Source organism: Cajanus cajan, chromosome 11, assembly GCF_000230855.2.
Source record: "Cajanus cajan strain Asha chromosome 11, NIPB_CcT2T_4, whole genome shotgun sequence".
In the NCBI taxonomy this organism is placed as follows: Eukaryota; Viridiplantae; Streptophyta; class Magnoliopsida; order Fabales; family Fabaceae; genus Cajanus; species Cajanus cajan.
This window is the reverse complement of record NC_138527.1, coordinates 35,631,215-35,773,377: the sequence shown is the minus strand read 5'-3', so window position 1 is coordinate 35,773,377 and position 142,163 is coordinate 35,631,215. Positions and strand designations below refer to the sequence as shown.

The following is a 142,163-nucleotide window of genomic DNA, read 5'->3' as shown; positions in this document are numbered from 1 at the left end:
CACGTGCATGAACATTTAATTTTTTACAGGATTAATGATAGTGTGTTAAACTACATTAATGACTCAAGGTTCTCATTCACATTAAAGGTATTTTTGGATGAAAATTTGTAGAAATTCAAGAAATTTAAAATTTTTAGAATTTGAATTACTTTAATTTCGATTTTCATCATTCAATAAATGTTATATTTAGATAAGTCAATTAAAATTTCTTAAATTTTAAATTCTTCGTACGGATATGGTAATTTGATTTCTAATATAGGTAAAATTATATATATATATATATATATATATGTGTGTTAAAATTTTAAAATTAAATTTTATAAAAATAAATATTAACCAATTTTTAAATATTTAATAGCTTTAAAATTAATATCAGATAATATTTAATAATTTAAAAATTAAAAAATGTACTAATATTTTTTATAATGACTTTAAAAAAGAGATGAGAGAGCTAGGAGAAAGAACAAAAACTAAAAAAGAGATTACTTTAAAATATTCTTCATTACCTCAATTATTTTAATTAATATTAATCATGTCAATACTAAACTAACTAAAACTAATAAACATTAAAAAGATATACCATAATCTAAAAGTAAAAAAATATTTCAAAAACTAAATGCAATCATCTCATATTTAGAACATCTTTAATGAAAGTTATTTTTAGATTGCTCTACAATAAAAATATTATTTTAATATACTAAATAATTTTTTATTGTTTAAAATTTGAAGAGTTTATTATATAACAACTCTTACTTGTAAGTTGCTAGCATGTGTTACATGTAAATGAAAGAAAATAAGAGACATTGAAGAGAGAGAAAACATATTAAGTTAAATAATTTTTGGATAGAAAGTTGCATTGAAATAACAAATAAATTAGTTGTTTAAAATTTATGCATCATGTATGAACTCACTTGAAAAAATAATGCGAGTTACTTATTTGAAGGGCATTACATAAAACTTTTTTTTTCTTCTGTTTATATTCACTAGTACAAAATATAGAATCTACGTCAGCGTTTTCTCGTCGAATATAAAAATATCCAACATAAAAAAGAGACGGTGAAAATTTTAAAAATAAAGCAAACTTTTTTACGTCGGACTACATTGGGGCCGACGTAAATTTCAAAATCTACGTTGAATGTGGCTGATGTCCGACGTAAATTTTCAATTTTACGTCGACCCCAATGTAGTCTGATGTAAAAGAACTTCTTATTTTCCCTCCAGCCACTTCGTCTTGTTCGCGCGCGCCAGGTTTACACAACAGAGGAAGCTTTTTTTGGTGGTGCGATTTCTGGCGAAGGGTTCGTCAACTACGTGTGGACGTCTCCGGTTACGGTGATTTCCGGCGAAGGGCTTTTCGACATCCTTGGGTGATTCTAGATCTTTCTAACCGATTGGATTGAATGTTTTTTGGGTTTTGGACGATTTGAAGTTAGTATATATGTGAATAAGTTTTGGCTTCCTTCCATTGTGTATGAATCTTGTTGGGCCGAGTAACAACTATTGTATGAGTTTCAGTAACGGCAATTTCTGACAAAGGGCTCCTCGAATACATGTGGGCGTTTTCAGTCACGACGATTTCCGATGAAGGACTTCTCAACATCCATGGATGATTCCAGATCTTTCTGACCGATTGGATTGAGCATTTTCTGGATTTTAAACAATTTGAAGTTAGTATATATGTGAATGAGTTTTGGATCTGACTTCTGAGTTTAGGATCCATGTTTTCTGACGAATACACGTCCAGAATAAAGGTGGAGGTGGAAATTTTCTTGCGGGCAACAATTTTACGTTGATCCTTGGCGATATCTGACGTAAATTTATGTCGGTTAACTCAACCAACGTAAATTTAAGTCTCCCGCATTGACGTTGAACTATTTTATGACGTAAAAAGCCTAAAATAACATATGTAAAATACATCTTTTGTAGTAGTAATCTTTCTTACTTTCTCATCACATATATTAGTTTCGCTACCTTTGTTTTCATCTTTTTCCTCCAGTCACCTAATTGGCTTATCCACCCAAAATGGGGTGAAGGTTAGCCATTATCACACCTATTATTCAGGCAGCATAAGGTATATATTATATGTGAACGAGTTAAAATAGTAATAATGTATGTACATGATTAAACTATACATCTTTCATTCCTCTGAGATAAATTAAAAGCCTGTGAGATCTTAGGTGGGAACTGATCAACAACATTCCAAAAACTAATTGTGAGTTCCTATTTGCCTACATTACATAGAATGCCTGCCATCAGTCCTCTCTTTTGTTGGTCTTTCTTCTTGGATTTCTTCCAAATCTTCATCCTCTCCTCTCCTACCTGCTTGCTCCTTCCAATATGCAACCAATTTCTTCAGCCGAGCTATCTCTTTAGAAGAAACATTTTTGCTTGGATCGTTCACAATTGATCTCACTCGTGATGCATACCTAAATTAACATGGATTATAAAGATTGTTAGAACAATAGAGAATATATACTAGCCAAATAAAACTATGAAAGATTTCAAAGTAAACATGGATAAGGAAAACATACATTAGAGAGTTATGTGTCTCATCCAAGCTTGATTCTGCTGGAGACACATTCACAAACATGAGAGTTTTGGCATTACCCCCAAGTGAATCACTCATCAACATAGTTAACTTGTGATTTCTGTAAGGTATGTGTTGACCACCAGAAGACAAAGCACTGATAACATCTCCTAGTGCTGATAATGATTTGTTGATACTTTGAGCTTCTTTAAGTTGACTGCCTGCAGAGCCTGACTTTTTTATTCTTTCTGAGCCAGCAAGATCCACAAAACTTAACTGTATGTTAAGTCCCAACATAAAAAAAGTTATTATCCACAATGCCTCTCATCAAATACTTGTGTTTCAAATTGTTACCCAATTAATAGAGGAATACTGACATAATTTATTCATACTGTTGTTCAAAGGTAAAATAGAAGTAATGTTCAATAATACCTTTCCTCTTGCAGTTGATTGGCTTTGAAGGTTGGTACTTTCAATGACAATTGAAAGTATGAGATGAGATCTTGAGCTTTCGTCATTCATTTGTGTCCCTGATGTATGTCGCTGCTCAGATCCCCTTTGTATTATGCTATTTAATTCCTCCACAGTCGAAATTGACACAACTGTTACGTTTTCTACTGCTACCATTCCCTAAAATAAGAGTAAAATAAAACAATCAAGAAGTCCAAACCTTGAATATAAACCTGTGTTATGTAAGGCTACAATTTTGTAAGCACTTGAAAGTCATTAATAGATATCCCACTTTATATTCTCATCATTCAAGAACAAAATATCTATAAATGGAAATTTACATTCACAACAAAGGATAATCACCTTTGAATCCTTCTTAATATCCAATTTTAAACGCTTTGCATTCCTAGGTAACAGAAGATCTACAAGAGTATCTTGATATAATTCCAACATATATGCCTGCATCGTAGATACAAAAGAAGTCTACATTAGACAACAAACAGACTTTTGCAAAACTCATTTGTTGTGGTTAAGTTACTCAACATTAAACCCATTGAAAGACAGGCAAAAACTATAATTTAATCATTTACCTATGCAAAATAATTATATGTACACACAGTAGATTTAATGACATCAAATTTATAAGATGCAGAGAAATATTAATTAATTGCCATTTCACAATAGTTACCTTCAAGGTAAAAGTATACTTGTTACTATCTCTCCTTAAAATTCTAAAAAGTTCTGAAGTGGCACGAGGGGTAAGCCCAGGATTGTTTTCAGCTCCATAGATTGTAAAAGTCTTTCCAGAGCCAGTTTGGCCGTAAGCAAATATGCAAACATTATAACCATCTACAGCTGATTGCACCAAGTACTGCATTGCAAATGTCCAAAAGAAAAACATTAGTAATGAGTATAAAAAATGTTAAATCTATTATAATGTATATATTATCTAAAGCAAAAAACAACTGTGATCTTTAATTTGTTATACTAAGACTTGCCCTTGTATCCTCAAATACTTCTTCTTGAGTGGCATCACCATCAAACACACGGTCATATATGTGCTGTTTTGGTTTATCATCTTTCCATGGATGCTCAACTGTAAACTCATCTATGGTAGTAAGAGATTTTTTTTCTTTGCTTGCAATCTCTTTTTCACTAAGAGGTCTTAATCGACAATAAACTCTTATCTTGCCTTTCATATCTGAAATAAAGAACCAAAATCCAATGTTGTTATTATCTCAGTTATATATGATCACATTCACAAATAGATAATAATTATTGAATAAGCAATCTGTCCACCACCTTCTATGGTATTAAAATATCGCTTTCTGAGAACCTGCTCTTCCTTATAAAGCAATTCCATTTCAGTTAGTTGAGCTGCTTGCATCTTCAGTATGGCAGCTGTTTGTTCATTCTTTCTATCAATGTCCTACATGAAATAAATAGAAATTTATCAACAAAAAAAAAATTATCTTTTAAACACGTACACCTAAAATGAATGCCCATAGCATGCTGACCGAAAGTGAAAATAAAATAAGAGCATCTGAACCTCTTTCATTTCTCTCAATTCTTCTAGTTCATCTAAATTGTTCTTCAATGCAGCCAACTCAGAGTCCTTGACCGAAAGTGTAGACTCTGCCACAGTTAATTCTTGTCTAAGCACATCCAGCTTTCGTTCAAGGTCATATACTTGAGAGTTCAGAGTTTTGCGTTCTTGTTCAAGTTTCAATTGACGAGAACTAATCTGAAATACAACCACCACCAAGACATTGATTGAACATCGTCTTAAAAAAAGTGGGTTTTGATTAAAATATAGAGTTCCAATAATCTATGTTACCTCTTCAGCACTCTTCTTCTCAAGCTCAGATAGCTTCTGTTCCAAAATAAATTTTTCACTTCTCAAGCTTTTGATAGTCTCTTCAGCTACAAGCAGCTCACCTTTACATAGTTTTAGGTCATCTTCAAGTTTTTGTGACACCTTAGGCACCAACCGAAGTCCAAAATTTATAAATCAAAAGTGAAAATGTCTATACTACTAAAAGGAATGAACAAATGAATAGCCAGTTTCGAAAAAGCATCTTACTTGGTTATTTGCTAGAATGGGGTCCTTTTTGGCAGTGTTCTCAGTAACCAGATTACTCAACTTAGTCACCTTCGCTTCCATGTTTCTTTTCTCTAGAATTTTAGCCTAGTAGATTGCAAAATCGTTAAGACAGGTCAATAGTGCCAAGATTAAAATGAGACTGATTCCATGAAGTTAAGAGCAAAGACCTTTACCTGAAGTGCCTTATCTTTTTCATCGCATAATGACCTAAGCTTGTCACGGTCATTTGTAACTTCTGCGAGACTCTGCTTATCAGCTTTTAAAGATTCTTTTAAGCCCTCTAATTCTTGTAGCATTTCGTCTTCTTGTTTTTGCTTCTCACGCAATTTTACCAGCAACTATTCAACATGATCCAAAAATATTACAACAAATGACTGAAAAATATGCATTTTACGGAAGAAAAAAAACATGTGTTTGGTTTAACTTATTTTGAGAAACATTCACTTTCTTGACAGCTTTCAGAGAGCAATTTTAGGGGGAAAGGATGATTGTTTCCCAAAGTTTAAGTTGAAACAAAGATGGCACCCACATCAAAAGATTGGTGCATCTAGCATACTATGTCTATACATAGTTTCATACGAGAATCTGGTCTCTTTATCTACAGAAAGAAAAATAGTGTAAAACTCAATTTTGAAGCTCGTGGCTAGCTCTATAGTCTGAAGCCAAATTAGGATAAGAAGCATTCTTTACTCTTCTCAGGGAAGCAAATAAACCCTATTAGTTTTTTTTTTACTATGCAATAACTAGGAAGAAACGACCTTTAGATTTAATGGTTCTGTTTGAAGTTTATTTTATGTCCTACATAACATACTACGACCCAGTTTGGATAAGGAGATAAAATAAATCAAAATTTTCTAAAAGGTTAAAACCAACTAATGCATATCAGCGTTTATAGAAGCTACTGCATCTAACTTCTCCAAAACTTGAAGTGCATAACTTGATTTAAACTTATAGAAGTTCAATTCATTTTACCTCTATTTTTTCTCCTGCAAGTACTTATTGAGAAGTTTATCCAAATTGAGCCAATAACATATATCACAAGCTTAGACTTACTTGATCAGCATTCCTTTGAGACTCTTCAACAAGTTTTGATAAATCTTGAACACGTTTTTCATATGATTCCAAATTAGAAGGCTTAAAATTATTAGAAATGTCTTCACTCAAAGAATCACCCGCAGCAGATCTTGCTTTGGAATAGCGGCGCAGCATTACGTCATTTATGTGTGTCTGAAGAGCCACACAAATTTCTTCTCCCTTCAAAGAATGATAAATACCAATGAAATACAAAATAAGTCCAACGGGATGAAGATATGAATCTGGTCCAGAGTAATACCTGCTTTGTTTCAAACTGGAATATGTGAAGAACACCTGCAACTCGCATTTTAAAGAATACTGCAGTATTGCTGCTTCCAAACTGCATTATGTCTCTCAACTCAGCAGAGTGCATATATTCCTTTGGAATGGGACGGAAAAAATGGACCTGGAAATAATTTATTGAAAGAAAAAAAATCAATTAAAAGCACAATTCATTTTTAAAAAGTTTTATACCTTATAATATAATAATTTAATCATCTGTTTGTCATACCCCTCTCTTGTTGATTCCCAATATTATTCGTCCAGGCAAGAGTCCAATAGGATCATCAATTTTGCGAACATTGAAGAAAACAGAAAACCCATAGGGAAGTGTTCTCAATACATGCAGAAATTGCTGCCTTGCATCATCTTTTGTCACATGTGCCTGTAAAGGGAACAACATAAATCAGATAAGGAAGAAAATCAGCATATTTCATCGAATGCAATAGGTATACTTGAAGCAAATATTAATTTCCACGATTAAAACCAATACATGAGTGGAAAATGACTTTGTGAGATGTTCAGTGAATGGTTTGAAATAAAATGAATAACAAAAGCCACAAAAAGAATAAATTAATCATACTTATCACTGATCAAATGTTAAAGAAAAGTAAACAGATAGGCTTAGGCTCTTGGAAATTTTCCCAGACTCATACCAGTGAATGATAGCAAGAAAGAATGTCCAACTCCCATTCCCGTTTTGCTCGAGTCATTGCTATTTGTCTAGGAAGAAATTGCTCCAGAAATGAATTCCAGTCACTGATCAAAACAAAATAATCAGTTAGTTGAAATCACAAGGAAATAAAAAATGATAAGTTCCCTACACAGAACATCAATCAAGAGAAGCTAAAGACTATTGGAAGAAAGCTTATAAAAAGTTGAACATCAAAAACCACTAACGTGCATGATTCGGGTCTTCTAACAAATCCAATCTCAGCCAAGATTTGCAATGCAGAAAGCTGGGCAGCATCATCCCTTCCAATAGGATAATTACCCATTATATAATCATGCTGCAACTGTAACAACACATCCACGCAGCAACATTGTAATATCTTGAAGGTAATTGAAGTTTTATTCAATAACTGGATATACTATTATTCATTCATAGAACAAAAAAGGCATACTTGTACATAGGACAACTGCAAAAACATTGGATCTGTCACAGCTTCATCTGATTCACGAAATAACTTTTTCTTGAATATTAGTTTACACTGCAAAATTTCTCCTTTACTTCTATCTTTCACTGCCTTAAATTCTGCCAGGAGATCCCCAATATATTTATTATCGTCTAACCCAATGTACTCCTCTGAGTGACAATAAAAGAGCTGTTAGACTACTGACCGCAGTTAGTTTAGTAATATTAACAAGAAAGGTGTGGAAAAAGACATGCCATTCCCAGAATCAGGTGATTTGGAGCCAGTAACAACTTTGCGACATTCAAACATGCTAAAACTCGAGTATGTTGACAGTTTAATGATCCCAGCAAGTTCCTGAAGCAAATGTAAGTTAATTAATAAATGCAGTGATTTATACTTGATAGAGTAAAAACAATTGAGGGTATCAAGAATTAATACAGACAGAAAGAAAAATGACTATGGCCAAGTTTGGATAAACTTCTTAACAAACACTTTTAAGAGCCTATCCAAGATCCATCATTGGGCCACCAACATTGGCAGCTCTATGCCCTTAGCCCCAGACACAAAGGGGTGTATTGGAAAACCGCCTTAGTTGCGAACTGCGATCACCCCTAGTCTGTCTTAATTGCGGCCTATCAGAATTCTAATAAAGTTTGGACAATTTCCTCCTGACGAGCCAGTTTTGAAGGATTGAATTAAACCTTAAGCTCAAATTCTAAGATATTTATTTCCACGGAATAAAGATGACTTCTTAGTCATGAATTGTCAGTTTTCACAAAAGATGACTTATTTCAATTTTCTCCCTATTCCATATATTTTATGTACATTGCATCAGTTAGAAATGTGCACTATATGAGATATATCATACAAGCATACGAATGTTTCAAAGAACCTGAACAGCATCTGCAACTGTTGTTGACATGTCATATGTAATTTCCTCAAATGTTTCATCCAGGAAGAATACAATAGTTGTAAGCTTTTTCCCAGTCAACAGAGCTTCAATCTCAATAGGCCCAGGTATTATATGTCTAGGACCAGCCTTGACAGAGTGCTTCAAAGCATTTAATGTATTTAATGCAAGGGCTCGGATCTCAGGATCAGTAGTCACACCATGTGCCACATTATGAACATATTCTGATAGATATGCTCCAATGTCTTTACTAGGAGGCATGGACGAAGCACATAAAAACATTAGCTCCCATGCTTTAGTCAAGCATTCCCTGCTTTTCAGACCAAAAAAGTATTAATCAATAGCATAAAAACCGCATATATTCCACTTCAATGAACAAAATCCAAGAAAACATGAATCATGACACACAATACTAATGAAATTTACATACCTCTCAGGGTTGTTCCTTGTTTGTTTTGATATTTGCACAAAAAGTTCATCTCGGAGTTCTGAACGCTTCAAACTTTGCTTGTATAGTTTACCAACAAGCTCAACTCGTTCATCTAGGCTTATTGGAGTTACACGATCAGATGAATCAACTCCAATATATTTTAAAATTATTTGAAATAATTTTGTTGCTCGGCTTGCTAAGTCACCATTCAGCTTAAGCAATGACGTAGGTATTGGATCCTGCAGGAATTTGAGTTAGTTTTTAATGTGTCTGAAAAAGTTTAACCATGAATTATGGAAATATTGGTCTTTGATTACCTTTTGGAAACAAAGCATGTCCTCAAAAGTAAATTTCTCTCGAACTTGGGGGCCCACGGATCTTTTGGAAAAAAATCCACGTTTTCCAGCAGATTGAATTTGTTTATGCATCAATTTTAAGAATCCTTCCACCTATAGCAAACAAAAATTAAGTAAAACTTGGTGATAAGAAATGATAATGCACAAAAATATAGTTATAAACAAAAAACTACCATTGATGCAGGAACTTAAACAGAACTCATTGAGACATAAATTACTAGGGAAGCAAAACAATTCAAGAAGACTATAATATATATTTCCAACCTGGAATCTATCAATCAAGGGTACAGCTCCAGCAAGTTCTTCTGGAATAGCCATTGATAGAGTTGTTGGTGTGCTACAACATACAAATAAAATACAAAATTACAAACTGAAGAACTTTGCATATGAGCAAACAGAAAATTCATTCTTTGTAATTAACCAGCCACTGAGACCAAGTTCAAGGGAAAAAGCATAATAAGCATTGCCAATTATTGCATGTAGCTAAACATAATAATGGCTTTCCCAGAGGTGCAACAGATAAAGTTCCAAATGCAGCGTGAGATCATCTTTCCCAGAGATAAAAAGAAAACTGTGTAGAAAAATGTATTGGTTCATAATCATATGTAATATATGGTACAGTAATTAAGAAATTTCTCCTTCCTCTTGCATTTCCGAGTTCAATATCTGCTAACATGAACATCCCAAATCATAAGATGCTCATTTAAACTTGTTGGGATACAAACAAGTCCCACATCGATAAAATAAAACAACAAATAACAACTTATATAATACAAACATACTTCAATGATTGAGAGGCTTTTTGGGTAATGACCAAAAGTAAAACAAAGCGGACAATATCTCATCATTGTGGAGTATGTTTGTATAATAACCTTATAAAAATAACTCATAAAATATCCTCTCAGACAAATACCATAAAATAACCCCATCAGATTTTATTCATGAGTCTCTATTTATAGAGAAAATTTGTTATACAAAATCAAATATTGATATTATCCTATTCTAAAATAAGGAAATAAATCTTAAAATAATCATAACAGATTAAATCTAAATATTTGAAATATAAATAAAATATTTATAAAAAAATAACTTAATCTTCTAAAGATATTTAGGCATATTCTTCCTTTAGATAATCCCAAATTGTTTTTGCCGATTTGAGAGTCATGATCCTTGTGAAAACATTTTGTGAAACACAGGCAAAGAGACAATTTTTTGCCTTTGCCTTCTTGATTTTCCTTTCCTTGTGAATTTTCATTTCATAACTCATAAAATATAATGTGCTATATAAAGATAGATTCCGCTGCATGAAAAGTTAGGTCCCTTGTTTGAGAGGAGGATTGTTGGGATACAAACAAGTCCCACATTGATAAAATAAAACAACAAATAACAACTTATATAATACAAACATACTTCAATGATTGAGAGGCTTTTTAGGTAATGACCAAAAGTAAAACCGTGAGGGCTAAGGCCCAAAGCGGACAATATCTCATCATTGTGGAGTATGTTTATGTAATAACCTTATAAAAATAACTCATAAAATATCCTCTCAGACAAATACCATAAAATAACCCCATCAAAACTAAACCAGGGGTTATTGAACAGTAGAATTTATTTCAATAAACTCCAATAAATATTCAAAAGAAAAGATGATACTCACGGTGGAGCAAAATTGGAGCCATCACTATCATAGCCATCACTATTGCTAACAGATGCATAATTGTGTAACGGGGTAGCCTCATTGCCATTGCTAGAACTAAAGGAGGATCTGTTGGTCCTCATACTTTGGACACCGGATAGTGGCACATCAATGGTCATTTTGCTTGCCAACAAACAAAGTGAAACTAGTCAAAGCAACAAAGTTTGCCCCTCTTTAAACTCCTCCACTGCATAACAAAAACTGAACCATAAGTAAAAATTACATCACATAGACAGATACACAACTTGAAATCTACTTATTCAAAAATGAAATCAGATGAAAAAAAAAAAATGTGAGTGACTAGCAAAGCAAGCAAGTATGGAGCCTGTGAATTGCAGCCTAAAACCAGTCTAAACTAATAACAGACACCAACAGAGCAAAACACTAAACCAATAAAAATGCATTAAAAAAATGGATAGTCCTGAAATTTTCAGAAACATGGACAAAATAATAAAGGGCAAAGACAGAAAATCCCAGAAACTAAAATGCTTCAAGATTTAACTAGCAAGTACAAGAAGGAGGAAAAGTCAGAAGCTTGAACATTTCCAATTACCTCAGTTTTAATGCCCATCATAGATTCACCAACTCAAATAAAATAAAAATAAAAATAAAAAGGAACAAGCTCAGGAACAGAGGATTGAAAACAAAAAACAAGGGAAAATCCAACCTTTGTAGCGGCTATGAGAGAGGCAGAGATCTGGGGTGGTGAAGTCAATGAGAGTGGATTTGGTCACAAATGAAAGAAAGGAGAGTTTTTGATTTGAGACAGAAGCTTATACGGATGGGCAAAGACAAGTGAGAGAAAGTCACGAGAGCATTATTTAACACCAAGGCTTTTGGGGAACTCAAACCACTTTCTACTTTCTTCTTCTTCACTCAAAAAACAACAAAGGTTCACATAAAAAAAAAAAAAAAAAAACACAGAATCGCTGAGATGACTACATACCCACATTCGAATCACTTAACATTTATTAACTCTTGTCTTGTACTTCCATAAGCAAATGTCTATGTTTATTTGAAATATATTTAAGCAGAGCTAATACCAATAATCAATTCAACCAAAAATAAAACTAAATATTTCCTATGAAAAAATGTATGTCATTGCTAATCAACAATAAAATTGTTCGTATCATATAATTGCAATGCTGTAATAATTTCAAATAGGAAAATTCTATTGTAGGTTTTAATAAATAAAAAATTACGTATTAATTTTTTAATCAGTGCTCTAAATATATTAATTAACAATAACCCTTTTAAGCCTGTGAAGCTGTAACACTGTATGTAATAACCTTTGTTTTTAAAATATTTATATTTACATTATATATGTATCCATGTGTTCGACTCGTATATTGTGTGTATAAAAAATGCATATGTTAGAAGAGGTTAATTGAATCATTAATCATTTACTTATTGTAAGTCCACCTAAAAAAATAATATTATATATGTGTGCCGTATTATTTTTTATGACAATATAAAATGTGTACAAGATTGATAGGTAATTTGAACAAGGCAGAGTGGGCCCCACAGGCTTTGTGCAAATTTTGTCCCTGTCTGTCTCCGGCGGGAAGAAGTCACCCAAAAATTCGTACTACAGAGTCGTCACTCACATTTCACTTTCCACTCTCCAGGCAAAGGCTGTGTGGGTCCCCATCCTACATTTAAATTTAACAAAGATATTAAAATTAACTTTTATATTTACGCAATAAATTTTGGGTAAATTTATCATACAAAATGAGTTTAAATCATTGATATCACCTAACATTTTACTTATACTAAATAAATTTTGGGTGTATTCACTATATTCTGTATTCGAATCTAAACACTTGAATGAGGATAAAGTAGAGTTTTAGAAATTTGTTTAAATCTAAATTAATCTTATAAAACTAATTTTTTTCTATTTATATAATTAATAATCATTAGAACATGCTCTTTACTATGTTCTACTATCTTTTTAGAAAGTGAAATCAATTTCAAAATCAACTTATAAAATTAAATGAAAAATTATCTTTTATATAATAAATTAACCATATAAGTAATTGATGTAAGATTTTCAACGTAAAATAAAAATAGTTTAACACTGTTTACTACCAAAGAAAATCTTAACAGCAGTGGAATTCAAATAAGCTTAAAATTAATATTTAGAATTTGATAAATATATAGTAAATTATGAAAATATTAAATTTTAATCATTTTATACATTTATGTAATTTAAAGACTAATATTAATAAAATAAAATTTTAAATAATCATATAATCAGTCAAAAAATTGATGATTGAGATTTACTTTTTTATCTCGAAATTGGAATGTTTAACCCGTCATCAGAGTTCTGACGTTTGGATTTTATTTTGATGAACACTACAATTTTTTGTTTTTCTGGACATTGAGTTATTTAAAAGTATAGATACACCGTTTGTTCATATTTATTGAAATTGGAGGATATGTTTTAAGTGGCAACCACATCCAATCTAACTGTTTCTTAACTTTTATTTTCCCTGCTTTCACAGCACAATTAATGCAATGTCTGTGGGAATAATTTTAGGGACAAACTATTCCTAACTAGGCCTAAGTACAACGAACAATAAATATAGTTACATATAATAGAAGCAAAACATCAAGATAATGATTTTTGAAAGTTTACATTAAATTTAAAAGTTATATTATATAATGAAAATGTAACAGCCAATTTTCAATGGGTCGTAGGCCCAATTCGTTGCCCAGAACGGACCGTTTCAAAAGTGAAACGGGCCGTTCTGGAATAAGTTAAAGGCCCAAAATTTGAGAATCAGAACGGGCCGTTCTGGAGGGAGAACGGGCCGTTCCGGTTTGGAGAACGGGCCGTTCCAGAGGGAGAACGGGTCGTTCTGGTTTGGAGAACGGGTCGTTCCGGAGGGAGAACGGGTCATTTTGCTGGGATTGGGAACGGGTCGTTCTGGTTTTGGAACGGGCCGTTCCAGTTCAAAAATTTGCGTAGGTTTGAAGGGTCCAGAACGGGCCGTTCCGATTTTGGAACGGGCCGTAGTGGTAGGTGGGCGAAAAATCCTATAAATAGGCCTCAAATCCTCTCATTTCTACACACCTCGCATTCTCACTCTCTCTTCTCTTCTGTTCTCTCTTTCGTTCCTTTTCTTCTCTCTGAAGACCAAGAGGAACTCAGAAGATGAGGTTCTGTCCCAGATTTAGTTTCGATCCTTGTTTAAGGAAAAAGAGGAGGAGGTTCTGCCCGAGTTCCTATTTATCCAGGTACGGGGGAAAAGGAGATTATTTATATGTAGAGTTACATGAGGGAATTGAGTAGAGGAAGAGCCCTTAGGGTTATGAATAATTTTATAATTATTTCTGTTTGGAGAATTAATTATCTTATGTGATTCTATATATATTTAGGATTACGAATATATGTTTAACTTGTAAAAATGATGCTCTGGGAGAGAGAACGAAATTATAGAAAAGTGTCTGTAAGTTAGGTTGTGAAAAATTGGATGATTTCTGTTTGAGAAATTGAGGATCCCAATAGATTCTGTATGTGTTGAGGATTATAAATATGCTAATAATTTGTAAGAATGATGATCTAAGAGGGAGAACAAAATTGTAGAAAAGTGCTTGTGAGTTAGGTTTTGGAACAATTGGGGATTTTACTGTTTACGTTAAAATTATATTAAATTGATAATTCTGTTGTTTGTTATATTAGTTTATGAATGTTATTGTTATATTATTTGATGATCTAGATGATGAGTTACTTGAGGGGTATGTGAATCACCATTTTGTGTGGATTGTGTATATATTGTGGAATTGAGATGTGGATGTGGATGTGGATGTGGATGTGAATGTGGATGTGAATGAGATGTGATTGTGGTTCTTCACACTTATGACCAGGGGTGAGCACGGCCCGAGATTGTTACATGAGTATCGTGACCTTGGTTAACATGTCAGGGGTGAGCACGGTCCTAGGTTAGGGATAACGTGACCTTGGCACAGTGTTATATCAGGGGTGAGCACGGCTCTGGATTGTTACATGAGTATCGTGACCTTGGTTAACATGTCAGGGGTGAGCACGGCCCTGGAATAGGGATAACGTGACCTTGGCACAGTGTTATATCAGGGGTGAGCACGACTCTGGATTGTTACGTGGGTATCGTGACCTTGGTTAACATGTCAAGGGTGAGCACGGCCCTGGGATAGGGATAACGTGACCTTGGCACAGTGTTATATCAGGGGTGAGCATGGCCTGAGATTGTTAAATGGGTAGCGTGACCTTGGCATAGTGTGAAGTGCAAGATTTGTGATGATTGGTGTGATTGAGAATTATGACGTGATGACGATGTATGATTGATTGAAATACGATATGTTGAAATATTTATGAATATTTAGTTATAATGAGATAATATGTTGTGTTTTCTTATGTGCTACATATATAGATGTTTTCTTTTCTCACCGTGCGATTTGTGGATATTTTAGGTGAGGAAGATCCGGCTACGAGTGACATCTAGAATGCTAACGGTTGAGTTGTGGTTATGCTCTGATATTGTGACATCGGGGCAGAGGATTTTCTTTAGGACATAGATTATTATATGAAATTAGAATTGTAAATATTATTTTTGAAAATCATTTGTAAACTCTCACGTTTCATTTTTATCGTTGTGGTTATTGAAGAACGATTTTGAAGATTCTCATGTGAACCCTTTTACCGAAATTGAAAATTGTTTTTGTTAAGTTTTCATTATTACAATATATGGGTTGGGGTAGTAAGGGTGTCACAAAAAACTTAAAAAATATAGGTTAAAATCTTTATTTGGTCCCTTATAATATTTTTTTTTCAATTTACTCTCACTTTAATTTTTTATTTCAATTTAGTTCTCAATAATTTAAATTATTGCAATTTGGAACTTCCGTCCAAATGATTTAAACAGAATTAAATGGTAACCACGTAGATGTCACGTAGATGGATCCCAAATTTTTTGAATACACCTGGAACCAGAACGGCTCATTCTGGTTGCACTCTTGGTGTGTATATTTTGTACCTAGAACAGGCCGTTCTAAGTACAAAATTTACACACCAAGAGTGAAACCAGAACGGGCCGTTCTGGTTTCAGAACGGATCGTTCTAGTTCCAGAATTTTCACAGTCGTTCATCGTGCGCGGAAAAAAACTCAAGGTACAAAGTATTTCAAACACTAGATTTGATAATATTGTCAATGGGGATTGATAACTTCGATTGCTAAACATTTAGGTTATACAGTGTATCATTAAGGACGATGCAATGTATCACTAACGACAATGGTACCAGGTTTTATTTCATTGTTAGTCAAACTGGAGTGAACCACTTACTACCAAATTGACACTATACAGTCAAGGATGAATTTTTGAACTTTTTCAGTATATGTTATTTCATGTGCATTCTCAGCAATTTCTTTAAACTTTTTTAGTATATGTTATGTTCTGAATTTTTATTTTCAGTTTCTGAACCATGTTTCTGTCTTTGAATTTATGATATGTTATGAATTTTTATTTTCAATTTTTGATTCACATTGCGGCATTTTGGTCAAGATTTTGAACTGGATAAGTTCAAATCAAAAAGGTATTTTGGACGGTTTTATTTATTGATTTTTTTTAGTTTTATTCATAAATAATATTAATTTATTGTATTTTTTTATTGTACTTTTATTAATATATATATATAATGAAAAAAAATACAATAAAAAGCATGAAGTTGGCGTTCTAGAAACAGGTCGTTCTGAATCCAGAACGGTCCGTTCTAAAAGCAAAACAGTCCGTTCTGATTTCAGAACGGCCCGTTCTTATGCACTCATGTTGTGTTAAATTTGCATTTGGAACGGCTTGTTCCAGTTGCAAAATTAACACATAATATGTGCAAGCAGAATGGGTCGTTCTGGATTCAGAACGGGCTGTTCTGGTTCCACGTGTACTCATGAAATTTGGCATTCACCTATGCATCTATGTGGCATCCACGTGGACACCAGTTAACTCTGTTTAAATCATTTGGACAGAAGTCCCAAATTACAATGATTTAAATTATTGGGGACCAAATTGAAACCAAAAATTAAAGTGAGACTAAATTAAAACAAAAAAATATTATGAAAGACCAAATAAGGATTTTAACAAAAAAAAATATACTTGTATTTGATTAAATTATCTAGTTCGCTACATTAGTGTTCATTTTTATTTCACTTGATAGAGATATATATTAAGAGATAAGGATTAAAAAAAATCGATATTTTCTAAGTTGTGAAATAAAAAATATTTTAATATTAGAAATTTATTTTTCACAATTTTGTTTTTGTTATCAAATAGATTTCGAGTACAATAACAATGGTCTCCTCAAAATTAGTATTAATTGTACTTTTATCATTCTTAATTAAAAAAATTCACACACCCTTCTAACTTTATATATGTTTCTTATACCATACCTCATTATTTAAAAAAAAAAAATACATACCTCTCATATGTATGTACAATATATGAATATACATAGTAATTTTTTTTAATTAAAAATAGTATTACTAACTTCAAGAGAAGGTAATATAATTATAGACAAAATTTATATAGTGTTATTCTTTCATCAAAATTAAAATTTTATCTTAATAATATGCATAAGTATATATTATTGAATTTTACATTAAATATAAATACATATTATCAAAATGATATTCTAATTTTGATTAAAGAGGTATAATGCAAGCAATATCTCTATAATACTTTACCTAAGTTTTATCTCATCTCTTTTTTAGTTTGAGAAATTCAGGTTATTTAATAGAGTTCATTATTAATTACTCTGAAAATAACATTATTAATATTTCTCTTTTATAATTTTAAGCTAATTACTGGGTCTATCTTTTGTGTTATATTCTAACAAATGTTGTGAGGAGCACACACTTGTTGCTTTTAGTGTATGAGAGAATCTAGTAGATAATTCTTCTTAGTAATGTCAAGTTGTCTCCAAATGTGCATTATAACAATAATAATAAAAAGTGTCACAGAATCATGTAGTCATATAGATATATCCATATTTATGTATGTAAACAAATAAGAATAACATGGACCCGTTCAAAGAATGTAAACGCAAACCAATAAACACATATATGTAGTATCTTAATGGGCAAATTGCATTGCACCCCGCCATTTGTCATTGTGCCGGCTATGGCCAGTATAAAGTTTTTAAACAAGAGTTTCTAGAGATTGCAAAGGGATAAGCAATGAATGGTTCAATTAATGTGTAGTTATAAGATTCACGAGACTTGCCACTGAATGAGTATTGCATGGCCATTTTGAGAAACTGCATAAAGTTACGTCCTAGTTTTGATCATTTCAGCAAAAGCTACTAGCTGGAGGAGTTACCCTACACCCAACAACCATGGCTAGGAGAGTCTCTCTCGGCAATAAAGAATCAGATATACATGAGAAAGTTGAGGAGCAATCATCTTTACTCGCCAATTCAGTGGTCCATGTTCCTATAAACACATAAAACAAACTAAGCTCCATCGAAAGCAGTTGGTAACTTGGTAAAGCCAAACTTTTGGAAACATCTACAAACAAAATGTTATAAATTCCATTCAAACATGCATAGCATTAATTGTCAACCAACAAGAATTTCAACTCGCATTAGGAAAAAGTGTAGTTAGAATTAGAATGGCTACTCAATTATTCAAGGCTTGCTTTGCTCCACATTTTGCCTAATAATAGACTCTTATTTCCTAGGTTTAGGTTGGAAATATTGTAAGTTTCGGAGATATTTCAAAAGGTGAAAATTTTATTTGATTAATTTTAAATTAATTAAGTTACTTATCAAATTTGTTATATTTTGATTCGGTTTTATTGATTCATGTCTTTTAAGATTTTATTATTCTTATGTCTTTGACCTAGTGTTAAGTAATTTTAAAAACATTATTTTCTACATTGTAAATATTAAGGAGAAATAAATAATACTTTGTGCTTCTATGTATTATAAATAAATAAATAAATAAAAATTGGAATTTAAAAGCATAATTAAAACAATGATAGAAATTTAAAAATTAAAATGATATAAAAAAAATAGAGATAGTAGAAACTTCAAAATAATAAGTGATTAATTTGTATTTAAAAATTGAGAGTTTATTCGTTTCCGCATCATGTCCAATACGAGGTGGATCAACAGTGTACTAGTAAGCACCCTTTCGGTCATGCAATAGGTCGAAAGGGGCGCCCAAACTAATGAAACGCACCAATTGGCACCCTTCGGTCGGACAATGGGCCGAGAGGGGGGCCCGAACCAAGGAACCACACCAACTGCCCCCTCAAGACAGGAAATAGGCCGAAAGGAATGCCGTAGCCGAATGAAACACAACACCCCTTCGGCCCCACGCTTGGACGAACACCCCTTCGGCCCCAAGCTTGGCCGAGCACTCCCTCGGTCTCGTGAGTAGCCAAAAACCCAGAGAAGGGGTATGAAACTATTCAAAACACCCCTTCGGCCCCAAGCTCTGCCGAACACCCCTTCGGCCCCAAGCTTGGCCGAACACCCCTTCGGCCCTAAGCTTGGCCGAATACCCCTTCGGCCCCAAGCCTGGCCGAACACCCCTTCGGCCCCAAGTCTGGCCGAGAACCTGAAGAAAGAGCCTATGATAAACACGTGGCAAACCAACTGCCTACTTGGCATTAATTACCATACTAGATTAAGACAGGATTAAGGTTAAATCATGTATTACCCATTTCCCAAGGATGAAGGCCCATCAGGCCCACATATGTCACTATAAATATACAGGTGGTGTGACATAAATGAGGTACGTTACTATTCCCACCAGCACATTTATTGCTCTAAACCGAACACTGACTTGATCGTCGGAGTGCCTTTGCAGGTACCCTCCCCACCATTCGGAGTTAGTAATTCGGTCGGCACGGAAGACTCGGAAAGACTTGAAGGCAGCTGAGAAAGAAGTAAGGAGACAAGTGTTCTCGCGCAGGAACATTTTGGCGCCCACCGTGGGGCCGAAGCTAGAACGGTTTTCGACCCCGAAGCTAGAACGGTTTTCGACCCCGAAGTTAGAACGGTCTTCGACCCCGGAGCAAGATGGTACTTACGAGAAGTCAGCAAGAGAACGTTGCCACAGAATACCCCTACGGGATGCCCCGGGACAATCCTAGGCAACAAGCTAATCAGAACGAGGATGGAATGGAAGAGTCATACATGGACCGATCTCAACAGCCTAATCCGTCATCGGCCATCGAGCAACTGAAGGCCGAAATGATGGAACTCAGGAGGCTTCGAGAAAAAGATGCTCACGAATTATCGGCCCTGAGAAGAGAAAATGCCGAGCTCAGGAGCGATAATCGGACATGGCACCCGTCGCACGATACACGCAACCAGTCGACCCGGGACCAAGGTGAATCGTCTGGATGGTATAAGGAAGTCAATGTTCCTCGCCCATCAGGTGGACCCGCGACAACGCAAGACCAACAACGAAGACAGGGAAGGACTCCATTCACGCCAGAAATTGCCGGGGCTCGTTTGCCCGACAACTGGAAAAACCTGACCCTGGAAAAATACGACGGAACCACCGACCCTGAAGAGCATTTGGATATTTTCGTCACCCAGGTCGGCTTATACACAGACGAGGACGCTATTCTTTGCAAAGTCTTCCCCACATCCTTAAAGGGACTGGCACTCAACTGGTTTACCAGGCTTCCACCCGGGACCGTGGACTCTTTCACGTCCTTGTCTTCCCGCTTCGTGATACAATTCGCTACGAGCCGTCCGCACCAACTCACCTCGATCGCGTTGGTCAACATTCGCCAAGAGAAGAAGGAACCTCTTAGAACTTTCATGGAGAGGTTTGGAAAAATGACACTATCTATTCGCGATTTGGACCCAGCCGTTGCCATGCATCACTTAACCACAACATTACGACCTGGCCCATTCGTCAATAGCTTGTGTAAAAAACCACCCCGAGACCTTGACGACCTGAGACAAAGAGCCACGAAATACATGCAGATGGAGGAATTGGCTGAATTTAGAAGTCAAAACCGACCCGACTTGTTTCTCGCCAAAAAAGAAAGTGACAAGGAGCTCCCCAAACCTCGTCCCCGAGACACCACCAACCGAGAGAAGAATAACAGAGGTCCAAGGTACATGCAATACACGCCGCTTAACACGAGTAGGGCCAAGGTGTTGGAACAGGCGTTAGCCACGGAAGTACTAGCTGTTCCCCGAAGAGCCATGACCCCGCCTCACGCCGACACATCCAAGGCGTGTCAATTCCACAGGAATAGAGGACACACTACTGAAGAGTGCTCCGCCCTTCGGGATCGTATTGAGGATCTCGTTAAAGCCGGACATCTCCAAAATTTTGTTCGAGGAGATAACAGGAGAAACAATTATCGTACAGGCAGGGAGGAGGACCGAAGAGAGAATCGAGAACGGGTACCCCCAAGGCACCGATCCCGTGAACGCAGCAGGTCTCAAGAAAGAAACACTCAACAGCGAGACCGAAACCAACCCAGGCGAGTTATAAACACTATTGCGGGAGGCTTCGCCGGAGGAGGGAGTTCTTCCTCGGCCCGGAAAAGACACCTAAGGGCAATCAAATCGGTTAACGCCATAGGACGGGCAGCTGCTATTCGTATGCCCCCTATCACATTCACTGATCAGGATTTTCAAGGCGTCGACCCAGTGCAAGACGACCCCATGGTCATCAGTGTGGAAATTAATAACTGCATTGTAAGAAAAACTCTTGTCGATCAGGGAAGCTCGGCTGATATCTTATACTGGAAAACTTTTGAACAGCTCGGCATCCCCGAACAGGAATTGACGCCTTACGATGAACCTTTGGTGGGATTCTCCGGTGAACGAGTAGACACAAGGGGAACAATAGATCTGTACACCTATTTCGGAGACGACCAGCAGAGACGAAGGATAAAAATACGGTACGTTGTGGTAAGCGCTAACACGTCGTATAATATCCTCTTAGGTCGACCTTCCCTGAACAGGCTTAGAGCCATCGTCTCTACCCCTCACTTAGCAATGAAATTTCCGTCGGAAGAAGGCAAGATCATTACACTGCACGCCGATCAAAAGACAGCCCGCGAATGTTACCTGGCCAGTCTAAAGGTACAACCGACTCCGAAGACGACCCGACGCCGAGACGTCAATGTCATTGGAGATATTGGTCAATGCAAAATGGAGGACTTAGAACTTGATCCCAGAATAGAAGACGAACATAGGGTTGAGCCGACGGAAACGACAGTCCCTTTCCAGCTCGGGAAGGTGGAGGACCAAGTTACATATCTAAGTTCCCAATTAACAGATGACGACGCGGAAAACATTAAACGAGTCTTGTTGATGTATTCAGATTTGTTCGCTTGGACAGCAGCCGATATGCCGGGCATCGACCCTAGCTTCCACTGCCACAGACTCTCGGTTTGCCGAGATGCCAAGCCTATCGCCCAGAAAAAGAGAAAAATGGGGGGAGATAGATATCAAGCGATAAAAGAAGAGACTGCCAAATTACTTCAAGTCGGATTCATAAGGGAGGTCAAGTACTCCACATGGTTGGCCAACGTGGTGATGGTTAAAAAATCCAATGGGAAGTGGCGAATGTGCACAGACTACACGGATCTGAACAAAGCATGCCCAAAAGATGCTTACCCTCTGCCCCACATCGACGCATTGGTCGATGGAGCGGCCGGCCACCAGAGATTAAGTTTCCTAGATGCATATTCGGGGTATAATCAGATACCGATGTACCCCCCAGACGAAACCAAGACCGCATTCATCACAGACTCAGCTAATTTCTGTTACAAGGTAATGCCATTCGGCTTGAAGAATGCAGGGGCCACATACCAGCGCCTCATGGAAAAAAAATTTTCTCAACAAATTGGGGCATGTTTGGAGGTCTACGTGGATGATATGGTGATCAAATCCAACTCCGCCGCTGATCATTTAAGAGACCTGAAAGTGATTTTCGACGAGGTAAGGCGGCACAACATGCGATTGAACCCAGCTAAATGCACCTTCGGAGTAGCAGGGGGAAAATTTCTCGGCTTCATGTTGTCAAAGAGAGGCATAGAAGCCAACCCGGATAAGTGTCAGGCCGTTATCAATATGAGAAGCCCTCTTAATGTAAAGGAAGTGCAACGCTTAGCCGGACGAATCGCCTCCCTAGCCCGATTCCTGCCCTGCATGGCTGACTGATCCAGACCCATTATGTCCCTACTAAAGAAAGCCACCAAGTTTAAGTGGACCGATGAATGTGAATCCGCTTTCCAAAACTTCAAGACGATACTAACTGCTCCACCGTTGCTTGCCAAACCCGACCCTCAGCTGGACATGATAGTGTACCTTTCGGTCTCAGATAAAGCCATCAGCACTGTATTAGTGCAAGAAAAAACAGAGCAAAGGCCGGTATACTTCATCAGCAGGGTCTTATAAGAGGCCGAAACGAGGTATCAACATCTCGAAAGGACCGTTCTCGCCCTTGTGCATACAGCCAGGCGTCTCCGACACTACTTCCAGAGTCACAGGATACTGGTCCGAACAGATAGCCCCATTGCAAAAGTCCTACAAAAGCCCGAATTGGCCGGAAGGATGGTTGCTTGGTCCATCGAATTGTCGCAATTTGATATTCGTTTTGAGCCAAGGGGACCCATCAAGGCGCAATGTATGGCCGACTTCATCAACGAATTCACTTCGCCGGTAACTCCAGAGCCACACTCATGGACACTACACGTGGACGGATCGTCCAACCAACACGGCAGCGGCGCCGGTATCATTTTGGAAGGACCGGGGACAATAATAGTAGAACAATCATTGCAGTTTGGATTCAAAGCCTCTAATAACCAAGCAGAATACGAGGCCCTTCTCGCGGGACTAAGGTTGGCCGCCGAACTCGACATCACTAAGCTCCAGTGCTTTAGCGATTCACAAGTGGTAACCGGGCAAGTTAACGGCACTTTCCAGATCAAAGATCCGACTTTGCTATTATACTTTCATGCTTTCCATAAGCTAAAAAGCAACTTCGAAGAGGTCCGAGTCACGCACACTCCCCGGGAACACAACCTTCGGGATGACCAACTAGCTAAACTCGCTAGTAGCAAGAAAACCAGCCACTTGCGTAGCGTGATACAACAACAGTTACTTAGCCCGAGCATCAATGAAACTGAATGCCTGAAGATTGATCAGGGAAGCCCGTGTTGGATGGATGCCATAGTAAACCACCTTCGGACATGGGAATTGCCCGAAGACCCCCTAGAAGCGAAGAAAATGAGGATCACAGCCGTGCGGTATACGTTGATTGCCGGAGAAATGTATAAGCGAGGCATTTCCTCCCCCTTGTTGAAATGCCTCACTCCCGAGCAGGCAAGCTATGTTCTCCGAGAAATTCATGAAGGAGTGTGCGGAACTCATTCGGGAAGCCGGACTCTCGCAACAAAAGTGATTCGGGCCGGTTACTACTGGCCCACCTTGAAAACCGATTGTGCTAAGTTTGTACAACATTGCAGGCAGTGTCAACAACATGGACCTCTGACGCATCAACCTCCAGAGGAGCTCCATCCTATAACCACTCCATGGCCATTTTCTGTTTGGGGCATGGACATTCTCGGACCATTCCCGCCGGGTAGGGGACAAGTGAAATTCCTGGTAGTGGCAGTAGATCACTTCACTAAGTGGATCGAAGCAGAAGCGTTGGCTACTATTACGGCCAACAATGTCCAAAAGTTCTTCTGGAAGAATGTCGTCACACGTTTCGGAATTCCATACGCCTTGATAACAGATAATGGTCTACAATTCACCGATCGACGCTTCAATGAATTTTTGACCGAGCTAGGTGTCAAACATAAGATGACCTCGGTCGAACATCCCCAATCCAACGGGCAGGCTGAAGCGGCAAACAAAGTCATCTTAAAGGAGTTAAAACGACGACTTGGACAAGCTAAGGGATCCTGGCCGGATCACTTACCGGACATCCTATGGGCATATCGGTGCACCCCACAGAGTTCAACCAGAGAGACCCCTTTCCGGCTGACCTACGGCACAGATGCAATGATCCCGGTTGAGGTGGGCGAACCTTCGCTAAGGCGAACACAGTTCGATGAAGACACCAACCGGGAAGCACTCAACATTGAGATGGATTTGGTGGAAGAGATCCGAGACCGAGCTCTTATCAATATGGAGGCATGTCGCACCAGGTTAGCAAAGAAAGTTCGAACCAAAGTAAAACCAAGGGAATTTCAAGCTGGGGATCTCGTGTGGCGAACTACCGGAGAAGCAAGAAAAGACAAGGCTCAGGGCAAACTTGCACCTAATTGGGACGGCCCGTTTCGCATAATGCATAACTTGAAAAACGGAGCCTACAAGTTGGAAGAGCTCTCGGGAAAAGCTATTCCCCGAACATGGAACGCAACGCATTTGAAACATTATTTCAGTTAAATAGTATGTTATTGTTTCGGTGTACTCTTTTCCTTCCTCAGGTTTTGCCCTCTATAAAAATGTGAAAGAGGTTTTCCTGGGAAAGGTTTTTAACGAGGCACCATATCAATGAAACAAGCTCTTTCGAATCATTCATTTGCCCAATTTAATTACAAGTTAAATCATGCATGCCCTCCCGAACTACCTCGTTCGGCCAAGGATGAACAATCAATTCCCTCCCGAGTACCCTAACTCGGCTAAGGACGAAGTAACAGTCCCTCCCGAACTACCTCGTTTGGCCAAGGATGAACAATCAATTCCCTCCTGAGTACCCTAACTCGGCTAAGGACGAAGTAACATTCCTTCCCGAACTACCTCGTTCGGCCAAGGATGAACAATCATTTCCCTCCCGAGTACCTTAACTCGGTCAAGGACGAAGTAGCATTCCCTCTCGAACTACCTCGTTCGGCCAAGGATGAACAATCAATTCCCTCCCGAGTACCTTAACTCGGCAAAGGACGAAGTAACATTCCCTCCCGAACTACCTCGTTCGGCCAAGGATGAACAATCATTTCCCTCCCGAGTACCTTAACTCGGTCAAGGACGAAGTAGCATTCCCTCCCGAACTACCTCGTTCGGCCAAGGATGAACAATCAATTCCCTCCCGAGTACCTTAACTCGGCAAAGGACGAAGTAACATTCCCTCCCGAACTACCTCGTTCGGCCAAGGATGAACAATCAATTCCCTCCCGAGTACCTTAACTCGGGCAAGGACGAAGAAACATTCCCTCCCGAGCAACTTGCTCGGCCAAGGTTGGAAAAACAATTCCCTCCCGAGCAATTTGCTCGGGCAAGGTTGAAGTCTTAACCGACTTTCATGCAATCTCACTCCAAGGTACACCTCACTCGGCTAAAAGAAAATTCTATGTTGTTAAAATGGAAACAGGTCCGAATGAAGGAACAATATCTATGTAAATAAACAAGAGTAAAAGGAAAGCCCGAACGGGAACTAAGATTTCATTCAAGTTAAAAACGGCACTAACGGCCGGGGGGTACAATCAAATTTGGCTCATTCGGCCTAAGGAATCAAAAAAGAAGAACAAAAAGTATACCCTATCCCTATACATCATCAACAAAACAGATGTATCAAAAAGACGAGAGCAGAGGCCGCCTAATCAGCATTGGTGGTCTGCTCGGTCTCGTCATCATCATTCAGAGTGGTCCCGGGATCCTCTGCCGGGGCCGATCAGGGCGGGGCCGCATCATCTGGCTCAAGGTTATCCGGCGCATCGGCAAAATCCATGAATTCCCCCTGGAAGAAGTCCTTGCTCAATTCGAAAGAAAAGTCAGGGGGAAAAGCGCCGAAGTGGGTTGCCTGCCGAACGGCATGCCAAAACCCCTCCTCGTGCTCCTTCACGATCTTGCCTTCGCACTCGGCCCGGAAGGCGGCCATAGCAGCTTCTGCATCGGCCTTGGATTGTTCCTCCCGAGCAGCAGCCTCTTCCGCCTCTCGGACTCTTGCTTCTTCAGCCGCCAAGGCCCGAGCCTCCATCTCCGATAAAGCCCCTTTCAACCGGGCAATTTCAGCATCGGATGCAACCTTGTCACTTGTGAGCGCCTCTTGGGCCGAGAGGGATTCTTGAAGGGCCGCCTTAGAGTCCTCCAAACTCTTCTAGAGACTGTGCAGTTCGCCCATCGGCTCCAGAGCCATCTTTCTAAAAATAGCCGTCGCCCGGACATGTAACTCACATGCCACGGCCCATTGCGCCGAGGGAGTGGCCGCGTCTAGCATCACGTGACCTTGGGCCGACAGAAGATCTGACGACATCACCCTTGCCGGCCGGATCTCCTCGGACAAAAAGTCCTTAGCGACAATGGCCGAAGGGACCGCCAAATCCGACGAAGGACCTTCGACCCTGCGTTGCTTTGGCCGCGAGCCTTCCGGACCAGCCGCATCAGGTTTCTTCTTCCCCTTGTCTTTTCTCTTCCTGCTCTTTGGATCGGGAAGAGCAACGACAGGGGGCGTCGGTCGGGGGGCCTCCATGACCTGCGGCTGAGGATCAATCGCGACACTACGATGATCTTCGGCGGAGGACCCAGCCAGAGCCTTGTTCCTCATCAGCTGCCGATAAGACAAGCCTAACCCTTGCTGCGCCATCCAACCTGCAAAAATACAACAAGTCACAAATCAACCTAACAAGCACGAGCAACAGCAAATAAAAACAACACATACCCTCTAGCTCAAAACGAGGCCGAGGCGACTTGGGAAGCAGCACCAGGAACCGAGACGGGATGCACTTCGGCAATCCCTTAAGAACGCTTAAAGCCGACAGCTCGGCGTCGGTCATCATATCCTCAGGAAAGTCATCGTACTTCCGAGGTTGACGAGTCCAATAGAAGGGAAAAAGAGGCTTCCCGTCGGCATCGTAAAAATAATTTCTACCGACTACAGGGTCTATGATCACCTTCACAAACCCTGCTTTAAAGCCCTTAAAGGACGATGTGAAGGGCGTCAACAACGGTCGGTCAGGATTCCGAATCAACGACAACCACTTCACGGTTTTATTAGACGGACGCGTACAGAAAAAATGTAAAAATAAACCTACAGTCGGCTCTACATAATGATATTTACATAACACCCGAAACGCTTGCATATAAGCCCACGCGTTCGGGTGCAACTGGGTCGGAGCTACGTTTAATACACGGAGGACCCCCATCTGAAAATCATCAAAAGGAAGCGACATCCCTAACTCCCGGAAGAAACACTCGTACATGTAAAAGAAATCCCCCTGACCTTCCCGCTTCGCAAGGAAAACCAGATCGAGCTCCCCAGGGCCTTCGGCCCGGCATCGTCGAAGCATGATCGGATAAGGGTCCCAACCTTCCCATCGGCCCAACGTGCAAAGGCCAAGGAGGCGTATCACGGCGGCCCTCTCATGAAAACGGGAGAAGTAGGCCGCCACTTCACCATCAACCCAGTCGTACCCGGGGACCTCACGGGGGAAATTTTTGCCTATAATCCCCGGGACTCATTTCGGCATCGGGCAATTCCGACCCAGAGGAACTCCCCGATTCCCCACTTCGCTCGGGGCCCGACTCACTAAGACCCCCAATCGCCTCTACTTCGGCGTTAAACGCCAACATCTCGGCATCCGGATTTTGGGCCGATCCCCCCTCGCTGGCTGAGGACCCTGACGACAATGTAACACCTTCGGTGGCCATTATCACTAAAGATCAAAAAACAAAAACCAACCTTTTGGGAGTATTCGGCTCAGTGAAGAAAATATACAGAGGCCGTGTAGAGAAAGCTTGAAAAATGAAACCCCACTTCAACACTTTATATAGACTACTCGAGGCCACCCAAAAGGCTCACAATAAATGCACCTGAGCCCCAAAGGACACAACCCTAGGCACGAAACCCAAAGGCGGCGGTAACATGCAACGGTCACTATCTTGACAACACAACTCCCCAAATATGCACAAACCCCTACGTTCTAAACCCTAAATCTCCCCGAGCCTCTAAGTGTAAAACCCCTTCGTCTTGCATCCTTGGGCTTGGGGGGGGTAGTGTACTAGTAAGCACCCTTTCGGTCATGCAATAGGTCGAAAGGGGCGCCCAAACTAATGAAACGCACCAATTGGCACCCTTCGGTCGGACAATGGGCCGAGAGGGGGGCCCGAACCAAGGAACCACACCAACTGCCCCCTCAAGACAGGAAATAGGCCGAAAGGAATGCCGTAGCCGAATGAAACACAACACCCCTTCGGCCCCACGCTTGGACGAACACCCCTTCGGCCCCAAGCTTGGCCGAGCACTCCCTCGGTCTCGTGAGTAGCCAAAAACCCAGAGAAGGGGTATGAAACTATTCAAAACACCCCTTCGGCCCCAAGCTCTGCCGAACACCCCTTCGGCCCCAAGCTTGGCCGAACACCCCTTCGGCCCTAAGCTTGGCCGAATACCCCTTCGGCCCCAAGCCTGGCCGAACACCCCTTCGGCCCCAAGTCTGGCCGAGAACCTGAAGAAAGAGCCTATGATAAACACGTGGCAAACCAACTGCCTACTTGGCATTAATTACCATACTAGATTAAGACAGGATTAAGGTTAAATCATGTATTACCCATTTCCCAAGGATGAAGGCCCATCAGGCCCACATATGTCACTATAAATATACAGGTGGTGTGACATAAATGAGGTACGTTACTATTCCCACCAGCACATTTATTGCTCTAAACCGAACACTGACTTGATCGTCGGAGTGCCTTTGCAGGTACCCTCCCCACCATTCGGAGTTAGTAATTCGGTCGGCACGGAAGACTCGGAAAGACTTGAAGGCAGCTGAGAAAGAAGTAAGGAGACAAGTGTTCTCGCGCAGGAACAAACTCAAAATTAAGAATATTTGTTTCTCTATCATTTTGATGTTTTGGACGAGGATTTAGTGAAAAATGTGGGATCATAATCGCAGATCCAAACACATTCCATAGTTTAGAGAAGTTATAAAGATACATATATGGTACCAAAACAATGAAAACTAAAAAGAAGTAACCCAACTATTATCCCTTATACATATAAATAGTATAGATAACGTACATTTTAGAAATTTCATAGTGAATTTTCACCTCCTATATTTTATTTTGTACTTTTTTTTATGAGATTTTGGATTGTTGTCATTAAGAAACGCTTGTTAGTAGTTTTATTGGTCCAATCATTATTGAAAAGAAAAAAAATTGTTATATCTCAAAAATTTTATTTATCACACAAATAAGTCTTTGATGACAATACTAACGTATCAACTATTTATGTTTGTAATTATTTGAGTTCGTGAATATTACAATGGTTTATATAGTTTGTCATAATCTTGGTTCATGAAAATCCATTGTATGGACAATAGGAAATTTGTAATAAACATTTTATGAATCGTTTTTCCTTGTTCAATCCACCTTGATTATTATTTATATGATTGTGGAAGCAGTGATGCCAATTTCATAGCTTAATGTTGCCCCCATATAAGGTTACTGTGCTGAAGTTTCCAGTTTCGGTATGTTTGATACAAACAATATAATACGTAGCTAGTGTATGATTTTGGTCACTCAAACAAGTACCATGAAATTGTGCTCACTTTAGAGGTCGCTCAGTAGAATATGTTACAATTTTCTTTTTAAACCCAAATATTTTTTAATCAAAAGTTAAAAACTAATCTCTCAATTATTATCAAGATTTATCGCTGAACTTCTACCAACAAATATCTTTTATATATACTCACTAAAGATTCGTGCGAATTATTTGTCAATTCCATACTAATTTTGGTGTATGATTGATTACAAACTTGGTTTATGTCAAATTTTACATCCAAACACAAAATCTACTTTCTGTGGCTTCACAAAGGCACGTGCCAAACTAAACACGTGGCTTGCACAGTACAATTTTTTTTTTTTTTAAATTATTTATCGATTATAAAATGTTTTAGACTTTCGGAGTGCTTGATTTGGCATAATATACGCATGTTTTTTTAGTGAATTTGCGTCAAATCAACAGAAAATGTGTAGAAGCTAAAATTCCAAATACTTTGTACATGAAACACACCGTACAAGTTAATTACTTGTTTTATTTATTTGAAACATTGGGTGTGATGTCTTTTACCTTAAAACTATCTACCTTTTTTATTATTATTATTATTGAGGTGCAACCAACCCATTATCCATATTCCATATACTACGCCGTTAGGTTTGTTGCAAAGGTTGGATTTGTTGTATTGCTCAATTGATAAGTGAGACATCAGCATGTTTTCTTATGATAGAATTCACATTGCTTAGGTATATTGACTTAGTAAAAATATTTTTATAATTATTTTCCTTGGGCGCATTTACAGTTAAATTAAACTCAATCCATTGTCATTAGTGAAAAATCATATAGAAGAGAGTCTGTTGTCAATCAATTATTAATTTGGTTATTCACAAATATTCTTTCATACCAGGCTGGAAGTATTTTATAAATCAATTAAACTATTTTTTTAATTTTACTTTAGTTTAATCAAGAAGTATAGGGGAGTTCAATTTGGCATCTAACAAATTCCCCTTTCAAAGAACGGCCTATTGAAAGGTACAGTGATAACAATTTTAATCATCACTTTATTTTCAAACCAAAAATCAAACTAGAGTTTTTCTTTAAGAGACACAAATATCTTACACATTTCAATCCTTTTTTTTATCATATTATTTATTAAACACGGTTATTATTTATCTCTTTCTCCTTAGGTTTTATTTTAAATACTTATTGCCTACTTACGTTTGTCAAAAATCATTATTCTTATTCTTCTATATTAGTTTAGAGTATTAGCAAGAAGATAGCCCATCTCCATAAAGTCATATACAATATTATTAGATATTACTGTATATGGCTTTATTGTCTACTTACATGTGTCGAAAATCAAATCATTATTCTTATTCTTTTATATTAGATTAGAGTACCTAATGATCCAAAGATACGTGTGTACGATAAATCGAAGCCAAAACCTTTTTTTAGAGAAGCATTTTTTTTTAATATATTTGTCCCTCTCTTTCTAGTTGGACAAGAAGATAGTCGGTTTCCATAAAGCTATATACATTATTATTAGATACTATGGTACTTCACTTTAATTTTTTTAATCCATGTCAATTTTACTCGACATTTATGACATCCAAAAAAAACCTCAATGGGAAAATACGCTAGGATGGATTGACTAAGTCGTTAGTTAGCTGATTGCAACTAAATTCAAATTTCTTTTAGAATAAATAAGATTTGAATTATGGTGATTTAAAGTTAGTTTGTATCAATAGTATTATTAAAAAAAATTAGAAAAATCTTATAAATAAACAGCTTTTATACTATAATTTTTATCAGTTAAGAATTCTATTACCAAATTAAAGTTAGGTATATGCGTGATATGCATTGTATATTTTTTTTAGTAGGAATTTTTCTCCTTTTGTGAGACATTATTCGGTATTTACAACACGTAACTTTGTATGTTCTTCTTAATTATTGTGTTTTTATTAGTAATTCGGTGTGTTGTGATATTTTTGGGTGTATTGGTGAGAGACTATAATAATTAAGGAATTTCTAAGGAGTTTTTAGATGTTTAGAGAGTTTTTTTTTTATAAAGGTCTATATAAAATATTTTAATGATTATTCATTAATTTGAATTAATGAAATAAAATATTAAATAATTTTTATTTTTTTTTTTAACTTTGAAGACTTGATCTACATTGAGAAATTTTAATTTAACGGTTAGATTGTTAAAATTTGATGCAAACGTGAATTATTGAGTGAAATAAGTTTAAATAGACTTAATTTTGTAGTTAATGAATTCCTCTTTATATATATATATATATATATATATATAATAACTCTCATTAAAATTACTTTACTTAATAACTCGTGATGTATGTTTAATTTCAATGATTTAATCATTAAATTAAAAGTTTTTAATATATATATTAAATTTATAATTTAAAAAAAATAATTTATTTTTAACAAAAATTTAAAAATTATTTAATGTTTCGTTTCATTAATTCAATTTGACAAATAATCTTTAAAGTATTTAATACACTCATTTGAATCTATACATTTAGAACTTTTAATTTAATCTATACATATATTAAATAATTTAATATCATTAATGATTTATATAATAAACTCCTAATATATATTTAATATAGGATATACGTATTAAATAAAAAGTAAATGTAAACAATACAAAAAAAAACTTTTTTTATTAATTGATGTCAAAATTTTTATATATTAAATTTGAATGATTATTTTATATGATGTGATTTTAGGAACTTTTCTTTCATGAGAGAATTTATAATTTTTTTTAAACTTTTTATCTAATTTAATTTTTATTTATTATAATTATTTATAAATAATATTTTTAAAATAAATTATCAATAAATATTTTTTATATATTATAATATAAATTATTTATCATAAATTAAAAATATAATATATATATATATATAAACATATTTACTTATACAAATTTTAAATATAACTTATATATTCAAACATAACTTATAAATTTCGTTATGTATAATGAATCTTTGCATAATTTTGAAATAACTATTTTTTTAATCTATAAATCAAACAGAAACAAATCACAAATAGCTGTATTGGACATGTTGGAAATGCGTGACAACGGGAGAACTAACTCAATACTCAATTTCCTCCCGCGAGTCCTTTTGCCATCTCCTAAAACAAGTCAACACTAATACGAAATAGGATTTGGACCTCAACATTGAATACTGGACAACCAACCGCATAGGTCCAAGCCCAAGGCAAACAAGAAGTTGGAACTTGGATGTGCATGTCTCCACTTTATTATTTTCATTTTTTTTTTCAATTTTTAAACAAAAGTATTTGACCTAAATAATTAATTCACGATATTGTTCCACACCGCATTGACTGTTTTGATACTTATTAAATTGTTAGGATTTTAACCATATTATTGGGTTAAGGAGGGAATCCTTAACTTTAATTCATAAGTGATGTGAGATTTTAAAATATATAAAAACAAATTTTTAGTTGATGCTAAGAGATAAAAGTGATATAGACACTCTTTTTAATGTCAATATCTGATTCTATTAACATTGTTAAGATCATCGTATACGAAATATTATTCATTTTAATGTTTGTTAAATTGTCATGATTTTATTTTTGAAAATACGTTTTAATGGATTAAGAGAGAAAATATTTATAAATTATCCTTAACATCAAATTTTAAAGGATATGAGATCTTTATACATACTAAAACAAGTTTCACAATTGAGACAAACAAACAAAAGTGACTTATAGATTCTCTTTATAGTGTCAATATTTTGACCTTATCCCACAAACATCATTAAGGTCATTGCATTCAAGATATTATTCATTTTGATACTTGTTAAACTAACACAATTTTATCCTTAACAGGTATCTCAGTAGGTTAATAAAAAAAATATTATAAATTACCTTTAATCTCGATTCTTAAACGACATTGAACTTTTAGATATACTAAAATAAATATATAATATGTTAAATTTCATTTTTACGTTTTTATTTTATCCTCTATTTTAGTTTTTTTATTATTTTAATTTTAATTTTATTTTCTAATTTATAAAATTTTAAAATTTTGTTCTAATTATTAAATGTTCATATGTCAATTCTTAAATCTGGAACACGGTTAAAAAAATAACACTTTTTATGGTAAAAATGTAATTTAATCTAAGAAAAATTACATTCACCTTTCTTGAAATTTGTTTAAATGACACGTATCTTTCCTCTATCATTCACCTCCCTTAAATTAACATCACTAGTTAATGTGATAAAAAAGAGAAAAATATAAAAATTAATTCATATTTTTGTCAATTATATAGATGTTTATTATTTATTTTTAAATTATTTACAATATTTTATCTTCATTATGAAAATTTTCATATTTCATATTTATAATATAAAATATGTATTATAAATATATTACATCTCTTTTATTAGTAATATAAAATATATATTACGTTATAATTCTTATTTAAGGCAATTAACGGTTAATACCTTACAAGATTATAAATATTTATAAAATTAAAAATAGATTTGTTAAATACGAAATAAAACAATTATTGGGAGTAAAATAAGTAAAAAATAGTGTAATGGAAACGGAATAATCCATTTATTATTAGCATAGATAAAAAGGCTATATTTATGTAACTTTTCTACTTTTAAAAAAAGGTTGGAGTTGTGCCTAATTACTAACTAGTTTAAAACAAGCACACTGATTAAGAATTTAGCAGCATGGATATGAACAGTGAGCGTAACCGGTCACGTTGGTTGTTGGATACTGCCCTCAACCGAATCCCATGATTTCAAACATTTGACCTTTCTCCTTCTTCGCCGGAACCACCCAAATGGGCTGCACTTCCACGCCCTCCTCCCTCTTCACTTCTTTTCCACTCCGCCACCGTCCTCCTCCCTCGCCGCCACATTTCCCCGCCGCCGCCCGCTTCCGCTCCATCCACCAAACCCCTTCTCACACCCTTCGCTTCTCCCTCCTCCCTACATTCTCCGGCGGAGGCGGCGGCGATAACAACAACGGTGGTGGTAGTTGGGGTAACCCCTTTGACTCCTCAGACTCTGATTCCAATCCCAATTCAAATTCCAATCACACCCTTTTCCTCTCCCTCCTATGCTCTTCCGCCATCTGTTTCTCCTGCCACCTCCTTCTCGTCAAAGTCTCAAAGGCCAAAACTTTATCCGAATCCGTTTGGGAAGTCAAAGGGGGCAAGTGGACCAAGCTTGTCCCTGATCACACCAACGATGCCTTTGTCTCCTCACAACATGGGTTGTTCTCCGAGGTTTCATCTCTCAAACCTTCGCAGTTTTTAAGCTTCGTGTGGTTCAAGTGCTTGGACATCTTGAAGCGGTTGATGCTTCCAGAAGGTTTTCCCCAGAGCGTGACTAGTGATTACTTGGAGTATTCTCTGTGGAGAGGGGTTCAGGGTGTGGCTTGTCAAGTTAGTGGGGTGTTGGCGACGCAGTCTTTGCTCTATGCTGTTGGATTGGGAAAAGGGGCTATTCCCACTGCGGCTGCAATCAATTGGGTGCTTAAAGATGGAATTGGGTACATGAGTAAGATCATGTTGTCCAACTTTGGTCGCCATTTTGATGTTCACCCCAAAGGGTGGAGATTGTTTGCTGATCTTCTTGAGAATGCTGCTTTTGGTTTGGAGATGTGTACTCCTGCTTTCCCTCAGTTTTTTGTGCTCATTGGTGCTGTGGCTGGGGCCTCTCGCTCTGCTGCTTCTTTGATTCAGGTGATGGAAGTTTTTAGTCTATGATGGCTTTGCATTGGCTTTGAATGTTTTGGTTTAGATAGTGTTGGTAAAGACAGTTTGAGGAGTGTGTAGGATTCTAGAATCTGTACCTTACATGATGATTCCATTTATTCAGGTCATTCTAGTGAGTATGAGTAGAAGATTTAAATGAATACAATGCATTAAGTATGATAATGATTTGTATAAAGTGATTGTCTAATCTATGTTTACCTCCAGTGGTGCTTGGTACCTATGATTTTGTTTTCAGAATATTGAACAATTTAGGTATTATCACCTGATTGAAAACATGGTAGTCAATAAGGTGCTATAATGGAGTGGTCCTAGGCTGCTTTGTGATTCAAATAACAGCAGTTTTCAATAGCGGCCATTGTGGCTGCAATAGCAGCCTTTTATGAGCTATAGCGCTACTACCATGATATAACCTTCAAAAACATTTTAACCCTTGGAAAATGGTTGTTTGTGCTTTCTTTTTGGGTAAAATATTCCACAAATGTTATGTGTGTTCCTTCACACTTTATAAGACTTTTTTTGTTAGAAAGGTGTTATGTTCTTTTTTCTTCCTTTAGACTTCCCAATTCACATTCTGCTGATTTTTATCTAATTTTTCATGTTCTTTTTCTTTTAATTTCATCACCATCTTTCATTTTTTTGATTTCATTACTATGTTCTTATTGCTCCTATATTGATGGCAATCGTGTGTGTAAATTGTGAACTTCTTTAATTTGGGTTATTTTGTTTTGTTTTTTCTGAGTATTTATATGTTTAGTGTATACTATTTAGCTTGTATCATATACCATTTAAAATAGTGGTCATTGTGCTTCCTGCTATAGCATTTCTGAGTTTCCTGCTAGGCAATGCTATCTGAGATTGATAACTATGATTGAAAGTTTGAAGTTTGAACTGTTTTTGTCTTCACAGGCTTCTACCAGGAGCTGTTTCTTTGCTGGTTTTGCTGCTCAAAGGAATTTTGCTGAGGTGAAAAATAGGTCCTTTCTTTTTTATTAAATAGAAGTATTAAGTTAATGATTCAGCACAACATCATTTTGTTTTCTTAGTTTGGAAGATCTCCATTTAGTGCTATAAGGGGTATGATTCATGACATATTTGCTTCACTTATATATTGCTTTCTTTGTGAAAATAATTGTAAATTGTAGGTGATTGCTAAAGGGGAAGTGCAAGGAATGGCAAGTAGGTTTATTGGTATCGGGCTTGGTATAGGATTGGGTAACTGCATAGGCTCCTCCACACCCCTTGTTCTTGCTTCATTTAGTGTCATGACTTGGATCCACATGTACTGCAATCTGAAGTCATATCAGTCCATTCAATTACGGACTTTAAATCCTTATCGTGCAAGTAATTTATAATCTCTTTCTTACATCCACTCAAACTCAATCATGTGGGAGTTGTGTTCTATTACTCTTAGAGAGAATTAGTTTACTTTTGACTGTTGATGAAACATTGAATATTCTGTCATGTCTCTTCTATATAGATTTAATTTTGTTATAAAATATTGCAAGTTATTGTAGGTTGCAATTATACAGAAGTCTTAGAAATGTTATTGCAATCAATTCTTGGAGGACTTGGAAATCTGGAAATGCTACTAGGGGTTGATTTGTTTATTAAAAGGTCAAAACTTTATATATCTTGTTGATTATGTTGACAGGCTTGGTGTTTAGTGAATATCTACTAAGTGGCCAGGCACCTCCGGTTAAAGAGGTCAATGATGAGGAGCCACTATTTCCAGCTGTACCCATATTAAATGCAACTTTTGCAAACAAAGTGAGTTAATCTTGCTTGTGTTAAAGTTTAAAAGTTATGACATTTAAACCTTTGAAACAAAGATCCTCCCCATTCAAAATTTGCTTCTTGCTAAAATTAGATTGACTTATTTATTTTGATACTTCAAATAGTACTTCCTTGCTATGATAACTTGTCGGGAAAGTTACTTTTGCAACTCTTTAGGGTTTTTATATGATCATTGTTATTATGCCACTGTTATTCCTTCTTCACTACACTTATCAACATGGGTTGAATCCAGGAAGTATCTAAATTAACATTATATCACATATACTCTTCTAACATCAATTGATAGGTTGCCTAGAAGGATGGCCAAGTATCAGAAATTTTTGGTATTATGTTTTGCACAATCTAATTTGTATGTATTTTGGCTTGTTTACTTTTGTAATAGGCACAATCAATTGTTTTATCATCTGAAGCAAAAGATGCAGCTGCAGAAATTGAACGTCGTCTGCAGCTTGGATCCAAGCTCAGTGAAATTGTCACCAGCAAGGAAGAGGTGATTGCTCTCTTTGGGCTTTATAAAAATGAAGGCTACATCTTGTCAGAGCACATGGGAAAATTCTGTGTAAGTTGGCAACTGACTTCGTTTTAATTTTTCCCATCCTAATGAGTGGGTTGGGATGAGCATTTCTCATTATATATTTTTTTTAATGTATGTGTGTATGCTTAAGAGTATCTTCTTCTCTCTCTCTCTCTCTCTCTCTTTGTCTGTCTCTCTTTTTGTTTTGGGGGTGAGGTGGGAGAGACTTTTTGAAAATAAGAAATAAATAAGTCCAATATTTTGGAATTTAAAGGACACATTAACTTTTCTTATCAGGAAGCAATTGTATAGGAATTTTTCAACTTCTATCCTTGTTTTTGGCTCCAACCTTTTTTGGAGTTTTTATCAACCAACTTTTATAGTGGGGAGGTCCAAATGTAAAGAGATTTGTGTGAAGCATTGAAACAAGAGAACTGTGTTAATTGGAGGCAGAAGGCTACCCACAATTCATTTTTATCTTGTAGCTTTTCTTTTCCTTTCTGAGCTGCTCTGTTGTGTTTCTCCATCTCCAAAAATAAAGACTGGAAGCTATAGAGGTTGAAAAATGTTGAAGTTTACTTATAAAATGGTTTTCCCTGTGAGGCATTAGCAAATTGGCACATAAAGTTTACTTTTTTTTTTTTTTTTTTCTCTCAATTTGAGAGGCTATTAATTAAACATTTGCCATGGTTGATTCAGGTTGTGCTCAAAGAAAACTGTTCACAGCAAGATATGCTCAAGGCATTGTTTCAGGTAAATTACCTTTATTGGTTAGAAAAGAACGCAGGAATTGGAGGAAAAGGAACCCTTTACGATTCCAAACCTGGTGGGAGGCTGCATATATCTCTGGATTATGTGGAAAGGGAATTCAACCATGTCAAAAACGATGGAGAATTGGTAGGCTGGGTCACAGATGGGCTCATTGCAAGGCCTTTGCCCAATAGAATTCGTCAAGGCAACACAGCGTCCTCGAACTGAGTGAGCAGCTGATGTGGCAAAAGATTGATAGTTTTCATTCATGACCACTTGCATTGCTGCATGAGGAAGCTAGTTGGACTCAAGATGTCTTGGAGATCAAGGCACTGATTGGTTCTTTGCCATTGGTTGTTGACTTGAGCATTCCACACTGCAAAGCATGCAACAAGTAAATGGCGCCAAGATAACCAACCACAAATAGTCGAAGCCATTTGGTGACATGGTGTGGCAAAAGCCCCATTTTGCCTTCCATTGTCATTCTCAATCAATGGACTTACCCGGAAACAGTCAAGTAACTGGGAAACACAGAAAACTTCCACTCGGGAGATTGCACCCCACGGATAAACTGAGATGTGCATCTTTTGCTTGTTTCACAACCAAACTTGTATCGAATACATCATGCAGTTGGCAAAAATCTCGTACAAAATACAAATATATTTTCTTCCATAAATTTGATGTTTCTCAACCATTATAGATTGACTTTGCCCTGCAAATGATACAAATGCTTTCATGCCATTGCCTGTATATTTTGCCAAAAACAATTTTGATTTAGCAATTTGTTAAAGGTAATAGTTATACAACACACAATGCCTGTAAAAACAAAAATCATCACCCGCTTAAGGTTTACGTTTAAATTAATACTTTCACATTCTATTTAATCCTTGTCTCCGTTTATGTTATTATTATGATAAAACTTACATACAAGGGTCACCTATGAAATTCTCATTCTGTCTGATTCACCTGCGTTCAATGGCTTAAAAGTCAACAATGTGATCACAATCATAACTACATACAAGGATCATTTGATTCCATGTTACATATAAAAAGCTCGAGAGACGTGTTGCTGAGAAAGTGAGAGTAAGAAAGATGAAGGAGGAGATAGAGGAACTGTGGAGGGAAGTGAGGGATTTGAGTTTGGGAAACAGCGGAAGAGTGGAAAGACTAGAGTCCCCACCAAGTCCCCTTCAGTTCCTACGAGACTTCATCACCCCAAACAAGCCATGCATAATCTCCAACGCCATCACACACTGGCCCGCACTCTCTTCCTGGCCCCACCCCTCCTACCTCTCCCAAACCCTCTCCGCCGCCACCGTCTCCCTCCACCTCACCCCAACCGGCGCCGCCGACGCCCTCGCCCCTCTCCACTCCTCCCTCTGCTTCGCCTCCGCGCACGTGCAACATGTGCCCTTCCCCCACGCCCTTCGCCTCATCGCCTCCTCCGACCCCCCCAACCTGGTGGCTTACGCGCAGCAACAAAACGATTGCTTTCGCTCCGAGTATTCCCCTCTCGCCGCCGACTGCGACCCCCACCTCGCCTGGGCCTCCCAAGCCATTGGCTCCGAGCCCGAAGCTGTGAACCTCTGGATCGGTAACCATCACTCCCGAACCTCCTTCCACAAGGATCACTACGAGAATCTCTACGCCGTTGTCACCGGCGAGAAGCACTTCTTGTTGCTTCCACCTACCGATGTTCATCGCTTGTACATTCGTCACTACCCTGCTGCCACATACACATATTCTGAGGTATTTTCATTCTGATAAGTTTCTCCTGAGATGAAAAATTGAAACAAACTTTTCTAGTCGGTGAAAATTAGTTTATGCATCAGTTAAAAATAAAATTTTGGAGGAACTAATAGGATAACATTTCTACATATTAGTTTATGCAGTTTATGGAAAAGTTTATTTCAATTTTTCTTTTTATTTTTCCCTCTCATAAGTGTTTCCGAAAAAATTTATCCATAGTGATCCTCTCTATCAAGTTTGGGTTTTGGTACTAAAAGTGTTACCTTTGGAAGTTGATTTCATTTGGGTGTTTGTAGGATACGGGGGAGTTTGATTTGGAACTTGAGAAGCCAACAAGGTATGTGCCTTGGTGCAGTGTGGATCCTTATCCTTCTCCGGAGACCTTGGACGATGAGATGGCTAAGTTTCCCCTTTACTTCAATGGCCCTCGGCCTTTTGAGTGTACTGTAAAGGCTGGAGAGGTTCTCTATTTGTAAGATTCCCTTGCGTTGTGTGTTTTAATATTATGTTTTCTTTCTTCTGTTGGGAATTCTTTATCATCTGTTTATTTTCAATGTTTTGCTGATTTTACTGTTTATAGGACTGTTATATGTCAAGTGATGCTTTAGCTCTGGTTCTGCGTAATTCGTGTGTAGAAAAAGAGCTATTGCATTGTGATACCATAACATGTCACTCAATTCATGATTAAACAACTTTACTTTGTTTACTATATGTCAAGTTCATGAAACACGGGTATTATTCACGAATTGTTGTTTGGAGAAGGAGATTGTAATTCCTCTTCTGAACATAACCCATATTCAGAACTCATTACTTCGAATTCTTTAGTGGAGAAACAGATCATGAATCCATGTCTCATATGATAAATTTGAACCCGTGACCATGAATCATGATCTCTACGTCAAGGCATAGTGGCATACCTTGCTGCTGCGACAACTGCCAAGGTTCAGTATGATATTGATTGAAATAACATATCTGTGTTAGGATCGTAGTCATTCGTGCATTATACTTTTTTCTTTCAATCCATTTTCTCTAATACTACTGAAGTAACTGAACTTAATGGATGTAGTGATTGTGAGCCGTTTTACGAGCTTACTGGAATAATCAAACTCACCTGAATTTTTTTGCCATGCTAACTAATCACCATTAAAGAATGATTCAATAATATATTTTCTTATTTCTTTTGTTGAAATGGGAACCAAACTGATGGAACAGTTCATGACCTGATGTAGCTCAAAACACTAATGGGGATATTCTGGCAACCTTGTAATAAAACTTTGGTTTTTGCTTTATTTGGTAGTATCAAAGAGTATCGGATTGTTAACTTGAGTATTGTGAGTGGGACTTTAACAAACAGTTCAAATTCTCTCTAATCTTATTGTTGAGCATCCCTTCTGTAGAATATGCATGGTAATGCCCAGGCTGACAGGATGTAATTACTGCAGGCCTAGTATGTGGTTTCATCATGTTAGACAGAATGCAGATGATGGAGGATTAACTATTGCAGTAAACTATTGTAAGGACCAAGCCTTCCCTTTTCAGTTTCATGCCCAATTTTAATAAAAATTTTGATGCTACTTATATTTTATGCAGGGTACGATATGCAGTTCGACATTAAGTATGCTTATTTCAACTTCTTACAATCTATTCAATACCGATCTACTCCAAGTCCAATGATACATGATAAATTATCTGAGGAGACAGATTCAGGTCCTGATGTTTAAGACTCTTGATGAACTTTCATTCCTCAGCTGCCATATTTGATTATTTAGTAATGTGGGGATTCAAGCGAATGCTGAAGACCAAAAGTAAAGGGCCACTTGATCTAACACTTTAAGGAAACAGTATGAGAAAGCATTATTTCCCAAAACGTGCAGCTACTTGTTCGATTTTGACACTTGACATGACTTGGTGTGAAGTGCCACCATAATTTTTTTTTCCTTCACTTGTATCATTTGATGCCAATTTTCCCTGTTATCATTTTATTTTTCTTCTTTTTGCTAGGGTGGCTTATTATTCCTATTCGGGAAATTGTCCCAAAAGTCAAAACTGGGGCTACTTTTTCTCCTATGGATTCTTCTAATTGTTTTCCTTGTCCCCCCAAATCATCCTTCTGCCTGGTTAGTACCAACTCATTGATTTATATATTTGTATCATGCAATATTCTTGAATTGTTTACAATTTAATTTCCCCCTCCTATCGTGTCTATTTCTCAATGAGACTGTGTTAGTTTCTGTTGGGAAAATGCTTTTGAACAATTAAAACGAGTCAAATTTTGTTTTTTGTTTTTTGTTTTGTTTTTTTTTATAATTTATTTATAAGAACACTTTTGAAATGCGTGCACAGAAAAAAGATAAAATATGAATGACGGAGACCAAAATAAGTCACGGCAAATATTGGAAAAGATTAAACAAAAGTCGTTATATTTGTATCATATAGCTAGCTACATGGTGTGTATTTTTTTATGACAATAGTTCACTTTGAGTTATGATAAAATATGAATTAAGTTTGTGGAGGAAAGCAAGTGTGAAAAAAATAATGAAGCTGTCGGAGAAAGATCTTATCTTAAAGGATTTTGCTGATTTATATGGTGATCTTTTAGTCCTTGCCGCGTAGAAGGTCTATAATTATGTTTTTATCGGTTTGATTAATACGAAAATCAAGAAATCTGTAAACACTTCAATATTCATTTCATTTTTATTGATTAAAAAATTATTGTACCAAATATTTCCTTAATTTGCAAAGTACCCTATTGACTTCCCACTTTGAATTGTTAGTTCTGTTCGTTTGAAATGTTAGTTCTGTTCGGGTGTTATATATATATTTTAGAGTAAATTATATTGATATTCCATGCAGTTACGTGAAAGTACACACCCTCTATGTTTTTTACTTCGCTTTTTTTTTTTTTTAATGCTTATAGTATTTGAAGGATAGTGTAATATATTTTTAAATAATTAAGTGAAATTAAGGGCCATGAATACAATGTTAAGAGGCTTCAGTATATATTGATTTTTGAACAATTAAGTAGTTATTGTAGGATGAAAAAAATCAGAGTCTTCAGTATAATATTTTTAAACAATTAAGTAGTTGTTTTCAGAAAACAATTAAGTAGTTTCAGTAAGGTGAAAAAGAATAGGATGCACGTGCAATCTTATAAAAGCTCAACGTGTATGTAATATACTCCATTTTTTATGCAGAGGAGAGGATAAGAGAGCCCGAGAAAAGAACAGAAACTGAACGCTGGTGTTTCGGTGGTTAGGGTTTAGGGTTTAAGAGAAAATACGTATGGCGGTGTTTGAATGTTTAGGATTGGGGGTTCAAGAGAATTATGATAGAAGAAAACATAGATAGGGTGAATCGTAGGTTGTTTATCGTCCACCTTAAAAATGGTTCTCATCACTGCACCATTGCCAACAGTACCAACCCACCACGTATTCTTCGACGAAAACGTGGATTTCAACAACAAATACCCACGTACTTTGCCTCCTCCCAACCATCAACTCGAGCTTCGACTACCCCTGCGCCGCACCATTCACAACTTCCCTAATCACACTTTCCCACAACCCCTTACTCCCAAAACAACCACTTTAACAAAGAAGAAAAAGAAGAGAAAAGGGGCTGCAACCTCTGACATATTGCACTTAATGGACGCTCTACCCTTTCCCATATCCATTGATATCTACACCTCTTTGATAAAAGAGTGCACCGTTTCCGCCGACCCAGAAACCGCAATTGAGTTGTACACGCACATCGCCAAGAGCGGCATCAGACCCCCCTTGTCTTTCCTCAACCGGATTCTCATCATGTTCGTGTCCTGTGGTCTGTTGGAAGATGCACGCCACCTGTTCGACAAAATGCGTGTGAGGGACTTCAACTCTTGGGCAACCTTGTTTGTTGCGTACTATGATAATGCCGATTACGAGGAGGCTACGGATGTTTTTGTCAACATGTTGGGCCAGTTGGGTATGCTGCAATTTCCTCCGTGGATATGGGCTTGCCTTCTCAGGGCCTGTGCCTGCACTGTGAATGTCCCTCTGGGAATGCAAGTTCATGGGTGGTTGTTGAAGTTGGGGTCTTGTGATCACGTGCTTCTCAGCAGCTCCTTGATCAACTTCTACGGGAGATTCACGAGCCTGGAAGATGCGAGTGTTGTCTTCAATGGGGTGTCTCGGCATAGCACTTTGACTTGGACGGCTAAAATTGTTAGTGGTTGCAGGGAAAGGCATTTCTCTGAGGCTTTTGGCGACTTCAAGGAGATGGGAAAGCGAGGGGTGAAGAAGGACTGCTTCACGTTTTCTAGTGTTCTCAAGGCGTGTGGCAAGATGCTGAATCAGGAACGGTGTGGTGAGCAGGTTCATGCTGATGCTATCAAACTTGGGCTGGTCTCGGATCACTATGTGCAGTGTAGTTTGATTGCCATGTGTGGCAGATGTGGGTTATTGAGAGAAGCAAAACGGGTGTTTGAGATGAGCCGTGAGGAGAGAAAGGATGATTGTTGGAATGCTATGCTTATGGGTTACATACAGAATGGTTTGTATATTGAAGCTGTTAAGTTTCTGTATCAGATGAGGGCTGCTGGAATGCAGCCCCAGCAATCCCTGCTTAATAGATTAAGAATTGCTTGTGGAAGTATTACTTACTCAAACATGAATTAACTATGTAAGAAGTATATTATTGTACATTGACAGTGTAAAAAACGTTTAATGGATACCCCCTCCCCTCTTTTTTTTTTTTTTTTAATGTATAAATTTGCTCGACTTCAAATATCCTGAAATTTTATTCATTCTTTTTGTTTTATACCTATACACCTATACACTGTCAGTGTAAAGTTTTTTTACACTGACAATTAATTATATCTTTTAATTGTGTCGTGTTATTGTTAAAAGTAAATATGTTTACAGTGATATGACACAATTAAAAGATATAATTAGTTGCTAGTATAAAAAAAATTTTACACTAACATGTATAGGTGATTAACTCTAAATATAAGGCCCATATAGTGTGAGTTTGGTTTTTATTTTTAAAATAATTTTTTCTTCTCTCCCCACGTCTACATAGAAATTTACGCGGAAACTTCTATTCATAGCTTCTAGAATTTAGTTAAACATGATTTTTCACGGCTCAACTCTAATGTAAACACACACATAATTTGGTTGCCACGTGTGGAACATGTGGGTTATTGAGAGATTCAAAACTAGTGTTTGAGATGACTGGGATGAGAGAAAGGTTGATTGTTGGAATGCTATGCACATGGGTTACACAGAAAATGGTCTGTACACAGTACATTGAAGCTCTTAAGTTTTATGTTTTATGGTCATCGAACCCACTCCTTTTATACGTCTGGATCTTTGTACCCATTATCTGTATGATTTGGATCTCCACCCATATTGTTTTTAGGGTTTTGATTACATCTCATATAATTAATAATATATTTCCTTATATTTTTTTTATGTAAATATTCTTGTATTTTATTTTTAATCTCGTAAGATTTTTCAGATATATCACTTTCTTCATTTTAGCATTCATCTTTCACTTCACCCACCCTTCTACCGCCAACCTTAAAGTTATAATGAGATTAAAATAAAATAATAGTACTGAAAATTGCTTTCTGTTTAAACATGTTATTTCGAGAAGTAATTTCTAAAACTATGTTTATAACAAAATAATACAGTTTTAGAAATTACTTTTTGAAATAATATATGCTTATTTTAATAAGTAAATTATAACTAAAAAAATAATTGTAATCATATCTTATTAATTGAAAAATTAATGATGGTGTCTTCAAGAAAATGCACCAACTTCTTTTCTATTAATGTGGTTAATCGCTGATAAGCCATAATAAATAAATTCACAAAAAAAAAGTATTATTGAATGAAAACTTAATTTAACATATTAACTTGTACTTTGTATTCAATATAGGAAATAAAATTATGATATAATACTATTTTTTTCTATAAGAAAAAGAGAGCGAAGAAAATAGATGTAAAAGATTTAAAGAATAACGAAAATGGAGTAAATTTTTTTTTTAAAGAATAATAAAGATCAAAGAAAAAATAGCATTTAAAGATGATATCAATAAGATATTAGTCTGATTGCTAAATACATGAACCAAGAAAATAAAAAAAATAAAATAATAAAGAAGCACTAACATAAAGTGGCTGAGGATGAGATAGGTAGAGGAAAAAGGAGTCAGTGTAACTGAAAAAGATCTTTTCAAAAATAGTTTATATGAAAAATGAAATAAATTAGATTTAACGCGGATACACATGACAGGATTCGGACCCCTGATCTTGCGTGGATTAACTCCTGCCGCTGAACCACACACTTGAGGTTAAAGAGAAACATATTTATTAACAAAGAGATGTATTTGTTTTTTTTTTTTATATATATGTTTTTGGATCCTACGCCAAATACTGATATGTATTTGGATCCTTGCGTCAACATTTTATACTTTGGATTCTAGCACCTACTAGTTTATGTTGTCGGGTTATCGTGTCTCCTATTTGTATATTCGCTTTGATATGTTTTTAATTCATGTGAAATTACAAGTTTTGATTTTGTTTTTTATAATTTTGTTATTTATATAAAATTAAAACTAATATTTTTAGTTTTTATATTTTATGTAATTTTTTAATTCTTTTTTTATTAATAGGTTAAATGACTATTTTAAATATTTCTTACAAATATTAGTAATATCATATCAATATTTAATAATCTAAAAAATTGTATAGATTTTTACAATAATTATTATTTATCTACTTTAATATGACTGTGAAGAACGAAAAATAACGACTTAAAATTTTTAAGATATAAAAATTTAAAAAAAATATTTTAAAAAGATCAAAATCAAAATTTTAGAAAGATAAAAAATAATGTTTATGAATTTTAGAAGGATGAAAAGTGAAAAAAATTTACAAGAAATAAAATCAAATCTCACTTATTTTATAAAAATTAAAAATATATTTAAGTTTTCAATAATTTTTTTTTCATTATGTTCACCATTTCATGTTTTGAGTCTTAGGCTCATTTTTTTTTTTGTCTTAGACACTCACATTCATTATTTTTATTTCTTTTGTTTTTGCCTCCACTACTTTTATTTATTAAATTCTTACTCTATTTTTATACTTTAAATCCTTTCGTCAAACTATGATTTTATATCTTGGGGGTTTTGTTTTTCTTTCTTGGATCTTGCACCTATTGTTTTTATTTTTTTGGTTTTCGCACCAACAACTTTAATATTTTAGGATATCATATCCATTGATTTAATGTTTTAGGTCCTTGAGTAAATTACATTTATTTATTAAACTATATATTTGTTGTTTTTTTGTTTTGGTCTTCGCACTTGTTGATTTTTATGTTTTGGATGCCTGTTGACTTTTTTTTTTAATATATCAATTTTTATTTTATTTTTTTTGAATAATCTCATCCTCATTTTATTTATTAAAATGACCCATTTATTATTTAAGGTGAGAAATCGGTTGGGGAGAACCGATTTCTCACCTTCAATTTTTATAACATGTAAAAGTTTGTAGTGAAAACCGATTTCTCAATTGCATGATTTTATTTGTTTTTTTTTTATTTTTGATTTTTTTATTCGTTTTTGTTTTTTTTTTCGTTTTTGTATTTTGTATTTTTTTTGTTTTTTGTTTTTTTTTGTTTATTTTTTTTGGTTTTTGGTTTTTTGTTTTTTTATTTCGTTTTTGTTTTTGTTTTTGTTTTTTTATTTCGTTTTTGTTTTTATTTTTGTTTTTTTTTTCGTTTTTGGTTCATGTTTTTTGTTTTTTTTGTTATTTTTGATTTTTTTTCCAGATTTTTAATTTTCTTATTTTCATATTTTAATTATAAATTTTTGAAAATATTTAGTATTTTTTAAATAAAATAGTTTAGTTAATTTTTTAGAATAAAAATAAATAATGAAATAATTATTAATTTTAGATTATAAAAATGTATTTAAAATTAAATTTAAAGAATAAAATTGAATAAAATTAATTTTAAATAGAATATTTTAAAAAGAAAATATTATGATAAATGACAACTTTAAATAAAAACAACATTAATTGAGATGAACAACTTGAAATAAAAACAAAATATAATAACAAAATAGGAGATCAAATAAAAAAGAACAACAACAGAATTACAATCTAGGAAATTACAATCCAACTTTAATGATGTCTATGCCTACCCGTTCCACACCTCGGAGGTTGTCGGTTCCTTGTTGGGTTTCGACGACCAATGCGTGGTTGTTGTGGTTCAACCTGGTCCTTGTCATGTTCTATATTAACAGTATCGGTAACTGGATTTGACGAACCACTTCCACCGACCTCAGAGTGATAAGACGAAAATGAAGGGAAATTCATGCTTTGCATGTAATTATATGCACTTTGTGGCGTGTATACGTCGACGCCAAAAAGATTGCTCATGAAGTCCCCTATTAGAGTTGTTGTTGATGGTGGTGTGTACATGAATTGTTCATGGTGCGTATGAAATGATGGATAAGACTGAGGATGTTGTTCCACACTATAAGGTGGGTGATTATCTCCAGCCATTGGGAATGTTGTTGCAGTTGTTGTTGGGAGTTGCGTACTAGAAGTGGATGCATGAGATGAAGAATACTGGCTACAAAGAAATAATTTAGAATTAGCACGAAACCATTGTAAATACTCCAGAGTGTGTTGGAGAGGCCCTTGAAGTGGTTCCCCGAAAATAACATGTTTGCGTCTGTCTTTCCAAATCGAAATCCAGTCTGCATGTTGTTGAGCTCAGTTGGTGTCGCTATGTCCTCTCATGTCTATGTCGTGCATTTTATCAAGATTATGAGCTTCGTTGGGGATTGGTTGCCATAAGCCAAATTACAATTGGACTCTATCAGTTTGATGCCAGACTATAACTGCAAATGAAGTTAAAGCAGTACAATTAGCCCATATTCTAGAATCCTTATAAGCACGTGCTGGCAGTGAGGACTGAAATTCCCTATATGGCATCCATAGAAACTGTAAAAGAAAAAGGTTAAATATTTGACTTGTTCGATGTAAAAGAGATTATGTTTGAGAGAAGTTTACATTGTATTACCTCGTTATGGTTCATGTTGTCATATCTTAATCTATAGCCAAGTAAGTCTCCATGGAGCGTCCCTGAAAATCTTAGCCCTCTTCCTGACCACCTAAAACATTTGTACAATTATAAAATTTTAGGTTAAATATTTTACTTGTTCGATGTATTAAAGTGGTATAAAAATTACTCCATACCTTGATGCTAGCGGAAATGTAATATCCCGTTGGACTCTTGGTTGGATGGAAGACATTCTATACCAAGCCCAAGACTGTAGAAGCAAAGAACATCCACCCATTTTCTTTGAGGATGGATAGATTGCCCTACACAATTCTCTATACAAATGTTCCAAACAAGCAGAACCCCAACTATATCGTCCTGCACGTTCCAAGTCAGCCAATAATGGTAAATACATTAAGTGAATTCTATTACCTGACTTGTCTGGCATAATGACACCACCGATCAACCCTAAGGTATATGCTCGACAATGTTGAAGCAATTGTTGTTGAGTGGGTTCATCTGGTAGTGCAATTGTATGGTCTCTTAACCATTTGAGTTTTATGCTTGAGCCAACTAGAGTTTCCCCTTTTGGAGGTACGAAGCCTAACAACTCGTAACATAATTCATCCCAGTCAAACAAAGTTGGTCCTGTTACTGGTTTGCCGTCAATCCTTAAACCCAATTGTAGTGCCACATCTTCCAAAGTCACCGTGCACTCACCAACTGGGAAGTGAAAAGTATGTGTCTCAGGTCTCCACCTCTCCACCAAAGACGTTATCAAACAATCATCGATTTTAAAATGTCTTATTTTCGCAACCTCGGCAAAGCCAACAACCTCCAACAAATTCTCAATTCTTGGGTCAGGTGTAGGCATGGAATGATAGTAAGATTGAATGACTTGATCACTTGTTTTCTACGAAAATGGTAGAATTGAAATGTTAGTAAAAGATAATATTAGTTGTAAACATTATGCAATGTATAATAACTTACCATAAGATGAGTTTCATTTGACCTATAGAGGTGTTGTTTCCACAACATAGTTAAAGATGAAGAAGACATTCTTGAAGAACAATAGCAACGAAAATCAATACTGTAATAGCTGAAGAGAAATGATCTTTTGTTGTGTGTTTAGGGTTGGATCGTATGTAGTGTATATATAGTGGAAAAAATCAATGGTTGATGCAGAGTCATGAATGCTTTGTCCTAGAGCGTCAGAAAAGTAATTGCTTTGTGCAGGGTGTCATTGATGCAGTGTGTCAGAGCGTCAGAAAAGTAATTGCTTTGTGCAGAGTCATGAATGCTTTGTGCAGGGTGTCATTGATGCAGTGTGTCATTGATGCAATGTGTCATTGATGCAATGTGTCATTGATGCAGTGTGCCAGAGCGTCAAAAAAGTAATTGCTTTGTGCAGAGGCATGAATGCTTTGTACCAGAGCGTCAGAAAAGTTATTGCTTTGTGCAGGGTGTCATTGATGCAGTGTGTCATTGATGCAGTGTCCCAGAGGGTCAGAAAAGTAATTGCTTTGTGCAGAGTCATGAATGCTTTGTACCAGAGCTTCAGAAAAGTTATTGCTTTGTGCAGGGTGTCATTGATGCAGTGTGTCATTGATGCAGGGTGTCATTGATGCAGTGTGTCATTGATGCAGTGTGTCATTGATGCAGTGTGCTAGAGCGTCAGACAAGTAATTGCTTTGTGCAAAGTCATGAATGCTTTGTACCAGAGCATCAGAAAAGTTATTGCTTTGTGCAGAGTCATGAATGCATTGTTTACGGTTGTTGAATGTAATTGATTGACTCCTAAATCCACCTTCTATTTAAATGATACGAATGTTGGGTTCAGATGCAAAGTGAAATTGAGCTAAGCTTTGTTGTTTCTGTGTGTTAGTCCTTGTCTACAACAATGTCTTCCTCTTCTTTCAATGTGTTAGTATTTTTCAATGGTGAAATCACGCAAACAACTCAAGGGGATACTTTTGTATCCTCTGACACAATATTTTTATCAATTAGATCACATATCACATTTGATGCGTTGAAAGATAAGATCCAAAGAAGAATTTCATTACCACAACCACATTCAGTTGATCAACTTTACTTTCGGTATCCACAAGTGGTAGGCGAAGGAATGCTTCATTTCTGGGTTGTCAAGCTTACCGACGATGAAGATGTTCATGATATGATTCAAATGATTCGTTCCCTTAAATATCTAACTTCTGCTGAACTATATGCAGATCTCACACCAATTATTTCTGAAGAAGAAAACCAACCTTCTACCGATGAAAACCAACCTTCTATCTATCACAACCAACCTTCTTCGTATGAAAACCAACCTTTTTTTTTATGAAACCCAACCTTCTTCATATCACAACCAACCTTCTTCCTATCACAACGAACCTTCTTCCCATCAAAACCAACCTTTTTATCATCAAAACCAACCATCATTAGATGATTTTCATACACATGGATCATTTACCAACCTCCTAACATCTGGAGTCCAACAAGAAGAACAACAGGAAGGAGTCCCTGAAGTTGGAGTTCCTGAAGAAGAAGTTGGTCCTTTCAGTGAGGGGGAAGATGATGCAAGACTCTAACAAGACGATGAAGAAGATGAACAAGATCGTGTTGTACAACAACCTCAGCACGTAAGCACATTCAGTTTTCCTTCACACATGCATAATGTTGATTTGCAAACAGATTTCACCGACCTAGAGTATAGACATGCACTTGACCATGTTGACGTCAAGTACTCTATTGACAGCCTATTTGAAGGCATGACTTTCAACACAAAGGAAGAAGTCCAACATGTTCTAAATGCATACCATATAAAGAAAGGTTTTTATTACAGGGTCGAGAAATCGTCACCAACGTTAATTGTTGCACGCTGTGTTAACAGTACATGTGATTGGAGGTGCAGAGCGGCTTTTATTAGTAAAAGCCAAAAATGGGAGCTTCGTAAGCTATCAGGTGAGCATTCTTGTTCATCACCTATTATTACACAAAATCATGTTAACCTTGGCTATGTATATATTAGCAAAAGTATTCTTCCTTTGGTGGAGAGTGATCCATCCATTTCTATTCCAACAATAATAGCACACATCAAAAGTGCTGAAGGGTACACGATCTCATACCGCAAAGGTTGGATGGCAAAGCAAAAGGCAATTGAAGACTTACATGGTAACTGGGAACAATCTTACCATGATTTACCCAAGTTGCTTAGTGCCATGAGTGGATTTCTTAATGGATTTGTTGTTGAGAAGCAAACAAGGCCACTATACAACCAACAAGGTGAGATGGTTCATCATTATGTTCAATTCCATAGAGTATTTTGGACATTTAAACCTTGTATCGATGGGTTCAAATACTGCAAACCCATTGTTCAAGTTGATGGCACATTCTTGTATGGCAAATACAAAGGAACTCTCCTTGTGGCCGTGGCTCAAGACGGTAACAACAAAATCTTTCCAATTGCCTTTGCAATTGTCGAGGGTGAAACAGCAGAGGCATGGTTTTTCTTTCTACATTATCTCAAAATACATGTTTGCCCTCAAGATGGCCTTTGCTTAATTTCGGACACGAGTCTATCAAAAATGCCTACGCTAGACAAGACAGTGGTTGGACACCTGAGAATTCAGTGCATGTATTCTGTATTCGCCATATAGCTCAAAACTTCATGAGGCATTTCAAGAATACAGAACGAAAAAAATTAATCATCAATATGGGTATGTACTTAACATCATTAATTACTTTAATTTGTTTCATCATATTTCAACATTACTAAATTGTTCATTTTTTCCTAATTTGATTTCACAGCTTATGGGATGACTGAGCCAAGATTCAATTACTACTACAACACGCTAAGGAGCGAACCAGAAACTGAAGGTGTAATTGAATGGCTCAACACCATACCAAAAGAACAATGGACTCTTGCATGGGACGGTGGCCGACGATAGGGACACATGACTACTAACTTGGCTGAGGCAATTAACTCCATTCTTAAAAAAACAAGAAATTTGCCAATTTCTGCAATCATCATGTCGACTTATAAGAGATGTAATGCCTTATTCATCCAAAGGGGGAAGGAAGTCGATGCTAAACTTAGGACTGACCAAGTTTATACGGAAATAATGAATAGGGCCATGAGAGATGCAGAATCAAAGGCTAATACTCATCATCTCCTCGAATTTGATCGTCACAGTACACGTTTTTTTTGGTGCAAGAGACCATTAACCCAAGGGAAACACGACCTACTGGAACTTTCACGGTTAGACTACATGACAACTGGTGTGACTGTGGAAAATTCCAAAAGCTACACATGTCATGCTCCCATGTTGTTGCTGCATGTAAGCATGTTCACCACGATTATAAATCTTACATAGATCCGGTATATACATTACAATATGTTTCAAATGTGTATAACGAATTATTTGGTGAACTGCCTAATGAATCTTATTGGCCGGATTGTGAAGAACCGCAAATCATACCAAATCTGGAAAAGATTGGAAATAAAAAAGGTCGTCCAAAGTCATCCAGAATACGCACTAAAATGGATATGGTTGAACCAGGACAACCAAAAAGATGTTCTCTCTGCAGAAATGTAGGTCACTCAAAGAAAAAATGTCCTTACCGTCAAGGAAGTTCAAGTCATCAACCTTAAAATGTCATCAAACCTTCCAAATATTGTATTTTGTTTTCTAGTATTTTATATAAATGTTTTATCTTTTGTTAAAATTTTTAATTAATATTTATTTCATTATTTATTTAATTAATAATTATTTCATTATTTATTTTTATTCTACAAACTTAATTAAATTATTTTATTTGAAAATACTAAAAAAATAAAAAAAAACTGAATATTTAAAATTAATATACGAAAATAAAAATTTGAAATCTGAATAAACAAAATAAAAAAAAAAACAAACAAAAACCAAAAACAAAAAAAAAACAAAATACAAAAACGAAAAAAAAAAAAAAAACGAAAAAAAACAAAAAAAAAAACAAAATCACGCAGTTGAGAAATCGGTTTTAAGTTAATCGATTTCTCACTGCAAATTTTTACATGTTATACAAATTGAAGGTGAGAAATCGGTTCTCCCCAACCGATTTCTCACCTTAAATAATAAATGGGTCATTTTGATAAATAAAATGGGAGTGAGGTTATTCAGAAAAATAAAAAAAAAAATTGATATATTAAAAAAAAAAGTCGATGCCTGTGACCTATTTTTTTTTGTCTTTAGTCTCCCCACTACTAATTTTTATGTTTTGGATCCTCACACCAATTATTTTTATTTCTTGGGTTCTTCTACCTATTGATTTATTTATTTGGTCAACATACTCACTATTTTTTATGTTTTTGTTTTTCATACCCACTATTTTTATGTTTTAGGACTTCGCCTCCATTACTTTTATTTATTGGGTTATTACACTTTCTACTTTTATGCTTTAGGTTCCTTCGTTATACACTGCTTTTATATCTTCGAACTTTTGTGCATTTTTTTTTCTTGGACCCTTATGCCTAATACTTTATGTTTTTGGTCACTATGTCGATTACTTTAATATTTTGAGTCATCATATCTACTACTTTAATGTCCGAGGTCCTTGAACAAATTACTTTTATTTATTGGGTCACACATTTGTTTGCCTTTTATGTTTTGGGTTTTTGTGCTCGTTAATTTTTATGTTTTGAATTCCTATGACTTATTTTTTTTTTGTTTTAGGTTTCTACTCTAATTATTTTTATGTTTTGAATCCTCGCACCTATTATTTTTATGTCTTGGATCCTTGTACCTATTGATTTATTTATTTGGTAACCACACTAACAACTTTTTATGTTTTTGGATTTCATGTCCACTATTTTTATGTTTTAGATCCCTATGCACATTGTTTTTATGTTTTAGGTCCTCACCTCCATTAATTTTATTTATTGGGCCCCTACACTTGTTACTTTTATGTTTTAGGTTCTTTGTTATACATTACTTTTATATATTAGGCCTTTGTGCCCATTGCTTTATGTTTTGGATCCTGTGCAACCACTTTAATATTTTGGAGCATGGTACTCATTGCTTTAAAGTTTTAGGTCTTTGGGCAAATTACTTTTATTTATTGGGGTCACACTTTTGCTTCTTTTATGTTTTAGGTCTTTGCACTCATTGATTTTATGTTTTGAATCCCTATGACCTATATTTTTTTGTCTTAGGTCTCCATGCTAACTGCTTTTATGTTCTAGATCTTCACACCTTTAATTTTTATGTCTTGGGTCCCTAAACACATTGTTTTTATGTTTTAGGTCTTTGCCTCTCCCACCTTTTTTTATGTTACTATTATACATTCTACTTTTATACTTTAGGTTTCTTCATTGTACACTACTTTTATGTCATGAGGATTTGTGCCTTTTCTTTTCCTGGGCCCTTGTGCCTACTACTTTATACTTTTGGTCTTCATGCTAACTACTTTAATATTTTGGGGTATCATACCCATTGCTTTAATGTCTTAGGTCCTTAGACATATTACTTTTATTTATTGGGTCACACATTTGTTGCTTTTATGTTTTGCATCTTTGCACTCATCAATTTTTATGTTTTGGATCCCTATTACCTATGACTTTTTTTTCTTAGGTCTCCATGCTAACTATTTTTATATTTTGGATTTTCACACCTATTATTTTTTACATGTCTTGGATCCTTGTACCCGTTGATTTATTTATTTGGTAACCACACTAACTACTTTCTATGTTTTGGTTTTTTATGCTCACTATTTTTATGTTTTATGTCCCTATACACATTGTTTTTATGTTTTAGGTCCTTGCACTTGTTGCTTTTGTCTGAGTTTCTTCATCCATTACTTTTATGCTTTGGTTCCATTTTCACTTTTTTTATGTCTTGCATCTTCATATTTGTTACTTTTATTGATATTTGAGTCTTTTTCTCCTCTCTTTCATAAAGTATAAATATTAGATAAATAGATAAAAAATTATATGTTAGGCAAAGCTCTTAACTCCGTTGATATATAGCTTTAATTGAATCACACATTATCTTGCTACTAAAATTATGAAAGAAAAAAAATTAAAAAGGTAATGTGTGATTTACTATGTTTTGAAAACTAGACTGGTTGGTCAGATATGGAAATTGATCACCTAATCGATTCAAATGAACCACAAAATTACTTGTTAAAAAACATAAAAAAATTAGAAATTTGGTATAAAAAAAAAGATTTATAATCACTCAAAACATTCTTTGATGAGAGTAGTTTTAATTATTTTTTTCAAAGAATGTGTTTTTTTAGAAAATTTTATTAACTTTTTATCTCTTTTAAACAATGATATTTATTTTATTTTTAAATTAAATTTCAATATTTTAATAAAATATCAATAATAAAAAAACTCTATAATAATATAAATTATTTATTACAAATCTAAAACATAATTTATAAAAAGGGTTTATTTATTAGAATTTTCAATTATAATATAATGTATACATTCAAAAGTATTTATTTATTATAAATTTTAGTTTATTACATAAAATTTTCCTTATACATTGCGCAAGATAAAATATTACTTAAACACTTAACCCTTGACTTATGTTTATTTATGTAAAGCTTAATATTAAAATTTTAATTTTAAAATAAATTTTGAACATGGTAAAAAATAATTGACTCTTTTCCAAACTAAAAATTTGAATCGACTTATTTAAATGAAGTTATTAAATAATAAAAAATAAATTTAAGTTTGAAACATTTCAAATTTGGTAAAATTATAAAAATTTGCCCCAAACACAAAGTAAAAGTTGTTTGTCGAAAAGATATTTGTAAATTGTAATAGATTATATTGAATTGCTGATATATTATTGGCTTAGTTAGTTTGTTAGCAGAAGCATAACTGGCTCCACCATTGAACTCGACATGTTGAAATATCTCATATCACAAATTCAGTTTGGTTCGACAAGTTAATACCAATCAATTAGGACCACATCATATAGTGTCTTGCATCGTAATCCACCAATAACATATCTTTGAAGAAATTGTGACCCAATCGCTTTCTGCTTCAGACACCAAATGGCCTCAAATTTGAAAGTGAGTGCCCCTCAAATAGGAGACAGACATCTTCTATCTCCTTTGCCTATCAATGCCTTCATTTTATTCTCCATGCTTGTACTGTTCACAAGGCACCCTTATTAAGTTAATGGATATTTTTTTAATACAAAAATTAAACCACCCCAAAAATGGATCTTAACTCTCCATACATCTATTTTAATTCTTACTACTACTAGGTTAATCTTATTGATTAGTTCTGCTTTGTTTTCTTCTTTTACATTGGATGATTTTGGATAACATTTAATCACTTTTTCTTATACGTTACTTCTAAGGGTCACCTCAGCTTTTTAATCATTTCGTCCTCGTGTCACTGTTTAGTGAAATAACCCGTGCTGATTGATTTATGCGTTCAAATCTTAAATGATGCATTAATTATTATTAATAATGCAATTAAATGATGGAAAAATGGTTTGCATTAACAATAAATGAAACTCCAAATCATAATTCAATTTGTCTTATTGTGTAAAACAAGCGATTGAGAATTCAATTGGACTCTTATTTTAGGCTGAAATCTGCAGATAAAATATCCAGGTTTGATTGTTTGACGTGAGTGGTATCTGCTTGAGTTGAGAGAGATAAAAAGAAGGAAAATAATTGTGGTCAGTCTCCACCTAATATGGTGCAAATTTAAGTGATGCTTTTCGGTGGCTGAAACTGAAAGAAAGGTGGACCCAAAGCGCATTTATTACGGATTCCAATCACAAATATCCTTCTTCAACTATAAGCTTCATATTCACAAATTTATTTTCATTTTTCAACATAAATTAGATTATATTTTCCAACTCGTCTCAATCCAGATTGATATTTTTTATTATTTTAGATTTATTGATTTTCCTTTTTTTTTTTTTTTTTTTTTTTTTTTGTCTTTGTGATCGTCCAAAATCTATAATATTATCTTATAATTTTAATAAAATGGATAAATTTTCAAATGGATTAGATCTAACGCGACAGAAACTGAACTTGGTGGGTTTCTGTGTTCCTGCACCTTTGTGTAGCTATTTTGTAAATATCGTCCATGTCTAATTTTTAATTTGTACCTGTGGACAATCGACACAGACATAGTACATCTTGACCATATTTTTAATATTTGTTAGATTCATTGTCATTAGACACTGTTATTACTTACTAGATAGACCCATCCCAAATTAATGTAATTTAAATTGTATTATTCAATTGTATGTCACAACTATTCTCAACTAAACATTGTACCTCAGCTCAAGCGGACACATGATCGAGCTTTCATAGATTTAATTAAGACTAAGAAAAATATTAATTAATAATATGCATTAACACACTTTAAATTAGGTAAAATTAATATTGAATGGTCTCTCTAGATGATTCAATTAAGTCACACTTTTATTTAATAAAAATTTCAGTCATTATTTAAAAGAACTCACAAAAATTTCATTTAGCAGGAGGGAAGTATCTTAAAGAGAATATTAATGAACTTATGGCCTAATTAACATTGCTCCAAGACTAACTACAAAGAGACATTAGTGTCGTATCAAGATAGCAACCTAACAAAAACGTAGATGTCTCTCTTGCCCCAAAAGAATATAATGAAAAGTTAAAAAAGTTAATGGGATAGTTTAGGTTAGAGGTCCCAGAGGATCAGCTTTATTTTATTTTATCATATTTTGTTTGGCTGCTCATTTTCTGATTGGATTATAATTTAATTAATTTCACCTTGTTTTGTTATCTTATATTAGTGTTATCTGTCCCAATATACTCGGATATCTAGAGAATGTCTTTACACGCACGCAAAACATAAAAATTGAACACCACAAAATTATTCTCTAGATATCAAAGTATATTTTAAGATGCATGTATAAAAAAGTAAAATACATAATTATGCATAATGTTAACTTTTTAATTAATAGAATACCTAGCGTGTAAAATATTCAATCAGAAAAGATAATAATAAGCGTATTAATTTCATGCAAGTAATTATTATATATTTGAGATATATCGTACTTATATATTTTAATAAATTATTATATTTATACAAGAAACTTGTATTTTATTTTATTTTTATATATTGTATATTATCCTCCCTGTCTCTTTCTTTCTCTCCATTTTTTCATTACAACAAGTACAATATTATGAGATGGGCCTCTCCCATAGACCAATACAAGCAATAGAATTCGAAGCACACAATTATTTTTGCAAACTGGACCCCACCCCCCTGCTTCAAAGTTCAAACACAAGAATATAATTAGAAGCACAGAAAAATGGGGAGAAAAAGATAAAGAGGGTGGGAGAAGAAGCAAGTGCAATATATTTATCCATTTTGAAGCAGATATAATTGAAGTTTTTTTATTTTTTTTTATTTTTTCAATAATTAGAAATGTTTGAAATAATGAGTGTTTCCATAATGGACAAATCCAGCAGAGGATAAGTAGGATTGAACAACCAAACCAACCTCTTCAGTCATCAGTTTCACTAAACACAAGAACAATGGTCCCAAAGCCCATCATAGTGACAAGCCAACCAACCTCTTCCACCTCTCCCCCACTCCCTCTCCTCAATGCAACAACCGTTAGAACCGAAGAAAAACCCCAAACCCAAAGTCAAAGCATAAGAAGCACTCCTCCACCCGCACCCGCTCCGACCATCAAAACGACACGCGTTGAGGCAAAAAGAAAAAGCGAGCCATGGGTGCCGGCGCTGATGCTAAACGCATTCGACGACATAATCAACAACTTCATAGACCCTCCCCTCAAACCCTCCGTCGATCCAAGACGCGTCCTAACGCAGAACTTCGCCCCCGTCCACGAACTCCCTCCGACGCCGTGCGAGGTCGTCCAAGGCTCCCTCCCGCCGTGCCTCGACGGCGCCTACATCAGAAACGGCCCCAACCCCCAATTCCTCCCCCGCGGACCCTACCACCTCTTCGACGGCGACGGCATGCTCCACGCCCTTCGCATTTCCCAAGGCAAACCCACTCTCTGCAGCCGCTACGTCAAAACCTATAAGTACAAAGTCGAAAACGACGCCGGATTTCCTCTCTTCCCCAATGTTTTCTCCGGCTTCAACTCCCTCGCTGCCTCCGCCGCGCGCGGCTCTCTCACGGCGGCGCGAGTCCTCGCCGGACAGTACAACCCAGCCAACGGCATTGGCTTGGCCAACACCAGCCTGGCCTTCTTCGCCAACCGTCTCTTCGCGCTGGGAGAGTCCGATCTCCCTTACGCCGTTAACATAACCGCTAACGGCGACGTTGAAACAGTTGGCCGTTACGACTTCGAGGGGAAATTGGCGTTTAGCATGACGGCGCACCCTAAGATAGACCCCGACACAGGGGAATGCTTCGCCTTCCGTTACGGCCCCGTGCCACCGTTTCTCACCTACTTCCGCTTCGACCCTAACGGAAGAAAACACCCCGACGTCCCTATTTTCTCCGTTCTTTCACCTTCGTTCCTCCACGACTTCGCCATCACCAAGAACTACGCCATTTTCTGCGACATCCAGCTCGGAATGAACCCTATTGACATGCTTCTTTACGGTGGCTCCCCCTTGGGATCCGTGCCTTCCAAGGTCCCCAGGATCGGAATCCTTCCTCGGTAAATTAACTCACTATCAAAATACTACTTTTTTTATTTTTTTTTTTTAACAATTTAACGTTATGATAATGGTTGCAGTGATGCTAAGGATGAATCAATGATAAAGTGGTTGGAGGTGCCGGGGTTTAACATCATGCACGCGATCAACGCGTGGGACGAGGACGATGGAAGAACGGTGGTTCTGGTGGCGCCGAATATTCTTTCGCTGGAACACGCCATGGAGAGAATGGAGCTGGTTCACGCGGTGGTGGAGAAGGTGCGGATCAATCTGGAGACGGGGATCGTGACGCGGCAACCTCTGTCGGCGAGGAACCTGGACTTCGCGGTGATAAACCCCGCCTACGTGGGAAAGAAGAACCGGTTCGTTTACGCGGCGGTGGGGGACCCAATGCCCAAGATTTCGGGGGTGGTGAAGCTGGACGTGTCGTCCAAGGGGGAGGATTCTGTGGTCGGCTGCAGGATGTACGGCGACGGTTGCTACGGCGGAGAGCCCTTCTTTGTGGCCAGGGAGGAAGCGGTGGAGGAGGACGACGGATACTTGGTCAGCTACGTCCACGATGAGAGGAGCGGAGAGTCCAAGTTTGTTGTGATGGATGCCAAGTCGCCGGAGCTGGAGGTGGTGGCGGCGGTGAGGCTTCCGCGGCGGGTTCCTTACGGTTTTCATGGGCTGTTTGTGAAGGAAAGTGAGCTGAGGAAGGTGTCACTGTCGTTGTCGTGATTCTTGTTCATGTGTGGGGCTTGTCTACCATGCTATCCATTATTGCTATATACAGTAATAGAATACACGTGTAATGTACAACTCTATTATTAGTATGTTTATTGTCATATACGTCCATGCAACTATACAAATCAACAAGTACAGAATAATAAGTATACAACTTGATCATCAGTTAGCTCATTCGTCATCAACTCATGATCATGAATCAATAAATGAAAAAAATAATGGATGAATTCACTACTTCTGTTTTCGATAGTCTTTTATTTTAATGATTTGTTATATTATCGAATGATTATTAGATTTTTATATAATCAAAAATATTATTTCTCACGCATGAAATAACGGAACATTATATCATTTTAGTTTTTTTAAATAAATTTTGGAGTAACAGTTAAAGAATTAAAGATTAAAAATAATTATTAAAATTTACATTAAAATTATAATAGAGGATATAGTATTATATTTTCAATAAAAAATTATTTTAATTCTTTAACAGGCGTCTGTTAGCATATTTTTTAAAGTAAATAAAAGTTTTTATTATTATTAATTACTCAATGCTTAATAGTTAAGTCAAGTTCCCTCTCTTTAATTACGGTAACTATATTTGGTCGTTCGTTGGCTTTTAGCGTTATGCATGAGTGGTTGGTAGTGTCTGTGTAGAGTTCACAGAATCACAGCAGATATGAAAACATGTGATAGAGATAAAAATGGAGGAAAGAGTTCCAAGGAACTTCCATTATATTGATTAAATAACATGATATGCTATAGAGCTAAACCATGCATGCATTCAGATAGCGTGAAAGTTTTGCAACTAACAAAATAACAAAACTGATTTTTCATGTCGTGTCTACTATGGGCTCATTCAACATAGAAAATATACCGGAGGACATGACAAACCAACCAAGCCGAAGACTCCTAAACATGTTCCTACAGTCAACAAGGTAGTACAAACTACCTACGAACCCCACAAACCTTAATGGGCCTATTACATGGGCCCAAGCCCAGTAAGTTAGTATAAATATTAATAGTGGAGAGAGAAAGTAATACCTTTTCATATTTATTATAGAATTAATTACCGTTGACTTATCTAAAATCAAGAACTAACTTAGACATTGAAATGTTTTTTATAGGTAAAATCCTTGTCTCCCATGCCCAATTACTATCCAACAGACAAGATACTAGAAACTATGGGTATCTAGATGAAGACAAATGAAATCGATTTAAGCATTATAATTACTAATGTATCTTCATATAGATAAATTAGAATAATATATAAGATCATAGAATAAAAATATGATAAAATAAGAGTATCATACATTCTATTTTAATTTAATTCAATTTTCAGTACATATTACAAAACGTATATTATCTTTATTCTATATTAATAAGAATCTGGTAGTAGTAATAAGGTGGTATGAATTATAATAGTTACAATAGTAGTAATAACTTTGATAACAATAAAATTGGTGATAATAATGATAATGATAATTATGAGAATAATAATAATGATATTATTAATTTTTAAACTTTCAATGTCAAACTCTTTTACATTTATTATTTTAATTTAATTGAGACTCATTAATGTTGTGTGTTTGAATAGTGATGACTCTAATTTTAGAATATAAATTGTATATAATTTTCAAGTGTTTTTAGAGTTTTACTTTCATAATCTTTGTTGATCTTTTGACGCTTTAAGATATATAACAAAATGGTAGAAAATGAATTGTAACTACATAATCAAGTAAGAGTCGAAGCAAGGGACATTCAATTAATAATACAATGTGAGATCATATTATTGTAACAAAGTAGATATTAACTTTTGAAAAAACAACAATGTGACACATTTGCACATATTCTCTAATAATATTTGAAGAATTAAGTCATTTTCAATTTATCTTACTACCAAGAAAGACTCTTCTAATTTTACTCAGCTCTTTAGTGACATCCACCATATTCATTCTTTCTTTTGGTGATTCCACTGAACAATCAAGTCCAATCTTAAAGAGTGAAACTAAGCACTTTTCAATGGTTGGAGTAACATTCTGATTGTTTTCTTCTACTACTGTCTCTTGTCTTTGTTTTGGTACAAGTGACGGGTCCAAAATTTGTACAAGATTATCAGGAAATGAATTTTTTGCAAAGTTATGCAAGTTTTGACCATTTTCAAAGATTTCATCAGTGGGCCTTCTTCCAGTAAGCATTTCCAACACAAAAATCCCAAAGCTATACATGTCTCTAAAAGATAAAGAAAAAGTTTTCAATACTTTGACATTAGTAAATATCAGGTTTTCATATAAATAAGGGAATTAAAAGAAATAAATTCAAGAGTTTAGAACATACCCGGAGCCGTATAGCCAACAGTCCCCTTTATTCCAATTGTACTTGTTTGGTTAGAAGTGGTACCATTGATGGTTGAGAGAAGTCTTGTTATGCCAAAATCACTCACATGAGCAATCATGTCATCATCAAGCAGGACGTTGCTTGGCTTTAAATCACAATGAATGATTGGTTGGTCACATTCATGATGAAGATAATGCAATGCAGAAGCAACATCAATCATGATATTTAATCTTTGATCAAGGTTCAATGTTCGAGGATGCTCTGTACTTAGTGTCTTAGGATACAACCATTGTTCCAAACTTCCATTTTCCATGTACTCAAAAATTAGAGCTTTAAATTCTTGACCTTTGTAATATATACTGGAACAACATGTTAAAATTTGAACCAAATTTCGATGTTTAATATTCTGAAGTGCATTGCATTCAACAATGAAACTCTTGTGAGCTCCTTTCTTTTGAAGGTTTAGAACCTTTATGGCAACAACTTCGTCTACTAACTCAAGAGTTCCTTTGTAGACAGAGCTAAAATTTCCAGACCCTATCAAACTTGTAGTTGAGAACCCGTTGGTTCCATTGTATAGGCGTTGGTATGAAACTTTAGCTAGTTGGTCAATTATTGGTGAAACCAAATAAGGTTTCTTACTTCTTTTCCTCATCCAGTAAATAGTTAAAATAATTGACAGGATGAAAAGAAAAGCTACCGCACTGACTATTACTTCTATCGACCTAAACTTGTGGAGTTTTGCAAGCTTCTTACCTTTGACAGAGCAATGCGGTCGATGTAGTTCTGCAATACCTCCACAAAGCTTATTATTTCCTGCCACCACTGACTCGATTGCATTTCTAAAGAAACCTTCAGTTGGTATCTCACCATCCAACATATTAAAAGACACATTGAAATATTCCAAGAAAGAAATGTTCTGTAGAAAATTTGGAATTGATCCAGACAAGCGGTTTCGTGATAGGTCTAAATGTCGAAGACCTTTGAGTGATGCAAAAGAAGATGGTATGATTCCTTGTAAAAGATTCCCTCGCATATAAAGGTACTCCAACATTATGCATTCTCCAATAGTTCCAGGAATGTGACCTGACAGATGATTCTCAGACACATCAAGAAAACCAATATTTTTTAGGTTGCTCACTTTTTCTGGTATATTACCACTCAGTGAGTTTTGTGACAAGTCCAACAAGTTTGTTAAAGATGAAAGATTAAAAACTTCCAGTGGTATGGTTCCTGTAAGGTTATTTCTTGAAAGCACAAAGAATTGTAACTTTTGGCAATTTCCTATGTTTGGTGGAATATTTCCTGTTAACATGTTTGCTCCTAAATGCAAATGAAATAATTGACTGAGGTTCCCTATAAATGCTCCTATTGCTCCTGACAACTTGTTTGCCCTTAAGTTTAATAATTGCATTTTCTGAAACTTTCCAAAAGTTGTTGGAATAATCCCATCAATTCGATTAAGTTCCATCGTCAAGAGAGTCAAGCCAATTAGATTTCCTAATGATGCAGGGATCTCTCCTGATATTTGATTACCTCCAAGATATAGCCGACTAAGTTGGGTCGATAGATTGCCTATGGAATTGGGCAAATGACCTCCAAAATAATTGTTGGATATAGATAGCACTTGCAACTTACTACAATTTGTCAATGATTTTAAGAACTCCAAATCTTTGGTTGAATTGTGACCTAGATTGTTATTATCCAAAGCAAGGATATAAAGATTTTGTAGCTTCCCTAAACTTGGAACTTGTCCTACAAAATAGTTCCCATTGATGAAAAGTGTTGAAAGGATAGAAGTATTTGTGATGGAAGGTGGGATTGTACCTGAGACCTGATTGCCAGCAATATATAATTCTCGAAGATTGGAGAGAGTGTGGAACATGTTGGGTGGAAGAGACCCATGAAATTGATTTAATGAAGTCGAAATTATCGTAAGAGATGAGATATTATAAAGACAAGAAGGAAATGTACCAGTCAAATTGTTACTAGACACATATATTTCTTTCATGCTTTTGAGGTGGCACAATAGATGTGGAACTTCTCCTTCAAAGTTATTATTTGTCAGTGAGAGAATAAGTAAGGATGAAAGATTCCCTAAGAATGATGGAATTCCTCCAACTAACTTGTTGTGCCCAACATTCAATACTTTAAGCTTTCCAAGTAAGCCAATTTCGATTGGCATTTTGCCAATCAAATTGTTACTATATAAATATAAGCTTTTGAGATTAGCACAACCTGTTAAGTTTGTAGGAATTTCTCCTTCCAATGAATTATATCCACAAAGATGAACTGCAATTGTGACAAGCGTCCCAATTCTTGTGGGATATTTCCATAGAAGTTGTTGTGGTTGAGGTTGAAGATTCTCATATAAGAGAGATTACCTATATGGGGAGATATGGACCCCTTCAACTTGTATCCTTGCAAGTTCAACTCTGTAACTCTTTGATGTATGAGATGACATGTGATTCCATGCCAATTACAAAAGTGAGTAGAAGTATTCCAAGAGAGCAAGATTCCATATGGGTCGATGGATATGGATTCTCTAAATTTAAGCAATGCCAACGCATCTGTCACATTTCCTGATGCAAAAACAATCATATTTGGAGTAAGCCATACTGAATTTAATGTAAAGAGAAAAAATAGGTGGACATGCATAGACCATAATGCGGGTAACATGAGAGAAAAATGCTTCATTTGGATAATGAATCGAAGGCTGCTAGATGGGTGGTGTTTCTATTGTTAGATAGCTTTATACAGTTTGGTAATCGAAGAAATGCATATTGTTCCTTCTGCTGCTTTGATTCTGATTACCGACATAATGGTCAAGTCAATAACCAATTTAATTTCTGATACTTTATATAACTGGAAAATAAATTCATTCAAGCAACATGCAATTGTGATTCCGACCAATTATAAACAGTCCTTGGAGAGTGATTCACGAAAGTAATATTTTTGTCTTCATTACTTTAAAAAAGTAATGCTTTTGTCAATTATATTTGTTACTTTGAAAAGAATTCTATGTTTACCACTATTGATATTGCTGCACCGATGGGTAGGGGGTAGTTTATGGGGTGTAATTTGAATTCAATCTATGGTTCTACATAATTCGAATTGGAGAAAGAGGTATGAAATTGGAAGCAAGAAGGAAAGTGGATAAAAAAAACTAAAAAAGTATCTTTACTGATTACTAAAGAAGCACCACACATATCTTTCATTTTAGAGTTTAATTTTCGATTTTATTTTTCATGTAATTTTCTTATATTATTATTCAATTATGTATTGACTAGTAATTAAAAAATATAACATTTAGCAACATTATTTATTTATATTTTCTCAAGTTATTTATTTGAAAAGTTCTTTATATTCTAATGTCACCTCTCAAAAACCACCAAGTATATGAATTTTTCATCCAAATAAAACATTTCACCTTAAATTTTTTAAAACTAAAAAAATAAAATAATTACTTTGTTTAAACTCTTCATCCAAATAACCTATAAATGAAATTCTCCAATGTTGAGCCATCTAACCGCGTCGTTACTTGATCGCGGGAACTGGGAAGTATACCACCATGGATTGGGCACGATCTTTGTTAATTGTAAGACTACGAAGATGTTTTTCTTTCATTTTTCAAAATAATGCAGCATATATATATAAATTGAAGACACGACAACTTATCGTACCTATTTGTCAATTAAAATTTAAAACCAAGTCTTATCGTTCAATGACAGAGTCCATTCTAAGTAGGGACGAATCCAAAAATCTATCAAAAGAACTAAAACTAAACTATTGCAAAATCTAAACCAAACCTACAATTAAGGGTTATATAAATGAACTAAACTTGAAAATAATATTTTTTACGCACGCAAAGCTTGAGCTTCGGCCTTCAGTTTGGTTCGACTTGTTTAAACACCTAGAAAATAGCATGAGCCTTTATTTTTTGTGAAGTCAATTTTTCAGAAGCCTGCAAAATGTGAAGTCAATTCAGTAGCTTATTTGAAGTATAAGAGAAGATTGTTTTATATTACAACTTCTGTGTGACGTTCATCTTTTCCGATTGATATTCTAAGTCATCACTCACCTATGAAACAAAAAGACATTCTCTGTAGTAATGATAGTTAATGAGTCTAAAGAATGGTATAGAAACAGTCGCAAAATTAATTGATCATGGCAATATCAGGAAACATATCCTTTCTTGTGCTTGTTAGTCTCTGATGCTTGACTTAACTTCAGAAGGCATAGGGGCACCAAAAAACCTAAACCGCTGAGGCAGAACATGGAGACATCAAGAAGCCACCACGTAGAGTTTGTATAGATGAGCCGATACCTAGAATAAGAGTGCTCATTTATGTTATGCAACTCGCGGAGGAATCCAGTTTAGAAGTGATCTTGTGGAGATGCAAATTATCAATTGATCTGGCTGCACCTTTAGCTACAATCATCTCCATGACAAAAACCTCTGAAATGCAAGGACAGACAAATCTTTTACAATTTATAGTTTGAGATATCCCTTTATCAAGAAGCATCTTTACTGATGACAGTACAATGACAAGATGTTGAGACTCATTGCCCAGAAAAAATTCAACTTGGGCACTCCAATTTTATTGGCCTACAACTCCTAACCAACCGTGATAATCGTTGCTATGTACAAGGCAGTCTAAAGTTTACAAACTCCGGGAAAATGTGTGGAAATCTTTAATATGAAAGGATTTTCTAATAAGTTAATTGAATACAAAAAGAACATTCAACAAAAGATCAATTTGCTTTACTATTACTTAGCTACAGATGTAACAAAAAGAATTCCCATGGAAACTTTGATAAAGCAAAAAATAGAGAAAAGATTGGTCTATTAGAGGGGCGTAATTTTAAAAGATATTAATGAAATCATACCAATGTTTTGAGAAGATGATGCCCTAAACCTTCACCAGATGAGCTTCAGCCAATGAGGAATTCAGGTCTTCTCGAGACTGTGATCTCCTACTCTGTAGACGCATTTGTCCTAAACTGTTTGAGGAATAACTATGTGAGACATTACTAGTTGATGGGTACAATGAAGACTCCATAAGCTGGATGCCACCACTGTTGTCATCAAGCCCATGCCCTAGACCAAACGGGCTATGTTGTGAACCTGCAACTGTTGGGCTGAGTGGCATCTTTAATCTTCCATCCCCTGTGGTACCATAGGTGTAAATTGGATTTAAAGGTCAATTCTAAAAGGAATTTCACATAAATTATACGGAATCCACAAGCCATTTTAAGGAGCAACACAGTTATGATTTACAAAATACACAGGCACAAATCATCCACATAATAATGGAAAATTGAGTACATACACATTGTTTATGATTGCAAGCTTTCAAAATTGATGAGACATGACAAAAATAAGCCAGAGTAGGATCCAAGATATACAAAAGGATGTTGGTCGTTATACCATATTTAATAGTAAAAAATAAAGAATATATGCCCTGATAGTGTAAAGAGTTTTTTCACACTGTTATCCAATCAAAAATAACATTGCAGGGTAAGCTTGTTAACTTAAAAAATAATCACCTTAAGAGTCGTACCATCAATAATTTCTAATTGATTGACAATGTAAATTACACTAACAGTGAATAGAAATTGAACTCAAATAAAAGGACAAGAACAAATGAACAATTCTTAAGCATCTTAGCAAAGTTTTGAACAAAACAGTTCATCAAATAAGTTTTTGGGTTACTAGAAATCATCATTTGTGCAAATAGCTTACCAGAGTTAATTGGACTCCATCGCTGGAACCGAAAAGGAGATGGTATATTAAGGACAGAAGCACCAGAAACACTGTTATGCCTGGAAATGGGAAGAAATGGCCTCCGGAAAAACCTTGGCATCCAATTGCCAATACATGATAAAGCACAAAGAAGGAGTATAAAAGAAAGCAACAAAATGGGCACAAGAACAAGGGGATTTATCTTCATCTGGAAAAACTCCAAGTCACGAAACCCAAATCTAGTGGAAAATGCCTTTCCAGCTTCCAAAAGGGCAACCCCAAGTGTCCAAGTGATATTTCCAGACCCAACAGTTATTTGGTTATCATTAATGTGCAAACCCTCCCTCAGCAAAGAGGCAATGTAGGGTGCCCTGAAGCAGTACTGCTCAATAAAGGGTTGCGGAGCAACACTTTTCTTCGCAACATCCCATCTCTTTCCACAAAACTCCTTACCCTTTGCCAACACATCATCAAGCATAGCCTCAGAAGTCAAGTTGAAAAACCTATACACCACATAAAATCCAGAAATCACATAAAAATGCCCATACGGGCGAGGCAGATTTTCACGCAGAGCGCAAGGCTGCGCACCACAATCAAGCCCCACACCACCAAGATCAGACCATTCAGAGAAATTCACAGCAACCTTCGCAAGCGCACTACATTCCTCCCAATTAGGAGCACCAAGAAGCACTAATGAAGTTCCCAACCCTCCATTCCTACCCAACTCTTTCCCATTCCCACCTTTGGCATTACCCGAACAACGAGAACAAAAGTACTCCTCCCTATACCCATCCTGCAAGCAAGGATGCTTCAACTCTACCTTCCTACTACCTACATCTACACCAACCAATCCAAACTCCTTCCTAAAGAGATACACCACAGACTTACCAAACGCCTCATTGAGTCCATACCCCGCGAGCGAATACGCAGTGAGGTGATGGCTCACAGACCCAATCCTAACATACAAACTAGTCTCACTATTCATCTGCTGATCACTCTCAAACGTGACCTGCAACGAGGAACCCCCCAAGTCAAGGGCACCATAAGTAGCCTTCCTAGGCCTAACCCCCAAAATGCCACTATCATAATTAAGAGCAATCCAGCCAAAATAAGCCTCCTCAGGGCCAGAGATGATCTTAACCCAATCCCTCTGACACACAAAAGGAGAGTCCTTTAGCACATTCCAAGCATTCTCAAGCAGCCACTGAGAGTCCCCAAAGGGAAGCCTCCTCACGCCAGCAGTGGCATAAAGGAACAACGAAGTGGACTTGTGAGAGTGCAGTGGTATCTGCTTTTTGGCCCACCGAAGCAACGGTTTCAAAGCGGTTCTCAAACCGGAGACATTGTGAACCAATTTGTCGAGACCAGGTTCGGTTTCCATGCGATCGTAGGCGCGGCCACTAGGCTTCTTGCGCAAGGTGTTCCTGAGAGAGGCGACTTGTAATGGGAGACTGCTATGGCGCGTGAAGCGAACGGAGGCGTGGTAGACGTGGACGCGCGTGCTGGTGCTGCCGCAATCCAGGACAACGTAGTAGTTGCCGGAACCGTGGTTCCAGTAGGAATAGAGGAGGAAGAAGAGGTAGGTTAGGAAGAGTAAGGAAGCGAGGTAGAGTGAGAATCTGAGGCATTTTTTGCGTGAGGAGGTTGTGTTGGGTTGGGGTGCGGCGGCGGCGGTGGCGAGGTGGCGGTAGGAGGAGAGATCCTGGAGGGAGGAGGAGATGCGGAGGCTGTTGGGGAATGATGCGATTCTGGCAAAGACCATGTCTTTGGGGGGCATGGCATTTCGGGAGAGATTTTAGGGTTTCAGAGATGGATGGATCTGGTTAATTGAGGAGCATGATGACGATGATGACGAGTTTTGGGTTGGAGACCAAAACTCGAATGCCATTAAGAAAAGAAGGTAATTGGATTTGGTGTTGTTGATCCATAGGATGATGAAAAGGACAATGACTTGGAATTTGAAACAGTGACGGCCATACTGTGCTGTGTTTCATGCCTCAATTAAGAAAGTACAGATCAAACATTCATAAATTAGTTTAATTAATAAATATCACAATATAAATATTTCACACTTTTATTTTTTAAATTAAAATAATATTTAATTAACAAAAATCACATCTTATCTATATTTATTATCTATAATAATATATAAAAGAGTTATCATTTTCAATAATTACTTTTAATTTCCATTTTTACATGAATCATTTTATTTTTTGTTTATTTTCATAACTCTCTAAGACTATCTTTTTCTATGAGTAATTTCTTTCTTTTTTTTCTTTTTTTTTATTCTAAAACTACTATAATTATTTATAAAAATAATTATTTTTTAATATAATGCAGGCACATAGTATCTTTTTCTTGCTAGTTTATTATAAAGAATATTTTTAATAATCACTATTTTGGTCTTCACTTTTTAGTAGACCTGTATGGTTGAATGTTAAAAAAATTCCTTATATTAACTTCTAATATTTATTTGTATGTAATTATTAGAGGCACAAAGTGCCTAGACCTTTATAGTAAGTATAAATTAATCATCGATGGTTAGTTTTAAAACACTCTGTAAAACATGTTCCTAGACAAAAAAAAATGCTAACAAAAATTAGGAGAGCAATACTTTGATATCTCAAGATAAATCTTATAATCATAAGAATGACATGACAAGACAAAAGACTTGATTTTAAGTTATTGATTTGGATAACTTAGATATAGTTTGTAAGGTGAATTATTGTTTTCTAATTAAGGTAAAATTTTAATTGGAAAATAACACTAATTATACATTGTATAAAATATTTTTATAATTATTTGTTAATTTGAATTAGTGAAATGAAATATTAAATAATTTTTAATTTTAAAAAAAATTTGCAAACTTGATATATGCACTAATAATTTTTAATTTAACGATTCGATAGTTAAAATTTGATATAGAATATAAGTTATTAAACAGAGTAAATTTAAGTAGACTTACTTCTAGAATAAACGAATATCTCCTCATATATATATATATATATATAATGAAAGAAAATTTTACTTAAATTGGATATGATTATAAATATATTTTAGGGTCAATTGCATATTTTAATCCTCTTGTTATTGCCAATTTGCAAATTTGATTCCTTTATGTTTTTATCTTTACAAATTTTACCTTCTACTATTTGTTTAATTTTGGTTCATGTATTAAAGTTATTCAATATTAATAATGATATTGACATGATGTGATAACATGTGATGTAAACGTGATATATTGATGTTACAATATTTTTGTTAAATATTAAATATAAGTTAACCAATACACAAAAACACAACTAAAATAGTAGAGTTCAAATTTGTAAAAACAAATAAATCAATCAAATTCAAGGAATAACAATGGTAGAAGATCAAAAGTGTATTTAGGCATCATTTTAAATAGGCTTAAATATGTCTAATTATTTAAATTTAAGATAAATTTATTTTTAATCTCTTAAACATAAAATTGATTTTTTATCCCTATAATTTCAAAAAAAAAATCTTACTTTATTCTTTATACTAAAAAAATCTATAAAAGACTATTGTATAAAATCTACTTATTAGTGTCTCTATTGATGAAAATATCATATTAAATTTGATTCATAATACATAATTATCTCAATCGCTCACTTTTAAATATATTATTGATGACATAAGAGACTAACATAAGACTTTTGAAAATTACAAGAATTAAAAACTACAATTTTAAATTTGAAAGATCAAAGCAAATTTATCCCAAATTTGAGTGATTAAAAACATATTTAAACCTTTTAAATAATTAACCTTTCCCTTAATGTAATTTATGTTTCACTCTATCCTTACATTTCAAGCACCCTCTTTCTTCAGAGTTAATGTTAAGTTCAACACTACTTGAAAGCGTGATATTAAGTTATTTCGGTTTAATTAGTGATCTAAATTTTGATTTATGGGTGTGCAACTATATGAAATAGTTGGATAAAAAGTTTTGTCGTTCAAGGTGATTTTGTTAAAAATATCTTCCTACACAATTCGAGCAAGATTATTTTTAGAGAAAAACAAAAGGGCTATCACAATTCCAAAACGAGGGGGAATATAAAATATATAGACTCGCATTCTAAAATTGCTCTCCAAATTCAGATATATCTGCATTTCAAAATTCAGATATAACATGACCACGCTGACAGTTTGTCCAGAAATACATTGGAATGATCAAGAACAGTTTTTAACCTGAAATACATTGACATGATTAAATACAGATTTACCTAAAATGATAATTGAAACAAATTTAAGAATCATGAGACCAATTTCTACAACGCGTTTCCATTCAACAACTCATTTCCTTAATCTGATAACTTTGGGTTTGGGGATACCCCAGAGGACCCTGAAAAAATGTTACCTCTCTGGCGTGGACTTCTTTCATGCACAAGTGGTTCAGCGACCCAAGAGCCATGAGAAGCAACAACAAGAGTTGCTTGTCTTTCTCTATAAGATGCCCAAGTAACCATATATAGACCGGCGATGATAAAAGATCCGCCTATGATGCTGTCCTCACATGGATGTCAAAATAAATAAATAACAATAAGAAACTTCTAGATTAATTTCAAACTACCATGCTAAAGAGAGGACAAACTTCGTTAAACTATTTTACACTGATATCTAATTACAAACTACTATCATGTATGTTAACTAAGGTGTTTGAACTATTATTTCTGATTTATTAGTGGTGTGAATTTTTTTACATAGTACATAGATATTAAACTATTAAAAACCATCTAGTGAAATTGTTCCCAAACAAAACGCGGTGGATTGCAGATATTTTTCTCTTTTAAGAAAACTTAAACCTTTACAGTTGGTGAGTAGGTTTGTAGGCATTTCAAGTTAGAATAGAATGCATAAACAAGTGGAAATAATAGGAGGTTTACCTTCCCAAGTAAATTGGACTTCCAAGGAAAATTTGGGACAGGATAGCAGAGAACGCAGGTTGAAGCGGATTGTAAAGGGCAACCATAGCTGGCCCCAAGATCTTGTTGCACCATGTAATGAGTCCATAGTTAAGGGCAGATGCAACAGTTCCCTGACAAACAAGGAAAATATTTGTCAAAATGTACATGTTAAAAAATCTACCAAATAATCTATTAGAAGAATAAATCTATCAAAATATTTGTAAAAAAGCATAGGATATTTCAGTTTTTTCAACATTTAAAGAAAAAATACCCTCATTGTTTTACTCCTGTAGTTTTCATTCCTTAGTTCACCTACCACCTTAGAACATATTACCTAAAAGCAAGTCATTTTTGCCATCCACTTAAAACAATCTTACTTCACCAGATAGAGGAAATAGCTGAACCATAACAGCAAAATTCATCTTATTCTCAACTATTGCTGCCCCTAGGTAAAAACAGTTTTGTGAAAACATTTGTTCTCATGAGCTAGTCCCAACATATTTGTTCTTTGCTTTTCTTCTTTGATTAATTCCTACATGTTGGTAAGTCAACAAAAATTCCAGAACCAAAAATTCAAATTTAGATTAGATATACAAAATAGCATAAAGTAGCATAATTATTATGTTTGAACAATGGCAGGATATTTATGATGCATCACGTCTGAGACAATATCAACTGTATAATATTTCAACATAAATGGTCTTTAATATGAATTAATAAAATATGAACAAATATTTGAACTGCTTTAAGTCTTTCACAAATAATAAGAGTAAAAGAAAAAACAAAATTTGGGGAAATACTTGTGGAGCTATATATTCTCATCAATCACGAAATGCAACATAAAATAATCATAACTGTTTGCTGAAGGTAGCAGATAAGTTACAACAGAAACAGATTTAGAATTGAAATTAAAAACAAGCTGAATGGTGAATAGTGTAATTATTATCCATTGACACTTTGACAGTGTAAGACTCTTTACAATGCCAGACAAAGGTTTTTCAAGACCTGTTAAACCTTTTTAACAACTTCTAAACAGGTGACATCAAATAATTTTCATACAAAGTTACAATATTTTATGCTAATATTGGATCAAAATTAAATCCAAAATTAAAACCCAATACTAAGATAAACTAGTAAAACCACATGCAGTGTCAAGCCAGAGAAGAAATTTTTTAGCATTTCAAGGCGCCCATACTTGAGAAATTAAAAAATATTTATAGTTTATATACTCCACAAAAATTTAAAAAACTTTTGAGGGAGATTCACACACTGCCTCTGATCACATGCAATGAACAACCTTTTGTTCCAAAATTTTCCAATTACCGTAATACTAATAGTAGTGCCCCAAAACTTGGAGAACTTCGATTAATTACTAACAAGAGCATCACAACATTAACTCCTACTTCAACAAGTGAGAATACTTTCCTTTACCAAACAGGCAACAGTTAATAATTTATAGCTGATGTGTTGAATGAAAGAATGCAAACAATAAAAAGGGGCCAAGTTTAGAAGACAACTTCATTAATTCAATGTAGTAAGTAGACCTAAATCATCAGCAATAACTAAATAAGGGCTCTTGAGACTGAGACTGGTTAAAAATTATAGTGACTCACAGCATAAATAACGGCAAGTATTTCTGAATGCGTCAAACTCCAGTCTGTTGATTCATTCGTCATGAACAATGACAATGTCACCATCAGAGAAGCTCCGAAGAAGTATGAACATGCAGTGACGGTTAGGTTTGCAGGATATTTTTTTAATACTGGTGCCTGAAATCAATTAATGGCAATAAATTAAAACGGCCAACAATTTCAAATATTAAAGAACCCAAGACAACAGCAAATTAATTGGTTAAGAGAAGGTTAGGAATGAGCACTACTAATCTGATCATTGAAGATATTTGGAACGAGTAAGAATGACCTGATGTTAAGAAGAGCGATGCTTGCAACAATGAGTGACAAGTATGTATTTTTATTATGAGTGTATTCGGATGCAGTTTTTCTTTTGGAAGGGGAGGGGCAATAATTATCTTATTCATAATTCTGAAAAAGCTTGACCAAAATAATAGGGGACCTTACCTTGATAGGCCCTTAACTGGAAACAGATAGTTAGGGAAGTGAACCTCTTCATAGAAAAAATTAGAATATGCAAGCAGTGTTTACAACAGAAGCAATTAACCAATTACAACCATGTAAGGTCTTCACTCTTTGATCTAAATCATTAGACTTGGCAAGAACAATGTTGTTACATAACTTTATAGAGTCACCACAACACTATAATGTGGTGTTTTCCAGGCCCTCCACCATAGGCAATTTGTGAAGGGAGGCCCACTATGGCAGCGCCATAGGCCACAATGGCATGTTTATATGGCAGAATTTTGGCCTTCTGCTATCCACCATTTATAACATTTGGCACAAAGTTGGAGTGACAAGAACTGACAGAGTATCAGAAGATTTTTATCATTGGGATTTAAGCGAAAAGGGATAACTCCTTAAAAGAGTCATCCCGGCCTCCCAAGTGAATAACACATACAAGTTGGGCTTAGTAAATAGGTAACAGAGGCAAAATGTGACCAGTCACTTAATGCATATGATAAAAAGGAACTTAACCTGAATGGCTAGAAAAGCAGCCATGCAAATGCAGTTCCCTATCAAGCATAAAACTCCAACATGAAAATGGTCTAAGCCAAGATCCTGTAAACCACCAATTAACCATCCAGATGGTTCTGGCTGACCTCTGGCACTTATTTCATTTTGTATTGCGTGATCAAGTTCTGCATATCCTATCAAAGCTGGACCACGATATAAAACCATGAATATGGCACCAGAAACACAGATAATAGTTCCTCCAACTTTTGCCAGACCATCGTATCTGAGTAAGTTCACTCTTTCTGTACTGCATGAAAAGGTTTATACAGATACACACATTACTGTATGTCCTGGCATATCTGAAAAAGTTTATTATTGTACACATTTCTGCACTACAAGTGAATGCGTACATGTGTGTTTCTGAGTTCTAGGATACATAGTTACACAAATACAAGTTCAACTGTTAAATGATACAAGTGAAACTGACCCCATCATTACAGCCAACAAAAAGGTAAAGACCGGAATGGATGGCTGTATGGCAGCAGCATAAGTTGGATTAGTATAGCTTAAACCAATCAGAAACAAGAGCTGGTTGCCAAATATCCTGATCATGAATCAAGAAGTTTAGTTACCGCATGCATCAATATAACACTGTATCTTTCAAATATAGTGGAAATAGGAAATAAGTAAGTAGTATCAAGAGTCTCACCCAGTTAATCCAAGAAAGAAGAATGACATCAGGATTTTCTTTGTAGTGGGTGGTCGAATCCGTCTACAGCCAACAGTATGATTAAGATATCCATTCATTAGAGAAGAAGAAAAAGAATAACATCACAGGAATTAAGAGGGAACAAAAGTTGCATTTTAAAATTTTACTCCTAAAGTTGAACGTGTAGTTCGGTTAAATGCACAGAGCAGAAATTATTCGCTTCCGCAGTCAAATTTAGCTGTCTTTCTCTCATGTGATAATAACAGAACACTGGAACCATTAGCCACAACACACATTACCATTTTTAGAACCAGATTCTAGAACATACATAACTACTTCAAACCACAGTAAACAAAAGTATAAGCTATATGATAATACTTAAATATTGAGCTTGCTCTAAATTATCATGCAGAAAGTCTTAAGAAGTGGGATGGCGAGAGATCTGATAAGTCCAATAACAATCATTAAGATAAGTTTTGATACCATCTTAAAATGTGAGATCTGGGCCAAACTTATATACTATATTTTAACCATATTATTAGTCAATGTGGAATCTCTATTAGAAAGGTCCAGATATCAGTAAACATGAGTGTATATTTTCATACAATTAGAATTACCCTACAACCCAAACAATAACTCCAATGGTAAAAAAAACATAACAGTCATAAATCAACTCATATACACCGTGTTAAGGGCGGTCATAGTGTTGCGAACAAACATCACCAACCAACAAAGGCAACAACAAAAAAAGGGGTTTAAGCATCCAATTCCAACATATTAAAGTCTCCTAAAACCAAATGAAAACGAATCATCCGCAATAGTCAACCTTTTTAAAATGGGGAACCAATCAATCAAAACCTCGTGAAAGCTAAAGGCCAATGTGTGAGCGAGATACCCACCCCTTTTAATGTGTACCACATCTTTCTTAATTGCATCGAAGCGAGAGAAGAAAAGGGTGAACATTGAAAAACATTACAAGTAAAATCCAACAGTAGATTTGAAAGTATGTTACATCTAGAGAGAGAGAGAGAAAAAAAGAAAAAGAGCATACTTTTCACGGACATAAGCAAGGGGTGCGAGGATTGAAAGGGCAAGGAGATCTCGAAAGACACAGAAGACTAATTGGTTGACGCCAACGTTAAGGGCAACTTTGGTGATGACATGGTAGCCACCATTGAATAGCTGAACCAACGCCATCGCCAAATGGGCCTTCCATATCTCACCCCCCACTCCCACTGATGCTGCCATTCCGATCAATCCACACTATCCGCAAGACACCCTCAACTCAAAAAAGCAGACAAACCAAATGGGGTGGTTCGTTCGTTCGTTCGTTGGTTGAAACAGTGAGTGACGCCAACAAACACCAAACTCGATGCTTGGTTACAAAGCCACATACAATGCAAGAAAAAAAAAAGAAAGAAAGAAAAAGGGAACACTTTTAGTTGTTGATTGTGTTAGAATTTTGAAGGAAGGATAGGATATGGTCTTAAATTTTGGTCGACAAAAACTAATAAAAGACTCGCCAACAACACATTGATTCGTTGGTACCATCGATCAGACAAAAGGAGATGACACACGTTTTAGTTTTACTTCATAAAATTGGTAAATTGCCCCAAGAGATGATACATGTTTCTCATTCCATTTTTACTTAGTACAGTTAGAAAAAGAAAATTAAAGGGTAATTTAATGTAAATATTATCAAATATTTATTATTATGCTATTTTTTCTTTTCAAGCCATGATTAATAATATAATTTTAACTTAACAGATATATTTATTTGATATGGAAATTAAATTTGCAGATTTTATAAATTAGAAACTAAAGTTTTAAATTAAAAATTGAAGGATCAGAATTACAAATTACAGATATTATAAGAAAATTAAAAGTGTAATTTAATCAATTAATTAATATAATAATTTATATAATATCATTTTTTCTCAACAACATACTAATGTAACATTTCGTGTCTTCTTATATTTTTAAAAGATAAAATAATAAAATATTTTAGGTTGAGTTGTAGGTGATTATCATCCTTTCTTATATGAGTTCTTAGAATAAAAATTAATTCTTACATCTTTTATCATTGGAGTGTTGTGTGTAAAACTAACTTTTCTATAAGAACTCACAACAACTAAGTGTTTACAATTAAAAAAAAACTCTAAAAAAGGTGAAGTCCATTAGAGAACTCATAAATTGAATTAATAACTCGTTCTTACATTAAAAAAATAATTAAATATAGTTCTTAAATTCTACATAACATTAAAGGATCATACAAAATTGATTAAGAACCCAACATACGCTCTATTGGAAATATTCTTAGCAGTTAGCACCAAAGGAGAAATTTTAATACACAATAATAAATACTAATCTAAATTAGTTAATAAATATAATGAAAGTAAAATGTTTATTTTTAAATAAATAAGTAATGTATATTAAGTTAGGAATTTATAATCAGTAACAACATACTACTCCCTCTATTCCAAGATGAGAGCAGTTTTAACATTTGAATTTTTTTTCTTTCAAAATAATTGATATTCCCCATCATAAATCACATCAATCTTAATATATTTGCAACCAATAACAGTATTGTATCTTTTTTAGGGAGTAAAATTATTTTAGTAAAATTATATAAAAAGTGATATATTTATTATTATTTTTAATATATGTGTAAAAGTGTTAAACTGCATCATCGAAAAGAAAGTATAATCAATTTTTTAAATGTGGGTTTATAAGCTATAATAAGGAATTTTAGAAAAATATTAATAAACGGATTTGACTGGAATGAAATCCTAGTTTTTTTTTCCTTAAATATATACTCTCTTTTTTTTTTGGGTTCTTAAATAGATACGCTGAGTGTGTTGAATATAAATGTAAGATTTAGAATTTAATGAGAATGATATAAAATATTATGATAGAAATTAGTATGATGAAAATCTCGTTTAGGCAACTTTCCCCGTAATTAGATTTTACAAATTCAGTCCTTATATACAAAGACTAACATACTTGTATCATACTAATTTTTGTATGCAAGATTATATATTTTCTATCAAATTCTCCATACGATAAAAATTAACATATTTGTATTCTTTCTTACTCATCTCACTTTCTTATCTATCCTTATTTTATATTGACCCCAAACGATATCGTATTCTCCAATAACTCAAGTGCAAAGTTATAATTCCTAAGAACTTGTATTCTCTGGGTACAAAATTATGACACCAACTATAGTCAAATTTCAGAGGATGTATCCAACTAGTCAAGGGACAAAAAATTTGCAATTCATAATTCAGATATGATTTTGAAGATATAATTATAAACATCATATTTCAAAATTCAGACGCAGCATTACATTTACATTTGCATGGCCAAATACATGAGACATATTTTCACAAGGCATTCGCATTCTATAGCTAATTTTCTTTATCTGATGACTGAGTTTCAGGATATGCTGGAGGACCCCGAAGAAATGGGAAATGGATCATCTGACTTTATGGAGGGAAAATTATGGTACCTTAATACATTTAAACCGTTGGATTTGTAATAATAGATCAGATTGTGACACGTGTACATTTAAGTCAAAATATATATTGCACACGTGTCGCAATCTGATTTATTTTTATAAATCTAACGGTTTTAAACGCATTAAATCACCGTAACTTTCATGTTTCAAAGTCAGAGAATCTGAATCCGAAGAAATGTGACCTCCCTAGTCTGAACTTTTTTCATGAATAAGTGGTTCAGAGACAGAAGAGGCATGAGGAGTAACTCCCAAAGTTGCCTGTTTTTCTCTATAAGATGCCCAAGTAACTATGTACAGACCAGCAACGATTAAAGATCCCCCTATGATGCTATCATCACATGGATTAAAAAATAAGAATAAGAAGAAGCTTCTAAATACAACAATAATGTCAGAACGCAATGCAGTAGAAAGAAGTGAAACTTCGTTAACTTCAACTATTTAAGGGATTTTATTAATCACAAAACTTAGATACAATATTTATACGTTTAATTAGAATTACAGTTTTAGTTCGATAGTATGTATAAATATTTAATAAAATATTTTATTTTATATATTATTGATATGAAGCTTTAACCAAGCAGTATCTTTATAGTATTATATGGATGTTTTATCCTTTTCTTAAGTACTAATTAGTAAACTTGTTTCAAAAAATGAAGCAGTGGATTGCATTTTTTTTTTTAGTTTAATAGGTATGCTCTATTAGTATTAAATTTTTAACACTGTCAACTAATTAAAAAAATATTATTGATTTGATTTTTAGAGTCGTTATTATAAAAGTTTATAAACTTATCATACATATTTAGTTTGCACTTAGATAACAATATAAAAGATCATTAGACAAGTACTACATATATGATTTGTTCTTTTTTCTTAATGTTTTACCCTTTACAATTGGTGAGTAGTTTGAAGCCACTTGATCAAGTTAGAAAAGAATGCATCAATAATTTGAAGAGTAGGAGCTATACCTTCCCAAGTAAATTGGAGTGCCAAGGAAAATTTGGGAGAGAAGGGAAGAAAACACAGGTTGAAGCGGTTTGTAAAGGGAAACCATAGCTGGCCCCAAGATCTTATTGCTCCATGAAACGATTGCATAGTTAAGGGCAGATGCAATAGTTCCCTGAATAGATAAGGAGATTTTTTTGTCAAAATCTACATGCTAATAATCCATTAGAAGAGGACTAAATTAAAAAATGTTTAAGAACTCGACATATATACAGAAGAATGCTTTCAATCTATTCATCCCTTAAATAAAACTCCCACCTCGCTCTACTTTAGTAGTTTTCATTCCACTGTTATATTACCTAAATACAATTTTCAATGAAACATTGATGTCAACTTTCACTTCTGTGCTAGAATGCAGGTCATTTTTGCCCTCCATTTAACAATCTTGCTTCACCAGACAAAACAAATTGCTAAACATCACAGCAAAATCCCAACTTATTATGAAGTCTTAAGCTTAACTATTTCTATTGTTAGGTAGAAACAATATTGTGGCTTTTGCCGAAAAGGTCAGTGCTTAGTTGAGTTGATTAGGTAAGCATATCTACGTGGTTCATACAGATGAGTTGGGGTCACACTAGGACACATTTTGCGTTTAATTAAATGCTTTACAAAAATTACATTAGTGATATTCTGGATACATTTTTAGGATGAAACTTCCATCTAATTCTATATAAGATTAATTGCTCTGTTTGTCACCTATATTTCACATTTTTACTAATTTTCTCATCAAACTTTCAAAAATTTTCATTTTTGTCATCAATTAATTGACCATTGATGTAATATGTTGATTGTTGACATGAATTTTTGATGTAACATATATATATATATATATATATATATATATATATATGACGTGACATAAAATGATACATTAGGAATCAACTAATAAAGTGAAAAAATGAATAATATCTAATGTTCAGTGCCAAAATTTGTAAAAATGTGAAAGATGAATGGCAAAAATGCATTGAAGTCTTCTATATATCAAGTTTTCAAATTAAACTATTAAATTGAATTTTTTTCAACACTTAATACTGTCCATCAAAAATATGTTGTAGAATTTGGGTGAGGAGATCCACTTGTCCATCAAGAATATGTTGTAGAATTTGGGTGAGGGGATCCACATGTCATTGTCTGACTTAAGAACTTGATGGTAAAAATTTAGAAACTAAAGAACTAGATCTAATTTTCTCATATTCTTTTCAAAATGCTTGGCATGATGACACTCGGCTAAAAAATTATCAACAATACAAAAGTTAGCATATGCAACACAAACATTTATTTTCATCTAATCCCAACAAATTTGTTCTTTGCAAAACAATAGACAATAAAAACCATAAACAAAATGTTTAGAGGACAAACAACTGGTTGCATCAAATAAATGGACCAAATGATCAACAATGACTAATAAGGGTTCATGAAATTGGAGATTGATTTAAAATTCAAGTGACTCACAGCATATACAATGGCTAGTATTTTGGATTGCGTCAAAATCCAATCACTTGACTCATGAACCATGAATAATGATGCGATCATCATTAGTACAACTCCAAAGAAGAATGAATATGCTGTGACAGACAAGTTTGCAGGATACTTTTTTAACACCGGCGCCTGAAAATAATGACAATAAATTATTAATGCCAACAATATCACAAATAAAAGAACCGAAGATCACATTAAATCAGTTCATAGAATTTGAGGAGTGAGCACAACTGAACTAATCAATGGAGAGATTTGGAATGGCCTAATGTTAATATTGGTGATGGAAAAAAGTCATTTCATTTGATATATCAAGTACAAAATGATTGGTTTAACAACAAGAAAAATGTCAAACCTTTTTGAAGTTGTCTAACATGTCTGAAGTATGGGTACTCCAAAAATTCATGTCGTATCGGGTATTTGTGAGTACACATCCAGAACATTTATAAAAAAAATAGATACTTAATTTGGCTACACATAAGTACTTTTTAGGCACGTATCATGTCTAAGAGAGTTGAGGGTTTAGTTTCTATACATACAAATTTCCTTCTCCTCACAAGAAAGAGTGAGAGTTATACAGAGAGCGAGATTAAAACGTGGGATGTTAGTGGAGATGAATAGGATATAATTGAAGGAGTTGACATTCTTAAAATTATTACTCTTTCTCTTGATGAACCAAAGTTAGATATGTAAATTATGATAAGATTGAAACTGTTAAAATATGATATATCACAATTAAAGTGTATATCATAGTTCAAGTTTGATAGTATAATCATGCTTTAGGTTTTATAATTTTTATTCTTGATATTATAGTTCAAATGACAAGTGTTGTTTATTTGTATTTTTTTTATTTATTTATACAATTTACTTAGGTTTATATAAATAAAAACATATTTTTAAATTACATTAACGTACCCGTACCTTATATTTTTCAAAAACCGCATATCCCACACCTGTACCTGATACTGTACTGATATCCATGCAACACAGTCCAATATCAGAGTATGTGTTCCAAATGGAGGGGAATGGGAGCAAAAGTAAGAGTTTATAAAGAGTGTTTTCCGAAGGTTTCAGCTTTTAGGATACACATAAAACAATATATTGCAATTGATTTTCCCTCACTGCATTCCCCCCTAATTCAGAGAAACACCTAAGAACACTCAGTGAGAAACCGTTAAAGAGCTTGCTAGACGTCATAATAATTGGAGCCTGACTGGATAAACTTATTGAGAATCACTTCTAGGATAACAAAAGTAAGAAGAAAAATTTAAATAAGTTTCTCCATAAGCTTTTGGAGAAGTTAATATGAGAAAAATTCTACAAATTAACTTATGAATATATTTTTTTTCATTTTTTTCTAGAAGTATTTCTGAAAAAATTTATCCAAACCCTTGGTGTGAAAAAGAGAATTTCAAAGAACTAACAGAGTTATTCCAGCCTTCCATTCCAATAATAAATAGCAGAAGGGGCTTAGTAAAATGGTAATAAAGGCAACAAGTGGCACTGATCATTTTTTCCCCTTAATGCTACAATTAATAGAACAATCATTTGATGGATTTTATTTAAAAAAAATGTCCTTTAATGAATATAATAAAAATGTTAGATACCTGAATGGCTAGAAAAGCAGCCATGCAGCAGGTGTTCCCTATCAAGAATATAACCCCAAGTTGAAAATTGTCTAATCCAAGATTGTTTAAACTATTGATTAACCATCCAGAAGCCTCTTGCTGACCTCTAGCACTTATTTTAATTTGTGCAACATTCTGCATTTCTTCATCTCCTATCAAAGCTGGACCACGATAAAAAACCATCAATATGGCACCAGAAACACAGACAATAGTTCCTCCAACCTTTGCCAGACCTTCATATCTGAGCAAGTTCACTCTTTCTATCCTGGATGAATAAGTTCATTAAGCAACTTCATTGTCCTGGTGTGTATGAATAATTTCATGAATATACACATTTCTGTACTACAATTATGATTCTGCATTAAGATAAATCAATGATAAATGAATAAACTGTATCCATATCATAAAACACTCAAATAGAATGGATAAGAGCAAAACTGACCCCATAATTACAGTAAACAGAAATGTAAACACTGGAATGGCTGGCTGTACAGCAGCAGCATAAGTCGGATTAGTATAACTTAAACCAATAAGAAACAAGAGCTGGTTGCCAAATATCCTGATTATGAATCAAGAAGAAAAAAAATACCATATGCATCAATAAAACACTATCCCATTCATATATCATGAAAATTGGAAATAGGTGACTATAGCCTGAAATCTTACCCGGTTAATCCAAGGAAAAAGAAGGACATCAGTAACTTCTTGGTAATGGGTGGTCTAGTCCGTCTACGGTCAGCATGATAAAAATGAATAATTATGATACCCATTACTCACACATCAGTAATAAAGAGAAGAATATCACAACTCATAAGAGGACACAAAAAAGTTGCATGTTAAATTTCCACTTTTAAAAATTGAATGTGTAATCCAGTTAAATGTGCAAAGCAGGTCATTAAGCCAGGTCTCTGGAATCATTAATGTACCTCAAACAAAAATAAGCCAATTGATTTCAGTTAAATACCAAAAACGCTCTAAACTAGCAGGAAGTAAACTGAGATCTATAAACTCGACTACTCGAGTGTATAATTTCATACAATTAGTATCGTGAACCAACTAATACATCTCTAGCACGTGTTAGACGAAAACACATGAATGATTTATTGTTTTTACATTACAACTCTAGCACGTCCTACCTTGCAAGATTGTATAGTACACCCTTTGGTCATAAAAGCTCTAATATTATTCATGAATCGTGAACCAACTATTTCAAAAAGAAAAAATTTGGCTACTTAGATGAAGACATCTTTAACAATTAGGATCAAGAAAGTTTAATTGTCATATACTGTGAATGTAAAGGTTTTTAAACTACCAAGTACCAACTAATCATAAATCATAAATCTAATTAAAATGAGATGTTAAAGTAGTTATTATAAAGGCCTGTCCAATGATGATTTATGATTAGATTCCGCTATAAAAAAACTTTACATTCTTATAGCAATATGTTGTACATTACCACATACATACACATGTCTCTACGTTATTAAGATATTAATCACTTTAAACGTAACTCTTTGTGATTTTACTTTTAGATATTATTCAAAAGGTCTCTTTACTAATGAAAACAATTGTGTGTATATAAACTCATATCCATCATCTCGAAACTATATGGGACTTTACTTGCATCCTAACACAATCAATTAAATTCTCTTTTTTTCCCCAATATAACATAATCATTAATGGTTGAATTGAAATAACAGGGAAGAAGGGAGGGAGAAAGAGCATGCCTTTCAAGAAAAACAGCGATGGGAGCAAGAATAGTGAAGGCAAGGGAATCCCTGTAGAAGCAAAAAACAAGTTGGTTGACCCCAACATTAAGGGCCACTTTGGTGAGGACATGGTAGCCACCATAGAATAGCTGCACCAGTGCCATGCCCACATGGGCCTTCAAAGTGTCACCACCCCCGATTGATTCTGCCATCGGAGAATGAATTGAAGGGAACACCAAATTTGATGCTTGCTTCCAACTTCCAAAGATTTTTGACTCACTGGAGTTTCATTAGTTTTTTACGGTGCACCCGTTTATAAATAATGAGTTATGATTACCTGATAGAATTTTAAACTAACAATTTAATAAAAAATAGTTTTAAATATATTTTTAGTCTTTTAAATTTAAGATAAATTTATTTTTAATCTCTTAAATTTAAAATTATTATTTTAGTTTCTATAATTTTAAAAAATTTTGTTTTAGGGGGGTGTATTGGATTAGGATTTTAAAGGACTTTTTTAGTTAAAAAAAATCCTGCGGATTTTAAAAGACTTTGCAGGATTTTCATGACTTTTAAGATTTTGCAAGATTCTACAAGACTTAAAATCAGGATTTTAATGGATTCTGCAAGACTTTTAAATTAGGATTTTAATGGATTCTGTGGGATTTTGTGGAGTTTTGACATTTGATAAGATTTAAAAAAAATTATACATTCAAATTTAAAAAGAGTCAAAGATAAAAATAATAAATAAAAAAAATAATGTCTAGATAAATAATAATAATAATTCTCTATAATATTCTATCCTTTTTTTATAGCATCCACTATCAATTGTAACAATTCATCGGAATCATCCTTAATCCAAGCTTCATAGTTTTCTTTCTCTTTTCATTTTTCTTTATTATTTCCTTGTGAATCTCCCATTTGAATTACTAAAACAATATATGTTAAAAAATAGTTATATAAATAATTACGGATAATAGACAAAATCAATAAAATTATATTATTATTTTTAGAAGCACACCATCATACAAGATCGAATATATTTTTGCTATCCAAATGGATCAAATACCTCAGTTATTATAAAAAAAATGTAAAAACGAAAATATAGAAACATAAGATAATTTTTTATATAAAAAAATTAGTATATTCGATACTGAAAAAATATTTAGATATATAATTTTTTTTTATATAAACAGAAGTATTTAGATATAGAAAATATATATATATATATATATATATGATAATTTTTAACGATATTTATAAATATAAATTATTCTAACAAATATTTTAACAATATTTTCTTTTTTAAAAAATAAGTTAATGAAGGCATAAATCCTAAACCCTAAAAAATTAGATATTGCAATGTCTTATGTTAATTTTCTTTTTTTAAAATATAAAAAATCTTAATTTCATAATATAAAAATAAAAAAGAAAAATTCATAGTAAAAAAAATAAAATAATTGTTGAGTCATAAAAGGAGGAGGGATAAGAGTAACAAATTCAAGGGAAAGAGAGAATTCGCAATTTTTATGCTAAGAGGGTTCTTCCCCCTACTAAGATCCATTTTTATCTCATTCTACTCACAAAAACCCTAACAAATTCATCTTTTATATATATATATATATTGTTGAGATTATGATATCAATTTCATCTTTCACCTTTTTCTTTTCTTAACGTGTGTCATAAAAAAAATTACCACTTAAAAGTTAAAATTTCAAGTATTTTTTTGTGTTATATAAAGGAACAAATTCAACTACATAGAATAAAATAAAGTAAGTCAATTAAAGAGAACGAACAGAAAAATAAAACAAGTCAATGACACTATCATTTACATATTAGAGTTTCACAAAATAGGAGAATGGTATGAGAATAGTATTATATATGAGCAATGAACAATAGTGTAGTATTATTAGTAGAGAAAAAATGGAGAAGACAGGAGCATAGAAAAAAAAGATGAAAAACTCACTTGAAAATTCTTAAAACACTTGAAAAATCATTTCAAACAATCCTTCAAAATCCGATGGGTTTGGATGGGATTGTTTTATGAATCTGGTATTTATAGATAACACTATAAAGTCTTTCAAAATCCCTCTCACACAACAATCCTTTAAAATCCTTAAATTTTTGAATACCAATGGATTGTTTTTAAGTTGTAAAAAATCTCAAATGAATACCAGTGGATTTTAATGGACTCTTTAAAAAATCCTAAAAATCCAGATTGAATACCACTGGATTGTTTTTAAGTGACATAAAATCCTGATTGAATACCAATGGACTTTTTTACTCAAAAAAAGTCTTTTAAAATCCTACGAAATCCTAAACCAATACACCCCCCTTAGTCTCTTAGATCATCAATAACATATTTAAAAATGACTAATTAATTAAGATAGTTATATAATATTAATCAAATTTAATGTAATATTTTCATTAATAGAAATATCAATAGGTAAATTTTATACAATAATATTTGATAAATTTTTTAACAAAATTTAAATATAAAAATTAAAATAAGATTTTTTGAAATTACAGAGACTAAAAATAATAATTTTAAATTTAAAGGATAAAAATAGATTTATCTTAAATTTAAGAGATTAAAAACGTATTTAAACCTAAAATATATATGAAGTGGATGTGGGGTAAAGAAGGAAACAAAAAAACGTGGTGAGAGAAAACCAAAGGTAGTTGTTTCAGGTTAATGTTATTAACTGATGTTCATGGAGACTTCAGGCATTCATTATTTTCTCTCCAGCAATAATCTCAACCATTGATTATATTTACTCTATTTTTTCACTATTGTAGGAATTACCAATTTAGCGTTCAGATTTTGTAGCATAGTATAGAGAAGAGAAGTATTTGGCTAGAAAGGATCCAAGTACAGCGAAAGTAGTGTCCAGATAGCCAGAGTGAAGAGAAAAGAAGTTGAAACGTTTGTAAATTTAAGGTCATAGATGAAAAGAAGAAAATAAAAATTTAACTGATTTTTTTTTATTGGCAGTTGAATCTTTATTAATAAGGATCTTACTACAGTTGAGCAGGAAATGTTTGCTACAAACATGAACAGAAATATCTCGAAACAGGGCTTATGATTGTAATTATTTGATCAAGATATTTGATTAATGTTAATTACAATTTAATTTTTTGTTTTGGTTTTTTCTCCATTTATAAATTTTTTTTTTGAAATTACTTGTTAAACTTAATGAAAAAAATATATTTTATTTTTTTTATAAAATCAAAATATTATCTTGCTTCATTTCTTCGTGTCACCTTTGATTTGATAAAAGGAGATAATAATTCTCTACTTTTACTTTTTTTTTTTACTATGATGTTTTTTTTCACCACAATTGTTTTTTACTTTTTCTTTTTTTTTACAAGTGACCATTTAACTTTGACAAACAATGAAAGAGAAATGGGAATCGCATTTTTTTTACTGAATTCTTTATTATTAACTAATATACATAAATAAATTAATTAATTAAATTTAACAAAATTATCTAATATATTCTAATATATCTGGTAAGATATATGAGATTATTTAACATATCTAATAAGATATTTAATATATTTGTATTGGTGTATCGTATCTGTGAGACCCCTATTTTCCTTTTCTCTTCCGCACTCTTTTTTCACTCAACTCCCTTTCACTCTTTTACTCACTCATTCTACCCTTGCTGCCTTGGTCTTGGTTTTCCTTCGGGATTCTTGGGTGTAGGTGCTGATCTTGGAGTCGGGAGCTAGCTGAAGTTCCCTCCTTCCCCGTCTTTCTTTCTCTCCGTCCGTTTTCTTCTTCTCCTTTGAGCTTGTCTTCTTCCCGGAGCTTGGAATCTTTGCCCGAGGTAAGGGAAGCTAGTTGTTTTACTGCGTTTGACTAAGACTGAGTGTGTATACTCGTTTGTTGTTGGATGATTGCTGGTTTTTGAGCAGAGATGGCTAAAAAATGAGATTTGGGGTTTTTCGGGGTTTTGAGAAAATTTTGGGGATCTTCTGATTTTGTTGTTGCATGTGTAAAAAGGTAGTATTTTTGGACTATTGGATGAAAATGTGGTAATTTGAACCGATTGCATGTGGAGTTTTCTGATTATTTTGCAGATTTTTGAAGAGTTTTTTGAAAGTATGAGGTTGCTGTTGATCTCGCGCTGAGCGCAGTTCTTCGCGCCGGGCGCGTGGCCATCTGAGGACAGCATTTAGGCAAGCCCGCCGGGCGCAAAGATGTGTGCGCCAGGCGTGCTTGAAAATGTTAGTCTCTGGATGGCCCACGCCGGGCGAGGGTTGAACCGCGCTGGGCGCGATGTCAGTTGTGACTCGTTTTAGGTTTCTGGCTTGGCGCTGAGCGCGATTTTTGTCGCGCTGGGCGCGGGGACTCCTTGAAGTCTCTGCCATGGGAGGCGCAGGGCGTAATTCAAATTGCGCTGGGCGCGAGACCAAGGGAGGTCTCTGCCTTCCCCACGCTGGGCGCGGGTTTGGGCACACCGGGCGCGAGAGACCCCTTGGAGTCTCTGCCTGGCATGCGCTGGGCGCAAATATTTATTACGCCAAGCGCGTGGGAGCTTTGGGCTCTCTGGATGAGTCCCGCCGGGCGCGGGCATGCTTGCGCCGGGCGCGCTGGCCCCCTGGTGCTCTCTGGTTGTACTGCGCTGGGCGCAACCATGAGTGCGCCGGGCGCATAGATGATAATTCATTCTATGCTGAGTTGAATTGAGATGGATGAGTATAATGTGATGACTAGTAGATAATGGTGTTGCTGAGTTGAGTTGTATCAGTTGTGTATTGATGTAAGTTGATATGTTGAGTTGTATCAGTTGTATATTGTTGAAAGTTGTTGTGTTGAGCTGTAAAATTGTGTTGTGCTGAATGTTGATATTTGATAATGTAGGCCGCAAGGCTGAGTTGTTGTAGGCCGCAAGACTGAGTTGATGTAGGCCGCAAGACTGAGTTGTTGTAGGCTGCAAGGCTGAGTTGATGTAGGCCGAAAGGCTGAGTTGTTGTAGGAGATCTCCGAGTTGATATGCGTGACAACGCATTATATGCTTATTGATGATTATGCTGTAAAATCGATGGAACGTATGTTGATGAAGTATTGATAGTTGTAGATGTTCGTATTACTTAAATCTTCCTATATGTTATTTTTTTTATGCTAGCTTACCCTTTTATTGTTTTTATGTGGTTGAACTGCGATGATCATACTATGTATGGGAGCAGAGCAGAGATAGGTGGTGGCTAGTGGTGAGTCTACAGCGGGGCAGAGCTGTCTCTTTTTGATGTTTTGTTTGTTTCAGCTACTTGGCATAGTGGCTTTGGATGTATTTTTTTGTATAGTACACCCTAACTCTAGTCGGATTGAGACATTTGTATATATTTATATTCTAGATCCTATATTTATATACTCGTTCTATTCTGTCTAGTGCTTCCGGTGCGCTGTGGTTGTGAGTGTAGTGGCCAGCCGGGTCGTTACAATATCGATTTTTAGAATAAATTTTTAGAGATTATAAATTTTTTTGGGACATACTCTTAAAAATTTCTTAAAAAATTAGATTTGCAAATCACAAATATTATAAGGAAATTAAAAGGATAATATAATCAATTAATTAATACTATAATTTATGTAATATCATTTTTTATTTTTTATTCTCTGCATACTATTTAACATTTTGTATCTTCGTGTATTTTTAAAAGATAAAATAATAAAATATTTGAGGTTGAGTTGGAGGTAATTATTATCCTTTCTTATATGAATTCAAAATAAAAATAAATTCGTACATCTTTTATCATTGTAGTGTAGCATGTAAAACTAGCTTTTCTATAAGAACTCAACTACAAAAAGTTTTCACTATTAAAAAAAACTCTAAAAATTGTGAAGTATGTTGGACAACTTGTAAATTGAATTACTTAAGTTCTTTCATTAAAAGAATTAAATATAGTTCTTAAATTCTACATGGCATAAATGGACCAAACAAATTGATTAACAAGAGCTCAAAATGCGTTCTACTATTGGAGGTATTCTTCACCAAAGGAGAAATTTTGATACATAATAATAAATATTAATCTAAATTAGTTAATAAATATACGAAAGTGAAATGTTTAATTTTTAAACAAATAAGTTAGGGATTTATAACTGATGACAACAAACTATTCTCTCCATTTCTAAGATGATTACAATTTTAACATTAAAAAAAGAGTTAATCATCTATATACTGTCAGTGTAAAGTTTTTTTATACTGACAACCAATCATATCTTTTAAATTATTTTATTTTATTTTTATTTCATTAAATAAGTAACTGACATGACACTATTAAGAAATATAATTGATTGCCAGTGTAAAAAAATTTTACACTAGTAGTGTATAGATAATTAACTCTTAAAAAAAACTCCAAAAAATGTGAAGTTCGTCGGAAAACTCATAAATTGAATTAAGAACTTAAGTTCTCTTATTGGAAAAAACTTAAATTTCTTAAATTCTACATGGCATTAAGAGACTATACAAAATTGATTAATAAAAAACCAAAATGCACTCTACTATAAGAGATATTCCTCACCAAATGAGAAATTTTGATACATAATAATAAATATTAATCTAAATTAGATAATAAATATACGAAAAGTGAAATGTTTAATTTTTAAACAAATAAGTAATGTATATTAAGTAAGTTAGAGATTTATAATCAGTGACAACAAACTATTTCCTCTATTTTCAAGATGATTATAGTTTTAACATTTGAAATTATTTTAAGAATAATGTATTTATTAAAAGAGTAAAGTTATTTTAGTAAGATTATATCAAAAAGTGATCTATTTATTGTTATTTTTAATATATGTGTAAAAATGTTAAATTGTGATCGAAAGTATAATCAATTTTTTGAATGTGGATTTAACTATAATAAGAAACTTTGTAGAAAATTATTTGTACTTGTATCAAGATACTGTATCTTTTATCTTTAATGTCTTCTCTTCTTTTCACTATCTAAGTCGATTGTCTTACTAAGCCAAAAAGAACGTACCTGCAAAAGGTATTCTAACATTTAAGTTAGTAATCTATTCGATGTAATAAATGTAAATATATTGTGAACAATGACTTTACATCAATATACAATACTATTTATACTAATTGTGATGAGTCCAAATTCCAATGAGTTTCAATCTAAGATTACTGACTAGGTAATACGAGTCATTTACTTTGTTGTGTAATGATTAGGCTCTAATTGTCTTAATTAACACAAAATAAGAAATCATCTAACCTTTTGATAACCTAGATGATCGACAACCAAGGGTGTCGAACAGGTATTTCTTAAAGGATGATTGACACCCAGTTCATCGATAAAATGTCATCAGCAGTCGAGGATGCCAAACGGACATAAGGATGCCAAACTAGTATTCCTAGATAAACTATTGAGATCCTATTCGATGACACAATGTCATTAACAATCAAGGACGCCGAACAGACATAAGGTGTTGAACTAATTTTCCTTGATAAACGATCGAATGACCTATCAGTATATTTTTAATAAATGAATTTAAATGGAATGAGTTACTAGATAAATCTTTCTTTTCTTAAACATATGTTCTCTTATATATATATATATTTATTTATTTATTTATTTATTTTTGTTCTTAAATAGCTACGCTGACTCTGTTGATTATAAATGTGAGCTTTAGAATTTAATGAGAAATGATAGAGTATTATGATAGAAATTAGTATGATAGAAATTCTCGTTTAGGTAACTTTCCACTTAATTAGATTTTACAACTTCAATCCTAATTACATACAAAGACTAACATACTTGTATCATACTAATTTTTATATGCTAGATTATATATTTTCTATCATATTCTCCATTGGATAATAACTGACATACTTGTATCCTTTGTTAATGAGGGGACGAAATATTGCAATTCATAATTCAGATATGATTTTGAAGATATAATTATCAACATCATATTTAAAAATTCAGACGAAACATTACATTTACATGAACAGTTTGTCCACAAACAACATTTCACATTTACATGACCAAAACGCGAGACCAATTCTCACAAGGCATTGGCATTCTATAACTAATTTTCAGGATATGCTGGAGGACCCCGAAGAAATGTGACCTCCCTGGTCTGAACTTTTTTCATGAATAAGTGGTTCAGAGACAGAAGAGGCATGAGGAGTAACTCCCAAAGTTGCCTGTTTTTCTCTATAAGATGCCCAAGTAACTATGTACAGACCAGCAATGATTAAAGATCCCCCTATGATGCTATCATCACATGGATTAAAAAATAAGAATAAGATAAAGTTTCTAAATACAATAATAATGTCAGAACGCAATGCAGTAGAAAGAAGTGAAACTTCGTTAACTTCAACTATTTAAGGGATTTTATTAATCACAAAACTTAGATACAATATTTATACGTTTAATTAGAATTACAGTTTTAGTTCGATAATATGTATAAATATTTAATAAAATATTTTATTTTATATATTATTGATGTGACTTTAACCAAATAGTATCTTTATAGTATTATATGGATGTTCTATCCTTTTATTAAGTACTAATTAGTAAACTTGTTTCAAAAAATGAAGCAGTGGATTGCATTTTTTTTTAGTTTAACAGGTATGCTCTATTAGTATTAAATTTTTAACACTGTCAACTAATTAAAAAAATAATTTGGTGAGTAGTTTGAAGCCACTTGATCAAGTTAGAAAAGAATGCATCAATAATTTGAAGAGCAGGAGCTATACCTTCCCAAGTAAATTGGAGTGCCAAGGAAAATTTGGGAGAGAAGGGAAGAAAACACAGGTTGAAGCGGGTTGTAAAGGGAAACCATAGCTGGCCCCAAGATCTTATTGCTCCATGAAACGATTGCATAGTTAAGGGCAGATGCAATAGTTCCCTGAATAGATAAGGAGATTTTTTTGTCAAAATCTACATGCTAATAATCCATTAGAAGAGGAATCAATTAAAAAATGTTTAAGAACTCGACATATATACAGAAGAATACTTTCAATCTATTCATCCCTTAAATAAAACTCCCACCTCGCTCTACTTTAGTAGTTTTCATTCCACTGTTATATTACCTGAATACAATTTTCAATGAAACATTGATGTCAACTTTCACTTCTGTGCTAGAATGCAGGTCATTTTTGCCCTCCATTTAACAATCTTGCTTCACTAGACAAAACAAATTGCTAAACATCACAGCAAAATCCCAACTTATTCTGAAGTCTCAAGCTTAACTATTTCTATTGCTAGGTAGAAACAATATTGTGGCTTTTGCCCAAAAGGTCAGTGCTTAGTTGAGTTGATTAGGTAAGCATATCTACGTGGTTCATACAGATGAGTTGGGGTCACACTAGGACACATTTTGTGTTTAATTAAATGCTTTACAAAAATTACATTAGTGATATTCTGGATACATTTTTAGGATATGAAACTTCCATCTAATTCTATATAAGATTAATTGCTCTGTTTGTCACCTATATTTCACATTTTTACTAATTTTCTCATCCAACTTTCAAAATTTTTCATTTTTGTCACCAATTAATTGACCATTGATGTAATATGTTGATTGTTGACATGAATTTTTGATGTAACATATATATATATATATATATATATATATAACGTGACATAAAATGATACATTAGGAATCAACTAATAAAGTGAAAAAATGAATAATATCTAATGTTTAGTGCCAAAATTTGTAAAAATGTGAAAGATGAATGGAAAAAATGCATTGAAGTCTTCTATATATCAAGTTTTCAAATTAAACTATTAAATTGGATTTTTTTCAACACTTAATACTGTCCATCAAAAATATGTTGTAGAATTTGGGTGAGGAGATCCACTTGTCCATCAAGAATATGTTGTAGAATTTGGGTGAGGGGATCCACATGTCATTGTCTGACTTAAGAACTTGATGGTAAAAATTTAGAAAATAAAGAACTAGATCTAATTTTCTCATATTCTTTTCAAAATGCTTGGCATGATGACACTCGGCTAAAAAATTATCAACAATACAAAAGTTAGCATATGCAACACAAACATTTATTTTCATCTAATCCCAACAAATTTGTTATTTGCAAAACAATAATAGACAATAAAAACCATAAACAAAATGTTTAGAGGACAAACAACTGGTTGCATCAAATAAATGGACCAAATGATCAACAATGACTAATAAGGTTTCATGAAATTGGAGATTGATTTAAAATTCTAGTGACTCACAGCATATACAATGGCTAGTATTTCTGATTGCGTCAAAATCCAATCACTTGACTCATGAACCATGAATAATGATGCGATCATCATTAGTACAACTCCAAAGAAGAATGAATATGCTGTGACAGACAAGTTTGCAGGATACTTTTTTAATACTGGCGCCTGAAAATAATGACAATAAATTATTAATGCCAACAATATCACAAATAAAAGAACCGAAGATCACATTAAATCAGTTCATAGAATTTGAGGAGTGAGCACAACTGAACTAATCAATGGAGAGATTTGGAATGGCCTAATGTTAATATTGGTGATGGAAAAAAGTCATTTCGTTTGATATATCAAGTACAAAATGATTGGTTTAACAATAAGAAAAATGTCAAACCTTTTTGAAGTTGTCTAACATGTCTGAAGTATGGGTACTCCAAAAATTCATGTCGTATCGGGTACTTGTGAGTACACATCCAGAACATTTATAAAAAAAAATAGATCCTTAATTTGGCTACACATAAGTACTTTTTAGGCACGTATCATGACTAAGAGAGTTGAGGATTTAGTTTCTATAAATACAAATTTCCTTCTCCTCACAAGAAAGAGTGAGAGTTATACAGAGGGCGAGATTAAAACGTGGGATGTTAGTGGAGATGAATAGGATATAATTGAAGGAGTTGACATTCTTAAAATTATTACTCTTTCTCTTGATGAACCAAAGTTAGACATGTAAATTATGATAAGATTGAAACTGTTAAAATATGATATATCACAATTAAAGTGTATATCATTGTTCAAGTTTGATAGTATAATCATGCTTTAGGTTTTATAATTTTTATTCTTGATATTATAGTTCAAATGAAAGTGTTGTTTATTTGTACTTTTTTTATTATTTATACAATTTACTTAGGTTTATATAAATAAAAACATATTTTTAAATTACATTAACGTACCCGTACCTTATATTTTTCAAAAACCGCATATCCCACACCTGTACCTGATACTGTACTGATATCCATGCAACACAGTCCAATATCAGAGTATGTGTTCCAAATGGAGGGGAATGGGAGCAAAAGTAAGAGTTTATAAAGAGTGTTTTCCGAAGGTTTCAGCTTTTAGGATACACATAAAACAATATATTGCAATTGATTTTCCCTCACTGCATTCCCCCCTAATTCAGAGAAACACCTAAGAACACTCAGTGAGAAACCGTAAAAGAGCTTGCTAGACGTCATAATAATTGGAGCCTGACTGGATAAACTTATTGAGAATCACTTCTAGGATAACAAAAGTAAGAAGAAATATTTAAATAAGTTTCTCCATAAGCTTTTGGAGAAGTTAATATGAGAAAAATTCTACAAATTAACTTATGAATATATTTTTTTTCATTTTTTTCTAGAAGTATTTCTGAAAAAATTTATCCAAACCCTTGGTGTGAAAAAGAGAATTTCAAAGAACTAACAGAGTTATTCCAGCCTTCCATGCCAATAATAAATAGCAGGAGGGGCTTAGTAAAATGGTAATAAAGGCAACAAGTGGCATTGATCATTTTTTCCCCTTAATGCTACAATTAATAGAACAATCATTTGATGGATTTTATTTAAAAAAAAATGTCCTTTAATGAATATAATAAAAATGTAGATACCTGAATGGCTAGAAAAGCAGCCATGCAGCAGGTGTTCCCTATCAAGAATATAACCCCAAGTTGAAAATTGTCTAATCCAAGATTGTGTAAACTATTGATTAACCATCCAGAAGCCTCTTGCTGACCTCTAGCACTTATTTTAATTTGTGCAACATTCTCCATTTCTTCATCTCCTATCAAAGCTGGACCACGATAAAAAACCATCAATATGGCACCAGAAACACAGACAATAGTTCCTCCAACCTTTGCCAGACCTTCATATCTGAGCAAGTTCACTCTTTCTATCCTGCATGAATAAGTTCATTAAGCAACTTCATTGTCCTGGTGTGTATGAATAATTTCATGAATATACACATTTCTGTACTACAATTATGATTGTGCATTAAGATAAATCAATGATAAATGAATAAACTGTATACATATCATAAAACACTCAAATAGAATGGATAAGAGCAAAACTGACCCCATAATTACAGTAAACAGAAATGTAAACACTGGAATGGCTGGCTGTACAGCAGCAGCATAAGTCGGATTAGTATAACTTAAACCAATAAGAAACAAGAGCTGGTTGCCAAATATCCTGATTATGAATCAAGAAGAAAAAAAATACCATATGCATCAATAAAACACTATCCCATTCATATATCATGAAAATTGGAAATAGGTGACTATAGCCTGAATCTTACCCGGTCAATCCAAGGAGAAAGAAGGACATCAGTAACTTCTTGGTAATGGGTGGTCTAGTCCGTCTACGGTCAGCATGATAAAAATGAATAATTATGATACCCATTACTCACACATCAGTAATAAAGAGAAGAATATCACAACTCATAAGAGGGCACAAAAAAGTTGCATGTTAACTTTCCCCTTTTAAAAATTGAATGTGTAATCCAGTTAAATGTGCAAAGCAGGTCATTAAGCCAGGTCTCTGGAATCATTAATGTACCTCAAACAAAGATAAGCCAATTGATTTCAGTTAAATACCAAAAACGCTCTAAACTAGCAGGAAGTAAACTGAGATCTATAAACTCGACTACTCGAGTGTATAATTTCATACAATTAGTATCGTGAACCAACTAATACATCTCTAGCACGTCTTAGACGAAAACACATGAATGATTTATTGTTTTTACATTACAACTCTAGCACGTCCTACCTTGCAAGATTGTATAGTACACCCTTTGGTCATAAAAGCTCTAATATTATTCATGAATCGTGAACCAACTATTTCAAAAAGAAAAAATTTGGCTACTTAGATGAAGACATCTTTAACAATTAGGATCAAGAAAGTTTAATTGTCATATGCTGTGAATGTAAAGGTTTTTAAACTACCAAGTACCAACTAATCATAAATCATAAATCTAATTAAAATGAGATGTTAAAGTAGTTATTATAAAGGCCTGTCCAATGATGATTTGTGATTAGATTCTGCTATAAAAAAACTTTACATTCTTATAGCAATGTACATTACCACACACATACACATGTCTCCACATTGGTAAGATATTAATCACCTTGAGCCTAAGTCCTCACGATTTTACTTTTGAATATTATCCACAATGCCTCTTTACTAATGAAAACAATTGTGTGTATATAAACTCATATTCATCTTCTGAAAACTATGTGAGACTTTACTTGCATCCCATTACAATCAATTAAATTCTCTTTTTTTCCCAATATAACATAATCATTAATGGTTGAATTGAAATAACAGGGAAGAAGGGAGGGAGAAAGAGCATGCCTTTCAAGAAAAACAGCGATGGGAGCAAGAATAGTGAAGGCAAGGGAATCCCTGTAGAAGCAAAAAACAAGTTGGTTGACCCCAACATTAAGGGCCACTTTGGTGAGGACATGGTAGCCACCATAGAATAGCTGCACCAGTGCCATGCCCACATGGGCCTTCAAAGAGTCACCACCCCCGATTGATTCTGCCATCGGAGAATGAATTGAAGGGAACACCAAATTTGATGCTTGCTTCCAACTTCCAAAGATTTTTGTTTCACCGGAGTTTCATTATTGCTTTTGCTTTTGATAAATTCAATTATTCACTTATCCTAATCTGTCATCTGTTGCTTTGACGGTGCACCCGTTTATAAATAATGAGTTATGATTACCTGATAGAATTTTAAACTAACAATCTAATAAAAAATATATCAAGTGGATGTGGGGCAAAGCAGGAAACAAAAAACGTGGTGAGAGAAAACCAAAGGTAGTTGTTTCAGGTTAATGTTATTAACTGATGTTCATGGAGACTTCAGGCATTCATTATTTTCTCTCCAGCAATAATCTCAACCATTGATTATATTTACTCTATTTTTTCAGTATTGTAGGAATTACCAATTTAGCGTTCAGATTTTGTAGCATAGTATAGAGAAGAGAAGTATTTGGCTAGAAAGGATCCAAGTACAGCGAAAGTAGTGTCCAGATAGCCAGAGTGAAGAGAAAAGAAGTTGAAACGTTTGTAAATTTAAGGTCATAGATGAAAAGAAGAAAATAAAAATTTAACTGATTTTTTTTTATTGGCAGTTGAATCTTTATTAATAAGGATCTTACTACAGTTGTGCAGGAAATGTTTGCTACAAACATGAACAGAAATATCTCAAAACAGGGCTTATGATTGTAATTATTTGATCAAGATATTTGATTAATGTTAATTACAATTTAATTTTTTGTTTTGGTTTTTTCTCCATTTATAATTTTTTTTTAAATTACTTGTTAAACTTAATGAAAAAAATATATTTTATTTTTTTTATAAAATCAAAATATTATCTTGCTTCATTTCTTCGTGTCACCTTTGATTTGATAAAGGAGATAATAATTCTCTACTTTTACTTCTTTTTTTTTACTATGATGCTTTTTTTCACTACAATTGTTTTTAACTTTTTCTTTTTTTACACGTGACCATTTAACTTTGACAAACAATGAAAGAGAAATGGGAATCACATTTTTTTTATTGAATTCTTTATTATTAACTAATATACATAAATAAATTAATTAATTAAATTTAATAAAATTATCTAACATATTCTAATATATCTGGTAAGATATATGAGATTATCTAAGATATCTTATAAGATATTTGGTATATTTGTATTGGTATATCATATCAATTTTTAGAATAAATTTTTAGAGAGATTCTTATAAATTTTTGGGACATATTCTTAAGAATTTCTTAAAAAATTGGATTTGCAAATCACAAATATTATAAGGAAATTAAAAGGATAATATAATCAATTAATTAATACTATAATTTATGTAATATCATTTTTTATTTTTTATTCTCTGCATACTAATTAACATTTTGTATCTTCGTGTATTTTTAAAAAGATAAAATAATAAAATATTTGAGGTTGAGTTGGAGGTGATTATTATCCTTTCTTATATGAATTCAAAATAAAAATGAATTCGTACATCTTTTATCATTGTAGTGTAGAATGTAAAACTAGCTTTTCTATAAGAACTCAACTACAAAAAGTTTTCACTATTAAAAAAAACTCTAAAAATTGTGAAGTATGTTGGACAACTTGTAAATTGAATTACTTAAGTTCTTTCATTAAAAAAATTAAATATAGTTCTTAAATTCTGCATGGCATCAAAGGACCATACAAATTGATTAACAAGAGCTCAAAATGCGTTCTACTATTGGAGGTATTCCTCACCAAAGGAGAAATTTTGATACATAATAATAAATATTAATCTAAATTAGTTAATAAATATACGAAAGTGAAATGTTTAATTTTTAAACAAATAAGTTAGGTATATTAAGTTAGGGATTTATAAGTGATGACAACAAACTATTCTCTCCATTTCTAAGATGATTACAGTTTTAACATTAAAAAAAAACTCTAAAAAATGTGAAGTCCATCGGAGAACTCATAAATTGAATTAAGAACTTAAGTTCTCTCATGAAAAAAAAACTTAAATTTCTTAAATTCTACATAGCATTAAGAGACTATACAAAATTGATTAATAGAAAACCAAAATGCACTCTACTATAAGAGATATTCCTCACCAAATGAGAAATTTTGATACATAATAATAAATATTAATCTAAATTAGATAATAAATATACGAAAAGTGAAATGTTTAATTTTTAAACAAATAAGTAATGTATATTAAGTAAGTTAGAGATTTATAATCAGTGACAACAAACTATTTCCTCTATTTTCAAGATGATTATAGTTTTAACATTTGAAATTATTTTAAGAATAATGTATTTATTGAGAGAGTAAAGTTATTTTAGTAAGATTATATCAAAAAGTGATCTATTTATTGTTATTTTTAATATATATATGTGTAAAAATGTTAAATTGTGATCGAAAGTATAATCAATTTTTTGAATGTAGATTTAACTATAATAAGGAACTTTGTAGAAAATTATTTGTACCTATATCAAGATATTCTATCTTTTATCTCTAATGTCTTCTCTTCTTTTCACTCTTTAAGTCAATTGTCTTACTAAGCCAAGAAGAACGTACCTGCAAAATGTATTCTGACGTTTAAGTTAGTAATCTATTCGATGTAATAAATGTAAATATATTGTGAACAATGACTTTACATCAATATACAATACTATTTATACTAATTGTGATGAGTCCTAATTCCAATGAGTTTCAATCTAAGATTACCGACTAGGTAATACGAGTTATTTACTTTGTTGTGTAATGATTAGGCTTTAATTGTCTTAATTAACAAAAAATAAGAAATCATCTAACCTTTTGATAACCTAGATGATCAATAACCAAGGGTGTCGAACAGGTATTTCTTAAAGGATGATTGAGACCCAGTTCAACGATAAAATGTCATCAGCAGACGAGGATGCCAAACGGACATAGGGATGTGTTAAGTCTCAATTTTACCTCTTTTTGGATGAGACTTATTGAACAAATTCCACTCATCCTTTGAACCATTGCAATATAATTGTTCTCTTTTTGGTTCATTTTGTGTGCAGATATAACTAACCCAAATTTAGCTAACAATACCTTAATACATCTCATTTTTTGTGCAGGTATTGAGCTAGAGACTTGAGGGTTGAAGACTCTTAGGATTGGAAATCTAAGAAGCTAAGGAGCAGAGAAGAGGTTCTGCGCCGGGCGCAAGGTGATCCGCGCCAGGCGAGCAAAGCAGAGTATTTCGTCTCTGGGAGCCATTGCGCCGGGCGTAATGTGAATTGCGCCGGGCTTGTCCTAAGGCAGAGAGTATCTGGAAGGCCCCGCGCCGGGCGCGAAGACTTATGCGCCGGGCGCGAAACCCTAATCTGACTCCCCAAGCTCGTATTTGAAGCCATTTTCGGGGGAGAAACCCCCATTCACACATTGGGCGCCTCCAGGAGCTGCGGAAGGGATTCCCAGGGCTTGGGATCGTCCGTGTGCGGATCTTTCCTTCGGTTCTTCACTTCCTCTTCCATCTCTATTTTGTATTTGCCCTCTTTGTTGAGTGGTTTCACCCATTTTGTGGGGTTAGATGTAACCAACGTACTCTATTGTAATCTTTACGGTTTTAATGATATATATACATGTTGTTTTATTCGTTGTTGTGTTTGTTTCTATTCTTAATGCTTGCTTTGGATTTAATCTCATTGCATGATATAGGTTCCATTGGGTATTGGAAAATAACCCTTGAAACTAGCTCTGAAACAAATGCCTAGTGGGAAATGTATCTAGGAATGGAGCTTAGCCCATTAGTAGTCTTAAACCCTAGCCCGTAATGCGGATGTAGATATTGGGTACTCAAGGGATTGATATTCAATATCCACATCTAGGCTCTTGCTCTAAGGGATTAGGTTTGAGTAAACTTATGGGTTGACTAAGCAATGAATTCAACAAGAGATTAAGGATACATTAGTGTTACGTTTGGTGAAATCTGACCCCCACAACCTCACAATACCACAATACCATTCCTTACCTTTTCCACTCACAAAACAATATTTATTTACAGCTTTCATTCCAATAGTCACAACTTTGCATTCACTGCACAAACTATGAAATTGGAATTATTCTTTAGTCACGAATAGTCAATAAATGCTTATATTACCTTCTAATCCCTGTGGATACGATATTTTTACTACTTGAACGGCCGGTATACTTGCCGTGTTTGAGACCGTTGATAGAATTAAACTAAATTTCAATTATAACAAAAGTACTTCAACGGAAATCTCAACAAGTTTTTGGCGCCGTTGCCGGGGATTAGAATGGCGATTTAGTATTTATAGCTATTTGTGACTTATTCTTTTACTTTTATTTTCATTTTAAGGTAGCAATGAATTGTTGAAGCTGACCTGGGCGCTCTAGTCCTCTACTTTCTCTTGTATGCTAGGTACTATGAACAAGATTGACCAATCCCTCTGAGCAATTGTTGAGCAATCATGAGATTGAGCACAAAGCAAGGAGGAACAAGAGCAACAGGAGGAGAAGGAGAGTAGAGCACTTCAAGTTGGTCACCGTCAGGCTCGGGACAGTAAACAAGCGCTTCCTGGGAGGCAACCCAGAGATCTGAACTGTGTTTTAGATTTTTGTTGTATGTTGTTCTGTGTTATAAGTGTTGTTTTGTATTATGTGTTGTGTTTGTGTTATATGTTGGTTTGTGGTATGTATTATTTTGTGTTATGTGTTAATTGTTAGAATCATGCTTGAGTGGGTAAATATAGGGTACATCTTGTTGGGAGTGTGAGGAAGAGGTAACTCTGTATCTAGGTGGAAATCAGGCCTTATCTCAAAGTAAATTTAGGCAAAACTGACCATATCAGGGTTATGCGCCCGGCGCGCTTCACCTCGCGCCCAGCGCAAGACTCGAGTTGTGGTCTCTGGAACCCACCACGCCGGGCACGTTTAACGCCAGCCCGGCGCGATATCAGATTTTGAAGCCTTGTTGAATTTTACTGATATGAAGCCCGGCGCATCTGTGTTGCGCCCGGCGTAGGACATTCCTGACAGCCCATATTTATCTGTTTTCAATCATGTTTCTTTATGTTCTGTTGTATGTTGTATGTTTGTGTGCTTTATGTTGCATTGTTATAGTTCATTTCCGTGTGCATGCATGTTGTGCTTAATTTTGGTCTAAGGATATTCTCCATTGTGTTATAGTTGCTTGGTCATCACTATGTATACATTTTTGTGCTCACCATTCTTTTTCATGCTTATACTCCGCGACCACTCTTGGTTTCTAGGACTTTCAGGCATATACTGGTTGGCCTGGGGACCAGGCTCCTAAGTTTGGGGGAGTGGAGCTGCTGATGCAGACGGAGCCGTTGATGGTGGAGCAGCCCCTAAAGATGATGATGACCAGACCCCATAGATGGAAGCAGATGGAGCTCACCTTAGTTTGCCTTTGTTTCTTGCAATTTATTTTTCTGTCTTTTATTTTCAGTATTTTAACTATTTCTATATCTATCTCTTTTGGTGATTACACTGTTGGTTCTTTTTGTGAATATTCTGCTTTAGCACAGGTTTTAATCTTGTTGATACTTGTTTTGCTTGTGGTCGATTCTGGATTATAGTTTGCTTGATGTTTATGTTGTGTGTACCTTAGACATTTTCAAGTCACATTAGATCTTTAGTTCATGACTAGTTGCATACGGGTTTCAATGTTGATCATAGAACTGAGCTGAGCTTGATAGTTTGTGGATGCATAGCCGGGTGAGGTTTGAGCCTAAACACTGATGAGTGAACTACGCTTAGGTTGCATGATAGACTTTGCTTGAGTTTCCCTGGTGGTTTGTGTAACATCTCGTTACAGTTTGCTTATGTTATGCACTTATATGATCAAGGCATTCACATTTCCATATTTTGTTAACCACATAAGCCAAAAAGCCATATCCACTTTCCATTTGACCCATACCTTCCTAAGCCTAAACACCATACCTTCCACTTGTCCAAAACCAAGAAAAATTAACCATAACCCTTGCTTTGGTTAAGAGAGCAAACTGATGACATCAAATAAGTTTGGGGGAGTTGAAGAATGGGAAATTTTGGGAAGAAGAAAGTATGTGGTCAGCCATTACAAAACAAAATAAATAAATAAATAAATAAATAAAAAAAAAAAAGAGAAAAACAAAGCAAAACAAAAACAAAAATATTAAGATGCAAAAATGTAAATATGCATCTCATAAAGGCTAATGGCTTGGATCAGGTAAAGGGCATGTGCCAAATTGTTGTAATGGGGTATGGAGAGGGACATCATTGTAAAATCTTATTTGCTCTCTTAAGCTATAGCACCTTCAATCTTTGAAAAACCATAAAACTGCTACCGCTTGACCCTGCTTGACCCAGATTGCCCTAATAAAGACCTTGTGATAAGTGTCTGCATTTGTTTTACCACTGGTTTCATTTGGAAACGAATAGCAAAGTTGAATTATGTGGCGTGAGTAGTAGACTAGAGAGAAACACTCACCCTGATACACTAGTGTGCATAGAGAGAAACATTTTCCTAGTGAGGATGCATACATATACACAGATAGTCATTACTCTTCTCAGCTCTTTGATCTCTTTTGAAACCTTTGTTTGCACCTTGTCATGTTCTATTGCAATAATTGTGATCGGAAATTCATCTGAGGTTCATGCTTGCGAAAAGAATATACAAGTGAACTAGGATGTAGAAATTGACTCACTAGCATTACTTGTTATCTGCTAGATTAATTACCTTTTGCTTGAGGACAAGCAAGGTTCTAAGTTTGGGGGAGTTGTTAAGTCTCAATTTTACCTCTTTTTGGATGAGACTTATTGAACAAATTCCACTCATCCTTTGAACCATTGCAATATAATTGTTCTCTTTTTGGTTCATTTTGTGTGCAGATATAACTAACCCAAATTTAGCTAACAATACCTTAATACATCTCATTTTTTGTGCAGGTATTGAGCTAGAGACTTGAGGGTTGAAGACTCTTAGGATTGGAAATCTAAGAAGCTAAGGAGCAGAGAAGAGGTTCTGCGCCGGGCGCAAGGTGATCCGCGCCAGGCGAGCAAAGCAGAGTATTTCGTCTCTGGGAGCCATTGCGCCGGGCGTAATGTGAATTGCGCCGGGCTTGTCCTAAGGCAGAGAGTATCTGGAAGGCCCCGCGCCGGGCGCGAAGACTTATGCGCCGGGCGCGAAACCCTAATCTGACTCCCCAAGCTCGTATTTGAAGCCATTTTCGGGGGAGAAACCCCCATTCACACATTGGGCGCCTCCAGGAGCTGCGGAAGGGATTCCCAGGGCTTGGGATCGTCCGTGTGCGGATCTTTCCTTCGGTTCTTCACTTCCTCTTCCATCTCTATTTTGTATTTGCCCTCTTTGTTGAGTGGTTTCACCCATTTTGTGGGGTTAGATGTAACCAACGTACTCTATTGTAATCTTTACGGTTTTAATGATATATATACATGTTGTTTTATTCGTTGTTGTGTTTGTTTCTATTCTTAATGCTTGCTTTGGATTTAATCTCATTGCATGATATAGGTTCCATTGGGTATTGGAAAATAACCCTTGAAACTAGCTCTGAAACAAATGCCTAGTGGGAAATGTATCTAGGAATGGAGTTTAGCCCATTAGTAGTCTTAAACCCTAGCCCGTAATGCGGATGTAGATATTGGGTACTCAAGGGATTGATATTCAATATCCACATCTAGGCTCTTGCTCTAAGGGATTAGGTTTGAGTAAACTTATGGGTTGACTAAGCAATGAATTCAACAAGAGATTAAGGATACATTAGTGTTACGTTTGGTGAAATCTGACCCCCACAACCTCACAATACCACAATACCATTCCTTACCTTTTCCACTCACAAAACAATATTTATTTACAGCTTTCATTCCAATAGTCACAACTTTGCATTCACTGCACAAACTATGAAATTGGAATTATTCTTTAGTCACGAATAGTCAATAAATGCTTATATTACCTTCTAATCCCTGTGGATACGATATTTTTACTACTTGAACGGCCGGTATACTTGCCGTGTTTGAGACCGTTGATAGAATTAAACTAAATTTCAATTATAACAAAAGTACTTCAACGGAAATCTCAACAGGATGCCAAACTAGTATTCCTAGATAAACTATTGAAATCCTATTCGATGACACAATGCCATTAACAATCAAGGATGCCGAACAGACATAAGGTGTTGAACTAATTTTCCTTGATAAACGATCGAATGACCTATCAGTATATTTTTAATAAATGAATTTGAATGGAATGAGTTACTAGATAAATCTTTCTTTTCTTAAAAATATGCTCTCTTATATATATATATATATATATATATATATATATATATATATATATATATATATATTTATTTTTGTTCTTAAATAGCTACGCTGACTCTGTTGATTATAAATGTGAGCTTTAGAATTTAATGAGAAATGATAGAGTATTATGATAGAAATTAGTATGATGGAAATTCTCGTTTAGGTAACTTTCCACTTAATTAGATTTTACAACTTCAATCCTAATTACATACAAAGACTAACATACTTGTATCATACTAATTTTTATATGCTAGATTATATATTTTCTATCATATTCTCCATTGGATAATAACTGACATACTTGTATCCTTTGTTAATGAGGGGACGAAATATTGCATTTCATAATTCAGATATGATTTTGAAGATATATTTATAAACATCATGTTCTTACCGGAAATCTGTTGTATAGCTGATCTACCAGGTAAGATCGGTGAGCCTCCTTTACTGGTACGTTGGTGCTCCAAGATGGGGGTGGTATCAGTAAATGAGACTCTGATGCTAAAGTTAGTGTTTGTGTGAGTATTAGTCTCGTATATGTAATGCACGTACCTTGGTGTGATTTAGGGTTGCTTCGGGCCTTGGACCTGAGATGAGATGTAATATGATTAGATAACAGACCTCGTCTGGGGCGAGATCCTCGGGGATCAGTTATGATTCACTTAAATGCCGAGCTGATGTCACACGGTGCGCGTCTGAGGTCGGCTTGCGTTGTGGTGCCGAGCTCGGAGCCTGACTTCGTAATACGGATAGTACACTAACCCCCCGAGCTCCGAAGACCGTAGGTCGAGGAGTTAAGACCGAGCTCGCTGGGGGGAGGTGACATTTCGCGTACGTTTGCTCGTTGTGGTTCCATGTGTCGCGACTGTTCATTTCCCGGAAACGTGCAAGTGGCGCGTTATGGGAAATGACGGTTATGTAATGATGGGTTTGCAATTAATTGTGTTGTCAGGCGTGTCCCCTGACCGACACGTAGCGTGACGGTTTTGAAATGTGGGAAAAAGCCCTTTTCTTTTTCTCTCCCGCATCTCTTCCCATTCACTCCACTTTCTTCTACTCTTTGGCTTCTTGGGTACGATAGTCCTCTGTGCCTTCTCGTTCCTAGCTTTCTTGCTTTCGTTCGTCTTTCGTCTTCGTTTTCACAATCTTTCTTCGAGTTTGCTTGATGGCTGGTGGTCGTGGCGCCGGTTCTTCTGCGCCTGCCAGGGGCAAGGCGCGCGGCAAGGCGGCGGCTACTGGGAAGGGTGTCGCCGAGAGGAGAGACCCGCCCCCGCCTAAGGACCTGGAGTCAGGTGTTCCTGGTTACGACTGGGTCAAGCGCGAGATGGGGGGCATCCAAAGTGTGTTCAGGTCGCGTCTAGAGGTCGATGCGGTTTGGGAGATGCACCGGATTTGCGACCCCACCATTTCCCGGATGATTCGGCTCGAGCCCTGTCTGGCTGGTGAGGGTGTGTTCATGGGGAAGTCGACCGATCCCCCCCACTTTTATGTTTATCAGAGTTTCTTCAGGGACCTAGGCGTTTGTCTTCCTTTCACTCAGTTTGAGTGTGATTTCTTGAACTACATCAACGCGGCCCCTTGTCAGCTGCACCCCAATAGTTGGGGGTTTTTTGAGGGTGTTTCAGGTCCTGTGTGCGGTCCTAGGGCTGGAGTTGTCCCTTCGCGTTTTCCTTCATTTCTATCAGCTGAAGCTAGGCGTTCCGCCGTATGGCATTCTTTCTTTGAACGGGAGTAAAGAAGAGGGTTTATTCACTCTTTACTCCCAATCTTATAAGAATTTCAAATCCGAGTTTTTCCGGGTAGTCCTCGTGACGTCGACCCTTTGGAGGATGGGGATTTCTACTTTGGTGGACTGCCGAAGTTCCCCTTTTACTGGTGCCCTAAACCGTCTAGGTTTCACGGGGTGAACCCTTTGGAGTTGACGGCTTCGGAGGCTGCCGTCGTTAAGAATCACTCGGCTTTGCCTCGCCCGTTGAATTACAAGTCGATCTTGTGGCTTGCGAACTCGGTGCACAGGGAGAGGGACCTGGAGGGTGATTATTTTGCATCTTGGTATTTTGTTGAGGTTTGTGTAATCCTTCTTTGCAGATGTGCCTTATTTTTTGTCTGTAGGCCTTATAGGAAAAGACTTGTGGCTTGAGCTGAAGCCTTGCTTTAACGTGACCGAGCTTGGGGTTTCCGAGCCTCCAGAGGAGGAGGTTTCCCCTCTGAAAATCAACCGAAAACGAAAGAGGGGTGGGAGAAAGATCGGGGGGACCTCTGCCCCTCATGAGATAGGGGAGGTTGCCTCCCAGGTTGTGGAAGCTGGGGTGGTGGACCGTGCTGAGAGTCCGCCGTCGGAGGGGATCGATCGTGTGGCTGCCGAAGAGGTGGCGTTGGCTGCTGAGCCAGTTGTTCAACCCGGCAAGGTGCCGGCTCAAGCTATTGAGCGGGTTGCCGTGGTGAGTATTTTTCTTTTCTTAGTCTTGTTTCTATTTTCTTCATTTTTGACTTGAGGTTGTTTTCTATAGGCAGTGGATGCCGCCGAGGAAGTGATCCGGGGTGCAGTACCTGTTGCTCCGGTTGGCGAGGTAAGTCGTTGGCCCTTCTGTGGTATTTGGCGTTTTACCCTTCTGTTTACATTTGTTCTTAGAAGAGTGTTCTTGCTTTTTGCAGGCGGGGAGCGGCACTGGGGTATCTGCGCCTACTTCCGCCGAGGTCCGTAGGGAGGGGTCGAGCTCCGGGCTCCCTACCCCTGGTCCAGTTCCGAGGCCGAAGCGGCCGTACCTTGCGTATCGCTATGCGCAAGAGGGCGCGCCCTTGCGTCTGGAGCACTTGAGTGTGTCGGAGGAGGTCAACTCTTTGTGGAGCGCCGCGGTGACTCTGGAGAAGTTTTTCCCGAGGGGGTCGTTGAGCACGGCTGATCAGGCGATGATCGAGTCGGCCGGGCCAATGGGAAGTTTTGATGCCACCCAGATCTTCCTTCAGCGAGGAACGGCCATTGTGGATTACTGGAAACACAAGTGGTCAAGGCAGCAGGAGGACATTGCGAAACTGAGGAGCCTTGTTCAGCCTCTGAAGGATGAGAATAAAGTCCTGAAGGGGGAGAACGGGGTTCTGACTGCTGCCATCGGTGAAGCGAAGATGCAGGGAGCCGAGCTCCAGGCAGCGAGGGGGGCCTTGCCAGGGCCTAGAAGTCCTTGGAGATCGCCCTTCGCTCCAACGAAGAGTATGCTTCTCGGGTTGGTGAGCTGCAGGGGCTGGTTACCTCGTCCCGGGGCGAGGTGATGTCTTCTCGGGAGCAGGTTCGCTCTCTGGAAGATGAGGTCGCATTTTTGAAGGGCGAGCTGGTGTTAGTAACCGAGGAGCGTCTCCGCGATGAGGTCATTATTGGCAACAAAGAGCAGGAGATTGCTGCCCAGAGAGTAGACCTTTCGTCGCTGGAGGCCGAGAAGGCGGCATTGTAGAGGAGACTTGAGGAGGTCGAGCGCTCCATCGTGGTGGAGCATAAGAGGGGCTTCCTCAAGGCTGCTCATCAGGCCAGGCTCCTTGCGCCAGGGTTCGACTTCTCCGGCTTGCATGTGGAGAAGGTCGTTCGCTTCGGGAAGCTGGTCAAGGAGGATGACGTTGAGGATAGTTCCAGCGATAATGCCTCTATGTAGGCCAATTTTGTAATCGTAATTTATTTCTGTTTTGAACTCAAGTGTTGAATCCTAGGAACTTTGCTTGTATATATATATATATATTTTTTTTTTTACGTAAAGGTTTAAATTTTACCGTAATGAAACCGAGGTTTGAGCTCGACCTTAGCTTTTTGTGATGGTTCAAACTTGACCGTAATAAAATCGAGGTTTTCGTGAAGGTTCAAACTTGACCGTAGTTTTTTGTGAAGGTTCAAACTTGACCTTAATCCTGCCGAGGTTCAAATTTGACCTCGGACTTGGAGTGATATGTGGTTCATCAAGGTTCGAATTCGACCTCGGATAAGTGGTTCGTGTTTGACCTTAGATTTGGAGTGATATGTGTTTCATCGAGGTTCGAATTCGACCTCGGATAAGTGGTTCGTGCTCGACCTCAGATTTGGAGTGATATGTGTTTCATCGAGGTTCGAATTCGACCTCGGATTTTCGTGGAGGTTCAAACTTGACCTTAATAAACCGAGGTTCGAACTCGGCCTTAGATTTTTGTGAGGGTTCAAACTTGACCTTAATAAACCGAGGTTCAGACTCGACCTTAGATTTTCGAGAATGTTCAAACTTGACCTTAATAAACCTAGGTTCGGACTCGACCTTCATTTGAGGATAGACGTAAAATGATGTGAAAAAGGTGTAAGTTGAATGGAATGAGTCATTTTATTGATTATGTAAATGTGCCTCGTTAAAAACCCTCTCAGCCAAAACCCATCTTTCTATTTTTTGGGACAAAAGACTGAGGCGGGAAAAGAGTGCACAACTCATTCATACAAAGTTCAACTAAAATAAAACTTGAGATGCGTAGCATTCCAAGTTCGCAGTATAGGTTTGCCGCTGAGTTCTTCCAGTCCATATGCTCCATTTTCCAAGTCTTCTGTAACTCGGAAGGGGCCACCCCAAGTGGGTGCGAGTTTCCCATCTGACGTGTCCTTTCTTGCTTCGCCTAGTAGTCGCCATACCAAGTCACTTACTCGGAACGAGCAAGGTTTTACTCGGGTGTTGTATCTTCGGGAAGCTCGGAGCTTGCAGGCTTCTTCGTGGATTTGAGCTTCGTTTCTAAGCTCATCCACCAAGTCGAGGTCAGCCGCCAGTTCTTGGGCATTCTGTTCGCCGTTGAAGACTTGGCGTCTGTGGGATTTTTCGCCTACTTCTACTAGGATCATTGCGTCAGCTCCGTAGGTCAGCCTGTAAGGCGTCTCTTGTGTGGTTGACTGGGGGGTGCAATGATACGCCCAGAGGATGCTGGGGAGTTCATCGGGCCACTGCCCTTTGGCGTTTCCTAGTCGCTTTTTGAGTTCCCGGAAGATGACCTTGTTGGCAGCTTCGGCCTGGCCATTGGTCTGGGGGTGTTCCACCGAGGTCGAAAGGTGTTTAATTCCGAGATCGTGGAGGAAGTCTTCGAATTCCTGTGCGATGAACTGTCGACCGTTGTCGGTAACGAGGGCGTGAGGGATTCTGAACCTGCAGATGATATTCTTCCAGGTGAACTTCCGCACGTTCTCAGTGGTGATTTTGGCGAGTGGACATGCTTCGATCCACTTGGTGAAGAAGTCGATCGCTACCAGGAGGAACTTTAGTTGGCCTTTCTCAGGGGGGAATGGTTCGAGGATGTCCATTCCCCATTTGGAGAAAGGCCACGCCGACATCATGTGGTGGAGGGTTTCGGACGGTTGTCGGTGTGCGTTGCCGAACTGCTGGCATTCTTTGCATTTTTGGATGTGGCTTTGGCAATCCGACTTCAGAGTGGGCCAGTAGTATCCAACTCGGAGTACTCTAGTCGCCATTGAGCGCGCCCCGGAATGCATGCCACATATCCCCTGGTGAATTTCCCTGATGACGTAGGTTTCCTGAGACGCAGTCAGGCATTTGAGCAGCGGAGAGGAAATGCCACGCTTGAATAACTCATCTCCGATGATGATGAACTTAGCTGATCTCATCCTTATCTTCCGAGCTTCGTCTTTGTCCTCGGGTAGGGTTCCTTCTTTCAAGTATCCCCAGATGTCTGTCATCCATCCCAGGTCTTCGTTGTCGTTGACATTGATGACTTTGTCGTCTAAGCTGGGTGAGTGCAATGTTTCCTGGATGATGGTTCGGTGCTGTCCAGACCTTTTAGTGCTGGCGAGCTTTGACAGGAGGTCGGCGCGGGTGTTTTGTTCTCGTGGCACGTGCTTTATGGTGAATTCGTCGAAGGACGAGATCTGGTGGGACGCAATGTGAAAGTACCGCTGCAGCAGGGTGTCCTTTACCTGGTACGTCCCGTTGAGCTGCTCCACCATGAGTTTTGAGTCGCTGTTGCAACTCACCTTTCGAGCTCCGAGGTCGCGAGCTAGCCTTAGTCGAGCGAGAAGTGCCTCGTACTCCGCCTGGTTGTTGGTCACTTTGAAGCCAAATTTGAGGGATTGCTCCAGGGTGACTTGGTTTGGTCCTTCCAATATGATGCCTGCACCACCACCCTTAGAGTTGGAGGATCCGTCAACATGTAAAGTCCATACCTGGGGTTCCTCGGCAGAAGCAGGCGTGAGCTCGGCTACGAAGTCGGCCAGGCATTGGGCTTTCAGGGGTCCGCGACTTTCGTACTAGATGCCAAACTCAGATAATTCTACTGACCACGCAATCATCCGTCCGGCGAGCTCAGGCTTTCGCAGAATTTGCTTGATGGGATAATCAGTTTTGACTACCACCTGGTGGCTCTGGAAGTAGGGTCGGAGCCGCCGGGCTGCGGTGACAAGCGCCAATGCCAGCTTCTCGATCATTTGGTATCTCCTCTCCGCGTCTTGGAGGACTCGGCTGATGAAGTAGATAGGTGTCTGTATCTTTTGGTGCTCTTGTACGATAACTGCGCTGATGGCATTTTCTGCTACTGCCAAGTAGAGGAGGAGGTCGGTGTTGTGATCCGGTCTCTGTAGGATCGGTGGAGTTGTGAGGAAGGTTTTGAAGCTTTGGAAAGCTTCTTCGCACTGATCTATCCACAGGAAATCTTTTAGCTTTTTTAGCAGAGTGAAGATTGGTCCCGCCTTCTCCGCGAGTTTGGGAATGAAGCGGGACAGTGAGACTAATCGTCCGGCCAGGCATTGGACCTCTTTCACCGTTTGTGGGCTTTACATCTGGATGATGGCTTTGCACTTCTCGGGGTTGGCCTCGATTCCTTTGCTGGTAATCATGAAGCCGAGGAACTTTCCTCCTCGGACACCAAAGACACATTTCTCCGGGTTGAGGCGCATGTTATGCTTTCTGACCTGGGCGAATACTTCGGCGAGATCGACAACGTGATCTGTCGGCAAGGTGGTTTTGACTACCATGTCGTCGACGTAAACTTCCATATTTCTCCCGATCTGTTGATGGAAGACCTTATCCATCAGCCGCTGGTAGGTTGCCCCCGTGTTTTTGAGGCCGAAGGGCATCACCCGGTAGCAGTAGTTGGTGTGGTCGGTGATGAAGGACGTGTGCACTTCATCAGGTAGGTACATCATTATCTGGTTATACCCAGAGTAGGCGTCGAGAAAACTGAGGAGGGCGTGTCCGGAGGCTCCGTCGACTAACCTGTCAATGCTCGGCAAAGGGTATGAGTCCTTGGGACATGCTTTGTTTAGGTCGGTATAGTCGACGCACATACGCCACTTCCCCGAGTTCTTCTTTACCAGGACCACGTTCGCCAGCCATGTGGTGTAACTGACTTCACGGATGAAGCCTGCGTTGAGCAATTTCTGTGTTTCGGCGATGATGGCCTCCTGTCTTTCGCCGCCAACCTTCCTCTTCCTCTGGGCGATTGGTTTTGCCTCCTTGTGTATGGCTAGCCTGTGGCAGATGAAATCGGCGTCTATGCCTGGCATGTCAGCGCTAGACCAGGCGAAGAGGTCGACATTCTTGAGGATTTTCGCTTCAAGTTGTTGCCGCAACTCCGGATTCAACTGTCTGCTGATCTTCGTGGTTTGCCCGAGGAGTTCCCCGACCTGGAAGTCATCGAGTTCGTCAACAGGGCTAGGCTGCTTGTCATGAGCGTCGGATCTTGGATCGAGGTTGGTGATTTCTTCGTGGTTGGAGTGAGCCACGGTGGTAAGGTTGCTCTTGCACTGTTCACCGAGTGAGGTGATTTTCAGGCTTTCGGTGTAGCATTGTCGTGCCATCTTCTGATTCGCTTTGACGGAGATAATCTTCCCATCATGCCCTGGGAATTTCATGGTGAGGTGTGGGGTGGACACCACCGCTCCGAGTTGATTCAAGGTCGGCCTGCCGATGATGATGTTATAAGAGGTGTCGGCTTCCACGAGGAGGTATCGAACCATGACCCGCCTTGAATCCGGAGGTGCTCCGAAAGTCGTCAGTAGGTCCACGTACCCCCGAGTGTGAACGCTCCTTCCTGCAAAACCGACTACGGGTTCTGTGTGAGGTTGTATGAGAGAGTGGGGGACGTCTAACCTGAGGAACGTTGGCCAATATAGGATGTCGGCCGAGCTCCCTTAGTCGACCAGGGTCTTGTGAACCTCCCAATTGGCTAATGTCACGGCGATAACCATGGGATCATCCTGGTTGGGGTTGACCCCGGTATAGTCATCGTCGGTGAAAGTGATCGTCGGCGAGCTCTGGTGCGAAGCAGAGGTGGTGAATTGTACGTGGTTGACGTTGCGCAGGTGTTTTTTCCGGGCGGAGCTGCTGGCTCCCCCTCCTGCGAAGCCGCCTGCAATTGTGTTGATCACTCCCTGTGGGGGAGTTGATCCTGCTTCCTGGTTTACCTCGGCTCACACTGCTCTGCCAGGGTTGGGTTGAGGGCCGGGGGGATGATCAGAGTGTCGCCGCTGGGGTTGAGCGCGAATCCTCTTGTTTTCCGCGCGCAGAGCCACTAGGTCGACCTCATTAGCGGTCCATATTGCGGCTAGACCGGTGTCGTGCTGGGCACGCATGCTTTGCAGATCGGCGGCATCTGTTCGACCTGATCGATTAGTCTCCTCAACGTTGCTTCGTTATCCATGGTAGATGAGTGGTTTGCATCGTCTGTCGTGCGTCTACTATGGCTTCTGGTGAAAACCATAGGCGTGGCCGATAAGAGTTGTCTTGATCGGCCCGACGGTGGGAGCCAAATGTTCTTACCGGAAATCTGCTGTAGAGCTGATCTGCCAGGTAAGATCGGTGAGCCTCCTTTACTGGTACGTTGGTGCTCCAAGATGGGGGTGGTACCTGCAAAAGAGACTCCGATACTAAAGTTAGTGTTTGTGTGAGTATTAGTCTCGTATATGTAATGCACGTACCTTGGTGTGATTTAGGGTTGCTTTGGGCCTTGGGCCTGAGATGAGATGTAATATGATTAGATAACGGACCTCGTCTGGGGCGAGATCCTCGAAGATCAGTTATGATTCACTTAAATGCCGAGCTGATGTCACGCGGTGCGCGTCTGAGATCGCTTGCGTTGTCGTGCCGAGCTCGGAGCTCGGCTTCGTAATACGGATAATACACATCATATTTGAAAATTCAGACGAAACATTACATTTACATGAACAGTTTGTCCACAAACAACATTTCACATTTACATGGCCAAATACATGAGACAAATTTTCACAAGGCATTCGCATTCTATAGCTAATTTTCTTTATCTGATGACTGAGTTTCAGGATATGCTGGAGGACCCCGAAGAAATGTGACCTCCCTGGTCTGAACTTTTTTCATGAATAAGTGGTTCAGAGACAGAAGAGGCATGAGGAGTAACTCCCAAAGTTGCCTGTTTTTCTCTATAAGATGCCCAAGTAACTATGTACAGACCAGCAATGATTAAAGATCCCCCTATGATGCTATCATCACATGGATTAAAAAATAAGAATAAGATAAAGCTTCTAAATACAATAATAATGTCAGAACGCAATGCAGTAGAAAGAAGTGAAACTTCGTTAACTTCAACTATTTAAGGGATTTTATTAATCACAAAACTTAGATACAATATTTATACGTTTAATTAGAATTACAGTTTTAGTTCGATAATATCTATAAATATTTAATAAAATATTTTATTTTATATATTATTGATGTGAAACTTTAACCAAACAGTATCTTTATAGTATTATATGGATGTTTTATCCTTTTATTAAGTACTATTAGTAAACTTGTTTCAAAAAATGAAGCAGTGGATTGCATTTTTTTTTAAGTTTAATAGGTATGCTATATTAGTATTAAATTTTTAACACTGTCAACTAATTAAAAAAATATTATTGATTTGATTTTTAGAGTCGTTATTATAAAAGTTTATAAACTTATCATACATATTAGTTTGCACTTAGATAACAATATAAAAGATCATTAGACAAGCACTACATATATGATTTGTTCTTTTTTCTTAATGTTTTACCCTTCACAATTGGTGAGTAGTTTGAAGCCACTTGATCAATTTAGAAAAGAATGCATCAATAATTTGAAGAGTAGGAGCTATACCTTCCCAAGTAAATTGGAGTGCCAAGGAAAATTTGGGAGAGAAGGGAAGAAAACACAGGTTGAAGCGGGTTGTAAAGGGAAACCATAGCTGGCCCCAAGATCTTATTGCTCCATGAAACGATTGCATAGTTAAGGGCAGATGCAATAGTTCCCTGAATAGATAAGGAGATTTTTTTTGTCAAAATCTACATGCTAATAATCCATTAGAAGAGGAATCAATTAAAAAATGTTTAAGAACTCGACATATATACAGAAGAATACTTTCAATCTATTCATCCCTTAAATAAAACTCCCACCTCGCTCTACAATAGTAGTTTTCATTCCACTGTTATATTACCTAAATACAATTTTCAATGAAACATTGATGTCAACTTTCACTTCTGTGCTAGAATGCAGGTCATTTTTGTCCTCCATTTAACAATCTTGCTTCACCAGACAAAACAAATTGCTAAACATCACAGCAAAATCCCAACTTATTCTGAAGTCTCAAGCTTAACTATTTCTATTGCTAGGTAGAAACAATATTGTGGCTTTTGCCCAAAAGGTCAGTTCTTAGTTGAGTTGATTAGGTAAGCATATCTACGTGGTTCATACAGATGAGTTGGGGTCACACTAGGACACATTTTGTGTTTAATTAAATGCTTTACAAAAATTACATTAGTGATATTCTGGATACATTTTTAGGATGAAACTTCCATCTAATTCTATATAAGATTAATTGCTCTGTTTGTTACCTATATTTCACATTTTTACTAATTTTCTCATCCAACTTTCAAAATTTTTCATTTTTGTCACCAATTAATTGACCATTGATGTAATATGTTAATTGTTGACATGAATTTTTGATGTAACATATATATATATATGACGTGACATAAAATGATACATTCGGAATCAACTAATAAAGTGAAAAAATGAATAATATCTAATGTTCAGTACCAAAATTTGTAAAAATGTGAAAGATGAATGGCAAAAATGCATTGAAGTCTTCTATATATCAAGTTTTCAAATTAAACTATTAAATTAGATTTTTTTAACACTTAATACTGTCCATCAAAAATATGTTGTAGAATTTGGGTGAGGAGATCCACTTGTCCATCAAGAATATGTTGTAGAATTTGGGTGAGGGGATCCACATGTCATTGTCTGACTTAAGAACTTGATGGTAAAAATTTAGAAAATAAAGAACTAGATCTAATTTTCTCATATTCTTTTCAAAATGCTTGGCATGATGACACTCGGCTAAAAAATTATCAACAATACAAAAGTTAGCATATGCAACACAAACATTTATTTTCATCTAATCCCAACAAATTTGTTCTTTGCAAAACAATAGACAATAAAAACCATAAACAAAATGTTTAGAGGACAAACAACTGGTTGCATCAAATAAATGGACCAAATGATCAACAATGACTAATAAGGGTTCATGAAATTGGAGATTGATTTAAAATTCTAGTGACTCACAGCATATACAATGGCTAGTATTTCTGATTGCGTCAAAATCCAATCACTTGACTCATGAACCATGAATAATGATGCGATCACCATTAGTACAACTCCAAAGAAGAATGAATATGCTGTGACAGACAAGTTTGCAGGATACTTTTTTAATACTGGCGCCTGAAAATAATGACAATAAATTATTAATGCCAACAATATCACAAATAAAAGAACCGAAGATCACATTAAATCAGTTCATAGAATTTGAGGAGTGAGCACAACTGAACTAATCAATGGAGAGATTTGGAATGGTCTAATGTTAATATTGGTGATGGAAAAAAGTCATTTCATTTGATATAACAAGTACAAAATGATTGGTTTAACAATAAGAAAAATGTCAAACCTTTTTGAAGTTGTCTAACATGTCTGAAGTATGGGTACTCCAAAAATTCATGTCGTATCGGGTACTTGTGAGTACACATCCAGAACATTTATAAAAAAAAAAAATAGATACTTAATTTGGCTACACATAAGAACTTTTTAGGCACATATCATGTCTAAGAGAGTTGAGGATTTAGTTTCTATACATACAAATTTCCTTCTCCTCACAAGAAAGAGTGAGAGTTATACATGTGGGATGTTAGTGGAGATGAATAGGATATAATTGAAAGGGTTGACATTCTTAAAATTATTACTCTCTCTTGATGAACCAAAGTTAGACATGTAAATTATGATAAGATTGAAACTATTGAAGTGTGATATATCATAATTAAAGTGTATATCATAGTTCAAGTTTGATATTATAATCATGCTTTAGGTTTTTTAATTTTTATTCTTGATATTATAGTTCAAATGACAAGTGTTGTTTATTTGTATTTTTTATTATTATTTATACAATTTACTTAGTTTTATGTAAATAAAAACATATTTTTAAATTACATTAACGTACCCATACCTTATATTTTTCAAAAATCGCATATCCCACACCTGTACCTCATACTGTACTGATATCCATGCAACACAGTCAGTCCAATATCAGAGTATGTGTTCCAAATGGAGGGGAATGGGAGCAAAAGTAAGAGTTTATAAAGGGTGTTTTCCGAAGGTTTCAGCTTTTAGGGTACACATAAAACAATATATTGCAATTGATTTTCCCTCGCTGCATTCCCCCCTAATTCAGAGAAACACCTAAGAACACTCAGTGAGAAACCGTTAAAGAGCTTGCTAGACGTCATAATAATTGGAGCCTGACTGGATAAACTTATTGAGAATCACTTCTAGGAGAACAAAAGTAAGAAGAAAAATTTAAATAAGTTTCTCCATAAGCTTTTGGAGAAGTTAATATGAGAAAAATTCTACAAATTAACTTATGAATATATTTTTTTTCATTTTTTTCTAGAAGTATTTCTGAAAAAATTTATCCAAACCCTTGGTGTGAAAAAGAGAATTTCAAAGAACTAACAGAGTTATTCCAGCCTTCCATGCCAATAATAAATAGCAGGAGGGGCTTAGTAAAATGGTAATAAAGGCAACAAGTGGCATTGATCATTTTTTCCCCTTAATGCTACAATTAATAGAACAATCATTTGATGGATTTTATTTAAAAAAAAATGTCCTTTAATGAATATAATAAAAATGTAGATACCTGAATGGCTAGAAAAGCAGCCATGCAGCAGGTGTTCCCTATCAAGAATATAACCCCAAGTTGAAAATTGTCTAATCCAAGATTGTGTAAACTATTGATTAACCATCCAGAAGCCTCTTGCTGACCTCTAGCACTTATTTTAATTTGTGCAACATTCTCCATTTCTTCATCTCCTATCAAAGCTGGACCACGATAAAAAACCATCAATATGGCACCAGAAACACAGACAATAGTTCCTCCAACCTTTGCCAGACCTTCATATCTGAGCAAGTTCACTCTTTCTATCCTGCATGAATAAGTTCATTAAGCAACTTCATTGTCCTGGTGTGTATGAATAATTTCATGAATATACACATTTCTGTACTACAATTATGATTGTGCATTAAGATAAATCAATGATAAATGAATAAACTGTATACATATCATAAAACACTCAAGTAGAATGGATAAGAACAAAACTGACCCCATAATTACAGTAAACAGAAATGTAAAGACTGGAACGGCTGGCTGTACAGCAGCAGCATAAGTCGGATTAGTATAATTTAAACCAATAAGAAACAAGAGCTGGTTGCCAAATATCCTGATTATGAATCAAGAAGAAAAAAAATACCATATGCATCAATAAAACACTATTGACTATCCCATTCAAATATCATGAAAATAGAAAATAGGTGACTATAGCCTGAAATCTTACCCGGTCAATCCAAGGAAAAAGAATGACAACAGTAACTTCTTGGTAATGGGTGGTCTAGTCCGTCTACAGTCAGCATGATAAAAATGAATACTTATGATACTCATTACTCACAAATCAGTAATAAAGAGAAGAATATCACAACTCATAAGAGGGCACAAAAAGTTGCATGTTATAAATTTCCACTTTCAAAAAATGAGTGTGTAATCCAGTTAAATGTGCAAAGCAGGTCATTAAGCTAGGTCTGTGGAATCATTAATGTACCTCAAACAAGGATAAGCCAATTGATTTCAGTTAAATACCAAAAACGCTCTAAACTAGCAAGGAGTAAACTGAGATATCTATAAACTCGAGTGTATAATTTCATACAATAAGTATCATGAACCAACTAATACATCTCTAGCACGTCTTAGACGAAAACACATGAATGATTTATTGATTTTAGGGAAAATTACACTCCCTTTCCTTGTGCTTTGTTTAAATGACTCACTTCTTTCCTCTAGTTTTTTAAAAATCATTCATCTCCTTGAGAACATCATTAAAGTGAGAAAAATAAAAATAAAAATAAAAGTCAATTCATATTATTCTATCAATCATATGCGTATTTATCATTTGTTTTTGAATTATGTACAATATTATGTTTTATTTATAAAAAATTTTAGGTTAAAACCCTTATTTGGTCCTTAATAATATTTTTTTGTTTCAATTTTGTCCCACTTTAATTTTTAGTTTCAATTTAGTCCCCAATAATTTAAATTATTACAATTTGGGACTTCCGTCCAAATGATTTAAACGGATTTAACTGTTGGCCACGTGAATGTCAGGTGGATGCCACGTAGATGCGTAGGTGGATGCCAAATTTCTTGAATACACCTGGAACCAGAACGGCCCATTTTGGTTCCAGAATCATTTGGACACTAAATTTGGTAATATTGTCAATGGGGATTGATAATTTCAATTGCTAAACATTTGGGCTATACAGTGTATCATTAAGGACGATGCAGTGTATCACTAAAGACAATGGTAGCAGGTTTTATTTCATTACTAGTCAAACTGGAGTGAACCACTTACTACCAAATTGACATTATACAGTCAAGAATGAAACGAAACGGTGTTTCCCCTTGAAGTCATTGACGATGTACCCCAACAATAACAACCTTCCCTTAAGGAGGTACAACCTGAATTTTTGTGGTTTACGGTTTCCCTTCAGCGTTACCTAGATGATTTCCTTTCTTAGTAATTTCTTTGAACTTTTTTAGTATATATTATGTTCTGAATTTTTGTTTTTAGTTTCTGAACCATGTTTCTGTCTTTGAATTTATGATATGTTATGAATTTTTATTTTCAATTTTTGAATCACATTGTGGCATTTTTGTCAACGCATGCATGGAGTTGGCGTTCTGGAACGGGCTGTTCTGGCCCATTCTGGTTTCAGAACGGCCCGTTCTGATGCACTCATGGTGTGTTAAATTTGCATTTGGAACAGCCCGTTCTGGTTGCAAAATTAAAACGTAACATATGCAAGCAGAATGGACCGTTCTGGTTTCAAAACGGGTCGTTCTGGTTCTAGGTGTATTCATGAAATTTGGCATCCACCTATGCATCTACGTGGCATCCACGTAGCCAATAGTTAACTCCGTTTAAATCATTTGGACGGAAGTCCCAAATTGCAATAATTTAAGTTATTGGGGACCAAATTGAAACAAAAAATTAAAGTGAGACTAAATTAAAACAAAAAAATATTATAAGGGACCAAATAAAGGTTTTAACCAAATTTTTATTATTCTTAAATTTTGAAAATAATTTCTCAGTTAGGGACTTATCCACATGAATCATAGTGGGACAAATGCCCTCACTAATATTTTTTATATTTTAACTTTTTATATACACATAGTATAAATTTATAATAATGTACTTGTCATGTATTTTTTTTTATAGTAAAATAATTATTTCATTTCCTTGAAAATTTGTTCAACAATACATAATGGTAAAAGGCAAAAAAAAATAAAATGGGACTAGCATAAGAAATAGACACACACTTGTCATGTTAAAAATTAAGTGTTACCACTTTATTCTGTATTTTTATTTTATAAAAAAGTTAAAGTTAATATTTTAATTTTTGAAGTATTGTTTAATTGTATATATAATATCCTCTCTATCTTATAATAGGTGTCAATGTTTCATAATAAGTGTCGTGTTTAAAGAAAAAATAAGTCTCAAAATAAGTGTCATATTGATTTTTCAATATAGTACTAATTACCTTTTATTTCATTTATACCCTTCATAATATTTTTTAGAATGTGGATTGTATTGCATTATTTATAATAAAGAAGATCAATCATAGTTTTTTTTATTCCTAATCTACGTAAAACAACCTAAAAAGATATATTATATGATGGAAAGAATACTAATTGTAGTTAAATTAAGTTAATAAAAAAGTTAAAGAGTGCTAACTGATCCAAACTCATTATACTGTTTTTAAAAAGAAAAAAATGTCAAAATTTTGATAGCAATATAAATAATTAAATGATTGTTTACTTACTTATATAGAAAAAGATATTTTTGAAAGTGTTGAAAATGAGAAAATTATTTAATATTTTTAAAATATGAAATCTCATAAAGAGAGCAATTTAATGTATATTTATATTTCAAAAAAACATGTGAAACTATATGTTTAATACCACAAATTTATGTATGAATACTATTTCTACTAAAACTGAATTATTTAAAATTATTTCTTGAAGTTGATATATTTTTTTAATTGCAATATGCATAATATTTAGGATATAATTTTGGGAATTAAAATTGAAGTAGAAATTAAGTCTCATTCAATTGTTAGTACTTGTATTAACAATTTATTCTCTCTTAACAGTACATGAATAATATTATTTTATATAAGAAATTGTATGTATCATTTAGATAAATAAATAAATTAAATTGGTTAATATTTCCTTAAAAATTAGAAAAATGATGTATATCATTTAAAAAAAACATGAGATGAAATTGAGTGCAATTTTCCCTTGATTTTTCCCTTGATTTTTACATTACAACTCTAGCTTGTCCTTCCACGCAAGAGAGGCAAGAGCCTTTGCACTGAAACTCAACATTTTATTAGAAAAATTAAGGAAGTAAGATTGTAAAGTACACCCTTTGGTCATGAAAGCTCCGATATTATTCATGAATCATGAACCAACTATTTCAAAAAAAGAAGAAGAAAAAATTGGCTATTCAGATGAAGACATGTTTAACAATGATCATGCTAAAGCCCAGATTAAAAATAAAGGACTTTATTTTTAGCATTTTTCAAAGTTTAATTGCCATATCCTGTGAATGTAAAAGTTTATAAACTACCGAGTACCAACTAATCATAAATCTACTTAAAATAAAATGTTAAAATAGTTGTTATAAAAGTAAATCCAATAATAATTTGTGATTAGATAAGAGTATAAAAACTTTTACATTCTGATAGCAATCAATTAAGTTCTCTCTTCTTCTTTTTTTTTTTTTTTTTTTTCCAGTATAGCATAATCATTAATGGTTGAATTGAAAGAGAAGAGAAGAAGGGAGGGAAAAAGAGCGTGCCTTTCAAGAAAAAAAGCGATGGGAGCAAGAATAATGAAGGCAAGGGAAACCCTGTAGAAGCAGAAAACAAGTTGGTTGACCCCAACATTAAGGGCCACTTTGGTGAGGACTTGGTAGCCACCAAAGAATAGCTGCACCAGTGCCATGCCCACGTGGGCCTTCAATGTGTCACCACCCCCCATTGATTCTGCCATCGGAGAATGAATTGAAGGGAACACCAATTTTGATGCTTGCTTCCAACTTCCAAAGATTTTTGTCTCACTGGGGTTTCATTGTTGCTTTTGCTTTTGCTTTTGCTTTTATTCAATTCAATTCTTCACTTATCCTAATCTGTCAACTAAGTGGTGAGAAAAAAACCAAAGGTAGTTGTCATAGGCTAATGCTTCGACTGATGTTCATGGGGACCTCAGGCATTCATTATTAGATCCCCAGAGTGAAGAGAAAAGAAATAAAAAACGTTTGTAAATTTAAGGTCATGGATGAAAAGAAGAAAACAAAATTTTAGCTGATTTTTTTTTTTATTGACAGTTGTATCTTTATTAATAAAGATCTTATTACAGTTGACCAGGAAATGTTTACTATAAGCACAGACAGAGATAGATATTTCGATCCAAGCCTTATAATTATTTGATCAAGATGTTTGGTTAATGTTAATTACAGTTTAATTTTCTGTTTTGATTTTTTTCCATTTATAAAAAAAAAAACTTGAAATTACTTGTTAAACTTAAATGAAAAAATATATTTTATTTTTTTATAAAATTAATATATTATCCTTCTTCATTTCTTTGTGCCACCTGCCACGTTTGATTTGAAAAAAGGAGACAATGATTCTCTATTTTTATTTCTTTTTTTCTTTACTATGATGCTTTTTTCACTACAATCACGTTTGACTTTTTTGGGTACACACCGGCATTTAACTTTTGACAAACAATGAAAGAGAAGTGGGAGTCACATTTTATTTATTGAATTCTTTATTATTGACTAATATAAATAAATAAATAAATAAAACTTTTATAAGATGACTTAAAAAAAGCTTTTATAAGATGTAAGTTCCACCTTAATCAAAATAAATTTTATAAAATGTATTAAATAATTTTTTAAGATATTTAATAAGTATGTATTATCCATGTAAGTGTTATTATATTCTTAATATAATCTTTTAAGATAATTATTGATTACTGTGAATGTTAATAAATTTATTTTATATAACTATTTGTAATTGCTTAATAATGTAAAAAGTATCTTCCTCTAAAAAAAAATAATGTAAAAAGTATCTATATTGTTAGTTTATTCTAAATAAAAATTGAAAGTTACTTTTTTTTTTTAACGAGACTTGTAGTAATATATTATTTTTTCTATTAAAATTATGTTGAGTATGACTCTTTCAAAATATGTTATTCAATTTACTCATTTTAGAGGAAAAAAAATACTAACCATTATTGATAACAAAAAATAATGATTAATATTATACACATAATAAATTTATATTTGTTAAAATCACTACCTGACTTCTCTATCAATAATTATTTATGTATTTTTTACGAAAATTACTGCCTTAAAAGGTAAACACAAGTTTATCCATAGATTTTAACCCACACATGCAATGCAAGAGTCTAGCAAATTATACAAATATTTTGTAGTAAGCTCCAGCTCCGATATAGAGTAGGAGCTTATCAATTATCATCCCCCCTCTTCAGCTTGCAAATTACAAATTCATCTGATGATTGCTTTCTTAAATTTTGAAATTAGATCATTTTTTGCCATTTTGTGTAGACAATAATCACCAAAATTTAATTTGTGTAGTATTATTTGTCAGATTTAAGAGAAAACTATTATTGTAACATATGCACAAAATAAAAAAATTATTTTATTTAACTTAAATTTATAATAAATACTTTTAAATATATAAATTATATTCTAATTAAATCTCTCAACAAATTAAGATTTTGAAAGTATAAACTATATAATCATACAACATCTAATATCAAATTTTATAAAATGACACCATAATAACTTTTGTTAGGAAATTTTGAAAAGGGAAGTTTATAACCACTAAAGATTGCCTTTAATGAATATAATGACAACAAAAATAGAATTCCAATAAAGCATCTCAAAAGTTAAGAGCAGGGTGTAGATCACAGAAGTTTTTTGTACAGCAATACAATCTCAGATGAGAGAGAAAAAGAAAAAAGGTTATTTACGTAATTAACAAACATAATAAGCATTAAGCAAAACAGGTCGGGGCAAAACAAAAGAACAAAACTTATATTCCTAATATAGTTCTTATCTGATTAGGAGGATGCCTTGCCAGCGATCTGGGGTCCGGATAACCATTCTTCGGATCCATAATAGCCTTATAAATAAGCTCATAAGCTTCGGCCAGTGACCTGGCCACGCCAATAGAAGCTTCAGAACGCAACCTTGGAACCTGTATCTGCTCAAATTCGGGCAGGGAACTTTCACTTCCCAAGATAAGGCCAAACAGAGTTTTCAAACACTCTGAAAGAATGGCTGGACTAGTGTCCTCCATCTCAGCCAATGGGGTACCCACTTCATTGTCCCCTTCCTTATCGATTGAACTGTAGAAGTGAGGCATCTTTTCTGACAAATTGCATCTTCTTAAGATTGCATCAGCTTCTTTTTCCACAAGAACACGCAGGTGATTATCTATCATTGCTCCAAGTCTTTTAACGTAATCAGCAACCACCTCATATCCAGAAAGAGGTTGTTGAATAGCACACAAGCAGTTAATGAGAAAGATCTTTGAAGGGGTTTCACTAGTCTGTCAAAACATGACATAGGTTAAGGAAAAATTCTCACAGAACCAAAAGCTACTACATTGGATAAAACTTCTACAAGGAACTTAAAAATAATTCCAAACTCTGACTATGTTGTCCTTCCATATATGTTTTAAGTTCTCCCATTCCCATATTCCTTCCACTTCATACCACGAATACTGGAATATGGGACTTTATTTATTGGTCCACACGATTATACATTTACAACATGTCATGGAATTACTTTGAGAAAATTTCCAGTCAAATTACAGATTATTGCAATTTCCGTCTCTACATTCAAATAAAGTTTTCATTTAATTACTTGTAGAACCTATTTTAAAAGGTTGTAAACATAGACTCAGGCACCAACATGGGAAAATGAAAAGCACATACATAACTATAGATCATTGGGATTTATTGTCTTACTAATGAATATCTTAAAGACACTGATTAATAAAATATTTAATATATTATATTAAGTGTTTGTAATTGATTACAAAAGTATTACATGACTTTTGCATTTTCAATATTAAAGTTTCTTTCTTTTTCATTGAATACTTTCCACTTCTATTTTATTAACTAGTGCTAAATAGCATTCACTTTATTTATGAAAATGCAGAGGGAAAAAGTTTGCAGCAAATGCATAGTTTGATATAGGAAGAAGAAAAATTAAAACCCTACAAGCAGCAAATATCTGTAAAACTCAAAAGAGAAGGGAAAATTAAGTTAAATGTGGGGGGGCAAAACAAGGGAGCAAGAATAGACCAGTGAGGATGAAGCAGAGCTGCTATTTGACAAGATTGCATCAACTGATGATTTAGTAAGTTGACCAGAATCAGAACTCATCCTACTCCTTCTTGCTGAGTGGCCAACTCCCTTCGACTTGTGTGCCTCTGCTGCTTGTTCACACATCTGCAACAAATAGGAAGCTAAAGCTATGATCTCCTATGATTAATTAAAATTACAGCAATGGACTTCTCAAAGTGAATAGCCAGAATTTAGATCTGTTTTCAAATTGGATGTTTTACAATAGGAAACAAAGGGTAATAAACCTTGAGTAATCCTCTAGGGTGCAGAGTACTCCTACAACTCAATATCAAATACTGAGTAGAAATTATTATAATTATTATTATCACTCAAAAGCCAAATAGTTCAAGGTCTACGGCAGTGGCCTATATATAGACAGTTGCTATATATAAAGATGTGTACTTGGTTTAACTTTGAAAAAAATAATCACTTATTTTTGCCAACATTTTAAGATAACTTTGAAAAAATAGGCGAGTGTTTCTTCCAAAATTAAGCATTACCAGACATGTACAAAATTCCTAAAGAAATAACTCAAAAGCCCAACTTACAAAATAAAAAATCCTAAATAGAAACTAACTAACTAGCGGCCCAACCTACATCATTTAGACATCCTTGAGCTCAGTGCTATAAAGTAGCTCATGGATAGAGTATGCAAGCATGATTTCACAAATCAACAGGCAAGACAGCACAATTTAGCTCCCAGAGAACCAGGAAGAAAATTCCAAAGTTTCAGACAAGAAAAATATATTGGAATCCAAGGGCTGAAGTTCTACAGAGATATTTTGCACTCAGTGTCATATATAGCTATCAAGTCAAGTATAGAGATTTTCAAACTCTGACCACATAATGATTGTCAACAGAATTATTGGATCCATTATGATCGTGCTATCAATTGAAGTCCATGCTCATGACTGTGAAGAATGATTGTGCTACCTATTATCAAATGCATGTACCAGATTGAGAAGCATACCTGAACTATTGGATCCAGTGTAGCAGATATAACTGGACCAAAAGCAGGTTTTTGGCCAGAAGCAGGAAACATCATGCTGTTGTAGGTGTCAATAATTTCAAGAAGTACAGATACACCTTCCCTCACTGCTGGTGGTGGTGAAAGATCAACAGCAACAAGTGGGGGATACCGTAAAAGCTTTTCCCCTCGACCTTTCAAAATATCAAAAAATGTTTTCTGAGAAGCATCTTTCAGTGCCCAGAGTGTATTACAAAGTGCAGTTTCTCGTCCAAGTAAATCTGAGATCTATAAGATCATGAGAAATGATAAGATATTTAGAATATATAACATATGGATTACTACAATCAAGAGAAAAGGACAAAAATGACAACTCACAGTGTAGCTGTAAAATTCAAGTGTATTACTGAGCTTGTAGGATACTATTAGACTTGGTTGAGACTGTAAAACTTGTTCAACTCTCAATTTGAACGGTCGACATACTCCTTCAAAAATTCTATCAAGAACAAACTTCAAGTCAGACTCTGTCTTCCCAGAGCCATTCTCAGAGTTATCCGAGATTTGCTTTGATCCATTATCGATAATTGCATCTGGATCAAGTAATACAGCTACAAGTTCACGTTCAGATGCCAAGGCCTGCATACATACAAAAAACATATGAATAAATAAGCCATGGCAGAAAAATAGCATTCAGAAGAGGCTTCAAGCACTAGGATTTCATGTCATACCTGATGCAACCAGCCTAGCATATCACCCACATATCGTAGTGGATCATGAGCATGGACTTCAATTGGTCGAGGCAATCCACCAGGTCCTCCACGTGTAAGAGCACTTATAAATCTTCTAAATAGTGCATTATGTCTCATATTGGCTACCTGCAGAATTAGTAAACCAATAATTTATGATGCACAGGCAAAGGATGATGAAGACAATCCATGTTTCAATTTGACAATAAGAATATTCTTTAGATTTTATTACTGATATGAGGTCCACTAGCAATTATTTCATCATACCCATCCTTAGATGGTGCAATATAATATGCATTAGAGTTTGAAATATCTCAATATTCATATGGAAGATAGCCGATTTCTAATCCCAAACAAAAACTAGAACTGTCAATTTTAAAAAAAAAAAAAAAAAAAAAGCTGATTAAATCAATATGATGGAATTACCTCTTCTGCACAATATTTGAAAAGGACAGATCTTTCCCTGAGGTAGCGTACAGCTGTTTTCAGAAGCTCACTGACTTCCGGATTGTCAGTGTCCCCCAATTTTCTACATTCAGCCTGAACCCACCTAGAAATGAAGATTATAAGTTGTTATATATATCTGTGTGTGTGTGTGTGTCATTAAGCTAGCTGATCTCAATACAAGGAAACAACTTGCAAGAGACCTTGAGAAAATACTGGATAGAAAATGTCTATCTTCAACATTTATATCAACTATACATACAGATATTGAAATTCACAGTTCATGCTTGTAGTAACTCGCACAAATAAAATACAATGCATGCTCTAGGTCTAGCCAGATGAGGCTGAAGTAGATGAATCTTCACCTGCATAGGCGCTCATATGCTCCTTCTTGATACACAGCCATCATATCCATCAGCTCTAAACCAGCTCGCTGCCATGAAATTCCTCAATTTAATAATTTGCAATTTTATTTTAAACTGATAAAATAGCAGCAAAGTATGTGGAGCAAACCTGCCAGGAAAAGATCAATACTAAGTGAAAATAGTAACAAAGCAAATAGCATACAACAATTAGTGACATGAAGAAATAGAAAGACCCAGCTGCTTCAGTCATGTATAACAGAAAAATATAAATATAAAGTGAATAAAATTTGTCTAATCCTATTTAATCACAGAACATCTTACTGTGAATTTTGAGTTATCAATAATGGGAATCTTTGAAATTCAGACAACCAAAACTAGGGTTGATTAAGGAAAAATTAGTCAAATTATTGAATAATAATAATACAGAGCTTTTGCATCCAGGAAACTTTCATTTTTGTCCCAATGATGTGCACCTTCTTGTTTCGCTACACTCATTATATAAATATCTCCATAAATGATATAATTTTAGATTTCTTGTAAATCTTTTTCCACATTAATCTTTGTAACGTTATTACCAACTTTGCAGCAACAGAAAACTAGCAGAACTCTTGCCACTTTAAGTCAAGGATAAAAAATTATTCCCTAAGAGGATGAAGTGTATCCCTAAATAAAGTAATAAACTCATAATTTACAGGCATTTTTAGTTCAGATTTCAGACAACAGGTTTAGAATTGCACACATAATATAAGGGGATAGATACAACAAGAAGATTACCTGATGATGTGTCCTAAGTAACACTTTGCAATTAGAATGAATCTCTTGGACATGAGATAATGCCTTGAAAAAGTTTTCATTCAGCTCTTCTTCTCTAAGTGCATTTATCTACAGTTGATCAACAATTACTTGTAAGCAATAACATAAAACAAGTATCTCATTTAATTCACAAAGCCAAAGTTCAAGACATAGAAAGTAATTTAAACCTCTTCAGGGGAGAGCTGATAATCACGTAAGAAACATGCTACAATCTCTTGTCTTTGTGTAGTACTTTCAAGCTCTTGTTTGAGCCTCTCTGTGGTACTGATAATGTCAGCAGTGCTAGCACTACAACTATTCAAAGCCTTAGCTATCCTGTAAAAATATAGAACCTAAAAGTTCATTAAAGGATCTATAGATTAGCAGAATAGAGAATTTGTTTTGCTTGAAAGAAACAATAAGACAATTCCATTATCAAATGTAAACTTGATATGCTATGAGGAAAAATTTTAAATCCTATCCCTGACAAAGTGCTAAAGTACGAAACAGAACACAACTCACAAACTAGTGATAAAGGAGCTCCACTGCTAAACCAAGATTGAGAATCACATGCTAACATCCCACGCCAAATACAGAAATTGAATCTCTAGCATGGAACTGTCTGCCTAGTACATGATTTAGCAAAATTTTCCTAATTATTTCACACAAATGACCTACTAAAATCCCAAGAACTTCCTATTATTAAGTGAAAGAAAACATTCTAAATCTGAACAAGAACACTAGACAGTAGACACATACACTACACGCTGAGAAACCTATTTTGTTCCTAACTATAGCTGTTTTTAAATTATTTTTTTTTTGCGCATGGAACACATTGATTTCTTTGCGTGTAAAACGTATATATGTACAGGGCATCAGAATGATAAAACCAAACAGATAAGTGACTAATAATAAGTGTGTCCCCTAAAATATTGAATGCCGGGATACATAGAAACTACCTCTTCCTAACTGCATTATTCTCCTTCACCTACATTTTACAAGCCCAACATAAGGTAATCTTTGAGCGAACATGCTTCTACTGGATACATTCTTTACTATGATGCAAAACTATTAATGATCAATTAGTCAAGTTTCACAACATTATCTCATTTCGATTTTTGAATACTTATTTCAGCAGTACTGATACATGAGCTCTACTAAGCACTTCCTAGTTGCAGCTCAATGTGCTTGTTCTTTTATCTTAAAATCAATTACTCGAACACAAAGCGATTATCGTCCATATGTGCACTTCCTACACAAGCAGAAGTGAATGAATCTGAATATCACTCGACTGAGCAAAGAAACTGAGTCCAATTCGGCATGAAAGCACACGATATCTACTCACACACGCATCAACTCGTTATGATAAACACGCAAGCAAAGAACTGCAACTAAGGAACATTCTGAAGCGCAAAGCCGCACCTGTCGCAGCACTCGGCGAGCGTATCAACCTCGTTCTCCACGCTATCCAAAGCCTAAAATAGCAAATGCAGGAGAAATGAACCGAATCAGAGCAGCGGAAGCAGGTGAAGTAACAGCGAAAGAAGAAAAAGAAGATTTGCATCGTAGGCGGCGGAAGAGGAATTACGAGTTGCGCGGCGTGGGAAGCGTCGAGGAATTCGCGGTTGATGGAGAGGGATCGCTTCTCGATGGTGGATCGGAGGTTGCGGCGCGCCTGAGGAGTGTTCTCATCGTAGAAGGAAGAGAGCGTGTTGAGCGAAGACAAGAGATCAGGCGTGTCGATCCTCGATTCTAGAACCTTCTTCAGCTTCCGTGACAGACCCGGCGCTAGACCCGCCACCGTCGTTCCCATTCTCTTCTCTTCTTCTTCTCCGATCTCTGTTTAGATCAAAGATCTAACTAGCATCTAACTTCTTCGCTTCTTGCAATTTTGTTCGTTAAACCCGGTTCGGGATGCACACCGGTCGTGTCTCGTGGGATCGGTTTGATGGGCTAGTTTTGGATATTGGCCCGAGTTTAATTGGGCTCATCCATGCTGTTTACACGGCCCATAATTTTTGCACTTTCACCCCTATTTTTTTCATACAGAAATATCCTTAATCTAAACAAGTTTTCAACGTGTATTTATATTTATATTATTAATAAAGTCATTCTCTTTTTTATACATTATTTGTCTCATTATCTTCTCTCCCACTAGCCATAAATTATTTTTCGTCAAAATTGGTGACACAAAAAAGAAATCATAGTGATACAAAAAAAAAAAAAAAAAAAAGTAATGGAGATACAATAACTTTTGGAAGAAAAAAAAAGGTATAATTGCATTTTTGTTATCCATATTTCACAATTTTATTACTTACCTTTGGAGTTTGCGCATTTTTTTACCAATTATAAAATTTTTAAAATATTTTATTATTATATTAGTTAGTCATTTAATGTTGATATGATATATTAATTACTAATATATCACATAGACAATTGACATAACATATTAATAATTGATGTAACACATTAATTACTAACACTCACAAATATAACATAACCTATCATATTAATAGTCATCGTACCATATCATTGATCAATCAACAATATTAAAATATTAATTAACGAAGTGATAAAATGATCAAAATTTTAAAATTTGAGTGGTAAAATGTGTAAATTTACAAATCATGAAACATGAGTAATAAAAATACAATTAAATCAAAATATAGTACAAGAAAGAAACAGTACTTATAGAAAAAGAAAATGGAAAAATGGTAAAAGAAGATGAGAAAGTGAAGCTAAGAGGGTAGGAGGGGAAAGGGAGAGTAGAGGGGAGAAATAGAATAAAAATTCCTCCCAAAAAAAAAACTGAGGGATCAGAAAACCAAAATCGGAATATAAAAGTCATGGGCTTCTTAACACAATGTGGCAGGCCCAGGGAGAAAGGAAAATAAGTGTCACACTTGTGTTCATGTATCTAAATTTTAGTCCATCACAGTTATGTTCATATTTATTTTTTGTTTTATGGATCCATCATAGTTGTGTTGAGTTTAAGAAAAATTACAAATCATCAGACTCTATATACCTGGGGTATAGACATGGACACATTTAGCTGTAAAGTTAAAATGAATATGTACCATATTATTTAGATCAACGGTTCTAGATTTGGTAGTGTGGTACACACTATGTCTTTCTTTTTTTCTTTCTCACCAGATATTCGTACTCCTTCCTTGCATTTGTACTGGCTCAGTGATATCATGTATACTTTTGTTTTACTATTTATCATGGCTGGCTACATTGGTTACAAACCTGTAAGTTTTCATTTGAACATAACTAGTGTTGTCTATTATTATCACGGTAAGTGTAGAAAGTTTTTCATGGATCTTTCAATTTTGACCTACATAACTTGAGTTTGATAGCATCATTGATTGGCAATAATGAAAAGAAAAAAAAATAGTACAAATATGAACACATGAAAGAGTGTGAACAGATATATGTGTATGGAGAAAAGCAATAGAGACTGGTGGTACGGTCATCAATAATAATTATCATCCCATGGCCTACCAAGCAAGGGAGCAAGAATTAGTGCTTCTCTAGCTAGTTTGCACAAAATATGGTATCACGTCCTTTAGTTGAGGTTTTTCTACCTTTATATAACATTTTATATCATAAAATTAAAAAAAAATATATATCTTTCTTGAACTTTGCTACCCTAAATCATTCTTTAACTTACCACTTTGTCTTTCTTATTTACTTAATTAATAAAATATACATCGAGAATATTTGATTTATTAGTTGGTGAATTCAATACAATAAGATGCATATACCGAAATCAAAGAGAATTTTGAGAATAAGAATGTGAAGTATATATAACTAATAAGTGTAGATTGAGCATTGACCTGGTCTAAAGTGAATCCAAAAGATGTCTTCTCATAGTGCTTTCGTTAGTTGACACTCATCATTAGATTTAAAAGGGAACTATGGCGATTCATATTTTCTTTTGTTACAGTATACCAATTTTTATTAGTTATTAGTATATGAAATTAAGAGAATAAAGTGGAATGCATTTACGAGTCCAAGTCCAATACAATAGAACCGATGCTGTAATTTAAATTTGACACTCTCTTATAAATCAAAATTTTTAATTATAATTATAATGTACTGTTTAAAAATAATTTACAAAACCTGTAGGCTGTATAATATATCAGTATATTAAATGCATTTATAACGATGATAGTGTAAAGTAATGTAATAAACACGTAATTCAATTTCTAAAAAAATAATAATAATCTAATTTAGTTTTTGAAGAAGAAAAGACGAAATTACCAAATAGTTTCTTAATATTAGAAATATTACACCGTAGTCAGCTTTCTGATCATTTGGGTTAGCATTTTAAATTTTTAATGCACTAATTTAAATCACTAATTATTTTTTCAACTAAATTAATGCGCAATTCACTTTTCATGGACTAATATAACTTAAGAATTAAAATATATTTAAGATGTATTGGATTAAAATTTTAATAGATTTTAAAAGATTTTTTTATTAAAAAAATAATATAAAAAAGTCATTGAGTATTTAATTAGGCTAATCAATATTTTTTTTTTTTAAAAATGTCAAAATTTAAAGATATTTAATTAAGATAATCATAAATTTTTTAAAAGTCCAATAAAACCTGATGATATTCGATTAAGATTTTTTTTTTTACTTAAAAATAATTGTGCATATTCAAAAATATAGATATTTTAATGGATTATTTTAAATAATGAATTTAGTATAATTTACATGTAATTTACTCATCAAAACCTTTGAGATTTTTATGATTCTTTCTCTTTTATTTCTATTATTTTTTTTCCTTTTTCTCTCTCTTAACACAATCTTTTCTCTCATATTTCTTGTTCCTCTCTCCTATTTTCTTATCATTCTTGTTTCTTTCTCTTTTTTTCTTCTCTATATCATTTTCTCCTTTTTCTTTTTATTTATATTTCTCATTTATCTCTTATTATTCGTCTCATTTTTTCTCTCATTTTCTCTCGTCTTTTTTGTTTCTCTGACTCTTTTCTCCTTTTTTTTTATTCATCTCTCTAATTTATCTTTTCTTCTTCTTCTCTTATTTTTTTTATCTATCAATTGATGTGTAATTTATCAATATTTGTGTTTTTTAATTATTAAATATTTAAAGTAATTTTTATATTATTAAATATTATATATTGTTAAATTATTAAATTTTAACTATTTTATTTTTAATAAAATTTGATATTGAAATATAAAATTTTGAAACATATATTAAGAAGAATTTGCAGGTTATGGAAATAACCCTCAAAATGAATTAGTGGATGAATCTTCATCTTCATCTTCAATACTACCAATTAATAAAGATCATAATTTTGAACATATTATTCATACTTAAGTGTATGAAAGAGAATATGTCAATACACGAAACTAGTATAACTTTAGATATGTGAAAAAATATTAGTTAGGAGAACATTAAAGTCAATTATTTATCAAAAGATAGAAATAATTATTTGTTAAAAGATAAAAAAAAATTGTGTTGATTTTATTTTTCTTTATTATTTATGTTATATTTTTTTTATTAAATATTGTAGTATTACAAATCCATGTTTTTTTTTGTTAAATCCATTAAATTTTTTAAAATTTTATAATAAAAATCCATCAAAATCTATTAAAATTTGAGTTACAAAGTCTTGATTAAAATCTAACTTTTAAAAGTATTTTAAAAAAATTTAAAAGTCATGAAATTTCTACAAAATCTTTAAAAATTCACAAGACTTTTCATATTAAAATTATTTTTCAAAATTTTAACCCAATATAATTTCGAAGGATTATTGGCTGACTTTTTTTTTCTTTAGTGACTAAATTAATTTGAATATATTTTTTTAGAATTGAATCAAGTGTTTACTCTCTTAATTAAAAATATAGAATTATTTGTTAATTTTAAAACTTACAAGATTATTATATTTATATTATTCATGTTGTGACTTAGAAAATCAATTTGTGTTAGTATAAATGATAATATATATATATAAAGTTTATTTTTATTTAAATAAGATTGTGTGTTGGAATCTTATATATATATAAAATAAGTTTCAGGGAGTTACGATTTTGTTCTCTTAAAGTGAGTTCAAAATAACTTTTTAAATATCAAGAGTCTAGCATATATATATATAAAGAGAGGGAGAGACTCGTTTACTTCAAAAATAAGTTTAACTAAACTTACTTCATTTAATAATTTATATTCTACATCAAATTTTAACAATTCAACGGTTGAATTTAAAATTTTTAATGCATGGATCAAGTCTACTAATTTTTAAAAATTTAAAAATTATTTGATACTTTGTTTCATTAATTTAAATTGATGGATAATCATAAAAATATTTTCAATTTAATAGTTTGATTGTTGAAATTTGATATGAAACATGAGTTATTAAATAAAGTTTAAGTAAATTTATTGTTAGAGTAAGCTCGAATTGGTCGGTCAAATCGATTAAATCGAGAATTGACTTTCTAGTCAGTTTGAGCCTTGAATTCGATCATTCATGCATTTGACTTGTTAGAAGTCGGTGTGAATCAGTCGATTTTCTAATGGAACCGATAAATCGTAGGGTTATAACTCGAACTGATTCGACCATAGATATGTTGGTTGCTGCTTTTAAAAAGAAATTTAAAGAAAAAACACGTGATATGGGAATCAAACCCTACTCATAAAAATGTGAAGAACCTTATTATACACCGCACTAACTACTTGTGTCTACACATTTGTAAGATAATTTTGTATTAATTTATACAATTTAATATGTAACTTTTTTATATATCTCTTTATACAAAATAAAAATAAAGAATTTTGAATAAGATGAAAAATTGAACTCACATGGATGTGATTATTTAACATCTTATATTTTTTGAGAACTTTTTTAAGATATTATATGAATTTATTGAAATTTATAAGTATGAAATATGTATAACATGAATAATATTTTTTAGAAAAATTAATAGAAATCGAATTATGCTATTTAGTTACTAAACCACCAATTTAAATTTTAATTTATTGATGTAGTATCTAATCCAATTTTAAAATTATGATACCATTGTTTAAAAAAAAAAGTAATTTCATAAACGATTTGCAAATAATATATCAGAAAAAGCAAAAGCTGCTGACACAAATTCAATTGAATTATTCATGCCAAAAGGATAGTCATGTACGGGGGGATTTTTTTCAGGAATTTTTTTTTTTTAATAAAAGAATGTACGTACTATCTGTGTAAACAAAATGTCATCTATAACAATTATTGTATATAGATAATAATATGTTTGTTGAATTTTATGGTAATTATCTTAAAAATAACATATTTTAATTTGATTGGATAATACTATATATGTAGAAAAGAAAATTACACTTCGCATTGAAAATATACTCAATATTTTATTGAGAGATTTGAAAAAAAAGGGAAAAAAATCCATTAATATTAATAAATAAATAAATAAAAAGGAAGAAGGGGAACTGATAATTAAAAGGTTTCTAATAACTAATAAGCAAGGAGGAGAATGAAGCCAAATTATTTCTCAAAACCACCAAAGCCAAATTAGTAATATTATATTTTTAATATTTTTTAATATAAATTTTACTAATATAACCATTAAATAGTGTGATATTACACACATGATCATATATCAAATTTCACACAATTTTCACTTTTTTAAATATATTATTTAATAATATATATATATATATATATATATATATATATATA

At 34.8% G+C, this 142,163-nt stretch overlaps 14 protein-coding genes and 1 long non-coding RNA gene across 30 annotated transcripts; 6 read left to right on the top strand and 9 right to left on the bottom strand.

Annotated features, from left to right (window-relative positions):
* Window positions 1-2,053: 2,053 nt before the first annotated feature.
* LOC109803581 (kinesin-like protein KIN-14I) lies at window positions 2,054-11,882 on the bottom strand. Its single transcript, XM_020365215.3, has 24 exons — window positions 11,630-11,882; window positions 10,924-11,149; window positions 9,531-9,603; window positions 9,228-9,359; window positions 8,911-9,149; window positions 8,463-8,790; window positions 7,825-7,924; window positions 7,559-7,740; window positions 7,335-7,450; window positions 7,091-7,193; window positions 6,667-6,819; window positions 6,415-6,561; window positions 6,135-6,335; window positions 5,255-5,419; window positions 5,061-5,165; window positions 4,815-4,955; window positions 4,527-4,721; window positions 4,280-4,406; window positions 3,976-4,178; window positions 3,666-3,848; window positions 3,341-3,436; window positions 2,960-3,157; window positions 2,532-2,803; window positions 2,054-2,426 (listed from the first exon to the last, which is right to left on the bottom strand). Exons 2-24 carry the CDS (start codon window positions 11,079-11,081, stop codon window positions 2,234-2,236), a joined length of 3,810 nt encoding a protein of 1,269 aa, XP_020220804.1. The 5' UTR covers window positions 11,082-11,149; window positions 11,630-11,882; the 3' UTR covers window positions 2,054-2,233.
* Window positions 11,883-20,020: 8,138 nt separating this feature from the next.
* On the top strand, window positions 20,021-23,140 carry LOC145953519 (uncharacterized). The gene has a single exon (XM_083067495.1). The coding sequence runs from the start codon at window positions 20,021-20,023 to the stop codon at window positions 23,138-23,140; it is 3,120 nt and encodes a 1,039-aa protein (XP_082923621.1).
* An 11,971-nt stretch (window positions 23,141-35,111) lies between these two features.
* On the top strand, window positions 35,112-39,936 carry RUS1 (root UVB sensitive-like protein (Protein of unknown function, DUF647)). Its single transcript, XM_020351687.3, has 6 exons — window positions 35,112-36,169; window positions 37,109-37,165; window positions 37,345-37,543; window positions 37,854-37,969; window positions 38,379-38,555; window positions 39,210-39,936. The coding sequence occupies exons 1-6, from the start codon at window positions 35,264-35,266 to the stop codon at window positions 39,486-39,488; spliced, it is 1,734 nt and encodes a 577-aa protein (XP_020207276.1). The 5' UTR covers window positions 35,112-35,263; the 3' UTR covers window positions 39,489-39,936.
* Window positions 39,132-41,410, bottom strand: LOC145953237 (uncharacterized). The gene is made up of 2 exons (XR_014430788.1): window positions 41,273-41,410; window positions 39,132-41,034 (listed from the first exon to the last, which is right to left on the bottom strand). It is a non-coding gene; the product is annotated as an uncharacterized LOC145953237 (long non-coding RNA).
* Window positions 40,088-43,297, top strand: LOC109792294 (2-oxoglutarate (2OG) and Fe(II)-dependent oxygenase superfamily protein). Its single transcript, XM_020351689.3, has 4 exons — window positions 40,088-41,009; window positions 41,306-41,481; window positions 42,452-42,522; window positions 42,600-43,297. The coding sequence occupies exons 1-4, from the start codon at window positions 40,353-40,355 to the stop codon at window positions 42,728-42,730; spliced, it is 1,035 nt and encodes a 344-aa protein (XP_020207278.1). The 5' UTR covers window positions 40,088-40,352; the 3' UTR covers window positions 42,731-43,297.
* LOC109792293 (Tetratricopeptide repeat (TPR)-like superfamily protein) lies at window positions 43,011-45,789 on the top strand. Its single transcript, XM_020351688.3, has 2 exons — window positions 43,011-43,126; window positions 44,204-45,789. The coding sequence occupies exon 2, from the start codon at window positions 44,393-44,395 to the stop codon at window positions 45,659-45,661; it is 1,269 nt and encodes a 422-aa protein (XP_020207277.1). The 5' UTR covers window positions 43,011-43,126; window positions 44,204-44,392; the 3' UTR covers window positions 45,662-45,789.
* A 6,931-nt stretch (window positions 45,790-52,720) lies between these two features.
* On the top strand, window positions 52,721-53,710 carry LOC109790071 (uncharacterized). Its single transcript, XM_020349169.2, has one exon. The coding sequence runs from the start codon at window positions 52,721-52,723 to the stop codon at window positions 53,708-53,710; it is 990 nt and encodes a 329-aa protein (XP_020204758.2).
* Window positions 53,711-60,593: 6,883 nt separating this feature from the next.
* NCED4 (nine-cis-epoxycarotenoid dioxygenase 4) lies at window positions 60,594-62,523 on the top strand. Its single transcript, XM_020351693.3, has 2 exons — window positions 60,594-61,696; window positions 61,775-62,523. The coding sequence occupies exons 1-2, from the start codon at window positions 60,594-60,596 to the stop codon at window positions 62,412-62,414; spliced, it is 1,743 nt and encodes a 580-aa protein (XP_020207282.1). The 3' UTR covers window positions 62,415-62,523.
* Window positions 60,726-68,975, bottom strand: LOC109792297 (putative receptor-like protein kinase At3g47110). 4 transcript variants are annotated; one of them, XM_020351692.3, is made up of 5 exons: window positions 68,836-68,975; window positions 68,620-68,718; window positions 66,582-67,336; window positions 64,755-65,840; window positions 60,726-64,649 (listed from the first exon to the last, which is right to left on the bottom strand). In XM_020351692.3, exons 3-5 carry the CDS (start codon window positions 66,937-66,939, stop codon window positions 64,474-64,476), a joined length of 1,620 nt encoding a protein of 539 aa, XP_020207281.1. In that variant the 5' UTR covers window positions 66,940-67,336; window positions 68,620-68,718; window positions 68,836-68,975; the 3' UTR covers window positions 60,726-64,473. The 4 variants fall into 4 exon arrangements, with proteins under 4 accessions (XP_020207281.1, XP_082922229.1, XP_082922228.1 ...); XM_083066103.1 differs by having other exon boundaries at window positions 64,755-66,800; window positions 67,139-67,336; XM_083066102.1 differs by having other exon boundaries at window positions 64,755-67,336; window positions 68,596-68,718.
* LOC109792295 (putative apyrase 7) lies at window positions 68,727-72,492 on the bottom strand. The gene is made up of 3 exons (XM_083066104.1): window positions 70,501-72,492; window positions 69,645-69,924; window positions 68,727-69,213 (listed from the first exon to the last, which is right to left on the bottom strand). Exons 1-2 carry the CDS (start codon window positions 72,275-72,277, stop codon window positions 69,668-69,670), a joined length of 2,034 nt encoding a protein of 677 aa, XP_082922230.1. The 5' UTR covers window positions 72,278-72,492; the 3' UTR covers window positions 68,727-69,213; window positions 69,645-69,667.
* Window positions 72,493-74,555: 2,063 nt separating this feature from the next.
* On the bottom strand, window positions 74,556-80,263 carry LOC109792299 (WAT1-related protein At4g19185). Of its 2 annotated transcripts, XM_020351696.3 has the most exons (8): window positions 79,774-80,263; window positions 78,723-78,785; window positions 78,501-78,617; window positions 78,035-78,320; window positions 77,039-77,194; window positions 75,405-75,556; window positions 74,879-75,024; window positions 74,556-74,709 (listed from the first exon to the last, which is right to left on the bottom strand). In XM_020351696.3, exons 1-8 carry the CDS (start codon window positions 79,968-79,970, stop codon window positions 74,705-74,707), a joined length of 1,122 nt encoding a protein of 373 aa, XP_020207285.1. In that variant the 5' UTR covers window positions 79,971-80,263; the 3' UTR covers window positions 74,556-74,704. The 2 variants fall into 2 exon arrangements, with proteins under 2 accessions (XP_020207285.1, XP_020207284.1); XM_020351695.3 differs by having other exon boundaries at window positions 74,556-75,024; window positions 79,774-80,262.
* A 1,684-nt stretch (window positions 80,264-81,947) lies between these two features.
* LOC109792300 (WAT1-related protein At4g19185) lies at window positions 81,948-88,372 on the bottom strand. 4 transcript variants are annotated; one of them, XM_083066106.1, is made up of 8 exons: window positions 88,076-88,372; window positions 87,015-87,077; window positions 86,791-86,907; window positions 86,453-86,613; window positions 86,328-86,365; window positions 84,697-84,852; window positions 83,208-83,359; window positions 81,948-82,570 (listed from the first exon to the last, which is right to left on the bottom strand). In XM_083066106.1, the coding sequence occupies exons 1-8, from the start codon at window positions 88,267-88,269 to the stop codon at window positions 82,429-82,431; spliced, it is 1,023 nt and encodes a 340-aa protein (XP_082922232.1). In that variant the 5' UTR covers window positions 88,270-88,372; the 3' UTR covers window positions 81,948-82,428. The 4 variants fall into 4 exon arrangements, with proteins under 4 accessions (XP_082922232.1, XP_082922231.1, XP_082922233.1 ...); XM_083066105.1 differs by having other exon boundaries at window positions 86,328-86,613; window positions 88,076-88,368; XM_083066107.1 differs by lacking the exon at window positions 88,076-88,372 and having other exon boundaries at window positions 86,328-86,704; window positions 86,791-88,069.
* A 7,541-nt stretch (window positions 88,373-95,913) lies between these two features.
* LOC145949339 (WAT1-related protein At4g19185) lies at window positions 95,914-110,640 on the bottom strand. Of its 4 annotated transcripts, XM_083066545.1 has the most exons (8): window positions 110,505-110,640; window positions 104,281-104,371; window positions 100,580-100,642; window positions 100,357-100,473; window positions 99,894-100,179; window positions 98,264-98,419; window positions 96,778-96,929; window positions 95,914-96,292 (listed from the first exon to the last, which is right to left on the bottom strand). In XM_083066545.1, the coding sequence occupies exons 3-8, from the start codon at window positions 100,606-100,608 to the stop codon at window positions 96,112-96,114; spliced, it is 921 nt and encodes a 306-aa protein (XP_082922671.1). In that variant the 5' UTR covers window positions 100,609-100,642; window positions 104,281-104,371; window positions 110,505-110,640; the 3' UTR covers window positions 95,914-96,111. The 4 variants fall into 4 exon arrangements, with proteins under 4 accessions (XP_082922671.1, XP_082922670.1, XP_082922672.1 ...); XM_083066544.1 differs by lacking the exons at window positions 104,281-104,371; window positions 110,505-110,640 and adding an exon at window positions 101,635-103,797; XM_083066546.1 differs by lacking the exons at window positions 104,281-104,371; window positions 110,505-110,640 and having other exon boundaries at window positions 100,357-100,400; window positions 100,580-100,631.
* LOC109800172 (WAT1-related protein At4g19185) lies at window positions 104,285-128,603 on the bottom strand. Of its 6 annotated transcripts, none has more exons than XM_083066540.1 (7): window positions 127,557-128,603; window positions 123,978-124,040; window positions 123,747-123,863; window positions 123,284-123,569; window positions 121,663-121,818; window positions 120,196-120,347; window positions 104,285-104,371 (listed from the first exon to the last, which is right to left on the bottom strand). In XM_083066540.1, exons 1-7 carry the CDS (start codon window positions 127,748-127,750, stop codon window positions 104,335-104,337), a joined length of 1,005 nt encoding a protein of 334 aa, XP_082922666.1. In that variant the 5' UTR covers window positions 127,751-128,603; the 3' UTR covers window positions 104,285-104,334. The 6 variants fall into 6 exon arrangements, with proteins under 6 accessions (XP_082922666.1, XP_082922664.1, XP_082922667.1 ...); XM_083066538.1 differs by lacking the exon at window positions 104,285-104,371 and adding an exon at window positions 119,236-119,561 and having other exon boundaries at window positions 127,557-128,595; XM_083066541.1 differs by lacking the exon at window positions 104,285-104,371 and adding an exon at window positions 119,236-119,561 and having other exon boundaries at window positions 123,747-123,790; window positions 127,557-127,621.
* A 1,028-nt stretch (window positions 128,604-129,631) lies between these two features.
* On the bottom strand, window positions 129,632-136,334 carry LOC109800171 (oligomeric golgi complex subunit). Its single transcript, XM_020360903.3, has 11 exons — window positions 136,043-136,334; window positions 135,877-135,929; window positions 134,643-134,790; window positions 134,437-134,544; window positions 133,663-133,730; window positions 133,280-133,403; window positions 132,836-132,982; window positions 132,486-132,743; window positions 132,111-132,395; window positions 131,099-131,245; window positions 129,632-130,338 (listed from the first exon to the last, which is right to left on the bottom strand). The coding sequence occupies exons 1-11, from the start codon at window positions 136,265-136,267 to the stop codon at window positions 129,820-129,822; spliced, it is 2,082 nt and encodes a 693-aa protein (XP_020216492.1). The 5' UTR covers window positions 136,268-136,334; the 3' UTR covers window positions 129,632-129,819.
* Between the last annotated feature and the right edge of the window lie 5,829 nt (window positions 136,335-142,163).

Bases quoted from the DNA above. Each gene is read 5' to 3' on its own strand.
- RUS1 (XM_020351687.3), top strand. From the start codon at position 35,264: ATGGGCTGCACTTCCACGCCCTCCTCCCTCTTCACTTCTTTTCCACTC. The intron at 36,170-37,108 runs GTGATGGAAGTT...TTGTCTTCACAG, and splicing joins CTGCTGCTTCTTTGATTCAG to GCTTCTACCAGGAGCTGTTT. The intron at 37,166-37,344 runs GTGAAAAATAGG...TGTAAATTGTAG, and splicing joins CTCAAAGGAATTTTGCTGAG to GTGATTGCTAAAGGGGAAGT.
- LOC109792297 (XM_083066102.1), bottom strand. From the start codon at position 66,939: ATGCCAATCGAAATTGGCTTACTTGGAAAGCTTAAAGTATTGAATGTT. The intron at 64,650-64,754 runs GTATGTTCTAAA...TTTATCTTTTAG, and splicing joins TGTTGGCTATACGGCTCCGG to AGACATGTATAGCTTTGGGA.
- NCED4 (XM_020351693.3), top strand. From the start codon at position 60,594: ATGGTCCCAAAGCCCATCATAGTGACAAGCCAACCAACCTCTTCCACC. The intron at 61,697-61,774 runs GTAAATTAACTC...TAATGGTTGCAG, and splicing joins AGGATCGGAATCCTTCCTCG to TGATGCTAAGGATGAATCAA.
- LOC109792299 (XM_020351695.3), bottom strand. From the start codon at position 79,970: ATGGCAGCATCAGTGGGAGTGGGGGGTGAGATATGGAAGGCCCATTTG. The intron at 78,618-78,722 runs GTGAGACTCTTG...ATTCATGATCAG, and splicing joins TTCTTTCTTGGATTAACTGG to GATATTTGGCAACCAGCTCT. The intron at 75,557-77,038 runs GTGAGTCACTAT...CTTGTTTGTCAG, and splicing joins TACTTGCCGTTATTTATGCT to GGAACTGTTGCATCTGCCCT.
- LOC109792295 (XM_083066104.1), bottom strand. From the start codon at position 72,277: ATGCCCCCCAAAGACATGGTCTTTGCCAGAATCGCATCATTCCCCAAC. The intron at 69,925-70,500 runs GTAAGCTATTTG...ATGGTACCACAG, and splicing joins ATGGAGTCCAATTAACTCTG to GGGATGGAAGATTAAAGATG.
- LOC145949339 (XM_083066544.1), bottom strand. From the start codon at position 101,828: ATGGCAGAATCAATCGGGGGTGGTGACTCTTTGAAGGCCCATGTGGGC. The intron at 98,420-99,893 runs GTATCTACATTT...CATTATTTTCAG, and splicing joins CTGCTTTTCTAGCCATTCAG to GCGCCAGTATTAAAAAAGTA. The intron at 96,930-98,263 runs GTGAGTCACTAG...TTATCTATTCAG, and splicing joins TACTAGCCATTGTATATGCT to GGAACTATTGCATCTGCCCT.
- LOC109800171 (XM_020360903.3), bottom strand. From the start codon at position 136,267: ATGGGAACGACGGTGGCGGGTCTAGCGCCGGGTCTGTCACGGAAGCTG. The intron at 133,404-133,662 runs GTGAAGATTCAT...CTTCATTTCTAG, and splicing joins GCATATGAGCGCCTATGCAG to GTGGGTTCAGGCTGAATGTA. The intron at 132,396-132,485 runs GTGAGTTGTCAT...ATGATCTTATAG, and splicing joins TTGAATTTTACAGCTACACT to ATCTCAGATTTACTTGGACG.
- LOC109792300 (XM_083066105.1), bottom strand. From the start codon at position 88,269: ATGGCAGAATCAATCGGGGGTGGTGACACTTTGAAGGCCCATGTGGGC. The intron at 86,908-87,014 runs GTAAGATTTCAG...ATTCATAATCAG, and splicing joins TTTTTCCTTGGATTAACCGG to GATATTTGGCAACCAGCTCT. The intron at 83,360-84,696 runs GTGAGTCACTTG...TTATCTATTCAG, and splicing joins TACTAGCCATTGTATATGCT to GGAACTATTGCATCTGCCCT.
- LOC109790071 (XM_020349169.2), top strand. From the start codon at position 52,721: ATGCATAATGTTGATTTGCAAACAGATTTCACCGACCTAGAGTATAGA.
- LOC109800172 (XM_083066538.1), bottom strand. From the start codon at position 127,750: ATGGCAGAATCAATGGGGGGTGGTGACACATTGAAGGCCCACGTGGGC. The intron at 124,041-127,556 runs GCACGCTCTTTT...TGCTGACTGTAG, and splicing joins ATCGCTTTTTTTCTTGAAAG to ACGGACTAGACCACCCATTA. The intron at 123,864-123,977 runs GTAAGATTTCAG...ATTCATAATCAG, and splicing joins TTTTTCCTTGGATTGACCGG to GATATTTGGCAACCAGCTCT.
- LOC145953519 (XM_083067495.1), top strand. From the start codon at position 20,021: ATGGTACTTACGAGAAGTCAGCAAGAGAACGTTGCCACAGAATACCCC.
- LOC109792293 (XM_020351688.3), top strand. From the start codon at position 44,393: ATGGTTCTCATCACTGCACCATTGCCAACAGTACCAACCCACCACGTA.
- LOC109803581 (XM_020365215.3), bottom strand. From the start codon at position 11,081: ATGACCATTGATGTGCCACTATCCGGTGTCCAAAGTATGAGGACCAAC. The intron at 7,451-7,558 runs GTATGCCTTTTT...GTGTTGTTACAG, and splicing joins TGCAGTTGTCCTATGTACAA to TTGCAGCATGATTATATAAT. The intron at 3,849-3,975 runs GCAAGTCTTAGT...TTTGCAATGCAG, and splicing joins AAGTATTTGAGGATACAAGG to TACTTGGTGCAATCAGCTGT.
- LOC109792294 (XM_020351689.3), top strand. From the start codon at position 40,353: ATGAAGGAGGAGATAGAGGAACTGTGGAGGGAAGTGAGGGATTTGAGT. The intron at 41,482-42,451 runs GTAAGATTCCCT...TAATTACTGCAG, and splicing joins GCTGGAGAGGTTCTCTATTT to GCCTAGTATGTGGTTTCATC. The intron at 42,523-42,599 runs GTAAGGACCAAG...TATTTTATGCAG, and splicing joins AACTATTGCAGTAAACTATT to GGTACGATATGCAGTTCGAC.